This window comes from Oncorhynchus kisutch, linkage group LG11 (assembly GCF_002021735.2).
Source record: "Oncorhynchus kisutch isolate 150728-3 linkage group LG11, Okis_V2, whole genome shotgun sequence".
Taxonomy (NCBI): Eukaryota; Metazoa; Chordata; class Actinopteri; order Salmoniformes; family Salmonidae; genus Oncorhynchus; species Oncorhynchus kisutch.
In genome coordinates, this window is record NC_034184.2 from 85,942,284 (window position 1) to 86,086,462 (window position 144,179).

The 144,179-nt window shown below is 42.5% G+C and overlaps 4 protein-coding genes and 5 non-coding genes across 11 annotated transcripts in view; 1 reads left to right on the plus strand and 8 right to left on the minus strand.

Moving 5' to 3' along the window:
- Window positions 1-14,645: 14,645 nt before the first annotated feature.
- sbspon (somatomedin B and thrombospondin type 1 domain containing) lies at window positions 14,646-30,533 on the minus strand. The gene is made up of 6 exons (XM_031835035.1): window positions 30,311-30,533; window positions 26,127-26,202; window positions 25,752-25,870; window positions 22,887-22,965; window positions 16,890-17,066; window positions 14,646-14,870 (listed from the first exon to the last, which is right to left on the minus strand). The coding sequence occupies exons 1-6, from the start codon at window positions 30,531-30,533 to the stop codon at window positions 14,753-14,755; spliced, it is 792 nt and encodes a 263-aa protein (XP_031690895.1). The 3' UTR covers window positions 14,646-14,752.
- An 11,675-nt stretch (window positions 30,534-42,208) lies between these two features.
- lg11h8orf89 (linkage group 11 C8orf89 homolog) lies at window positions 42,209-76,712 on the minus strand. Of its 2 annotated transcripts, XM_020475912.2 has the most exons (8): window positions 76,110-76,712; window positions 70,899-70,938; window positions 68,873-69,030; window positions 67,871-68,006; window positions 66,303-66,407; window positions 52,670-52,725; window positions 50,347-50,406; window positions 42,209-42,638 (listed from the first exon to the last, which is right to left on the minus strand). In XM_020475912.2, exons 1-8 carry the CDS (start codon window positions 76,306-76,308, stop codon window positions 42,496-42,498), a joined length of 897 nt encoding a protein of 298 aa, XP_020331501.1. In that variant the 5' UTR covers window positions 76,309-76,712; the 3' UTR covers window positions 42,209-42,495. The 2 variants fall into 2 exon arrangements, with proteins under 2 accessions (XP_020331501.1, XP_020331502.1); XM_020475913.2 differs by lacking the exon at window positions 50,347-50,406.
- A 112-nt stretch (window positions 76,713-76,824) lies between these two features.
- On the minus strand, window positions 76,825-83,455 carry LOC109883896 (60S ribosomal protein L7). 2 transcript variants are annotated; one of them, XM_020475911.2, is made up of 7 exons: window positions 83,327-83,455; window positions 82,747-82,846; window positions 82,086-82,252; window positions 81,540-81,677; window positions 80,937-81,046; window positions 78,141-78,351; window positions 76,825-77,184 (listed from the first exon to the last, which is right to left on the minus strand). In XM_020475911.2, the coding sequence occupies exons 1-6, from the start codon at window positions 83,338-83,340 to the stop codon at window positions 78,143-78,145; spliced, it is 738 nt and encodes a 245-aa protein (XP_020331500.1). In that variant the 5' UTR covers window positions 83,341-83,455; the 3' UTR covers window positions 76,825-77,184; window positions 78,141-78,142. The 2 variants fall into 2 exon arrangements, with proteins under 2 accessions (XP_020331500.1, XP_031692295.1); XM_031836435.1 differs by having other exon boundaries at window positions 82,938-83,361.
- LOC116376370 (small nucleolar SNORD12/SNORD106) lies at window positions 77,355-77,448 on the minus strand. The gene has a single exon (XR_004211783.1). It is a non-coding gene; the product is annotated as a small nucleolar SNORD12/SNORD106 (small nucleolar RNA).
- Window positions 80,695-80,788, minus strand: LOC116376371 (small nucleolar SNORD12/SNORD106). The gene has a single exon (XR_004211784.1). It is a non-coding gene; the product is annotated as a small nucleolar SNORD12/SNORD106 (small nucleolar RNA).
- On the minus strand, window positions 81,195-81,287 carry LOC116376368 (small nucleolar SNORD12/SNORD106). Its single transcript, XR_004211781.1, has one exon. It is a non-coding gene; the product is annotated as a small nucleolar SNORD12/SNORD106 (small nucleolar RNA).
- On the minus strand, window positions 81,784-81,876 carry LOC116376369 (small nucleolar SNORD12/SNORD106). The gene has a single exon (XR_004211782.1). It is a non-coding gene; the product is annotated as a small nucleolar SNORD12/SNORD106 (small nucleolar RNA).
- Window positions 82,490-82,581, minus strand: LOC116376372 (small nucleolar SNORD12/SNORD106). The gene has a single exon (XR_004211785.1). It is a non-coding gene; the product is annotated as a small nucleolar SNORD12/SNORD106 (small nucleolar RNA).
- Window positions 83,456-131,381: 47,926 nt separating the features above from the next.
- The window catches only part of LOC109885478 (retinol dehydrogenase 10-A), a 25,832-nt gene continuing 13,034 nt past the window's right edge, over window positions 131,382-144,179 (plus strand). Inside the window, exons 1-2 of the mRNA XM_031836436.1 lie at window positions 131,382-132,154; window positions 132,828-133,063. Coding sequence (XP_031692296.1) covers window positions 131,854-132,154; window positions 132,828-133,063 — 537 coding nt within the window. The 5' untranslated portion in view covers window positions 131,382-131,853. The remainder of the gene's footprint in view (window positions 132,155-132,827; window positions 133,064-144,179) is intronic.

The window sequence follows — 144,179 nt, forward strand, 5'->3', positions numbered from 1 at the left end:
TCCAGAGCCCTATAGATTACCAGTCACCCTATCCAGAGCCCTATAGAGTACCAGTCACCCTATCCAGAGCCCTATGGAGTACCAGTCACCCTATTCCCTACTGTTGACCAGAGCCCCATAGATTACCAGTCACACTATTCCCTACTGTTGACCAGAGCCCTATAGAGTACCAGTCACCCTATTCCCTACTGTTGACCAGAGCCCTATGGATTACCAGTCACACTATTCCCTACTGTTGGCCAGAGCCCTATAGATTACCAGTCACGCTATTCCCTACTGTTGGCCAGAGCCCTATAGATTACCAGTCACTCTATTCCCTACTGTTGACCAGAGCCCTATAGATTACCAGTCACCCTATTCCCTACTGTTGACCAGAGCCCTATAGAGTACCAGTCACCCTATTCCCTACTGTTGACCAGAGCCCTATAGATTACCAGTCACCCTATCCAGAGCCCTATAAATGACCAGTCACCCTATTCCCTACTGTTGACCAGAGCCCAATAGATTACCAGTCACCCTATCCAGAGCCCTATAGAGTACCAGTCAGCCTATCCAGAGCCCTATAGATTACCAGTCACCCTATTCCCTACTGTTGACCAGAGCCCTATAGAGTACCAGTCACCCTATCCAGAGCCCTATATATTACCAGTCACCCTATCCAGAGCCCTATATATTACCAGTCACCCTATCCAGAGCCCTATAGATTACCAGTCACTCTATTCCCTACTGTTGACCAGAGCCCTATAGATTACCAGTCACTCTATTCCCTACTGTTGACCAGAGCCCTATAGATTACCAGTCACCCTATTCCCTACTGTAGACCAGAGACCTATAGATTACCAGTCACCCTATTCCCTAATGTTGACCAGAGCCCTATAGATTACCAATCACCCTATCCAGAGCCCTATATATTACCAGTCACCCTATCCAGAGCCCTATAGATTACCAGTTACCCTATTCCCTACTGTTGACCAGAGCCCTACAGAGTACCAGACACCCTATTCCCTACTGTTGACCAGAGCCCTATAGATTACCAGTCACCCTATTCCCTACTGTTGACCAGAGACCTATAGATTACCAGTCACCCTATCCAGAGCCCTATGGAGTACCAGTCACCCTATTCCCTACTGTTGACCAGAGCCCTATAGATTACCAGTCACCCTATCCAGAGCCCTATAGATTACCAGTCACCCTATCCAGAGACCTATAGAGTACCAGTCACCCTATCCAGAGCCCTATGGAGTACCAGTCACCCTATTCCCTACTGTTGACCAGAGCCCCATAGATTACCAGTCACCCTATTCCCTACTGTTGACCAGAGCCCTATAGATTACCAGTCACCCTATCCAGAGCCCTATAGATTACCAGTCACCCTATTCCCTACTGTTGATAGGAGCCCTATAGAGTACCAGTCACTCTATTCCCTACTGTTGACCAGAGCCCTATAGATTACCAGTCACCCTATCCAGAGCCCTATAGATTACCAGTCACCCTATTCCCTACTGTTGACCAGAGCCCTATATATTACCAGTCACCCTATCCAGAGCCCTATAGATTACCAGTCACCCTATCCAGAACCCTATAGATTACCAGTCACCATATTCCCTACTGTTGACCAGAGCCCCATAGATTACCAGTCACCCTATTCCCTACTGTTGACCAGAGCCCTATAGATTACCAGTCACCCTATCCAGAGCCCTATAGATTACCAGTCACCCTATCCAGAGCCCTATAGATTACCAGTCACCCTTTTCCCTACTGTTGACCCGAGCCCTATAGATTACCAGTCACCCTATCTAGAGCCCTATAGATTACCAGTCACCCTATTCCCTACTGTTGACCAGAGCCCTATAGAGTACCAGTCACCCTATCCAGAGCCCTATATATTACCAGTCACCCTATCCAGAGCCCTATAGATTACCAGTCACTCTATTCCCTACTGTTGACCAGAGCCCTATAGATTACCAGTCACTCTATTCCCTACTGTTGACCAGAGCCCTATAGATTACCAGTCACCCTATTCCCTACTGTTGACCAGAGCCCTATAGATTACCAGTCACCCTATCCAGAGCCCTATAGATTACCAGTCACCCTATCCAGAGCCCTATAGATTACCAGTTACCCTATTCCCTACTGTTGACCAGAGCCCTACAGAGTACCAGTCACCCTATTCCCTACTGTTGACCAGAGCCCTATAGATTACCAGTCACCCTATTCCCTACTGTTGACCAGAGACCTATAGATTACCAGTCACCCTATCCAGAGCCCTATGGAGTACCAGTCACCCTATTCCCTACTGTTGACCAGAGCCCTATAGATTACCAGTCACCCTATCCAGAGCCCTATAGATTACCAGTCACCCTATCCAGAGCCCTATAGAGTACCAGTCACCCTATCCAGAGCCCTATGGAGTACCAGTCACCCTATTCCCTACTGTTGACCAGAGCCCCATAGATTACCAGTCACCCTATTCCCTACTGTTGACCAGAGCCCTATAGAGTACCAGTCACCCTATTCCCTACTGTTGACCAGAGCCCTATGGATTACCAGTCACACTATTCCCTACTGTTGGCCAGAGCCCTATAGATTACCAGTCACGCTATTCCCTACTGTTGGCCAGAGCCCTATAGATTACCAGTCACTCTATTCCCTACTGTTGACCAGAGCCCTATAGATTACCAGTCACCCTATTCCCTACTGTTGACCAGAGCCCTATAGAGTACCAGTCACCCTATTCCCTACTGTTGACCAGAGCCCTATAGATTACCAGTCACCCTATCCAGAGCCCTATAAATGACCAGTCACCCTATTCCCTACTGTTGACCAGAGCCCAATAGATTACCAGTCACCCTATCCAGAGCCCTATAGAGTACCAGTCAGCCTATCCAGAGCCCTATAGATTACCAGTCACCCTATTCCCTACTGTTGACCAGAGCCCTATAGAGTACCAGTCACCCTATCCAGAGCCCTATATATTACCAGTCACCCTATCCAGAGCCCTATATATTACCAGTCACCCTATCCAGAGCCCTATAGATTACCAGTCACTCTATTCCCTACTGTTGACCAGAGCCCTATAGATTACCAGTCACTCTATTCCCTACTGTTGACCAGAGCCCTATAGATTACCAGTCACCCTATTCCCTACTGTAGACCAGAGACCTATAGATTACCAGTCACCCTATTCCCTAATGTTGACCAGAGCCCTATAGATTACCAATCACCCTATCCAGAGCCCTATATATTACCAGTCACCCTATCCAGAGCCCTATAGATTACCAGTTACCCTATTCCCTACTGTTGACCAGAGCCCTACAGAGTACCAGACACCCTATTCCCTACTGTTGACCAGAGCCCTATAGATTACCAGTCACCCTATTCCCTACTGTTGACCAGAGACCTATAGATTACCAGTCACCCTATCCAGAGCCCTATGGAGTACCAGTCACCCTATTCCCTACTGTTGACCAGAGCCCTATAGATTACCAGTCACCCTATCCAGAGCCCTATAGATTACCAGTCACCCTATCCAGAGACCTATAGAGTACCAGTCACCCTATCCAGAGCCCTATGGAGTACCAGTCACCCTATTCCCTACTGTTGACCAGAGCCCCATAGATTACCAGTCACCCTATTCCCTACTGTTGACCAGAGCCCTATAGATTACCAGTCACCCTATCCAGAGCCCTATAGATTACCAGTCACCCTATTCCCTACTGTTGATAGGAGCCCTATAGAGTACCAGTCACTCTATTCCCTACTGTTGACCAGAGCCCTATAGATTACCAGTCACCCTATCCAGAGCCCTATAGATTACCAGTCACCCTATTCCCTACTGTTGACCAGAGCCCTATATATTACCAGTCACCCTATCCAGAGCCCTATAGATTACCAGTCACCCTATCCAGAACCCTATAGATTACCAGTCACCATATTCCCTACTGTTGACCAGAGCCCCATAGATTACCAGTCACCCTATTCCCTACTGTTGACCAGAGCCCTATAGATTACCAGTCACCCTATCCAGAGCACTATAGATTACCAGTCACCCTATCCAGAGCCCTATAGATTACCAGTCACCCTTTTCCCTACTGTTGACCAGAGCCCTATAGATTACCAGTCACCCTATCTAGAGCCCTATAGATTACCAGTCACCCTATTCCCTACTGTTGACCAGAGCCCTATAGAGTACCAGTCACCCTATCCAGAGCCCTATATATTACCAGTCACCCTATCCAGAGCCCTATAGATTACCAGTCACTCTATTCCCTACTGTTGACCAGAGCCCTATAGATTACCAGTCACTCTATTCCCTACTGTTGACCAGAGCCCTATAGATTACCAGTCACCCTATTCCCTACTGTTGACCAGAGCCCTATAGATTACCAGTCACCCTATCCAGAGCCCTATAGATTACCAGTCACCCTATCCAGAGCCCTATAGAGTACCAGTCACCCTATCCAGAGCCCTATGGAGTACCAGTCACCCTATTCCCTACTGTTGACCAGAGCCCCATAGATTACCAGTCACCCTATTCCCTACTGTTGACCAGAGCCCTATAGATTACCAGTCACCCTATCCAGAGCCCTATAGATTACCAGTCACCCTATTCCCTACTGTTGATAGGAGCCCTATAGAGTACCAGTCACTCTATTCCCTACTGTTGACCAGAGCCCTATAGATTACCAGTCACCCTATCCAGAGCCCTATAGATTACCAGTCACCCTATTCCCTACTGTTGACCAGAGCCCTATATATTACCAGTCACCCTATCCAGAGCCCTATAGATTACCAGTCACCCTATCCAGAACCCTATAGATTACCAGTCACCATATTCCCTACTGTTGACCAGAGCCCCATAGATTACCAGTCACCCTATTCCCTACTGTTGACCAGAGCCCTATAGATTACCAGTCACCCTATCCAGAGCCCTATAGATTACCAGTCACCCTATCCAGAGCCCTATAGATTACCAGTCACCCTTTTCCCTACTGTTGACCAGAGCCCTATAGATTACCAGTCACCCTATCTAGAGCCCTATAGATTACCAGTCACCCTATTCCCTACTGTTGACCAGAGCCCTATAGAGTACCAGTCACCCTATCCAGAGCCCTATATATTACCAGTCACCCTATCCAGAGCCCTATAGATTACCAGTCACTCTATTCCCTACTGTTGACCAGAGCCCTATAGATTACCAGTCACTCTATTCCCTACTGTTGACCAGAGCCCTATAGATTACCAGTCACACTATTCCCTACTGTTGGCCAGAGCCCTATAGATTACCAGTCACGCTATTCCCTACTGTTGGCCAGAGCCCTATAGATTACCAGTCACTCTATTCCCTACTGTTGACCAGAGCCCTATAGATTACCAGTCACCCTATTCCCTACTGTTGACCAGAGCCCTACAGAGTACCAGTCACCCTATTCCCTACTGTTGACCAGAGCCCTATAGATTACCAGTCACCCTATCCAGAGCCCTATAGATTACCAGTCACCCTATCCAGAGCCCTATAGATTACCAGTCACCCGATTCCCTACTGTTGACCAGAGCCCTATAGATTACCAGTCACCCTATTCCCTACTGTTGACCAGAGCCCTACAGAGTACCAGTCACCCTATTCCCTACTGTTGACCAGAGCCCTATAGATTACCAGTCACCCTATTCCCTACTGTTGACCAGAGCCCTACAGAGTACCAGTCACCCTATTCCCTACTGTTGACCAGAGACCTATAGATTACCAGTCACCCTATCCAGAGCCCTATGGAGTACCAGTCACCCTATTCCCTACTGTTGACCAGAGCACCATAGATTACAAGTCACCCTATCCAGAGCCCTATAGATTACCAGTCACCCTATCCAGAGCCCTATAGAAAACCAGTCACCCTATCCAGAGCCCTATGGAGTACCAGTCACCCTATTCCCTACTGTTGACCAGAGCCCTACAGAGTACCAGTCACCCTATTCCCTACTGTTGACCAGAGCCCTATAGATTACCAGTCACCCTATCCAGAGCCCTATAGATTACCAGTCACCCTATCCAGAGCCCTATAGATTACCAGTCACCCGATTCCCTACTGTTGACCAGAGCCCTATAGATTACCAGTCACCCTATTCCCTACTGTTGACCAGAGCCCTACAGAGTACCAGTCACCCTATTCCCTACTGTTGACCAGAGCCCTATAGATTACCAGTCACCCTATTCCCTACTGTTGACCAGAGCCCTACAGAGTACCAGTCACCCTATTCCCTACTGTTGACCAGAGACCTATAGATTACCAGTCACCCTATCCAGAGCCCTATGGAGTACCAGTCACCCTATTCCCTACTGTTGACCAGAGCACCATAGATTACAAGTCACCCTATCCAGAGCCCTATAGATTACCAGTCACCCTATCCAGAGCCCTATAGAAAACCAGTCACCCTATCCAGAGCCCTATGGAGTACCAGTCACCCTATTCCCTACTGTTGACCAGAGCCCTATGGAGTACCAGTCACCCTATTCCCTACTGTTGACCAGAGCCCTATAGATTACCAGTCACACTATTCCCTACTGTTGGCCAGAGCCCTATAGATTACCAGTCACGCTATTCCCTACTGTTGGCCAGAGCCCTATAGATTACCAGTCACTCTATTCCCTACTGTTGACCAGAGCCCTATAGATTACCAGTCACCCTATTCCCTACTGTTGACCAGAGCCCTACAGAGTACCAGTCACCCTATTCCCTACTGTTGACCAGAGCCCTATAGATTACCAGTCACCCTATCCAGAGCCCTATAAATGACCAGTCACCCTATTCCCTACTGTTGACCAGAGCCCAATAGATTACCAGTCACCCTATCCAGAGCCCTATAGAAAACCAGTCACCCTATCCAGAGCCCTATGGAGTACCAGTCACCCTATTCCCTACTGTTGACCAGAGCCCTATGGAGTACCAGTCATCCTATTCCCTACTGTTGACCAGAGCCCTATAGATTACCAGTCACACTATTCACAACTGTTGGCCAGAGCCCTATAGATTACCAGTCACGCTATTCCCTACTGTTGGCCAGAGCCCTATAGATTACCAGTCACTCTATTCCCTACTGTTGACCAGAGCCCTATAGATTACCAGTCACCCTATTCCCTACTGTTGACCAGAGCCCTACAGAGTACCAGTCACCCTATTCCCTACTGTTGACCAGAGCCCTATAGATTACCAGTCACCCTATCCAGAGCCCTATAAATGACCAGTCACCCTATTCCCTACTGTTGACCAGAGCCCAATAGATTACCAGTCACCCTATCCAGAGCCCTATAGAGTACCAGTCAGCCTATGCAGAGCCCTATAGATTACCAGTCACCCTATTCCCTACTGTTGACCAGAGCCCTATAGAGTACCAGTCACCCTATCCAGAGCCCTATATATTACCAGTCACCCTATCCAGAGCCCTATAGATTACCAGTTACCCTATTCCCTACTGTTGACCAGAGCCCTACAGAGTACCAGTCACCCTATTCCCTACTGTTGACCAGAGCCCTATAGATTACCAGTCACCCTATTCCCTACTGTTGACCAGAGACCTATAGATTACCAGTCACCCTATCCAGAGCCCTATGGAGTACCAGTCACCCTATTCCCTACTGTTGACCAGAGCCCTATAGATTACCAGTCACCCTATCCAGAGCCCTATAGATTACCAGTCACCCTATCCAGAGCCCTATAGAGTACCAGTCACCCTATCCAGAGCCCTATGGAGTACCAGTCACCCTATTCCCTACTGTTGACCAGAGCCCCATAGATTACCAGTCACCCTATTCCCTACTGTTGACCAGAGCCCTATAGATTACCAGTCACCCTATCCAGAGCCCTATAGATTACCAGTCACTCTATTCCCTACTGTTGATAGGAGCCCTATAGATTACCAGTCACCCTATCCAGAGCCCTATAGATTACCAGTCACTCTATTCCCTACTGTTGACCAGAGCCCTATAGATTACCAGTCACCCTATCCAGAGCCCTATAGATTACCAGTCACCCTATTCCCTACTGTTGACCAGAGCCCTATATATTACCAGTCACCCTATCCAGAGCCCTATAGATTACCAGTCACCCTATCCAGAACCCTATAGATTACCAGTCACCATATTCCCTACTGTTGACCAGAGCCCCATAGATTACCAGTCACCCTATTCCCTACTGTTGACCAGAGCCCTATAGATTACCAGTCACCCTATCCAGAGCCCTATAGATTACCAGTCACCCTATTCCCTACTGTTGACCAGAGCCCTATAGATTACCAGTCACCCTATCTAGAGCCCTATAGATTACCAGTCACCCTATTCCCTACTGTTGACCAGAGCCCTATAGAGTACCAGTCACCCTATCCAGAGCCCTATATATTACCAGTCGCCCTATCCAGAGCCCTATAGATTACCAGTCACTCTATTCCCTACTGTTGACCAGAGCCCTATAGATTACCAGTCACCATATTCCCTACTGTTGACCAGAGCCCCATAGATTACCAGTCACCCTATTCCCTACTGTTGACCAGAGCCCTATAGATTACCAGTCACCCTATCCAGAGCCCTATAGATTACCAGTCACCCTATTCCCTACTGTTGACCAGAGCCCTATAGATTACCAGTCACCCTATCTAGAGCCCTATAGATTACCAGTCACCCTATTCCCTACTGTTGACCAGAGCCCTATAGAGTACCAGTCACCCTATCCAGAGCCCTATATATTACCAGTCGCCCTATCCAGAGCCCTATAGATTACCAGTCACTCTATTCCCTACTGTTGACCAGAGCCCTATAGATTACCAGTCACTCTATTCCCTACTGTTGACCAGAGCCCTATAGATTACCAGTCACCCTATTCCCTACTGTAGACCAGAGACCTATAGATTACCAGTCACCCTATTCCCTACTGTTGACCAGAGCCCTATAGATTACCAGTCACCCTATCCAGAGCCCTATAGATTACCAGTCACCCTATCCAGAGCCCTATAGATTACCAGTCACCCTATTCCCTACTGTTGACCAGAGCCCTATAGATTACCAGTCACCCTATTCCCTACTGTTGACCAGAGCCCTACAGAGTACCAGTCACCCTATTCCCTACTGTTGACCAGAGCCCTATAGATTACCAGTCACCCTATTCCCTACTGTTGACCAGAGCCCTACAGAGTACCAGTCACCCTATTCCCTACTGTTGACCAGAGACCTATAGATTACCAGTCACCCTATCCAGAGCCCTATGGAGTACCAGTCACCCTATTCCCTACTGTTGACCAGAGCCCTACAGAGTACCAGTCACCCTATTCCCTACTGTTGACCAGAGCCCTATAGATTACCAGTCACCCTATCCAGAGCCCTATAAATGACCAGTCACCCTATTCCCTACTGTTGACCAGAGCCCAATAGATTACCAGTCACCCTATCCAGAGCCCTATAGAAAACCAGTCACCCTATCCAGAGCCCTATGGAGTACCAGTCACCCTATTCCCTACTGTTGACCAGAGCCCTATGGAGTACCAGTCATCCTATTCCCTACTGTTGACCAGAGCCCTATAGATTACCAGTCACACTATTCCCTACTGTTGGCCAGAGCCCTATAGATTACAAGTCACGCTATTCCCTACTGTTGGCCAGAGCCCTATAGATTACCAGTCACTCTATTCCCTACTGTTGACCAGAGCCCTATAGATTACCAGTCACCCTATTCCCTACTGTTGACCAGAGCCCTACAGAGTACCAGTCACCCTATTCCCTACTGTTGACCAGAGCCCTATAGATTACCAGTCACCCTATCCAGAGCCCTATAAATGACCAGTCACCCTATTCCCTACTGTTGACCAGAGCCCAATAGATTACCAGTCACCCTATCCAGAGCCCTATAGAGTACCAGTCAGCCTATCCAGAGCACTATAGATTACCAGTCACCCTATTCCCTACTGTTGACCAGAGCCCTATAGAGTACCAGTCACCCTATCCAGAGCCCTATATATTACCAGTCACCCTATCCAGAGCCCTATAGATTACCAGTTACCCTATTCCCTACTGTTGACCAGAGCCCTACAGAGTACCAGTCACCCTATTCCCTACTGTTGACCAGAGCCCTATAGATTACCAGTCACCCTATTCCCTACTGTTGACCAGAGACCTATAGATTACCAGTCACCCTATCCAGAGCCCTATGGAGTACCAGTCACCATATTCCCTACTGTTGACCAGAGCCCTATAGATTACCAGTCACCCTATCCAGAGCCCTATAGATTACCAGTCACCCTATCCAGAGCCCTATAGAGTACCAGTCACCCTATCCAGAGCCCTATGGAGTACCAGTCACCCTATTCCCTACTGTTGACCAGAGCCCCATAGATTACCAGTCACCCTATTCCCTACTGTTGACCAGAGCCCTATAGATTACCAGTCACCCTATCCAGAGCCCTATAGATTACCAGTCACCCTATTCCCTACTGTTGATAGGAGCCCTATAGATTACCAGTCACCCTATCCAGAGCCCTATAGATTACCAGTCACTCTATTCCCTACTGTTGACCAGAGCCCTATAGATTACCAGTCACCCTATCCAGAGCCCTATAGATTACCAGTCACCCTATTCCCTACTGTTGACCAGAGCCCTATATATTACCAGTCACCCTATCCAGAGCCCTATAGATTACCAGTCACCCTATCCAGAACCCTATAGATTACCAGTCACCATATTCCCTACTGTTGACCAGAGCCCCATAGATTACCAGTCACCCTATTCCCTACTGTTGACCAGAGCCCTATAGATTACCAGTCACCCTATCCAGAGCCCTATAGATTACCAGTCACCCTATTCCCTACTGTTGACCAGAGCCCTATAGATTACCAGTCACCCTATCTAGAGCCCTATAGATTACCAGTCACCCTATTCCCTACTGTTGACCAGAGCCCTATAGAGTACCAGTCACCCTATCCAGAGCCCTATATATTACCAGTCACCCTATCCAGAGCCCTATAGATTACCAGTCACTCTATTCCCTACTGTTGACCAGAGCCCTATAGATTACCAGTCACTCTATTCCCTACTGTTGACCAGAGCCCTATAGATTACCAGTCACCCTATTCCCTACTGTAGACCAGAGACCTATAGATTACCAGTCACCCTATTCCCTACTGTTGACCAGAGCCCTATAGATTACCAGTCACCCTATCCAGAGCCCTATAGATTACCAGTCACCCTATCCAGAGCCCTATAGATTACCAGTCACCCTATTCCCTACTGTTGACCAGAGCCCTATAGATTACCAGTCACCCTATTCCCTACTGTTGACCAGAGCCCTACAGAGTACCAGTCACCCTATTCCCTACTGTTGACCAGAGCCCTATAGATTACCAGTCACCCTATTCCCTACTGTTGACCAGAGCCCTACAGAGTACCAGTCACCCTATTCCCTACTGTTGACCAGAGACCTATAGATTACCAGTCACCCTATCCAGAGCCCTATGGAGTACCAGTCACCCTATTCCCTACTGTTGACCAGAGCACCATAGATTACCAGTCACCCTATCCAGAGCCCTATAGATTACCAGTCACCCTATCCAGAGCCCTATAGAAAACCAGTCACCCTATCCAGAGCCCTATGGAGTACCAGTCACCCTATTCCCTACTGTTGACCAGAGCCCTATGGAGTACCAGTCACCCTATTCCCTACTGTTGACCAGAGCCCTATAGATTACCAGTCACCCTATCCAGAGCCCTATAAATGACCAGTCACCCTATTCCCTACTGTTGACCAGAGCCCAATAGATTACCAGTCACCCTATCCAGAGCCCTATAGAGTACCAGTCAGCCTATCCAGAGCACTATAGATTACCAGTCACCCTATTCCCTACTGTTGACCAGAGCCCTATAGAGTACCAGTCACCCTATCCAGAGCCCTATATATTACCAGTCACCCTATCCAGAGCCCTATAGATTACCAGTCACTCTATTCCCTACTCTTGACCAGAGCCCTATAGATTACCAGTCACTCTATTCCCTACTGTTGACCAGAGCCCTATAGATTACCAGTCACCCTATTCCCTACTGTAGACCAGAGACCTATAGATTACCAGTCACCCTATTCCCTACTGTTGACCAGAGCCCTATAGATTACCAGTCACCCTATTCCCTACTGTTGACCAGAGCCCTATAGATTACCAGTCACCCTATCTAGAGCCCTATAGATTACCAGTCACCCTATTCCCTACTGTTGGCCAGAGCCCTATAGATTACCAGTCACCCTATTCCCTACTGTTGACCAGAGCCCTATAGATTACCAGTCACCCTATTCCCTACTGTTGACCAGAGCCCTACAGAGTACCAGTCACCCTATTCCCTACTGTTGACCAGAGCCCTACAGAGTACCAGTCACCCTATTCCCTACTGTTGACCAGAGACCTATAGATTACCAGTCACCCTATCCAGAGCCCTATGGAGTACCAGTCACCCTATTCCCTACTGTTGACCAGAGCCCTATAGATTACCAGTCACCCTATCCAGAGCCCTATAGATTACCAGTCACCCTATCCAGAGCCCTATAGAAAACCAGTCACCCTATCCAGAGCCCTATGGAGTACCAGTCACCCTATTCCCTACTGTTGACCAGAGCCCTATGGAGTACCAGTCACCCTATTCCCTACTGTTGACCAGAGCCCTATAGATTACCAGTCACCCTATCCAGAGCCCTATAGATTACCAGTCACACTATTCCCTACTGTTGGCCAGAGCCCTATAGATTACCAGTCACTCTATTCCCTACTGTTGACCAGAGCCCTATAGATTACCAGTCACCCTATTCCCTACTGTTGACCAGAGCCCTACAGAGTACCAGTCACCCTATCCAGAGCCCTATGGAGTACCAGTCACCCTATTCCCTACTGTTGATCAGAGCCCTATAGATTACCAGTCACCCTATCCAGAGCCCTATAGATTACCAGTCACAATATCCAGAGCCCTATAGAAAACCAGTCACCCTCTCCAGAGCCCTATGGAGTACCAGTCACCCTATTCCCTACTGTTGACCAGAGCCCTATAGATTACCAGTCACCCTATCCAGAGCCCTATAGATTACCAGTCACCCTATCCAGAGCCCTATAGATTACCAGTCACCCTATTCCCTACTGTTGACCAGAGCCCTACAGAGTACCAGTCACCCTATTCCCTACTGTTGACCAGAGCCCTACAGAGTACCAGTCACCCTATTCCCTACTGTTGACCAGAGACCTATAGATTACCAGTCACCCTATCCAGAGCCCTATGGAGTACCAGTCACCCTATTCCCTACTGTTGACCAGAGCCCTATAGATTACCAGTCACCCTATCCAGAGCCCTATAGATTACCAGTCACCCTATCCAGAGCCCTATAGATTACCAGTCACCCTATCCAGAGCCCTATGGAGTACCAGTCACCCTATTCCCTACTGTTGACCAGAGCCCTATGGAGTACCAGTCACCCTATTCCCTACTGTTGACCAGAGCCCTATAGATTACCAGTCACCCTATCCAGAGCCCTATAGATTACCAGTCACACTATTCCCTACTGTTGGCCAGAGCCCTATAGATTACCAGTCACCCTATTCCCTACTGTTGGCCAGAGCCCTATAGATTACCAGTCACTCTATTCCCTACTGTTGACCAGAGCCCTATAGATTACCAGTCACCCTATTCCCTACTGTTGACCAGAGCCCTACAGAGTACCAGTCACCCTATCCAGAGCCCTATGGAGTACCAGTCACCCTATTCCCTACTGTTGATCAGAGCCCTATAGATTACCAGTCACCCTATCCAGAGCCCTATAGATTACCAGTCACCCTATCCAGAGCCCTATAGAAAACCAGTCACCCTATCCAGAGCCCTATGGAGTACCAGTCACCCTATTCCCTACTGTTGACCAGAGCCCTATGGAGTACCAGTCACCCTATTCCCTACTGTTGACCAGAGCCCTATAGATTACCAGTCACCCTATCCAGAGCCCTATAGATTACCAGTCACACTATTCCCTACTGTTGGCCAGTGCCCTATAGATTACCAGTCACCCTATTCCCTACTGTTGGCCAGAGCCCTATAGATTACCAGTCACTCTATTCCCTACTGTTGACCAGAGCCCTATAGATTACCAGTCACCCTATTCCCTACTGTTGACCAGAGCCCTACAGAGTACCAGTCACCCTATCCAGAGCCCTATGGAGTACCAGTCACCCTATTCCCTACTGTTGATCAGAGCCCTATAGATTACCTGTCACCCTATTCCATACTGTTGACCAGAGCCCTATAGATTACCAGTCACCCTATCCAGAGCCCTATAGATTACCAGTCACCCTATCCAGAGCCCTATAGATTACCAGTCACCCTATTCCCTACTGTTGACCAGAGCCCTATAGATTACCAGTCACCCTATTCCCTACTGTTGACCAGAGCCCTATAGATTACCAGTCACCCTATCTAGAGCCCTATAGATTACCAGTCACCCTATTCCCTACTGTTCACCAGAGCCCTATAGATTACCAGTCACCCTATTCCCTACTGTTGACCAGAGCCCTATAGATTACCAGTCACCCTATTCCCTACTGTTGACCAGAGCCCTATATAGGGAATAGGGAGCCATAGGGCTCTGGTCTAAAGTAGTGCACTATATAGGGAATAGGGTGCCATAGGGTTATGGTCTAAAGTAGTGCACCATATAGGGAATAAGGGTGCAAGTAGGACCGCAAGTAAGACTTCCTGTGTGTTTATATGAAAAGGAAGCTGTGGACGTGAGGACAGTAGCAGTATGCTGTTCTCTGGACCTTCTTCCACGTTCCACGACAGCCAGAGTTCCCCACAGCCTGCCAATGGAGCAGCTCCTCACTGTAAAACACACAGGACGCAGGTTAGTATGGCCCACAGCCTGCCTATGGAGCAGCTCCTCACAGGACATAGGTTAGTATGGCTGACAGCCAGCCAATGGAGCAGCTCCAAATTTTCACTTTTCCACTAAGAACACCTGTTTTTATTTTCTCAGGAATATTGTTCTCTAAAGTCGTTCAATACTTCTGACAAAACCAATAATACTGGACTGGTGGAGGCAGTCCATGATACACAGGGTTAAAGGAGAAGACCTGGAGGCAGTCCATGATACACAGGGTTAAAGGAGAAGACCTGGAGGCAGTCCATGATACACAGGGTTAAAGGAGAAGACCTGGAGGCAGTCGATGATACACAGGTTTGAAGGAGAAGACCTGGAGGCAGTCCATGATACACAGGGTTAAAGGAGAAGACCTGGAGGCAGTCCATGATACACAGGGTTAAAGGAGAAGACCTGGAGGCAGTCCATGATACACAGGGTTAAAGGAGAAGACCTGGAGGCAGTCCATGATACACAGGGTTAAAGGAGAAGACCTGGAGGCAGTCCATGATACACAGGGTTAAAGGAGAAGACCTGGAGGCAGTCCATGATACACAGGGTTAAAGGAGAAGACCTAGAGGCAGTCCATGATACACAGGGTTAAAGGAGAAGACCTGGAGGCAGTCCATGATACACAGGGTTAAAGGAGAAGACCTTGGAGGCAGTCCATGATACACAGGGTTAAAGGAGAAGACCTGGAGGCAGTCCATGATACACAGGGTTAAAGGAGAAGACCTGGAGGCAGTCCATGATACACAGGGTTAAAGGAGAAGACCTGGAGGCAGTCCATGATACACAGGGTTAAAGGAGAAGACCTGGAGGCAGTCCATTATACACAGGGTTAAAGGAGAAGACCTGGAGGCAGTCCATGATACACAGGGTTAAAGGAGAAGACCTGGAGGCAGTCCATGATACACAGGGTTAAAGGAGAAGACCTGGAGGCAGTCCATGATACACAGGGTTAAAGGAGAAGACCTGGAGGCAGTCCATGATACACAGGGTTAAAGGAGAAGACCTGGAGGCAGTCCATGATACACAGGGTTAAAGGAGAAGACCTGGAGGCAGTCCATGATACACAGGGTTAAAGGAGAAGACCTGGAGGCAGTCCATGATACACAGGGTTAAAGGAGAAGACCTGGAGGCAGTCCATGATACACAGGGTTAAAGGAGAAGACCTAGAGGCAGTCCATGATACACAGGGTTAAAGGAGAAGACCTTGGAGGCAGTCCATGATACACAGGGTTAAAGGAGAAGACCTGGAGGCAGTCCATGATACACAGGGTTAAAGGAGAAAACCTGGAGGCAGTCCATGATACACAGGGTTAAAGGAGAAGACCTTGGAGGCAGTCCATGATACACAGGGTTAAAGGAGAAGACCTGGAGGCAGTCCATGATACACAGGGTTAAAGGAGAAAACCTGGAGGCAGTCCATGATACACAGGGTTAAAGGAGAAGACCTGGAGGCAGTCCATGATACACAGGGTTAAAGGAGAAGACCTGGAGATACCAGGGGAAATACATACATATATACACATATATATTTACATATATACATATATATTTACATATACATGTTCGGAAAGGTCATTCTAATAGGAGTGGTGAGGGGTCAAATCTACAGCAGCACAAAGATCACACTGACGACAACACAACTACTGTGTATGAAAACAATTTTCACCTTTCAGTTAAAAAAATATATAATAATAATAAATGTATCCTATCCTTGACTAGACTAGTCTTCATCTATGCAACTGTTTGGATAAACTCGTACACCAGTCAAATGTTACCACAAACTAAGAATACAGTACGATCTCATATAGTCTACACATTGACTTATGTAATAACGTATGATCAATCAACTAGTGCCTCCAGGGGATTGGACATCAAAGCCTAACTACATAGCTGCACTGACTCTAACAAGGCTTACATAACTTTCTGTATAATACCAAACTTAAAAAAATGATCCGTCCGTGACTCCGTACCTGTTGGATTCTTGTCCGTCTCCCTGGCAGCTGCCGCTATGGTTACGCATGGCGGGGGGTTGGCACTCCACACACACCGTGTAGCCCTCACGTAGGTACTGCATCCAGAGGGTGTGTGGTCTGTTCTCCACCGTACAGTGGGTAGTCAGAGACTCCATCTTATACTCCATACAGAACCTGACGGAGGAGGGGTTTGAAATATCATACCTACCATTCCACACAGTGTACATCCTAAATGGCACCCTATTCCCTATATAGTGCACTACTTTAGACCAGGACCTATAGGGAGTATAGTGCACTACTTTAGACCAGGACCTATAGGGAGTATAGTGCACTACTTTAGACCAGGACCTATAGGGAGTATAGTGCACTACTTTAGACCAGGACCTATAGGGAGTATAGTGCACTACTTTAGACCCGGGCCTATAGGGAGTATAGTGCACTACTTTAGACCAGGACCTATAGGGAGTATAGTGCACTCCTTTAGACCAGGACCTATAGGGAGTATAGTGCACTACTTTAGACCAGGACCTATAGGGAGTATAGTGCACTACTTTAGACCAGAACCTATAGGGAGTATAGTGCACTACTTTAGACCCGGGCCTATAGGGAGTATAGTGCACTACTTTAGACCAGGACCTATAGGGAGTATAGTGCACTCCTTTAGACCAGGACCTATAGGGAGTATAGTGCACTACTTTAGACCAGGGCCTATAGGGAGTATAGTGCACTACTTTAGACCAGGGCCTATAGGGAGTATAGTGCACTACTTTAGACCAGGGCCTATAGGGAGTATAGTGCACTACTTTAGACCCGGGCCTATAGGGAGTATAGTGCACTACTTTAGACCCGGGCCTATAGGGAGTATAGTGCACTACTTTAGACCAGGGCCTATAGGGAGTATAGTGCACTACTTTAGACCAGGGCCTATAGGGAGTATAGTGCACTACTTTAGACCAAGACCTATAGGGAGTATAGTGCACTACTTTAGACCAGGGCCTATAGGGAGTATAGTGCACTCCTTTAGACCCGGGCCTATAGGGAGTATAGTGCACTACTTTAGACCAGGACCTATAGGGAGTATAGTGCACTACTTTAGACCAGGGCCTATAGGGAGTATAGTGCACTCCTTTAGACCCGGGCCTATAGGGAGTATAGTGCACTACTTTAGACCAGGACCTATAGGGAGTATAGTGCACTCCTTTAGACCAGGACCTATAGGGAGTATAGTGCACTACTTTAGACCAGGACCTATAGGGAGTATAGTGCACTACTTTAGACCAGGACCTATAGGGTGCCATGCCAACAAAAGTAATTGGTTCGAATAATGACAGTTTGAATTACAGGGTTGCAGGAGGGAGCTGGGACTTCACATTTCAGATGGTGTGTGTGTGTGTGTGTGTGTGTGTGTGTGTGTGTGTGTGTGTGTGTGTGTGTGTGTGTGTGTGTGTGTGTGTGTGTGTGTGTGTGTGTGTGTGTGTGTGTGTGTGTGTGTGTGTGTGTGTGCTTGCGTGCGTTTCCCTGCGTTCAGAGAAACTTTGCCAATTGTTAGTCCAGATTCTTTGTACATGTGATGTTAATCATGTTTCATACCTGATGGGAACCAGTGTGTGTGTGTGTGTGTGTGTGTGTGTGTGTGTGTGTGTGTGTGTGTGTGTGTGTGTGTGTGTGTGTGTGTGTGTGTGTGTGTGTGTGTGTGTACGCGATCTAGATATCCTGGTGAGAAAACACATCATTTGGTAGAAAATCCCTAGTTGCTTTTTGCTGCGATGATGGCGTGCCTCACATTTCAAACCAGAATGATTGTTGAAATCGTATGAACTAAGGAAGTACGTACCACAGGCCCCCTTGAACTAAAGAGGTACAGAAAGAATTCAGACCCCTTCACTTGTTCTACATTTTGTTACGATACAGCCTTATTCTAAAATGGATTAAATCGTGTTTTTCCTCATTAATCTACACCATTATGACAAAGTGAATACAAACTGACAGAGCTTGAGAGGATCTGCAGAGAAGAATGGGAGACACTCCCCAAAAAGAGGTGTGCCAAGATTGTAGCATCCTACCCGAGAAGACTTGATGCTGTAATCTAGGCCAAAGGTGCTTCAACAAAGTACTGAGTAAAGGGTCTGAATACTTACGTAAATATGATATTTCCTTTTTTTAAATTTTAATACGTTTGCAAAAATTTCTAAGAACCTCTTTTTGCTTGGTCATTATGGGGTATTGTGATGTCATTACGGGGTATTGTGATGTCATTATGGGGTATTGTGATGTCATTATGGGGTATTGTGTGTAGATTGATGAGGATTTTTTATTTGGATTTTAGAATAGGGCTCTAATTTAACAAAATGTGGAAAAACTCAAGGGGTCTGAATACACTGAATTTGACTTAATTCCACATTTTGTTGTGTTACAGCTCGAATTCAAAATGGGCAAAAAATATATAAAATTCTAAACTAATCTACACACGATGAACCATAATGACAAGGTGTAACATGTTTTTAGAAATGTTTGCACCTTTATTAAAAATTAAAAAAATAAAATACAGAAATATCTAATTTACATAAGTATTCACACCCCTGTGTCAATACTTTGTAGGAGCACCTTTCGCAGCGATTACAGCTGTGTGTCACTTCTGGGTAAGTCTCTAATATCTGTGAGTCTTTCTGGGTTAGTCTCTAGGAGATGTGAGTCTCTCTGGATAAGTCTCTAATATCTGTGAGTATTTCTGGGTAAGTTGCTAAGAGCTGTGAGTCTTTCTGGGTTAGTCCCTAAGAGCTGTGAGTCTTTCTGGGTTAGTCCCTAAGAGCTGTGAGTCTTTCTGGGTAAGTCTCTAATATCTGTGGGTCTTTCGGGGTGACTCTCTAAGAGCTGTGAGTCTTTCTGGGTAAGTCTCTTAGAGCTGTGAGTCTTTCAGGTTAAGTCTCTAATATCTGTGGGTCTTTCGGGGTGACTCTCTTAGAGCTGTGAGTCTTTCAGGTTAAGTCTCTAATATCTGTGAGTCTTTATGGGTAAGTCTCTTAGAGCTGTGAGTCTTTCAGGTTAAGTCTCTAATATCTGTGAGTCTTTCTGGGTAAGTCTCTAAAAGCTGTGGGTCTTTCTGGGTAAGTCCTTAAGAGCTGTGAGTCTTTCTGGGTAAGTCCCTAAGACTGTGAGTTTTTCTGGGTAAGTCTCTAAGAGCTGTGAATGTTTCTGGGTAAGTTGCTAAGAGCTGTGAGTCTTTCTGGGTTAGTCCCTAAGAGCTGTGAGTCTTTCTGGGTTAGTCCCTAAGAGCTGTGAGTCTTTCTGGGTAAGTCTCTAATATCTGTGGGTCTTTCGGGGTGACTCTCTAAGAGCTGTGAGTCTTTCTGGGTAAGTCTCTTAGAGCTGTGAGTCTTTCAGGTTAAGTCTCTAATATCTGTGGGTCTTTCGGGGTGACTCTCTTAGAGCTGTGAGTCTTTCAGGTTAAGTCTCTAATATCTGTGAGTCTTTATGGGTAAGTCTCTTAGAGCTGTGAGTCTTTCAGGTTAAGTCTCTAATATCTGTGAGTCTTTCTGGGTAAGTCTCTAAAAGCTGTGGGTCTTTCTGGGTAAGTCCTTAAGAGCTGTGAGTCTTTCTGGGTAAGTCCCTAAGACTGTGAGTTTTTCTGGGTAAGTCTCTAAGAGCTGTGAATGTTTCTGGGTAAGTTGCTAAGAGCTGTGAGTCTTTCTGGGTTAGTCTCTAAGAGCTGTGAGTCTTTCTGGGTTAGTCTCTAAGAGCTGTGAGTCTTTCTGGGTTAGTCTCTAAGAGCTGTAAGTCTTTCTGGGTAAGTCTCTAAGAGCTGTGAATGTTTCTGGGTAAGTTGCTAAGAGCTGTGAGTCTTTCTGGGTAGGTCCCTAAGAGCTGTGAGTCTTTCTGGGTAAGTCCCTAAGAGCTGTGAGTCTTTCTGGGTTAGTCTCTAAGAGCTGTGAGTCTTTCTGGGTTAGTCTCTAAGAGCTGTGAGTCTTTCTGGGTTAGTCTCTAAGATATGCGAGTCTTTCTGGGTAAGTCCCTAAGAGCTGTGAGTCTTTCTGGGTTAGTCTCTAAGAGCTGTGAGTCTTTCTGGGTAAGTCCCTAAGAGCTGTGAGTCTTTCTGGGTTAGTCTCTAAGAGCTGTGAGTCTTTCTGGGTAAGTCTCTAAGAGCTGTGAATGTTTCTGGGTAAGTTGCTAAGAGCTGTGAGTCTTTCTGGGTAAGTCCCTAAGAGCTGTGAGTCTTTCTGGGTAAGTCCCTGAGAGCTGTGAGTCTTTCTGGGTAAGTCTCTAAGAGCTGTGAATGTTTCTGGGTAAGTTGCTAAGAGCTGTGAGTCTTTCTGGGTAAGTCCCTAAGAGCTGTGAGTCTTTCTGGGTTAGTCTCTAAGAGCTGTGAGTCTTTCTGGGTAAGTCTCTAAGAGCTGTGAATGTTTCTGGGTAAGTTGCTAAGAGCTGTGAGTCTTTCTGGGTAAGTCCCTAAGAGCTGTGAGTCTTTCTGGGTTAGTCTCTAAGAGCTGTGAGTCTTTCTGGGTTAGTCTCTAAGATATGAAAGTCTTTCTGCGTAAGTCCCTAAGAGCTGTGAGTCTTCCTGGGTAGGTCTCTAATAGCGTTCCACACCTGGTTTCTACAATATTTGCCCATTTATTGTTTTATAAATTCTTCAAACTCTGTCATATTGGTTGTTGATCATTGCTTGATAACCATTTTCAGGTCTTGTCGTAGATTTAAGTTAAAACTGTAACTCAGCCAGTCAGGAACATTCACTGCCTTCTTGGTAAGCAACCCCAGAGTATATTTGGCCTCGTCTTTTAGGTTATTATCCTGCTGAAAGGTGAAATCATCTCCCAGTGTCTGGTGGAAAGCAGACTGAACCATGTTTTCCTCTAGGATTTTGTCTGTGCTTGTCCATTTATTTGTTATCCTTTTTTTTTATCCTTGTAAGCATACCCATAACATGATGCAGCCACCACTATGTTTGAAAATATGGAGAGTGGTACTCAGTGATGTGATGTATTGGATTGTCCCAAAAAGAACACTTCGTATTAAGGACAAAAAAATGTATTGCTTTGTCACTTTTTCTTGCAGTATTACTTTGGTTTCTTGTTGCAAACAGGATGAATGTTTTGGAATATTATTATTCTGTACAGGCTTCCTTCTTTTCACTCTGTCAATTAGGTTAGTATTGTGGAGTAACTACAATGTTGTTGATCCATCCTCAGTGTTCTCCTATCACAGCCGATAAACTCCAACCTGTTTTACAGTCACCAGTGGTTTCTGGTGAAATCCCTGAGCGGTTTCCTTCCTTTCCCGGCAACTGAGTTAGGAAGGACGCCTGTATCTTTGTAGTGACTGGGTGTCACCATCCAAAGTGTAATTATTAACTTCACCAGGCTCAAAGGGATATTTAATGTCTGTTTTTTAGTTTGTACCCATCTACCAATAGGTGCCCTTCTTTGCGAGGCATTGGGAAAACCTCCCTGGTCTTTGTGGTTGAATCTGTGTTTGTAATTCACTGATCGACTGAGGGACCTCACAGATAATTATATGTGTGGAGTACAGATATGAGGGAGTCATTCAAAACTCATGTTAAACAATATTATTGCACACAGAGTGAGTCGTATCTTTATATGTAACTTGTTAGAGCACGTTGTTACTCCTGAACTTATTCAACTTAGAGTTGAATACTTATCGACTCTAAACATTTTAAGCTTTTCATTTTTAATTCATTTGTAAAAAATGTCAAACGTTATAGAGTATTGTGTGTAGGCCAGTGGACCCCCCCCCAAAAAATCTAGAATTTTATCCATTTTAAATTCAGGCTGTAACAACAAAATGTGGGGAAAGGTCAAGGGGGGGGGTGAAACACTTCTGATGTGTGTACCACAGGATCCTTGAATCGAATTCGTCCCCTTCCCTATGTGAGTAGACAGACGGGTGTAAAAGAGCATTGTACAACTCGCTATAAGCCTTCATAACTGTTCATTTCTCCTTAAGAACAGTCATAAAACATGCATCAATGTAGCATACCCAGGGTACAGAGGTGCTCCGTAGATGTTAGGCTTTGTTCTTCCTTTACCAAACTCCCTGGTGGTGATGAAAGCTGGACCTGGAGACAGACAAACACAGTCCCCTGGTTATAACCAGGACCTGGAGACAGACAAACCACAGTCCCCAGGTTATAACCAGGACCTGGAGAGAGACAAACACAGTCCCCTGGTTATAACCAGGACCTGGAGAGGTACAAACACAGTCCCCGGGTTATAACCAGGACCTGGAGAGAGACAAACACAGTCCCCTGGTTATAACCAGGACCTGGAGAGAGACCAACACAGTCCCCTGGTTATAACCAGGACCTGGAGAGAGACCAACACAGTCCCCTGGTTATAACCAGGACCTGGAGACAGACCAACACAGTCCCCTGGTTATAACCAGGACCTGGAGAGAGACCAACACAGTCCCCTGGTTATAACCAGGACCTGGAGAGAGACCAACACAGTCCCCTGGTTATAACCAGGACCTGGAGAGAGACAAACACAGTCCCCTGGTTATAACCAGGACCTGGAGAGAGACCAACACAGTCCCCTGGTTATAACCAGGACCTGGAGAGAGACAAACACAGTCCCCTGGTTATAACCAGGACCTGGAGACAGACCAACACAGTCCCCAGGTTATAACCAGGACCTGGAGAGAGACCAACACAGTCCCCTGGTTATAACCAGGACCTGGAGAGAGACAAACACAGTCCCCTGGTTATAACCAGGACCTGGAGAGAGACCAACACAGTCCCCTGGTTATAACCAGGACCTGGAGAGAGACAAACACAGTCCCCTGGTTATAACCAGGACCTGGAGACAGACCAACACAGTCCCCTGGTTATAACCAGGACCTGGAGAGAGACAAACACAGTCCCTGGTTATAACCAGGACCTGGAGAGAGACAAACACAGTCCCCTGGTTATAACCAGGACCTGGAGAGAGACAAACACAGTCCCCTGGTTATAACCAGGACCTGGAGACAGACCAACACAGTCCCCTGGTTATAACCAGGACCTGGAGAGGTACAAACACAGTCCCCGGGTTATAACCAGGACCTGGAGACAGACCAACACAGTCCCCTGGTTATAACCAGGACCTGGAGAGGTACAAACACAGTCCCCTGGTTATAACCAGGACCTGGAGACAGACAAACACAGTCCCCAGGTTATAACCAGGACCTGGAGAGGGACAAACACAGTCCCCTGGTTATAACCAGGACCTGGAGAGAGACAAACACAGTCCCCTGGTTATAACCAGGACCTGGAGAGAGACCAACACAGTCCCCTGGTTATAACCAGGACCTGGAGAGAGACCAACACAGTCCCCTGGTTATAACCAGGACCTGGAGAGGGACAAACACAGTCCCCTGGTTATAACCAGGACCTGGAGAGAGACCAACACAGTCCCCTGGTTATAACCAGGACTTGGAGACAGACCAACACAGTCCCCTGGTTATAACCAGGTCTTGGAGAGAGACCAACACAGTCCCCTGGTTATAACCAGGACCTGGAGAGGTACAAACACAGTCCCCTGGTTATAACCAGGACCCGGAGACAGACCAACACAGTCCCCTGGTTATAACCAGGACCTGGAGAGGTACAAACACAGTCCCCGGGTTATAACCAGGACCTGGAGACAGACCAACACAGTCCCCTGGTTATAACCAGGACCTGGAGACAGACCAACACAGTCCCCTGGTTATAACCAGGACCTGGAGAGGGACAAACACAGTCCCCTGGTTATAACCAGGACCTGGAGACAGACCAACACAGTCCCCTGGTTAAAACCAGGACCTGGAGAGGGACAAACACAGTCCCCTGGTTATAACCAGGACCTGGAGACAGACCAACACAGTCCCCAGGTTATAACCAGGACCTGGAGAGGTACAAACACAGTCCCCTGGTTATAACCAGGACCTGGAGACAGACCAACACAGTCCCCTGGTTATAACCAGGACCTGGAGAGGTACAAACACAGTCCCCTGGTTATAACCAGGACCTGGAGACAGACCAACACAGTCCCCTGGTTATAACCAGGACCTGGAGACAGACCAACACAGTCCCCTGGTTATAACCAGGACCTGGAGAGAGACCAACACAGTCCCCTGGTTATAACCAGGACCTGGAGAGAGACCAACACAGTCCCCAGGTTATAACCAGGACCTGGAGAGAGACCAACACAGTCCCCTGGTTATAACCAGGACTTGGAGACAGACCAACACAGTCCCCGGGTTATAACCAGGACCTGGAGAGAGACCAACACAGTCCCCTGGTTATAACCAGGACCTGGAGAGAGACCAACACAGTCCCCTGGTTATAACCAGGACCTGGAGAGGTACAAACACAGTCCCCAGGTTATAACCAGGACCTGGAGAGGTACAAACACAGTCCCCTGGTTATAACCAGGACCTGGAGACAGACCAACACAGTCCCCTGGTTATAACCAGGACCTGGAGAGAGACCAACACAGTCCCCTGGTTATAACCAGGACCTGGAGAGAGACCAACACAGTCCCCTGGTTATAACCAGGACGTGGAGAGAGACCAACACAGTCCCCAGGTTATAACCAGGACCTGGAGAGAGACCAACACAGTCCCCTGGTTATAACCAGGATTTGGAGACAGACCAACACAGTCCCCTGGTTATAACCAGGACTTGGAGAGAGACCAACACAGTCCCCAGGTTATAACCAGGACCTGGAGAGAGACCAACACAGTCCCCTGGTTATAACCAGGACTTGGAGAGAGACCAACACAGTCCCCAGGTTATAACCACGACCTGGAGACAGACCAACACAGTCCCCAGGTTAAAACCATGCAACAGTGTGACTCAGTTGGTTTAGTTTAATGTGTGTGTACCTGTGTTCTGAGTGCAGATCTCTCCATGGTTCGACTGGTAGTCCATGCAGCCAGCCTGCTCCTCCAGACTGGGACATGGATCTGCACTGTTCCTGGGCTCCTGCTCAATGTGGCGCTGCCTACAATCCATTGATGATTCATAGATTATTGGGTTTTAAAGCATTTTAAAAGTCCAAATAAATCAATCCCAGAAGATAAGACGAGTGTTAAGTCCACTTATTATATCTCATGTGGTTCTTCAGTGTTGGACAAAAGACTGGTTTACTCAAGAAGCCCAATTCTGATCTTTTGCCACTAATTGGTCTTTTGACAAATCAGATATATTCCCACTAATTGGGCTGTCAACAGGACTAATAAATAACACACAGGTCTCACCGGACCCTCCTGGACCGCTGGCAGGGCTGGGCACAACCACTCCAGTGACTCCAGTCAGTCACCACACACGACTGGGCTGGACGAGAGACAACAGTGTAATTATTTGCATTGAGTATCTTCATAAACACCTATAAACACACACACACACACACACACACACACACACACACACACACACACACACACACACACACACACACACACACACACACACACACACACACACACACACACACACACGTGTGTGAGATCTAAGCTATATAGAGTATCATTACCGCTTCATTGATGGTGCATTCGTAGCATTGCTACATAACACTGTCTTTGACACACATGCATCTTTAATGGAACATTCAGGGAATCGTTACCTAATATTCATACACTTGCCATGTCCTTCACTCCTGATTGGTGGATGTACTTTTGTTCCAGCCTAGGATAAACGCACCTACCAAATCATCAAGGCTTTGATTAGCTGAATCAAATTAGTTAGCGCTGGGTTGGAACTAAAGCCTGCACGCCCTGTGAATCCTCCGTGCCAGGAGTGAAAACCCCTGAGGTGATGTTAGTTTGACGACTGAAGTTCTGTGACATTTTAAGCCCTGTAACACTGAAGACGGAACAAGTCAAGGGTGTGTACAGTTCGCTCAGCTGACTGCTCAATATTCACCCATTCCCTATATAGTGCCCTACTTTAGACTAGAGCCCTATGGCACCCTATTCCCTATAAAGTGCACAACTTTAGACTAGAGCCCTATGGCACCCTATTCCCTATATAGTGCACTACTTTAGATCAGAGCCCTATGGTACCCTATTCCCTATATAGTGCACTACTTTTGACCAGAGCCCTAAAAGAATAGGGTGCCATTTGGGACACACCCTTGGATTTGAAGGATTCGTGTTTCTGTACAGCGTTGAGTGATCTGAATGAAACTGTAAAGCTGAATGAATTGGATCCAGTCACTGACCCATTTAATCCTGTTGTTCTCTTTTCAATGCTCTCCACACGCTCTCTGAGTACCTGGTCTTTGATGTGTCAGGTATTAGGTACACTCTGCTTGGCTAACTCCTACAGTAATTACCACAGAGATCCTATTCAATTCCGGATGTAGTACACTACATTGTATATAAGGTGCTATCCGTGACACAGATAATGATTAATAGAAGTGCATTCCTGACATATTTGTCCATAATTCCATCCTGTCCGCACATTCATACAAAGTAAATGAGTTACGATTGAAACTAGACAGCATAGTTTTATATCAGATCAGTCAGAGTCCCTAACCATAGAGATCAGATTCAATTACTAGAGGGGCTATGATGTCATAAACCCTTAAAGCTCCAGAGAGGTTTGAAAACAGCAGCCATCTTGGTCAGGGAGAAGTCCAAACCAGTCTAAATGGAATGAATGGCAGAAGAGGCTCAATTCTGATTTTAATTATGCAGGAAATTCAAAATAAGAAATGTGATGTCAGAAATTGATGAATAGAAGTTTTGTCAACTTAAAATTATGTCATATAATATACATTTTCTGTATATATATATATATATATACTTTAAAATATACATCTGAATACGGAAGCTTACATACACTTACGACGGTGTCATTAAAACCTGTTTTTCAACCACTCCACAAATGTCTTGTTTACAAGCTATAGTTTTGGCAAGTTGGTTAGGACATTAACTTTGTGCATGACACAAGTCATTTTTTCAACAATTGTTTACAGACAGATTATTTCACTTATAATTCACTGTATCACAATTCCAGTGGGTCAGAAGTTTACATACACAAAGTTGACTGTGCCTTTAAACAGCTTGGAAAATTCCAGAAATGATGTCATGGCTTTAGGAGCTTCTGATAGGCTAATTGACAACATTTGAGTCAATTGGAGGTGTACCTGTGGATGTATTTCAAGGCCAACCTTCAAACTCAGTGCCTCTTTGCTTGACATCATGGGAAAATCAAAAGAAATCAGCCAAAACCTCAGAAAAAAATTGTAGAACTCCACAAGTCTGGTTCATCCTTGGGAGCAATTACCAAACGCCTGAAGGTACCACGTTCATCTGTACAAACAATAGTACGCAGGTATAAACACCACGGGACCACGCAGCTGTCATACCGCTCAGGAAGGAGACACATTCTGTCTCCGAGAGATGAACATACTTTGGTGCGAAAAGTGCAAATAAATCCCAGAACAACAGCAAAACGACCTTGTGAAGATGCTGGAGGAAACAGGTACAAAAGTATCTATATCCACAGTAAAACGAGTCCTCTATCGACGTAACCTGAAAGGCCGCTCAGCAAGGAAGAAGCCACTGTTCCAGCATATGTAGATTTGCTGGAAATTTGCTTCAAAACTGCCACAATTTTCTCTCATCTCAATGAAGAAATGTGTAGAAATGTGAAGAATTGCAGAAAATCAGCTTTTTCCACTACGCCACAAAGATACCGTTCTAGCTAATAGACTATGTTAGAGTTCACACTTCCTCTTCCAACGACCTGTGGGGACTGAAAGGTCAACATAATAGAACTGTCGACCAAATCTATTCATGTTAAAAAGGTTTATTACTTCAGCTTGCCATTGCCGGTTTGCGGTTTGGTCCCTGGGCAAGAAAAGTTTGAAAATCCCTGGGTTAGAGGACAGAGGTAAAGCGTGAAACAGTCGAGTGGTAAAATTAGATAAGGGTTTAAATCCCACTGTTAAGAAAACACTATGCACCCATTGTTTCTCTGGCCAGAGACTGTAGAATGCACCCATTGTTTCTCTGGCCAGATACTGTAGAATGCACCCATTGTTTCTCTGGCCAGAGACTGTAGAATGCATACATTGTTTCTCTGGCCAGAGACTGTAGAATGCATACATTGTTTCTCTGGCCAGATACTGTAGAATGCACCCATTGTTTCTCTGGCCAGAGACTGTAGAATGCACCCATTGTTTCTCTGGCCAGATACTGTAGAATGCACCCATTGTTTCTCTGGCCAGAGACTGTAGAATGCATACATTGTTTCTCTGGCCAGATACTGTAGAATGCACCCATTGTTTCTCTGGCCAGAGACTGTAGAATGCACCCATTGTTTCTCTGGCCAGATACTGTAGAATGCACCCATTGTTTCTCTGGCCAGATACTGTAGAATGCATACATTGTTTCTCTGGCCAGATACTGTAGAATGCATCCATTGTTTCTCTGGCCAGATACTGTAGAATGCACCCATTGTTTCTCTGGCCAGATACTGTAGAATGCATCCATTGTTTCTCTGGCCAGATACTGTAGAATGCATCCATTGTTTTTCTGGCCAGATACTGTAGAATGCACCCATTGTTTCTCTGGCCAGATACTGTAGAATGCATCCATTGTTTCTCTGGCCAGATACTGTAGAATGCATCCATTGTTTCTCTGGCCAGATACTGTAGAATGCACCCATTGTTTCTCTGGCCAGAGACTGTAGAATGCACCCATTGTTTCTCTGGCCAGATACTGTAGAATGCACCCATTATTTCTCTGGCCAGATACTGTAGAATGCACCCATTGTTTCTCTGGCCAGATACTGTAGAATGCATCCATTGTTTCTCTGGCCAGATACTGTAGAATGCATCCATTGTTTCTCTGGACAGATACTGTAGAATGCATCCATTGTTTCTCTGGTCAGATACTGTAGAATGCACCAATTGTTTCTCTGGCCAGATACTGTAGAATGCATCCATTGTTTCTCTGGCCAGATACTGTAGAATGCATCCAAAATGGCAATATTTTCCATATACTATATGGTTCACTACTTCAAATGGAATCCAAGGGGTATGAATACTTCACTGTATATACCATTTCCAGTCTTTCATAATAACATAGACTGCCCACGATTCTCCATCATCATTACACCATTGTGGCTCCAGGTAGCCTAGTGGTTGGAGCGTTGGGCCAGTAACCGAAAGGTTTGCGAGTTCGAATCTCCGAGCACGACGAGGTAAAAGTCTGTCATTCTGCCCCCTGAACAAGGTAGTTAAACCCACTGTTCTTCGGTAGGCCTTCATTGTAAATAAATATTTGTTCTTAACTGACTTGCCTAGTTAAACAAACGTCACATATAGTGATATAGACCCTGGTCAAAAGTAGTGCACTACATAGGGAATAGGGCAACATTTGGGGCAATTCATGACAGCCGTGACTGTAGAGACTCCACCCATCTTCCTTACCTGGGCACTCGTTGGGGTAGTCATAGCAACAGTCTTTGGTCCTGAGGCAGCCCTCGTCGCAGTAGCAGGTGCCGAACACACGGTCCATCCGCCAGTCTGCCGTTGCACAGGTGATGTCTGAACCCCGGCAGCACTTCCCAGCACACCCTCCTTCCACCCCAACGTGGTACGGTCCCAGCACGGCAGCTACCAGCACCAACACATAATCCACGGCTGACGCCATCGTCAGGGACAAAAATACAAGGGAGGGGGGGCCAAGTTGGGACCACCAAGGATTCCACAAGAGGCTGAAATAGTCTCTCCAAAATTACAATGTGTGTGTGTCGTCTCCGCGTCTAGAGTCTCTCTGTGTGAGTGTGTGTGTGTCTTCTAATCAGTTTGTTTTCAGATCTCCCATACTGTCAGAGTAAGAAGGACAGGGACAATCTTCAATCAAGCAGGACACAGTAGACATACTCCCTACCCCAGCTCAGATTAACTACAACACTTCTCCGACCACTGCTCTGCTGCTGGAGCCCTCGTGACCTGAAATTCCTGCGTCCACACAGCCCTTCTGTTTACCAGCAGGTTGAGCTGAAGAAAAGCGTCATTCCACAAACACAGCTCAGCTCCACTGTTCACACACAGATCAGTCACTCAGTCAGTCTAGTGTTTCCACCCCGACTGCTTGTAGACTAACCACACGCCAAACCTGAGATTCTCTCTCTCTGTCTCTCTCTCTCTCCTACTGAGTTCCTCCCTCTCTCTCTCTCTCTCTCTCTCTCTCTCTTACTGAGTTCCTCCCTTTCTCACCCACTGAGTTTCTCTCTCTCTCTCTCCCTCTCGCTCTCTCTCTCCTACTGAGTTCCTCCATTTCTCACCCACTGAGTTTCTCTCTCTCTCTCCCTCTCTCTCCTACTGAGTTCCTCCCTCTCTCCCTCTCTCTCTCTCTCTCCTACTGAGTTCCTCCGCTCTCTCTCTCTCTCTCCTACTGAGTTCCTCCCTCTCTCTCTCTCTCTCTCTCTCCTACTGAGTTCCTCCCTCTCTCCCGCTCTCTCTCTCTCCCTCTCTCTCTCTCTCTCCTACTGAGTTCCTCCCTCCCTCTCTCTCTCTCTCTCCCACTGGGTTCCTCCCTCTCTCCCTCTCTCTCTCCCACTGAGTTCCTCCCTCTCTCCCTCTCTCTCTCTCTCTCTCACCTACTGAGTTCCTCCCTTTCTCACCCACTGAGTTTCTCTCTCTCTCTCTCTCTCTCTATTCAATGGGCTTTATTGGCATGAGAAACATATGTTAACATTGCCAAAGCAAGTGAAATAGAAAATAAAAAAATGAACAGTAAACATTACACTCACAGAAGTTCCAAAAGAATAAAATGTTACATTATATCTATATACAGTGTTGTAATGATGTGCACATAGTTAAAGTACAAAAGGGAAAATAAGTAAGTTTGTTCTTCACTGGTTGCCCTTTTCTTATGGCAACAGGTCACAAATATTGCTGCTGTGATGTCACAATGTGGTATTTCACCCAGTAGATATGAGAGTTAATCAAAATGTAATTCGTTTTCAAATTCTTTGTGTAATCTGAGGGAAATATGTCTCTCTAATATGGTAACACATTTGGCAGGAGGTTAGGAAGTGCAGCTCAGTTTCCACCTCATTTTGTGGGCAGTGAGCACACAGCCTCTCTTCTCTTGAGAGCCATGTCTGCCTTCAGCGGTTTTTCTCAATAGCAAGGCTATGCTCACTGAGTCCGTACATAGTCAAAGAGTTCCTTAATTTTGGGCCAGTCACAATGGTCAGGTATTCTGCCACTGTGTACTCTCTGTTTAGGGCCAAATAGCATTCTAGTTTGCTCTGTTTTTTGTTTTTCCTTGTGCTGCTGTCTTGGGGCTCTGTGGGGTGTGTTTGTGTTTGTGAACAAAGCCCCAGGACCAGCTTGCTTAGGAGACTCTTCTCCAGGTTCATCTCTCTGTAGGTGATGGCTTTGTTATGGAAGGTTTGGGAATCGCTTCCTTTTAGGTGGTTTTATAATTTAACGGCTCTTTTCTGGATTTTGATCATTATCGGGTATCGGCCTAATTCTGCTCTGCATGCATTATTTGGTGTTTTACGATGCGCACGGGGGATATTTTGGTGTTTTTTGAATTCTTGGTTGGTGAGCGGACCCCAGACCTCTCAACCATTAAGGGCAATGGGTTCTATAACTGATTCAAGTATTTTTAGCCAAATCCTAATTGTCGAATTGAAGGCACCAGATCATCAGCAAACAGTAGAAATTTGACTTCAGATTCTGGTGAGGACGGGTGCTGCAGACTGTTCTAGTTGATATATATGTTGAAGAGGGTGGGGCTTAAGCTGCATCCCTGTCTCACCCCACGGCCCTGTGGGAAGAAATGTGTGTGTTTTTGCCAATTTTAACCACACACTTGTTTGTGTACATGGATTTTGTGATGTCTTATGTTTTTCACCCAATACCACTTTCCATCAATGTGTATAGCAGACCCTCATGCCAAATCGAGTTAAGAGCTTTTTTTTAAAATCCATGAGAAAAAATGAGCATGAGAAGACTTTGCCTTTGCTTTGGTTTGTTCGTTTGTCAATTAGGGTGTGCAGGGTGAATACATGATCTGTCGTACGGTCATTTGGTAAAAAGCCAAATTGACATTTGCTCAGTACCTTGTTTTCGCCGAGAAAATGTACGAGTCTGCTGTTAGAATGGCGGCGGAGGATCTGTCATTTTACAGGCTCTTAACCAGTTTTTTTTGTTGTGTGTTTTGTGTTATTTGTAAACTATATTGTACATAACGTTCCTGCCACCGTCTCTTATGACTGAAAATAGCTTCTGGATATCAGGACAGCGATTACTAACCTCGTACTGGACGAACATTTTTTTTCTTTAACGAGTAGGACACAAAGGATTTACTTCAGAAACCGAAAAGGCCCAAAATCCCTTAATTCGCAGGAGAAATTAGACAGAGATATCGGGGACATACACTACCATTCAAGAGTTTGTCCATTAAAATAACATCAAATTGATTAAAAAATACAGTGTGGACATTGTTAATGTTGTAAATTACTATTGTAGCTGGAAATTACAGATTTTTTATGGAATATCTACATAGGCGTACAGAGGCCCATTATCAGCAACCATCACTCCTGTGTTCCAATGGCACGCTATGTTAGCTAATCTGTCACGGCTGTTGAAAGGACAGGACCAAGGCGCAGCGTGGTGAGCGTACATTTTCTTTTATTAATCAAAATGACGTTGAACAAAACAAATGACACTACAAAAACAAACTGTGAAGCTTTATGTGCCCTAAACAAAGTCAACTTCCCACAAAGACAGGTGGAAAAAGGGCTACCTATTGCGGGCCCCGGACTGGGCACCCTCGTTGCAGGCCCCGGACTGGGCACCCTCGTTGCAGGCCCCGGACTGGGCACCCTCGTTGCAGGCCCCGGACTGGGCACCCTCGTTGCAGGCCCCGGACTGGGCACCCTCGTTGCAGGCCCCGGACTGGGCACCCTCGTTGCAGGCCCGGACTGGGCACCCTCGTTGCAGGCCCGGACTGGGCACCCTCGTTGCAGGCCCCGGACTGGGCACCCTCGTTGCAGGCCCCGGACTGGGCACCCTCGTTGCAGGCCCCGGACTGGAGGCCGTCTCTGGAAGCTCCGGACTGGAGACTGTCGCTGGAGGGCAAACAGTGGGTCCGTCTCCTCTATACCACCCACCTGGTAGTGTGGTGGATGGGACTAGCAGCTCTCTGTAACCTAGAGGGCAACCAGTGGGTCTGTCTCCTCTATACCACCCACCTGCTAGTGTGGTGGATGGGACTACCAGCTCTCTGTAACCTAGAGGGCAACCAGTGGGTCCGTCTCCTCTATACCATGTTTCTTGTAGGATGACAATGTCTGTATTTCTGATTTCTTTGATGAAGTCTGGGTTCCTGCACTTTAGGCCAAAGGCAGATGGCCTCAGACCCTGTATATTCCAGGATGAGATAGTAAAAGCTTTGTGTTCCATGGTGTCTAGTGTTGCTTTTGTGTGGTTTACGCCCGGACCCCTCTCTCCCTCTTTTGTCTTACTTTCCCTGTCTTTGTTTCTCTCAAAGAGAGCTCAAGGTAGAGAGCTGCTCTCTCTCTCTCTCTGTCTGTCTCTTTTTCTACCCTGTGACATCCCAGTGTCTCAGCCAGTGTAATACCAGTCATGCCCAGCCGGTCTCAGCTCCGTATCCAGGAGCCTCAGGGGCAGAAGCAGGAATGTGAATGATTGGCTGGAGTCCAGGCCTAAATGCCTAGGGGGCTAGAGTACAGGGTCTGCGTCTGAAATGGCACCCTGTGTGGTTTACCTGTTAACGTTAAGTTATCTATACAATCACAGTTTGACATCCACATATCCACAGTTGACATGTAGTCTTGACATGTCAAATCAAATTGTATTTGTCACATGCGCCGAATACAAATAGGTGTAAACTTTACAGGGAAATGCTTAATTTACAAGCCCTTAACCAACAATGACGTTTTAAGAAAAAAATAAGTGTCAAAGTATTTACTAAAATCAACTTAAGTAACAAAAAATGCAAATAGCCACTTGATTAGCTGTTCAGGAGTCTTATGGGTGTAGAAACTGTTAAGAAGTCTTTGACCTCTTGCCGTGCGGTAGTAGAGAGAACAGTCTATGACTCGGGGTGGCTGGAGTCTTGGGCAATTTTTAGGGCCTTCCTCTGACACCGCCTGGTATAGAAGTCCTGGATGGCAGGAAGTTTGGCCCTAGTGAAGTACTGGGCCAAGACAGTCGTGCCCTCTTCACGACTGTCATGATAGTTTGTTGGTGATGTGGACACCAAGGAACTTGAAGCTCCCAACCTGCTCCACTACAGCCCTGTCGATGAGAATGGGGGTGTGCTCCGTCCTCCATTTCCTGTAGTCCACAATCATCTCCTTTGTCTTGACGTGTAGTCTTGGTGAAAAAGAACAGGTTCTATGCTGTTGTCATAGAGAGGCACATCGGATCAGGGATAACGATTTTATCTAACTTGGTTTGACTTGAGGATAATTGATTTGCTTGCCTGCATCCCAAATGGGACACTATTCCCTTACATGTGCAATTTTCGACTCTTCCACCCTTATGTTATACTAGAGAAATTGTGTTTCCATATCTAGGTCTGACGGTGAAGACTTGTGAAGAGCAGAAACAACAACCTCTGCATAATCAAGACAGTTGCTGTGTGAGAAGGTGTTAAAGTTCACAGGTAGCCATTGTTATTGAAATGCCAGCTGAGAAGTGCCAGTGGCTTCGGCCCCAAGTGAGAGGCAGGGCAAACAGGGGCCATGGCCCAGTGAGACACGAGTGGCGGCCCTGCCTAGACGGTAGGAGCCTTTTGAGTAAAACACCTTTGGAACACAGGGCTTTGAGACTCCATTAGATTAGTCATTTCAGGAAAAGAGAGCACAGACATGCTCCCTTTATGCCAGACACACAGACAGGGTTGGGGAATAAATAATAAAATAAAACTGTAATAATATTGAAATCAGATTAGATACTCTTTGAAACGCTAGATGATTACTTCTTAGATTACTTTACATTTCATAAATTACATTTCCTTTTTGTCGACTTTTAACAATTTTTAAAGGGAAAGTATTCCAAAAGTAACGGGAAGTAATCAGATACCATTGCTGAGTTTAGGTCATCCAAAAATTACATTATTGAATACAATTTTAGACAGGCAACAGATAACCGTAACGGATTACATGCTTATACACCTGAGTTGCTTGCTGTTTGGGGTTTCCTAGAAGAGGACTGGCCCACCCCTCAAAGCCTGGTTCCTCTCCACCCGGCACAGCCAGAAGAGGACTGGTCCACCCCTCGGAGCCTGGTTCCTCTCCACCCGGCACAGCCAGAAGAGGACTGGTCCACCCCTCATAGTCTGGTTCCTCTCCACCCGGCACAGTCAGAAGAGGACTGGCCCACCCCTCAGAGCCTGGTTCCTCTCCACCCGGCACAGTCAGAAGAGGACTGGCCCACCCCTCAGAGCCTGGTTCCTCTCCACCCGGCACAGCCAGAAGAGGACTGGCCCACCCCTCAGAGCCTGGTTCCTCTCCACCCGGCACAGCCAGAAGAGGACTGGCCCACCCCTCAGAGCCTGGTTCCTCTCTAGGTTTCTTCCTAGGTTTTGGCCTTTCTAGGGAGTTCTTCCTAGCCACCGTGCTTCTACACCTGCATTGCTTGCTGTTTGGGGTTTTAGGCTGGGTTTCTGTACAGCACTTTCAGATATCAGCTGATGTACGAAGGGGCTATATAAATACATTTGATTTGATTACATTTAGAAAGACAGGTAACTAGTAACTGTAAAAGATTACATTTAGAAAGTAACCTACTCAACTCTGTACAGATACATGCATCCATACTCTTGGCTTTCATCGGCCATGCTCTTGGCATTCATCAGCCATGCTCTTGGCATTCATCAGCCATACTCTTGGCATTCATCAGCCATACTCTTGGCTTTCATCGGCCATGCTCTTGGCTTTCATCGGCCATGCTCTTGGCATTCATCAGCCATACTCTTGGCATTCATCAGCCATGGTCTTGGCTTTCATCGGCCATGCTCTTGGCATTCATCAGCCATACTCTTGGCTTTCATCGGCCATGCTCTTGGCTTTCATCGGCCATGCTCTTGGCATTCATCAGCCATACTCTTGGCATTCATCAGCTATTCTCTTGGCATTCATCAGCTATGCTCTTGGCATTCATCCGCCATGCTCTTGGCATTCATCAGCCATACTCTTGGCATTCATCAGCTATTCTCTTGGCATTCATCAGCCATGCTCTTGGCATTCATCAGCCATACTCTTGGCATTCATCAGCTATACTCCTGATTAGTGGCCATTTTAGCATGTAAATCTTGGATGGGGCAAACTCCCCCCAAAATATTTTGATTGTTGGTTGACTCCATTTTGGCTCGGTTTCCCCATGCCTAAGCAGTGATGACAGGCAGTGAGTAAAACAGAGTGGCTGACTCCATTTTGGCTCGGTTTCGCAAATGCCTAAGCAGTAATAACAGGCTATTGAGTGAAACTAAGTGACTTTTTTTGAAGACTTGATGCCCATGAGAGGTCAGTGGGGCAAAACAGTTGGCATCACCCTGAACATCGAACAGTAATCCTTTGTTGGGTCTACCTTCTCTTTCTGGAGACTCACTGATCTCAATCCAAGGACGACGTGAAGGACTTGGAAGTTTTGAAACCATTAGAAAGATGATAAAGATGGAGATATGACTGTATTTTTTGGGGCTGTAACTATGGACTCTCTCCGGCCCTGGTATTGTGGTGTCAGTAAGTTGTCTCTGTGGTGTCAGTAAGTTGTCTCTGTGGTGTCAGTAAGTTGTCTCTGTTGGCAGTAAGTTGTCTCTGTGGTGGCAGTAAGTTGTCTCTGTGGTGTCAGTAAGTTGCCTCTGTGGTGTCAGTAAGTTGCCTCTGTGGTGTCAGTAAGTTGCCTCTGTGGTGTCAGTAAGTTGCCTCTGTGGTGTCAGTAAGTTGCCTCTGTGGTGTCAGTAAGTTGTCTCTGTGGTGTCAGTAAGTTGCCTCTGTTGGCAGTAAGTTGTCTCTGTGGTGTCAGTAAGTTGTCTCTGTGGTGTCAGTAAGTTGCCTCTGTGGTGTCAGTAAGTTGTCTCTGTGGTGTCAGTAAGTTGCCTCTGTGGTGTCAGTAAGTTGTCTCTGTGGTGTCAGTAAGTTGTCTCTGTGGTGTCAGTAAGTTGTCTCTGTTGGCAGTAAGTTGTCTCTGTGGTGTCAGTAAGTTGTCTCTGTGGTGTCAGTAAGTTGTCTCTGTGGTGTCAGTAAGTTGTCTCTGTTGGCAGTAAGTTGTCTCTGTGGTGTCAGTAAGTTGTATCTGTGGTGTCAGTAAGTTGCCTCTGTGGTGTCAGTAAGTTGCCTCTGTGGTGTCAGTAAGTTGCCTCTGTGGTGTCAGTAAGTTGCCTCTGTGGTGTCAGTAAGTTGCCTCTGTGGTGTCAGTAAGTTGCCTCTGTGGTGTCAGTAAGTTGCCTCTGTGGTGTCAGTAAGTTGCCTCTGTGGTGTCAGTAAGTTGTCTCTGTGGTGTCAGTAAGTTGCCTCTGTTGGCAGTAAGTTGTCTCTGTGGTGTCAGTAAGTTGTCTCTGTGGTGTCAGTAAGTTGTCTCTGTGGTGTCAGTAAGTTGCCTCTGTGGTGTCAGTAAGTTGCCTCTGTGGTGTCAGTAAGTTGCCTCTGTGGTGTCAGTAAGTTGTCTCTGTGGTGTCAGTAAGTTGTCTCTGTGGTGTCAGTAAGTTGTCTCTGTGGTGTCAGTAAGTTGCCTCTGTGGTGTCAGTAAGTTGTCTCTGTGGTGTCAGTAAGTTGTCTCTGTGGTGTCAGTAAGTGGTCTCTGTGGTTTCAGTAGGTTGTCTCTGTGTTGTCAGTAGGTTGTCTCTGTGTTGTCAGTAAGTTGTCTCTGTGGTGTCAGTAAGTTGTCTCTGTGGTGTCAGTAAGTTGTCTCTGTGGTGTCAGTAAGTTGTCTCTGTGGTGTCAGTAAGTTGCCTCTGTGGTGTCAGTAAGTTGTCTCTGTGGTGTCAGTAAGTTGTCTCTGTGGTGTCAGTAAGTGGTCTCTGTGGTTTCAGTAGGTTGTCTCTGTGTTGTCAGTAGGTTGTCTCTGTGTTGTCAGTATGTTGTCAGTGTGTTGTCAGTGTGTTGTCAGTAGGTTGTCTCTGTGTTGTCAGCGTGTTGTCTCTGTGTTGTTAGCGTGTTGTCTCTGTGTTGTCAGCGTGGTGTCAGTAAGTTGTCTCTGTGTTGTCAGTGTGTTGTCTCTGTGTTGTCAGTGTGTTGTCTCTGTGTTGTCAGTGTGTTGTCTCTGTGTTGTCAGCATGTTGTCAATGTGTTGTCAGTAAGTTGTCAGTGTGTTGTCAGCGTGGTGTCAGTGTGTTGGCAGTAAGTTGTCTCTGTGGTGTCAGTGTGTTGTCTCTGTGGTGTCAGCATTGTTGTCAGTGTGTTGTCAGTAAGTTGTCTCTGTGGTTTCTGTGTTGTCAGCATGTTGTCAGTGTATTGGCAGTAAGTTGTCTCTGTGTTGGCAGTAAGTTGTCTCTGTGTTGTCAGTAAGTTGTCAGCGTGTTGTCAGTGTGTTGTCAGTAAGTTGTCTCTGTGTTGTCAGTAAGTTGTCTCTGTGTTGTCAGCGTGTTGTCAGTGTGTTGTCAGTGTGTTGTCAGCGTGTTGTCAGTAAGTTGTCTCTGTGTTGTCAGTGTGTTGTCTCTGTGTTGTCAGACATTAGCTTCTCTCCTCCAGGCTCTGTGTCGTCAGTCGTTAGCACAATGTTTGTGATCAAATGGAGTTTTACTGCGCAGCGAGTCAATTCACTGGGGTAATGGAGGGGTAGCGGTTCCTGCTATCCGTTTCGTACATGTGCGCATTTACTAATTAACGCCTTCTTGAGGCTGTTTCAGGCCTGTCGTGTCCCTCCCTGGTCAACGCAACTGCTCATCGAATCTCCCTCCACGCAACCGATTCTCTCCTCATCTCACCCTGACACAAAACAAGACACAATAGGACGTGTGTGTGTGTGTGTGTGTGAGGGGCCTCGTTATTAAACACAATGAAGTCTATTCACCGGTATAGTTGTCTGTACAGTACTGCAGCGCCACAATGTAGCCTACTTTAGTGAGGAAAGGCCACATTCCCAGTCCTGTGGGAAAGACTTGGTCTCTATATTGGTGATATGGAATGCACTCTGTCTATGTCCCAATTTGCACACTTTTCACGATATAGTGTCCCTATGGGCCTTGGTCAACAGTAGTGCACTATATATGGAATAGGGCCTTGGTCAAAAAGTAGTGCACTATATAAGGAATAGGGCCCTGGTCAAAAAGTAGCACATTATATAGGGAATAGGGCCCTGGTCTATAGTAGCACATTATATAGGGAATAGGGCCCTGGTCTAAAGTAGTGCTCTATATAGGGAATAGGGCCCTGGTCTAAAGTAGTGCACTATATAGGGAATAGGGCCCTGTGCTCTATATAGGGAATAGGGCCCTGGTCTAAAGTAGTGCACTATATAGGGAATAGGGCCCTGGTCTAAAGTAGTGCTCTATATAGGGAATAGGGCCCTGGTCTAAAGTAGTGCTCTATATAGGGAATAGGGCCCTGGTCTAAAGTAGTGCACTATATATGGAATAGGGCCTTGGTCAAAAAGTAGTGCTCTATATATGGAATAGGGCCCTGGTCTAAAGTAGTGCACTATATAGGGAATAGGGCCCTGTGCTCTATATAGGGAATAGGGCCCTGGTCTAAAGTAGTGCACTATATAGGGAATAGGGCCCTGGTCTAAAGTAGTGCTCTATATAGGGAATAGGGCCCTGGTCTAAAGTAGTGCTCTATATAGGGAATAGGGCCCTGGTCTAAAGTAGTGCTCTATATAGGGAATAGGGCCCTGGTCTATAGTAGCACATTATATAAGGAATAGGGCCCTGGTCTAAAGTAGCACATTATATAGGGAATAGGGCCCTGGTCTATAGTAGCACATTATATAAGGAATAGGGCCCTGGTCTAAAGTAGTGCTCTATATAGGGAATAGGGCCCTGGTCTAAAGTAGTGCTCTATGTAGGGAATAGGGCCCTGGTCTATAGTAGCACATTATATAAGGAATAGGGCCCTGGTCTAAAGTAGCACATTATATAAGGAATAGGGCCCTGGTCTAAAGTAGTGCTCTATATAGGGAATAGGGCCCTGGTCTAAAGTAGTGCTCTATGTAGGGAATAGGGCCCTGTGCTCTATATAGGGAATAGGGCCCTGGTCTAAAGTAGTGCACTATATAGGGAATAGGGCCCTGGTCTAAAGTAGTGCTCTATATAGGGAATAGGGCCCTGGTCTAAAGTAGTGCTCTATATAGGGAATAGGGCCCTGGTCTAAAGTAGTGCTCTATATAGGGAATAGGGCCCTGGTCTATAGTAGCACATTATATAAGGAATAGGGCCCTGGTCTAAAGTAGCACATTATATAGGGAATAGGGCCCTGGTCTATAGTAGCACATTATATAAGGAATAGGGCCCTGGTCTAAAGTAGTGCTCTATATAGGGAATAGGGCCCTGGTCTAAAGTAGTGCTCTATGTAGGGAATAGGGCCCTGGTCTATAGTAGCACATTATATAAGGAATAGGGCCCTGGTCTAAAGTAGCACATTATATAAGGAATAGGGCCCTGGTCTATAGTAGCACATTATATAAGGAATAGGGCCCTGGTCTATAGTAGCACATTATATAAGGAATAGGGCCCTGGTCTATAGTAGCACATTATATAAGGAATAGGGCCCTGGTCTATAGTAGCACATTATATAAGGAATAGGGCCCTGGTCTAAAGTAGTGCTCTATATAGGGAATAGGGCCCTGGTCTATAGTAGCACATTATATAAGGAATAGGGCCCTGGTCTAAAGTAGTGCTCTATATAGGGAATAGGGCCCTGGTCTATAGTAGCACATTATATAAGGAATAGGGCCCTGGTCTAAAGTAGTGCACTATATAAGGAATAGGGCCCTGGTCTAAAGTAGTGCACTATATAAGGAATAGGGCCCTGGTCTAAAGTAGTGCTCTATATAGATAATAGAGCCCTGGTCTATAGTAGCACATTATATAAGGAATAGGGCCCTGGTCTAAAGTAGTGCTCTATATAGGGAATAGGGCCCTGGTCTATAGTAGTGCTCTATATAAGGAATAGGGCCCTGGTCTAAAGTAGTGCACTATATATATGTAATGATCAATTAGCTAATCCAAGTTTATCATTTTAAAGGCTAACACAACGTGCCATTGGAACACAGGAGTGATGGTTGCTGATAATGTGGTTCTGTAGATATTCCATTTTTTTTTTTAAATCAGCTGTTTCCAGCTACAATAGTCATTGACAACATTAACAATGTCTACACCGTATTTCTGATCAATACGATGTTATTTTAATGGACAAAAAAAAATTCAAAAATATTTTCAAAAACAAGGACAAGTCTTAAGTGACCCCAAATTTTGAACAGTAGTATAAGTCACAGTATTGAATTACACTTTGCTATTACATAGCACCAACAAGCTTTTACACAGTTAGATTATATTTAAAACAACAAAAAGGTTTATATTTCCCTAAAATGTTTTATTTGTTCGGGCGGCATTGGCACTGCGTATGGGGTCACAGCCTTTAACTGTGACCTCTGCTCTCTGATTGGCTGATAGACAGGTTTTGTCAGGAGTCCAGTCTCCTGTTCTTCTTAATCTTCTTGATCTTCTCCTGCCTGACCGTCTCTCCCTCCAGAGAAGCGATCTCAGACAGCCTCTGGATGATTGAGGCTGACGGGGCTCCGCTTACCGGGTCTGGGTACGACTGGGCTGGAGGAGGAGCAGAGAGGAGAGTGGTATGTACACTCCAAAGACTCCTTCGTGGATTAGAGGGCTAAAATATTGAGCAGGTCATGTGTGATATGGGGAACACTGGACTAGAAACAAAACAGTGTCTGATCAAGCATCAGGATCTGACTGTCCTGGAGGGGGAACAGAGAGGACAGTCTAAAGAGGGAGGAACAGAGAGGACAGCCTATGAAGGAGGAGGAACAGAGAGGACAGCCTATGAAGGAGGAGGAACAGAGAGGACAGCCTATGAAGGAGGAGGAACAGAGAGGACAGCCTATGAAGGAGGAGGAACAGAGAGGACAGTCGAAAGGAGGAGGAACAGAGAGGACAGCCTATGAAGGAGGAGGAACAGAGAGGACAGCCTATGAAGGAGGAGGAACAGAGAGGACAGTCTAAAGGAGGAGGAACAGAGAGGACAGTCGAAAGGACAGGAGGACGAACAGAGAGGACAGTCGAAAGGACAGGAGGACGAACAGAGAGGACAGTCGAAAGGACAGGAGGACGAACAGAGAGGACAGTCGAAAGGGGGAGGAACAGAGAGGACAGTCTAAAGGACTGTAGGAGGAACAGAGAGGACAGTCTAAAGGACAGGAGGAGGAACAGAGAGGACAGTCGAAAGGAGGAGGAACAGAGAGGACAGCCTATGAAGGAGGAGGAACAGAGAGGACAGTCGAAAGGACTGTAGGAGGAACAGAGAGGACAGTCGAAAGGACAGGAGGAGGAACAGAGGACAGTCGAAAGGACAGGAGGAGGAACAGAGAGGACAGTCGAAAGGACTGTAGGAGGAACAGAGAGGACAGTCGAAAGGACTGTAGGAGGAACAGAGAGGACAGTCGAAAGGAGTGGGTTGGTATGAGGGACAGTAAGGATACCAAACTAAATAAAAACTAGAGTGAGAAAGTGTTAGGAAGCCACACACACTGACAGCTTCAGGGAAGCTAGAAAACAAATCACAAGTAAGAGCGCAAAACTCCAAAAGCATGCACAATAAAACAGATGGGGAATAACTGCCTGCTCCAGACAAACATGACTGATATGACCGATTGATAGGAAGGGCACTTGACCCCCCCCCACCTACACACACTCCACAAGGCCCCCCGCTTTTCTCAGTGGGAGAGCTAATCCAGAGGGGTGGACTGAGCCGAGCCCTGACAACAAAGACAACGAGCCAGACCTCCGGTGCGTTGTGTTTTGACGAGGGGTTCCGTCTGAGGAATAAAGCCGTGTTTGTTAGGTAGCTTTACGTCACTGTCATCATAAAGCACCTGAGGCCAGGTTGAACTGTGACGGACGAAACAGCCGTCTCCTGTGCAGCAGCCGGGGGAATGACAGGCTCTCATAAAATACACATAGGAGGAAGTACCGTAAACTTCATCTAGGAAAGGCCACATTAGTCCCAAATGGCACCCTGTTACCTATTTAGGGTACTACTTTTGGTCAAAAGTAGTGCCTTATATAGGAAATAGGGTTCAGTTTGGGACGGATTATGGAGGGCGCTGGGTTCATGAAAGGATACAGGTCTACAGTGTTTTCATAGAGGCCTCTTACTAAAAACGTTTCAGTATTTTAATAAGAGAGAGCGGTGTGTGGGAACAATGGCCACTGGTTACACAAGGTTTACATCTAGACTTGGTTTAACGGTAGACGAACCTGTATCGTTTTCCACGCAGGCATTTAAAAAGGCTGATAAAACCCTGAGGTAGTCATTATTGTGGGGACGATAGCCACTGGTTACACAAGGTTTACATCTAAACTTGGTTTTAATGGTTTAAACGGTAGACGAACCTGTATCGTTTTTCATCGCAGGAAATTAAAAAGGCTGATAAAAGATATCATAAATGAACCAAACCCTGAGGTAGTCATTATTGTGGGGACGATAGCCCTCACAATAGTATAGGCATTTATTGAAACGCAATGTTAAATTCAAATCGCCCTACAATACTGTGTAACTATGTACAGTAGAAGTCGGAAGTTTACATACACCTTAGCCAAATACATTTAAACTCAGTTTTTCACAATTCCTGACATTTAATCCTAGTAAAAAGTCCCTGTCTTAGGTCAGTATGGATCACCACTTTATTTTAAGAACGTGAAATGTCAGAATAATAGTACAGAGAGTTATTTCAGCTTTTATTTATTTCATCTTATTCCCAGTGGGTCAGAAGTTTACATGCACTCAAATAGCGTTTGGTAGCATTGCCTTTAAATTGTTCAACTTGGGTCTAACGTTTCGGGTAGCCTTCCACAAGCTTCCCACAATAATGTTGGGTGAATTTTGGTCCATTCCTCCTGACAGAGCTGGTGTGACTGAGTCAGGTTTGTAGGCCTCCTTGCTCGCACAAGCATTTTTAGTTCTGCCCAAAACTTTTCTATAGGATTGAGGTCGGGGCTTTGTGATGGCCACTCCAATACCTCGACTTTGCTGTCCTTAACCTCTCTAGGGTACGTGGGACGCAAACGCCCCACCTAACCAACATCCAGTGAAAGAGCAAGGTGCCAAATTCCAACAGAAATCTCATAATTAAAATTCCTCAAACATACAAGTATTATACACCATTTTAAAGATAAACTTGTTGTTAATCCCACCACAGTGTCCCATTTCAAAAAGGCTTTACGACAAAAGCGTACCATGCGATTATGTTAGGTCAGCGCCAAGTCACAGAAAAACACAGCCATTTTTCCAGCCAAAGAGAGGAGTCACAAAAAGCAGAAATAGAGATCAAATGAATCACTAACCTTTGATGATCTTCATCAGATGGCACTCATAGGACATAAAGTTCATAAAGTTCATATTTATATATAAAAAAAAATCTCAGTATACATTGCCGCGTTATGTTTTGCCTCCAAAACATCCGGTGAAAGTGCAGAGAGCCACGTCAATTTACAGAAATACTCATCATAAATGTTGATGAAAATACAACTGTTATGCATGGAATTAAAGATATACTTGTCCTTAATGCAACCGCTGTGTTCTGCAACCTCAGATTTAAAAAAAGCACACCATGGAATAATCTGAGTACAGCGCTCAGAGACCAAAACAAGCAATACAGATACCCGCCATGTTATGGAGTCAACAGAAGTCAGAAATAACATTATAAATATTCACTTACCTTTGATGATCTTCATCGGAATGCACTCCCAGGAATCCCAGTTCCACAATAACTGTTAGTTTTGTTCGATAAAGTCCATAATTTATGTCCAAATACCTCCTTTTTGTTCACTAATTTAGTACAGTAATCCAAATGCGCAGGCACTAGGTCCAGACAAAGTCAAAAGTTATATTACAGTTCATAGAAACATGTCAAACGATCTTTACGATGTTTTTATCATAAATCTTCAATAATGTTTCAACAGGAGAATTCCTTTGTCTTTAGAAATGAACGGAGCTAACTCTCACTGCCGCACGCGTGACTGAGCTCATGGCATTCTGGCAGACCCATGACTCAATCAGCTCTCATTCTCTCCCATTTCACAGTAGAAGCCTGAAACAAGGTTCTAAAGACTGTTGACATCTAGTGGAAGCCTTAGGAAGTATAATATGACCCCACAGACACTGTATATTGGATAGGCGAAGACTTGAAAACCTACAAAACTCAGATTTCCCACTTCCATGTTTTTGCCTGCCATATGAGTTCTGTTATACTCACAAACATCATTCAAACAGTTTTAGAAACTGCAGAGTGTTTTCTATACACATCTACTAATAATATGCATATCCTAGCATCTGGGCCTGAGTAGCAGGCAGTTTACTCTGGGAATGCTTTTCATTCGGAAGTGAAAATACTGCCCCCTACCCCAAAGAAGTTAAGCCACTTTGTCACAACTTTGGAAGTTTTCTTGGGGTCATTATCCATTTGGAAGACCCATTTGCGACCAAGCATTAACTTCCTGACTGATGTCTTGAGATTTTGCTTCAATATATACATATCATTTTCCTCTCTCTTGATTCCATCCATTTTGTGAAGTGCACCAATCCCTCCTGCAGCAAAGCACCCCAACAACATGATGCTGCCACCCCCGTGCTTCATGGTTGGGATGGTGTTCCTTAGCTTGCAAGCCTCTCCTTTTTTCCTCCAAACATAACAATGGTCATTATGGCCAAACAGTTCTATTTTTGTTTCCTCAGACCAGAGGACATTTCTCCAAAAAGTACAATCTTCATCCTTATGTGCAGTTGCAAACCGTAATCTGGCTTTTTTATGGTGGTTTTGGAGCAGTGGCTTCTTCCTTGCTGAGCAGCCTTTCAGGTTATGTCGATATAGGACTCGTTTTACTGTGGATATAGACATTTGTGTACCTGTTTCCTCCAGCATCTTCACAAGGTCCTTTGCTGTTGTTCTGGAATTGATTTGCACTTTTTGCACCAAAGTACGTTCATCTCTAGGAGACAGAACGCGTCTCCTTCCTGAGCGGTATGTCGGCTGAGTGGTCCCATGGTGTTTATACTTGCATACTATTGTTTGTTTGTACAGATGAATGTGGTATCTTCAGGCGTTTGGAAAATGCTCCCAAGGATGAACCAGACTTGTGAAGGTCTACAATTTTTTTCTGAGGTTTGGCTGATTTCTTTTGATTTTCCCATGATGTCAAGCAAAGAGGCACTGAGTTTGAAGGTTGGCCTTGACATACATCCACAGGTACACCTCCAATTGACTCAAATGATGTCAATTAGCCTATCAGAAGCTTCTAAAGCCATGACAACATTTTCTGGCATTTTCCAAGCTGTTTAAAACGACATCACGCCACACGTACCTCTAGGGGTACCATCCCCCCCTGCTCACCTGACACAGTGGCGCACAGAACGCAAAAATATTCTTATAAATATTTAACCTCCACACATTAACAAGTCCAATAGCTCAAATGAAAGATAAACACCTTGTTCATCTAGCCAGCGAGTCAGATTTCTAAAATGTTTTACGGCGAAAACATAGCACATATTTATGTCAAACCACCACCAAAAGATAGGCTAATTTACATTGCATCTATTGTTCCACAAATATGGCTATCACAAAAGCAGGATTAAAAGAAAAATAATTCACTAACCTTTTGAAAATCTTCATCAGATGACAGGAATAGGACATGTTATACAGTACATTTATGTTTTTTTCAATAATATGCTATTTCTATCCATAAATCACTGTTTACATTGAACGTCATGTTAAAAAAATGCTACTACAATGTCCGGAGAAATTATTTTAACTCTGCCAGATAACAGAAATACACATCATAAACGTTGACTAAATATACATGTTCTACATATAGTTAGAAAGATACACTTCTTCTTAATGCAACCGCTGTGTTACATTTATTTTTAACGTTACAGAATTCGTTCACTTGTCAATAATATGAGACGGCGCTCATAGATTAGCAATATGGCTCCGCTATTTCGGAGTCCACAGAAACACATAATAACCACATAAATATTCCCTTACCTTTGCCGTTGTTCGATCAGAAGTCGTGGAAGAAGTCATACTTACCAAAACCAGCGTTTGCCTTTCAAATGTGTGTCTTTGGGTTATCAAACGCGACTAATTTCGGTTGAAATGCACCCAAAATTCTATGGGTTGCGCATCAAAACTTCAAAATTACATATTATATGTCGACTAAACTGGTCAAACTAAGTTCAGAATCGAGCTAAAACATGTTATAAACATACATAAAAATCCTTAGCCCGAAAGGACAAGCCTATATCGTTTGGTGGATCTTGGAACGGAGAGAGAAAAATACCGAGGCGCGCACATATTGCGTGACCCGAGGGTTTCTTCCCGCCAAAGGGTGAGGGAGCGCGCGATCTTCACAATGAAGCGCCCCATTGAAAGAGGACATCGCGCTGAAGAGATAGGAACTGTTCCCAGATCTGTAGCTGGTTGGGAAGGGTGGGGGCGATGACGTCAAAGTTGGGCCAACTTTTCTGCTGACAGAAAGAGTTTGGAAGAATGGCTGCCCTGTGAGTTCTACTTTACATAGAGACATAATTTGAACGGTTTTAGAAGCTTTAGAGTGTTTTCTATTCAATAATATTTATTATATGCATATATTAGCAATTTGACAGATTTTTTGTCAGTTTACTATGGGCACGCATTCCTCCAAAGGTGGCAGTATTCTGCCATAGCCTTAACAGGTTTTAAAGGCACAGTCAACTTAGTGTATGTAAACTTCTGACCAACTGGAAGTGCAATACAGTGAATTATAAGTGAAATAATCTGTCTGTAAACAATTGTTGGAAAAATTACTTGTGTCATGCACAAAGTAGATGTCCTAACTGACTTGCCAAAACTATAGTTAGTTGTCAATAAATTGTAAATTTATTAAATAAATAATAAATAATCAAAAAATGAGTTTTAAATTACTCCAACGTAAATGTAACTACGTTAAATTCAAATCGCCCAACATATCATAACATCATAACATACTATCATATCATATCATAACATCATAACATACTATCATAACATCATAACATCATAACATACTATCATATCATATCATAACATACTATCATATCATATCATAACATACTATCATATCATAACATACTATCATATCATAACATACTATCATATCATAACATACTATCATATGATAACATACTATCATATCATAACATCATAACATACTATCATATCATCATAACATACCATCATATCATAACATACCATCATATCATATCATCATAACATACTATCATATCATACTATCATATCATAACATCATAACATACTATCACATCATCATAAGATACCATCATATCATAACATACCATCATATCATATCATCATAACATACTATCATATCATATCATAACATACTATCATATCATATCATCATAACATACTATCATATCATATCATCATAACATACTATCATATCATAACATCATAACATACTACCATATCATATCATCATAACATACTATCATATCATCATAACATACTATCATATCATAACATCATAACATACTATCATATAACATACTATCATATCATAACATCATAACATACTATCATATCATCATAACATACCATCATATCATAACATCATAACATACCATCATAACATACTATCATATCATAACATCATAACATACTATCATATCATCATAACATACCATCATATCATAACATCATAACATACCATCATAACATACTATCATATCATCATAACATACTATCATATCATCATAACATACTATCATATCATAACATACTATCATATCATATCATACTATCATATCATATCATATCATAACATACTATCATATTGAATATGACACCAATGTTGAGGAAAATTCTCAAATGAAGGTACTGCTAAAGTGGATTTTATCATCAGACAATTGTTTTGCCCAAACCTAGCTCAAATTCTAGACGTCGAATGAAAACAAGGCTACAGCATCCGTAAGATATGACAATTATACTTTGGATCAATTTGGACTGAATAGGCTTGTAGGTGCAACAGCTTTTATTAGTATAATTGAATCGCTCTCGTTCAGTTCCGTCCGTTAAGAACTAACGATGTGCTACCTTTTGGTAGCATCAATGACCAATGCTAACTGACAATGGAGATAGAAATTCATTTCATAATTTCTGTTGACGTTATTTATTTGAGGCACAGTTTAAAAAAATATATTTGATCAAATAAAAGTCAACATATCAGTCAGGATGAGAATGACACTTTGAACGAGCATCACCTGCGTGTGTTTGAGATGAGTGGGCTATCGACAGTCGGACATTGCAGGTAGCAGGTAGGCCTATAAAACATGATAGAGAACAGAATAATAACTAGCCAATTCAAAAAAAATATTGTCCCCTCTGGTTAACGGTTTAGCTTTTACTAGGTCTATTGTACGTTTTTTACTATTGTAGAGTTACCATCTTTATTGCAAAAAATAAATACAAATACACACAACTATAAGCTACATATTCATTTGACAAAAGATAATAAACTGGAATACAGTAAATGATAAAACAGGATCATGCAAAACAAGTGTTTCTGAGCGTGACACAGGTCATCAGGATGCAGACAGGCTCTTTAGACCTTCAGAAAATATTCCTACACATTTTGCTGTGTTACAGCCTGAATTCCAATTCAATAGATGTTTTCCCCTCCCCCACCCCCCCACCTACACACAATACCACATAATAACAAAGTGAAAAACATTATTTTTAAATATTTTTTTTTGCAAATGTAATATAGAAATCTCATTTACATACAGTAAGTATTCACACCACTTTGCTATGACAGTCCAAATTACCCTTTGATCATCCTTGAGATGACTTGATTGGAGTTCACCTGTGGCCAATTCAGTTGATTGGACATGATTTGGAAAGAAACACCTGTCTATATAAAGGTGCCACAGTCGACATGTCAGAGCAGGAACTAAACCATAGATAGAATTGTGATGAGGTGAATAAAACTATTTCTAGAGTGTTGAATGTTTCCAAGAGCACAGCCATAATTAGGGGAAATGGAGAAAAAAAACATTAAACTACACAGACTACTTAGAGCTTGATGTCCGACCGAACTGAGCAACCGGGCCAGAAGGATCTATCCATGATGACTCAAAGCTGATACAGACATATCCAAGACGACTCAAAGCTGATACAGACATATCCATGATGACTCAAAGCTGATACAGACATATCCATGATGACTCAAAGCTGATACAGACATATCCAAGAGGACTCAAAGCTGATACAGACATATCCAAGAGGACTCAAAGCTGATACAGACATATCCAAGAGGACTCAAAGCTGATACAGACATATCCAAGAGGACTCAAAGCTGATACAGACATATCCAAGAGGACTCAAAGATGATACAGACATATCCAAGAGGACTCAAAGCTGATACAGACATATCCAAGAGGACTCAAAGCTGATACAGACATATCCAAGAGGACTCAAAGCTGATACAGACATATCCAAGAGGACTCAAAGCTGATACAGACATATCCAAAACGACTCAAAGCTGATACAGACATATCCAAGAGGACTCAAAGCTGATACAGACATATCCAAGAGGACTCAAAGTTGATACAGACATATCCAAGACGACTCAAAGCTGATAGACATATCCAAGAAGACTCAAAGCTGATACAGACATATCCAAGAGGACTCAAAGCTGATACAGACATATCCAAGAAGACTCAAAGCTGATACAGACATATCCAAGAGGACTCAAAGCTGATACAGACGTCATCCATGATGACTCAAAGTTGTAATCATCACCAAAAGGTGCTTCTAACTAAGTATTGACTCCGGGGAGTGAAACCTTATTTAAAATGAGGTCTTGCTGTATTTAATACATTTGATGAAAATATAAAACAAACATGTTTTCAATGTGTCCTTATGGAGTACATGGGTGAGAAATGGTTGATTTTATTTCATCCATTTTTTTTGTTTAATAACAAAATGATCTAACAACAAAATGTGTAAAGGTCAAGAGGTATGAATACTTCCTGTATACTTCCTGTATACTACACACAATCAGGTTTTATGTTGGGCACCGACTGACCCCAAAAATATTTTATGATATATACTGATTTAAAACCTTTATATTTAGCAGTACAAGGAAATACACCACATAACGACAAGACAAAACAGTTCGCTCAATCAAGCATGGTGATCTTGTAGGTTTAAAAGCAAAAGCTTGTTTTCATATAATACAAAAACGCTTGAAAACAGTGGAATGGGATTAGTGTGGTGAGTGAAGAATCCAATACTTTAACTTTTATGCAGTACTAATAACATTATTGTGGAAGAACCTCTTAGCGAGTATGAAATAGGATTACAACCTTCTCAAACAGCCTAAGAAACCTGCATACACATTGAAGTACAATAGACAAACATAGCTACTGTAGTAGGACAAAGACATGTGCTGGAAAACCTTGGTATATAGCATGGGTGAAATAAGCATTGTGGTGCTCATGCGAATTCACTTTCTTTGTCCGCTTCAGACCAATACCGACTTCTCACTTAATACTTCGTTTTTAAGATTTGAATTATACTTACATTTCTGATTAGCTCCTATTGTGAAAAGACTGCAGGTTCTGTTATTTACTCTTGGTCTGAGAACAGAATGAGCAAGAAGACAAGTTACCACCAAAACTTGTGATGTCATGCTACATATGGTACTAGCATACTCTATATAGTGTAGATATGCATCCCAAATGGCAACCTATTCAACTCTTACCCTACGAAGACCAGAAGGTTTTCTGTTCTAACTGATAATTACACCCACCTGATGTCCCAGGTTTAAATCAGTCCCTGATTAGAGGGGAATCACCCACCTGGTGTCCCAGGTCTAAATCAGTCCCTGATTAGAGGGGAATCACCCACCTGGTGTCCCAGGTCTAAATCAGTCCCTGATTAGAGGGGGAACAGTGGAACTGGCTTCGAGGTCCTGATTTGAGTAGGAGGGCCCTATATCGTGCAGCACATTTCACCAATACCCTATGGAGTGCCGTTTGACCCCATGGGCCTTTAAGTGTTCATACCCTTTGACTCATTCCACGTCTTGTTGTATTACAGCCTGAATTCAAAATGGATTAAAAAAACATTAATTTTTTTTAAATGTCATCCATCTACACACAATACCACATAATGACAGTGAAAAATGTTTAGAAATGTTTGCAAATGTATTGACTTTTTAAAGGGGACTTTTAAACATTGGCCTCAGAGACTGAAAAACAGCTTCTATCTCAAGGCCATCAGACTGTTTAACAGTCTGATGGAGATAGAAGCTGTTTAACAGTCTGATGGCCTTGAGATAGAAGCTGTTTAACAGTCTGAGGGCCTTGAGATAGAAGCTGTTTAACAGTCTGATGGCCTTGAGATAGAAGCTGTTTAACAGTCTGAGGGCCTTGAGATAGAAGCTGTTTAACAGTCTGATGGCCTTGAGATAGAAGCTGTTTAACAGTCTGATGGAGATAGAAGCTGTTTAACAGCTTCTATCTCAAGGCCCTCAGACTGTTAAACAGCTTCTATCTCAAGGCCCTCAGACTGTTAAACAGCTTCTATCTCAAGGCCATCAGACTGTTAAACAGCTTCTATCTCAAGGCCATCAGACTGTTAAACAGCTTCTATCTCAAGGCCATCAGACTGTTAAACAGCTTCTATCTCAAGGCCATCAGACTGTTAAACAGCTTCTATCTCAAGGCCATCAGACTGTTAAACAGCTTCTATCTCAAGGCCATCAGACTGTTAAACAGCTTCTATCTCAAGGCCATCAGACTGTTAAACAGCTTCTATCTCAAGGCCATCAGACTGTTAAACAGCTTCTATCTCAAGGCCATCAGACTGTTAAACAGCTTCTATCTCAAGGCCATCAGACTGTTAAACAGCTTCTATCTCAAGGCCATCAGACTGTTAAACAGCTTCTATCTCAAGGCCATCAGACTGTTAAACAGCTTCTATCTCAAGGCCATCAGACTGTTAAACAGCTTCTATCTCAAGGCCATCAGACTGTTAAACAGCTTCTATCTCAAGGCCATCAGACTGTTAAACAGCTTCTATCTCAAGGCCATCAGACTGTTAAACAGCTTCTATCTCAAGGCCATCAGACTGTTAAACAGCTTCTATCTCAAGGCCATCAGACTGTTAAACAGCTTCTATCTCAAGGCCATCAGACTGTTAAACAGCTTCTATCTCAAGGCCATCAGACTGTTAAACAGCTTCTATCTCAAGGCCATCAGACTGTTAAACAGCTTCTATCTCAAGGCCATCAGACTGTTAAACAGCTTCTATCTCAAGGCCATCAGACTGTTAAACAGCTTCTATCTCAAGGCCCTCAGACTGTTAAACAGCTTCTATCTCAAGGCCATCAGACTGTTAAACAGCTTCTATCTCAAGGCCATCAGACTGTTAAACAGCTTCTATCTCAAGGCCCTCAGACTGTTAAATAGCTTCTATCTAGAGGCCATCAGACTGTTAAATAGCTTCTATCTCCATCAGACTGTTAAATAGCTTCTATCTCCATCAGACTGTTAAACAGCTTCTATCTCAAGGCCATCAGACTGTTAAACAGCTTCTATCTCAAGGCCCTCAGACTGTTAAATAGCTTCTATCTAGAGGCCATCAGACTGTTAAATAGCTTCTATCTCCATCAGACTGTTAAATAGCTTCTATCTCCATCAGACTGTTAAACAGCTTCTATCTCAAGGCCATCAGACTGTTAAACAGCTTCTATCTAGAGGCCATCAGACTGTTAAATAGCCATCACTAACACATTAGATGCTGCTACCCTATATACATAGACTTGAAATGACTGGACACATTAATAATGTCACTTTAATAATGTTTACATATATTTTGCATTACTCATCTCATATGTATATACTGTATTCTATGTCTATGCTACTGTATCTTAGTCTATACATTACTCATCTCATATGTATATACTGTATTCTATATCTATGCTACTGTATCTTAGTCTATACATTACTCATCTCATATGTATATACTGTATTCTATATCTATGCTACTGTATCTTAGTCTATGCATTACTCATCTCATATGTATATACTGTATTCTATATCTATGCTACTGTATCTTAGTCTATACATTACTCATCTCATATGTAAATACTGTATTCTATATCTATGCTACTGTATCTTAGTCTATACATTACTCATCTCATATGTATATACTGTATTCTATATCTATGCTACTGTATCTTAGTCTATACATTACTCATCTCATATGTATATACTGTATTCTATATCGATGCTACTGTATCTTAGTCTATACATTACTCATCTCATATGTATATACTGTATTCTATATCTATGCTACTGTATCTTAGTCTATACATTACTCATCTCATATGTATATACTGTATTCTATATCTATGCTACTGTATCTTAGTCTATACATTACTCATCTCATATGTATATACTGTATTCTATATCTATGCTACTGTATCTTAGTCTATACATTACTCGTCTCATATGTATATACTGTATTCTATATCTATGCTACTGTATCTTAGTCTATACATTACTCGTCTCATATGTATATACTGTATTCTATATCTATGCTACTGTATCTTAGTCTATACATTACTCATCTCATATGTATATACTGTATTCTATATCTATGCTACTGTATCTTAGTCTATACATTACTCATCTCATATGTATATACTGTATTCTATATCGATGCTACTGTATCTTAGTCTATACATTACTCATCTCATATGTATATACTGTATTCTATATCTATGCTACTGTATCTTAGTCTATACATTACTCATCTCATATGTATATACTGTATTCTATATCTATGCTACTGTATCTTAGTCTATACATTACTCATCTCATATGTATATACTGTATTCTATATCTATGCTACTGTATCTTAGTCTATACATTACTCATCTCATATGTATATACTGTATTCTATATCTATGCTACTGTATCTTAGTCTATACATTACTCATCTCATATGTATATACTGTATTCTATATCTATGCTACTGTATCTTAGTCTATACATTACTCATCTCATATGTATATACTGTATTCTATATCTATGCTACTGTATCTTAGTCTATACATTACTCATCTCATATGTATATACTGTATTCTATATCTATGCTACTGTATCTTAGTCTATACATTACTCATCTCATATGTATATACTGTATTCTATATCGATGCTACTGTATCTTAGTCTATACATTACTCATCTCATATGTATATACTGTATTCTATATCTATGCTACTGTATCTTAGTCTATACATTACTCATCTCATATACTGTATTCTATATCTATGCTACTGTATCTTAGTCTATACATTACTCATCTCATATACTGTATTCTATATCTATGCTACTGTATCTTAGTCTATACATTACTCATCTCATATGTATATACTGTATTCTATATCTATGCTACTGTATCTTAGTCTATACATTACTCATCTCATATGTATATACTGTATTCTATCCTATTCTACTGTATCTTAGTCTATACATTACTCATCTCATATGTATATACTGTATTCTATATCTATGCTACTGTATCTTAGTCTATACATTACTCATCTCATATGTATATACTGTATTCTATATCTATGCTACTGTATCTTAGTCTATACATTACTCATCTCATATACTGTATTCTATATCTATGCTACTGTATCTTAGTCTATACATTACTCATCTCATATGTATATACTGTATTCTATATCTATGCTACTGTATCTTAGTCTATACATTACTCATCTCATATGTATATACTGTATTCTATCCTATTCTACTGTATCTTAGTCTATACATTACTCATCTCATATGTATATACTGTATTCTATATCTATGCTACTGTATCTTAGTCTATACATTACTCATCTCATATGTATATACTGTATTCTATATCTATGCTACTGTATCTTAGTCTATACATTACTCGTCTCATATGTATATACTGTATTCTATATCTATGCTACTGTATCTTAGTCTATACATTACTCGTCTCATATGTATATACTGTATTCTATATCTATGCTACTGTATCTTAGTCTATACATTACTCATCTCATATGTATATACTGTATTCTATGTCTATGCTACTGTATCTTAGTCTATACATTACTCGTCTCATATGTAAATACTGTATTCTATATCTATGCTACTGTATCTTAGTCTATACATTACTCGTCTCATATGTATATACTGTATTCTATATCTATGCTACTGTATCTTAGTCTATACATTACTCGTCTCATATGTATATACTGTATTCTATATCGATGCTACTGTATCTTAGTCTATACATTACTCGTCTCATATGTAAATACTGTATTCTATATCTATGCTACTGTATCTTAGTCTATACATTACTCGTCTCATATGTATATACTGTATTCTATATCGATGCTACTGTATCTTAGTCTATACATTACTCATCTCATATGTATATACTGTATTCTATATCGATGCTACTGTATCTTAGTCTATACATTACTCGTCTCATATGTAAATACTGTATTCTATATCTATGCTACTGTATCTTAGTCTATACATTACTCGTCTCATATGTATATACTGTATTCTATATCGATGCTACTGTATCTTAGTCTATACATTACTCGTCTCATATGTAAATACTGTATTCTATATCTATGCTACTGTATCTTAGTCTATACATTACTCGTCTCATATGTATATACTGTATTCTATATCGATGCTACTGTATCTTAGTCTATACATTACTCGTCTCATATGTAAATACTGTATTCTATATCTATGCTACTGTATCTTAGTCTATACATTACTCATCTCATATGTAGATACTGTATTCTATATCTATGCTACTGTATCTTAGTCTATACATTACTCATCTCATATGTATATACTGTATTCTATATCTATGCTACTGTATCTTAGTCTATACATTACTCATCTCATATGTATATACTGTATTCTATATCGATGCTACTGTATCTTAGTCTATACATTACTCATCTCATATGTATATACTGTATTCTATATCTATGCTACTGTATCTTAGTCTATACATTACTCATCTCATATGTATATACTGTATTCTATATCTATGCTACTGTATCTTAGTCTATACATTACTCATCTCATATGTATATACTGTATTCTATATCTATGCTACTGTATCTTAGTCTATACATTACTCATCTCATATGTATATACTGTATTCTATATCGATGCTACTGTATCTTAGTCTATACATTACTCATCTCATATGTATATACTGTATTCTATATCTATGCTACTGTATCTTAGTCTATACATTACTCATCTCATATGTATATACTGTATTCTATATCGATGCTACTGTATCTTAGTCTATACATTACTCATCTCATATGTATATACTGTATTCTATATCTATGCTACTGTATCTTAGTCTATACATTACTCATCTCATATACTGTATTCTATATCTATGCTACTGTATCTTAGTCTATACATTACTCATCTCATATACTGTATTCTATATCTATGCTACTGTATCTTAGTCTATACATTACTCATCTCATATGTATATACTGTATTCTATATCTATGCTACTGTATCTTAGTCTATACATTACTCATCTCATATGTATATACTGTATTCTATCCTATTCTACTGTATCTTAGTCTATACATTACTCATCTCATATGTATATACTGTATTCTATATCTATGCTACTGTATCTTAGTCTATACATTACTCATCTCATATGTATATACTGTATTCTATATCTATGCTACTGTATCTTAGTCTATACATTACTCATCTCATATACTGTATTCTATATCTATGCTACTGTATCTTAGTCTATACATTACTCATCTCATATGTATATACTGTATTCTATATCTATGCTACTGTATCTTAGTCTATACATTACTCATCTCATATGTATATACTGTATTCTATCCTATTCTACTGTATCTTAGTCTATACATTACTCATCTCATATGTATATACTGTATTCTATATCTATGCTACTGTATCTTAGTCTATACATTACTCATCTCATATGTATATACTGTATTCTATATCTATGCTACTGTATCTTAGTCTATACATTACTCGTCTCATATGTATATACTGTATTCTATATCTATGCTACTGTATCTTAGTCTATACATTACTCGTCTCATATGTATATACTGTATTCTATATCTATGCTACTGTATCTTAGTCTATACATTACTCATCTCATATGTATATACTGTATTCTATGTCTATGCTACTGTATCTTAGTCTATACATTACTCGTCTCATATGTAAATACTGTATTCTATATCTATGCTACTGTATCTTAGTCTATACATTACTCGTCTCATATGTATATACTGTATTCTATATCTATGCTACTGTATCTTAGTCTATACATTACTCGTCTCATATGTATATACTGTATTCTATATCGATGCTACTGTATCTTAGTCTATACATTACTCGTCTCATATGTAAATACTGTATTCTATATCTATGCTACTGTATCTTAGTCTATACATTACTCGTCTCATATGTATATACTGTATTCTATATCGATGCTACTGTATCTTAGTCTATACATTACTCATCTCATATGTATATACTGTATTCTATATCGATGCTACTGTATCTTAGTCTATACATTACTCGTCTCATATGTAAATACTGTATTCTATATCTATGCTACTGTATCTTAGTCTATACATTACTCGTCTCATATGTATATACTGTATTCTATATCGATGCTACTGTATCTTAGTCTATACATTACTCGTCTCATATGTAAATACTGTATTCTATATCTATGCTACTGTATCTTAGTCTATACATTACTCGTCTCATATGTATATACTGTATTCTATATCGATGCTACTGTATCTTAGTCTATACATTACTCGTCTCATATGTAAATACTGTATTCTATATCTATGCTACTGTATCTTAGTCTATACATTACTCATCTCATATGTAGATACTGTATTCTATATCTATGCTACTGTATCTTAGTCTATACATTACTCATCTCATATGTATATACTGTATTCTATATCTATGCTACTGTATCTTAGTCTATACATTACTCATCTCATATGTATATACTGTATTCTATATCGATGCTACTGTATCTTAGTCTATACATTACTCATCTCATATGTATATACTGTATTCTATATCTATGCTACTGTATCTTAGTCTATACATTACTCATCTCATATGTATATACTGTATTCTATATCTATGCTACTGTATCTTAGTCTATACATTACTCATCTCATATGTATATACTGTATTCTATATCTATGCTACTGTATCTTAGTCTATACATTACTCATCTCATATGTATATACTGTATTCTATATCGATGCTACTGTATCTTAGTCTATACATTACTCATCTCATATGTATATACTGTATTCTATATCTATGCTACTGTATCTTAGTCTATACATTACTCATCTCATATGTATATACTGTATTCCATAATCTATGCTACTGTATCTTAGTCTATACATTACTCATCTCATATGTATATACTGTATTCTATATCTATGCTACTGTATCTTAGTCTATACATTACTCGTCTCATATGTATATACTGTATTCTATATCTATGCTACTGTATCTTAGTCTATACATTACTCGTCTCATATGTATATACTGTATTCTATATCTATGCTACTGTATCTTAGTCTATACATTACTCATCTCATATGTATATACTGTATTCTATATCTATGCTACTGTATCTTAGTCTATACATTACTCATCTCATATGTATATACTGTATTCTATATCGATGCTACTGTATCTTAGTCTATACATTACTCATCTCATATGTATATACTGTATTCTATATCTATGCTACTGTATCTTAGTCTATACATTACTCATCTCATATGTATATACTGTATTCTATATCTATGCTACTGTATCTTAGTCTATACATTACTCATCTCATATGTATATACTGTATTCTATATCTATGCTACTGTATCTTAGTCTATACATTACTCATCTCATATGTATATACTGTATTCTATATCTATGCTACTGTATCTTAGTCTATACATTACTCATCTCATATGTATATACTGTATTCTATATCTATGCTACTGTATCTTAGTCTATACATTACTCATCTCATATGTATATACTGTATTCTATATCTATGCTACTGTATCTTAGTCTATACATTACTCATCTCATATGTATATACTGTATTCTATATCTATGCTACTGTATCTTAGTCTATACATTACTCATCTCATATGTATATACTGTATTCTATATCGATGCTACTGTATCTTAGTCTATACATTACTCATCTCATATGTATATACTGTATTCTATATCTATGCTACTGTATCTTAGTCTATACATTACTCATCTCATATACTGTATTCTATATCTATGCTACTGTATCTTAGTCTATACATTACTCATCTCATATACTGTATTCTATATCTATGCTACTGTATCTTAGTCTATACATTACTCATCTCATATGTATATACTGTATTCTATATCTATGCTACTGTATCTTAGTCTATACATTACTCATCTCATATGTATATACTGTATTCTATCCTATTCTACTGTATCTTAGTCTATACATTACTCATCTCATATGTATATACTGTATTCTATATCTATGCTACTGTATCTTAGTCTATACATTACTCATCTCATATGTATATACTGTATTCTATATCTATGCTACTGTATCTTAGTCTATACATTACTCATCTCATATACTGTATTCTATATCTATGCTACTGTATCTTAGTCTATACATTACTCATCTCATATGTATATACTGTATTCTATATCTATGCTACTGTATCTTAGTCTATACATTACTCATCTCATATGTATATACTGTATTCTATCCTATTCTACTGTATCTTAGTCTATACATTACTCATCTCATATGTATATACTGTATTCTATATCTATGCTACTGTATCTTAGTCTATACATTACTCATCTCATATGTATATACTGTATTCTATATCTATGCTACTGTATCTTAGTCTATACATTACTCGTCTCATATGTATATACTGTATTCTATATCTATGCTACTGTATCTTAGTCTATACATTACTCGTCTCATATGTATATACTGTATTCTATATCTATGCTACTGTATCTTAGTCTATACATTACTCATCTCATATGTATATACTGTATTCTATGTCTATGCTACTGTATCTTAGTCTATACATTACTCGTCTCATATGTAAATACTGTATTCTATATCTATGCTACTGTATCTTAGTCTATACATTACTCGTCTCATATGTATATACTGTATTCTATATCTATGCTACTGTATCTTAGTCTATACATTACTCGTCTCATATGTATATACTGTATTCTATATCGATGCTACTGTATCTTAGTCTATACATTACTCGTCTCATATGTAAATACTGTATTCTATATCTATGCTACTGTATCTTAGTCTATACATTACTCGTCTCATATGTATATACTGTATTCTATATCGATGCTACTGTATCTTAGTCTATACATTACTCATCTCATATGTATATACTGTATTCTATATCGATGCTACTGTATCTTAGTCTATACATTACTCGTCTCATATGTAAATACTGTATTCTATATCTATGCTACTGTATCTTAGTCTATACATTACTCGTCTCATATGTATATACTGTATTCTATATCGATGCTACTGTATCTTAGTCTATACATTACTCGTCTCATATGTAAATACTGTATTCTATATCTATGCTACTGTATCTTAGTCTATACATTACTCGTCTCATATGTATATACTGTATTCTATATCGATGCTACTGTATCTTAGTCTATACATTACTCGTCTCATATGTAAATACTGTATTCTATATCTATGCTACTGTATCTTAGTCTATACATTACTCGTCTCATATGTATATACTGTATTCTATATCTATGCTACTGTATCTTAGTCTATACATTACTCATCTCATATGTATATACTGTATTCTATATCTATGCTACTGTATCTTAGTCTATACATTACTCATCTCATATGTATATACTGTATTCTATATCTATGCTACTGTATCTTAGTCTATACATTACTCATCTCATATGTATATACTGTATTCTATATCTATGCTACTGTATCTTAGTCTATACATTACTCGTCTCATATGTATATACTGTATTCTATATCTATGCTACTGTATCTTAGTCTATACATTACTCATCTCATATGTATATACTGTATTCTATATCTATGCTACTGTATCTTAGTCTATACATTACTCATCTCATATGTATATACTGTATTCTATATCTATGCTACTGTATCTTAGTCTATACATTACTCATCTCATATGTATATACTGTATTCTATATCTATATATAGATTTATTATTTATTCATATATTTATTGATATTTATATGTTCTTAATCCCATTCCTTTACTTTAGATGGGGAGTGTTAGATATTACTGCACTGTCGGAGCTAAAAACACAAGCATTTCGCTACTCCTGCAATAACATCTGCTAAACACATACAGTGGGGAGAACAAGTATTTGATAACCTGCCGATTTTGCAGGTTTTCCTACTTACAAAGCATGTAGAGGTCTGTAATGTTTTATCATAGGTACACTTCAACTGTAAGAGACGGAATCTAAAACAAAAATTTAGATAATCACATTTTATGATTTTTAAGTAATTAATTTGCATTTTATTGCTTGACATATATATATATGTATATATATATGTATTTGAGACATCAGAAAAGCAGAACTTAATATTTGGTACAGAAACCTGTGTTTAAAATTACAGAGATCATACGTTTCCTGTAGTTCTTGACCAGGTTTGCACACACTGCAGCAGGGATTTTGGCCCACTCCTCCATACAGACCTTCTCCAGATCCTTCAGGTTTTGGAGGCTGTCACTGGGCAATACGGACGTTCAGCTCCCTCCAAAGATTTTCTATTGGGTTCAGGTCTGGAGACTGGCTTGTCCACTCCAGGACCTTGAGATGCTTCTTACGGAGCCACTCCTTAGTTGCCCTGGCTGTGTGTTTCGGGTCGTTGTCATGCTGGAAGACCCAGCCACGACCCATCTTCAATGCTCTTACTGAGGGAAGGAGGTTGTTGGCCAAGATCTCGCGATACATGGCCCCATCCATCCTCCCCTCAATACGGTGCAGTCATCCTGTCCCCTTTGCAGAAAAGCATCCCCAAAGAATGATGTTCCCACCTCCATGCTTCACGGTTGGGATGATGTTCTTGTGGTTGTACTCATCCTTCTTCCTCCAAACATGGCGAGTGGAGTTTAGACCAAAAGCTCTATTTTTGTCTCATCAGACCACATGACCTTCTCCCATTCCTCCTCTGGATCATCCAGATGGTCATTGGCAAACTTCAGGCGGGCCTGGACATGTGCTGGCTTGAGCAGGGGGACCTTGCGTGCGTGCGCTGCAGGATTTTAATCCATGACGGCGTAGTGTGTTACTAATGGTTTTCTTTGAGACTGTGGTCCCAGCTCTCTTCAGGTCATTGACCAGGTCCTGCCGTGTAGTTCTGGGCTGATCCCTCACCTTCCTCATGATCATTGATGCCCCACGAGGTGAGATCTTGCAAAGATACCCAGACTGAGGGTGATTGACTGTCATCTTGAACTTCTTCCATTTTCGAATAATTGCGCCAACAGTTGTTGCCTTCTCACCAAGCTGCTTGCCTATTGTCCATCCCAGCCTTGTGCAGGTCTACGGAATCTCTGGAGTCCGTTTGATTGAGTGTGTGGACAGGTGTCCTTTATACAGGTAACGAGTTCAAACAGGTGCAGTTAATACAGGTAATGAGTGGAGAACAGGAGGGCTTCTTAAAGAAAAACTAACAGGTCTGTGAGAGCCGGAATTCTTACTGGTTGGTAGGTGATCAAATACTTATGTCATGCAATAAAATGCTAATTAATTACTTAAAAATCATAATGTGATTTTCGTTTTAGATTCCGTCTCAGGCAGTTGAAGTGTACCTATGATAAAAATTACAGACCTCTACATGCTTTGTAAGTAGGAAAACCTGCAAAATTGGCAGTCTATCAAATACTTGTTCTCCCCGCTGTATGTGACAAATACATTTGATTTGATAAGGAAATCAGACAATTGAGATAAATAAACTAGGCCCTAATGGATTTTACATGACTGGGCAGAGGCACAGCCATGTGTGGACCTGGGAGGGAATAAGAGCCAGGCCCAGCCAATCAGAATTAGTTTTTCCCCACAAAAGGGCTTTATTAGACAGAAAATTATCCTCAGATTCATCAGTTGTTCGGGTGGCTGGTCTCAGACGATCCCGCAGGTGAGGTCGGATGTGAAGGTTCTGGTCTGCGGTTGTGAGGCCGGCTGGATATACTGCCAAATTCTCTAAAATTACATTGGAGGCGGCTTATACTTTAAATTCTCAGTTCTGCGGTCAGCATTCCAAATCCAAGCTCCCTCAAAACTTGAGACATGTGTGGCATTGTGTAGTGTGACAAAACTGCACATTTTAGAATGGTCTTATATTGCCCCCCAGCACAAGGTGCACCTGTGTAATGAACATGCTGTTGAATCAGATTGTTGATATGCCACACCTGTCAGGTGGATGGATTATCTTGGCAAAGGAGAAATGCTCACTAACAGGGATGTAAACAAATTTGTGCACAACTTTAGATAGAAATCAGCTTTTTGTGCGTATGGAACATTTCTGGGATCTTTAATTTCAGCTCATGAAACATGGGACCAACACTTGACATGTTGTGTTTATATTTTTGTTAAGTAATTCCATTGTCATTTTTATTTATTAAAAAATATATTTTATTATTTAACTAAGTCCGTTAAGAACAAATTCTTATTTTCAATGACAGCCTACCAGGGAACAGTGGGTTAACTGCCTGTTCAGGGGCAGAACGACCTTGTCAGCTCGGGGGATTCGATCTTGCAACCTTTCGGTTACAAGTCCAACGCTCTAACCACTAGGCTACCTGCCGCCCCCACATTATCGGCTATTGTGTGTAGTAACACAACATCTCAATTGAATCCATTTTGAGTTCAGGCTGTATAAATCTACGGGGTGAATACTTGCTGTAGGTCATAGGTCATAGGGATGGGATGTAGACATACTGTATATTTAATACTGTAATGTTACTACTCTGGTACCTGTTCTTGTAGCCTTCTGTAGAGAAGGGGTTTCTTCCATTGAGCGAGGCTGCAGCAGGCAGCAGGATGGCAGGAACTGACGTCAGGTCATACGCTTCATAAGAGCTGGAGGGCGGAGGTGCACAGCATCAACACCCTAACACACCGTCAACCCCAACACACACTAATAAAGTTGTTTTTTTAAATGTTTAAACTCCAATGACTGTCAGATTAGAGTCAACAGACTATGACTTTGAATCAGAAGGGGTTTGGCTGGCTCCTCTCTACTGTCTGACACATTGTAACCTACCAGCTAATCTCCCTCAGTGTAACAGGGGTGGAAAAAGCACCCAATTGTCATACTTGAGTAAAAGTACAGATACCTTAAGAGGAAGTGACCTCAAGTCAGCCAATAAAATACTACTTGAGTAAAAGTATTTGGTTTTTAAATATACTTAAGTATTAAAAGCACATGTAATTGCTCAAATATACTTAAGTATCAAAAGTAAAATTAAAAATAAATAAAATCACTTAAAATTCTTTATATTATGCAAAGCAGATGGCACCATTTTTTTGTTGTTAACATTTACAGATAGCCAGGGGAACACTCCAACACTCAGAGATGATTTACAGATAGCCAGGGGAACACTCCAACACTCAGAGATGATTTACAGATAGCCAGGGGAACACTCCAACACTCAGAGATGATTTACAGATAGCCAGGGGAACACTCCAACACTCAGAGATGATTTACAGATAGCCAGGGGAACACTCCAACACTCAGAGATTATTTACAGATAGCCAGGGGAACACTCCAACACTCAGAGATGATTTACAGATAGCCAGGGGAACACTCCAACACTCAGAGATGATTTACAGATAGCCAGGGGAACACTCCAACACTCAGAGATGATTTACAGATAGCCAGGGGAACACTCAGAGATGATTTACAGATAGCCAGGGGAACACTCAGAGATGATTTACAGATAGCCAGGGGAACACTCAGAGATGATTTACAGATAGCCAGGGGAACACTCAGAGATGATTTACAGATAGCCAGGGGAACACTCAGAGATGATTTACAGATAGCCAGGGGAACACTCAGAGATGATTTACAGATAGCCAGGGGAACACTCCAACACTCAGAGATTATTTACAAAAGATGCATTTGTGCTTAGTGAGTCTGCCAAGCCAGAGGCAGTAGGGATGAGCACGCGTTCTCTTGATAAGTGGTCAAATTAGACTATTATCCTGACCTGTTAAGCGTTCAAAATATAACGATATATTTTTACTTAAGTACTTTACACAACTGGTGTAATAGCAGGGGCAGATTTTGGGGCGCCGTTTCAAAATGCAATTGAGGGGCCCCTTACACACAAAAGGGATATTTTCCTCCATACATTAAGTATTGTAATAATGAATAACCTGATGTTAAAAAGACCTTCAATTCTAGGGTTTAATTTCAACTCAATTCATGTTCGTTTTTCCATTTGTGTCGAGACACAGTAGAGACACAGAGCACAGTGATGAATTAATGTGTTCCGGATGGGCTGCTTAGTTACCCCGAAGGCCAAGCGGGGTCTGCTTACCCAAAGGCGCAGGGGCGAGCAGGGGCCTGGGAAAGCTCCTTGTGGAGGGTATAGTGGTGGAGGTGGCCCGACCGGTGGATCTGGTAGTCTCTGGGCAGGGGAGGGATGGAGCCGCTAGGCTTCATGGGACGCTCATCTGAGTGGGGAAAATTCATTCTAAAATAAGCTTGACTAAGAGAATGTCAACAAGATAGAGTGGAAATGGGGAAAAACAACATTGGTTCAAATAGAAGGTGAATCCACAGTTTGACGTGGATGTCGCTGGTCCAAAACAAGTGCCTAGAAGGGTTCACACACACACACAAAGGACTGCTGCAACCAAGCCTGACAATGTCAATAGCTTGGACCATTGGAAAATACAAAATGCTGAGGTCGCCATCTACTGGTGAGTCTGGAGTCACACGTGTCCAACGTCAATCAAACTGAGCCTTTTTTTTATCTGTTATTTAACCAGATTAGTTGACTGAGAACAGATTCTCATTTGCAGCAACGACCTGGGGAATAGTTACAGGGGAGAGGAGGGGGATGAATGAGACAATTGTAAACTGGGGATTATTAGGTGACCGTGATGGTTTGAGGGTCAGATTGGGACTTCAACCAGGACACCGGGGTTAAACACCCCTACTCTCACGATAAGGACAAAGGGGGGGGGGGGGGGGGGGGTCAAAATCAAAAGTAACAGTCAGTATCTGGTGTGGCCACCAGCTGCATTAAGTACTGCCTTCACTCCTGCATACCACATCTTGTTATTTTACCTTTATTTAACTAGGCAAGTCAGTTAAGAACACATTCGTATTTACAATGACAGCCTAGGAACATTAAGTTAACAGCCTTGTTCAGGGGGCAGAACAGATTTTTACCTCGTCAGCTCTGGGATTCGATCTAGCAAACCTTCTGGTTACTGGCCCAACACTAACCTACCTGACGCTACCTGTGCTGTGGGAGAAAAGGCTGTGGATCGTACAGTAATAATCACCTGGGGGGAAAAAATTAAACGAATACCTCGGAAATCACACTTGGGATACATCCTGCTGTCATTCTTCCATGTCTTATCAAACCGAAAGGGTCTCTCAGAGATGTCTTTCTCTGGGTAGTTATTATCCGAGGTGCCCAGCCGGGACAACGGAGACGCCTCTCTGCCCAGGAAGGAGGAAGTAGACCTGAACACGAAAATAACATTTCAATAGTAGGCCACAAATTTAAAATCCATTCAACTGAATGGAGTAGTGTCTAATAATAACCTGACTCTGCATCTCATATCTACCTCCATCACTCCAGTATCCCTGTCTCCTTAGCCCCCTATACATATCTACCTCCATCACATGTAAATATGGTATTGGAACTGACTTTAAATATTTCCTGTATATAGTATGCTTACTGAAATGTGAATTTAAATATCCCCCCCACCCATCATCTTCTAGTAATAAACTCAGCAAAAAAATGACATCCTCTCACTGTCAACTTTAACAAACTTAACATGTGTAAATATTTGAATGAACATAACAAGATTCAACAACAGACATAAACTGAACAAGTTCCACAGACATGTGACTAACAGAAATTGAAAAATGTGTCCCTGAAGAAAGGGAGGGTCAAAATCAAAAGTAACAGCCAGTATCTGGTGTGGCCACCAGCTGCATTAAGTACTGCAGTGCATCTCCTCCTCATGGACTGCACCAGATTTGCCAGTTCTTGCTGTGAGAGGTTATCCCACAGTTCCCAGACACTCCGATCCAACAGGTCCCAGACGTGCTCAATGGGAGCAAGTTGAGATCCGGGCTCTTCGCTGGCCATGGCAGAACACTTGACATTCCTGTCTTGCAGGAAATCACACACAGAATGACCAGTATGGCATGGTCATGCTGGAGGGTGATGTCAGGATGAGCCTGCAGGAAGGGTACCACGAGGGAGGATATCTTCCCTGTAACGCACAGCGTTGAGATTGCCTGCAATGACAAGCTCAGTCCGATGATGCTGTGACACACCACGATAAACACGACTTCGACGATAAACGCGAATCCGACCATCACCTCTGGTGAGAAAAAAACCTCGACTCGTCAGTGAAAAGCATTTTTTGCCAGTCCTGTCTGGTCCAGCGACGGTGGGTTTGTGCCCCTAGGCGACGTTATTTCCGGTGATGACTGGATGAGGACATGCCTTACAACAGGCCTACAAGCCCTCAGTCCAGCCTCTCTCAGCCTATTGCGGACAGTCTGAACACTGATGGAGGGATTGTGCGTTCCTGGTGTAACTCGGGCAGTTGTTGTTGCCATCCTGTACCTGTCCCGCAGATGTGATGTTGGGATGTACCGATCCTGTGCAGGTGTTGTTACACATGATTGTTACACATGGTCTGCCACTGCGAGGACGATCAGCTGTCCATCCTGTCTCCATGTAGCACTGTCTTAGGCATCTCACAGTACGGACATTGCAATTTATTGCCCTGACCACATCTGCAGTCCTCAAGCCTCCTTGCAGCATGCCTAAGGCATGTTCACGCAGATGAGAAGGAGACCCTGGGCATCTTTCTTTTGGTGTTTTTCCAGAGTCAGTAGAAAGGCCTTTTTAGTGTGCTAAGTTTTCATAACTGTGACCTTAATTGCCTACCGTCTGTAAGCTGTTAGTGTCTTAACGACCGTTCCACAGGTGCATGTTCATTAATTGTTTATGGTTCATTGAACAAGAATGGGAAACAGTGTTTAAACCCTTCACAATGAAGATCTGTGAAGTTTAGATTTTTACTAATTATCTTTGAAAGACAGGGTCCTGAAAAAGGGCTGTTTCTATTATTTACTGAGTTTACATTGCATTGATTATTGCATTGTTGGTCGAGTTTGCAAGAAAGGCATTTCACTGTAGTTGTGCATGTGAAATTAACACCTTAAACTTTCGACCAAGGCCCATCAAAAGTACTGCACTATATAGGGAATAGGGTGCCATGGGGCTCTGGTCTAAAGTAATGCACTATATAGGGAATAGGGTGCCATTTGGGACGTAGACATTCTCTTGTACACTTAACATTACTTACCCCTCTACATTCCAGGTGGAATCCTTTCGGTCCCTGGAGTCTAGAATTTCAAAAGAAAATAAAAAGCATGTTGTGGTATTCAGCTATAAGATGTGAAGGAAGTGGAACCAGCATAGTAGAATCAGTCACACTAGAATCTAATATATTAGGATTAGATACTGCACATGCAGCAGCTACTCTTCCTGGTGTAACCATCATATCAAACATCCCAAATCAAATCTAGAATCAGCTTTCTATTGCCCAACAAAGCATCCTTCACTCACGCCACCAAACTTACTCTAGTAAAACTGACTATCCTACCAATCCTCGAATTCGGCGATATAATTTACAAAATAGCCCCCAACACTCTACTCAGCAAACTGAATGCAGTCTATCACAGTGCCATCCGTTTTGTCACCAAAGCCCCATATACCACCCACCACTGCGACCTGTATGCTCTCGTCAGCTGGCCCTTGCTACATATTCGTCATCAGATCCAATGGTTCCAGGTCATCTATAAGTCTTTGCTAGGTAAAGCTCCGCCTTATCTCAGCTCACTGGTCACCATAACAACACCCACCCGTAGCACACACTCCAACAGGTTTATCTCACTGGTCATCCCCAAAGCCAACACCTCCTTTGGCCGCCTTTCCATCCAGTTCTCTGCTGCCAGTGACTGGAACGAATTACAAAAAAAAAAAAAAATTGCTGAAGTTGGAGAGTTACATTTCCCTCACTAAATTTAAACATCAGCTATCTGAGCAGCTAACCGATCGCTGCAGCTGTACATAGTCCATCTGTAAATAGCCCACCCAATCTACCTACCTCATCCTGTTTTTATTTATTTACTTTGCTGCTATTTTGCACAACAGTATCTCTACTTGCACATCATCATCATCTATCACTCCAGTGTTAATCAGGTCGCAGTTATAAATGAGAACTTGTTCTCAACTGGCCTACCTGGTTAAATAAAGGTGTTCTCAACTGGCCTACCTGGTTAAATAAAGGTGTTCTCATCTAGCCTACCTGGTTAAATAAAGGTGTTCTCATCTAGCCTACCTGGTTAAATAAAGGTGTTCTCATCTAGCCTACCTGGTTAAATAAAGGTGTTCTCAACTAGCCTACCTGGTTAAATAAAGGTGTTCTCAACTAGCCTACCTGGTTAAATAAAGGTGTTCTCAACTAGCCTACCTGGTTAAATAAAGGTGTTCTCAACTAGCCTACCTGGTTAAATAAAGGTGTTCTCAACTAGCCTACCTGGTTAAATAAAGGTGTTCTCAACTAGCCTACCTGGTTAAATAAAGGTGTTCTCAACTAGCCTACCTGGTTAAATAAAGGTGTTCTCAACTAGCCTACCTGGTTAAATAAAGGTGTTCTCAACTAGCCTACCTGGTTAAATAAAGGTGTTCTCAACTAGCCTACCTGGTTAAATAAAGGTGTTCTCAACTAGCCTACCTGGTTAAATAAAGGTGTTCTCATCTAGCCTACCTGGTTAAATAAAGGTGTTCTCAACTAGCCTACCTGGTTAAATAAAGGTGTTCTCAACTAGCCTACCTGGTTAAATAAAAGGTGTTCTCAACTAGCCTACCTGGTTAAATAAAGGTGTTCTCAACTGGCCTACCTGGTTAAATAAAGGTGTTCTCATCTAGCCTACCTGGTTAAATAAAGGTGTTCTCAACTGGCCTACCTGGTTAAATAAAGGTGTTCTCAACTAGCCTACCTGGTTAAATAAAGGTGTTCTCAACTGGCCTACCTGGTTAAATAAAGGTGTTCTCAACTGGCCTACCTGGTTAAATAAAGGTGTTCTCAACTAGCCTACCTGGTTAAATAAAGGTGTTCTCAACTAGCCTACCTGGTTAAATAAAGGTGTTCTCAACTAGCCTACCTGGTTAAATAAAGGTGTTCTCATCTAGCCTACCTGGTTAAATAAAGGTGTTCTCATCTAGCCTACCTGGTTAAATAAAGGTGTTCTCATCTAGCCTACCTGGTTAAATAAAGGTGTTCTCAACTAGCCTACCTGGTTAAATAAAGGTGTTCTCAACTAGCCTACCTGGTTAAATAAAGGTGTTCTCAACTTGCCTACCTGGTTAAATAAAGGTGTTCTCATCTAGCCTACCTGGTTAAATAAAGGTGTTCTCAACTAGCCTACCTGGTTAAATAAAGGTGTTCTCAACTAGCCTACCTGGTTAAATAAAGGTGTTCTCAACTAGCCTACCTGGTTAAATAAAGGTGTTCTCAACTAGCCTACCTGGTTAAATAAAGGTGTTCTCAACTAGCCTACCTGGTTAAATAAAGGTGTTCTCAACTAGCCTACCTGGTTAAATAAAGGTGTTCTCAACTAGCCTACCTGGTTAAATAAAGGTGTTCTCAACTAGCCTACCTGGTTAAATAAAGGTGTTCTCATCTAGCCTACCTGGTTAAATAAAGGTGTTCTCAACTAGCCTACCTGGTTAAATAAAGGTGTTCTCAACTAGCCTACCTGGTTAAATAAAGGTGTTCTCAACTGGCCTACCTGGTTAAATAAAGGTGTTCTCATCTAGCCTACCTGGTTAAATAAAGGTGTTCTCAACTGGCCTACCTGGTTAAATAAAGGTGTTCTCAACTAGCCTACCTGGTTAAATAAAGGTGTTCTCAACTAGCCTACCTGGTTAAATAAATGTGTTCTCAACTGGCCTACCTGGTTAAATAAAGGTGTTCTCAACTGGCCTACCTGGTTAAATAAAGGTGTTCTCAACTAGCCTACCTGGTTAAATAAAGGTGTTCTCAACTAGCCTACCTGGTTAAATAAAGGTGTTCTCAACTAGCCTACCTGGTTAAATAAAGGTGTTCTCAACTAGCCTACCTGGTTAAATAAAGGTGTTCTCAACTAGCCTACCTGGTTAAATAAAGGTGTTCTCAACTAGCCTACCTGGTTAAATAAAGGTGTTCTCAACTAGCCTACCTGGTTAAATAAAGGTGTTCTCAACTGGCCTACCTGGTTAAATAAAGGTGTTCTCAACTGGCCTACCTGGTTAAATAAAGGTGTTCTCAACTGGTCTACCTGGTTAAATAAAGGTGTTCTCAACTGGTCTACCTGGTTAAATAAAGGTGTTCTCAACTGGCCTACCTGGTTAAATAAAGGTGTTCTCAACTAGCCTACCTGGTTAAATAAAAATAAAAAATCAATTAAAACAGTTTACCTTCCGTCCCTCTCCTCGCCCCTACCTGGGCTTGAACCAGGGACCCTCTGCGCACACAGACAACAGCCACCCTCGAAGCATCGGGGGAACAACTACCTCAAGCACGAGTGACATCACCGATTGGAACGCTATTAGCGCGCACCCCGCAAATTAGCCAACCATTTCAAAATCGGTTACACTGGGGTCCACATTAAAACGTACAAATACATGAAAGTACAGAACAGTTAAAGGCAAGAACATTAGATTACATTAATAAAATACAACATAATAAGCGTTACTGGAAAGACGACAAAAATACTATTCATATATACACAATCATATTCTTATATATAGAGTAGTTTGATTTTAAGAGGAGGCGCTGTGATATGTCTTTCTATTCGATTTTTAAGACTAAACTTGCTTTTTGTCAGGTGGCTGAACATTCCACGATGCACGGCTCAGTCAGCTGAGGCCAAGCATTAAAGTGACGTGTACCCCGTCTCATCGTGAAACATTACCGGTGTATCTAGCTGCTGGCTAATGAAATGAGGTCAGCGCTCTTACAGGAGACTCCAAGGGGCAACAAGATCCTGTTCATGAGTGATTAGTGCACTATACAGGGAAACCTATCATCAGAAGCATATAGATTTTATTTATCCGTTATTTTACCAGGTAAATTGACTGAGAACACATTCTCATTTACAGCAACAACCTGGGGAATAGTTACAGGGGAGAGGAGACGAATGAGACAATAGTAAACTGGGGATTATTAGGTGACTGATGGTTTGAGGGCCAGACTGGGAATTTAGCCAGGACACCGGGGTTATCACACCTACTCTTACAATAAGTGCCATGGGATCTTGAATGACCTCAGAGAGTCAGGACACCCGTTTAACATCCCATCCGAAAGACAGCACCCTACACAGGGCACTACCCTGGGGCATTGGGATATTTTTTTTTAGACCACAGGAAAGAGTGCCTCCGACTGGCCCTCCAACACCACTTCCAACAGCATCTGGTCTTCCATCCAGGGACTGATCAGGACCAACCCTGCTTAGCTTCAGAAGCAAGCCAGCAGTGGTATGCAGGGTGGTATGCTCTCTATTGGTACCACACTGGGAAAGGGGGGACATTTGGGACGAAGTGATATAACCTGGCTCTGGACATATGTATAAAGGACAGTCAGAAAGTACACCGGTTAGAGGCCTCAAAACAAAATCAGCATGCCTTGCCCTTAAAGGGATGTGCCACCCTATAGTTTAAATGTGACCCGAAACTTGATCATGATAAGGTTCTCCTCGTTGGACAATACGGATAACAAACTAACACATGCCATAAATGCTTTTAAAACAATTACCTGTACTCCAGATTGCTAAATGAGCCAATAAACGGTATAGGCATAGTTGTCTAGAACATACACATCTGTTTATATCCTCACGACAAAGTATTATTCATTCAAATAAAATAAAATCCTCAAAGTGCACCGTCAGATTAATATCCTTATTTTGACTACAACTCCCATCGCGCAAAGCGGTCTTCCTAGTCTCCCTGCCGGCAGGCCAACCAGGCCACTGCGCGTTGCCATAGCAACCCGACTCCTGTAGTTTTGCGCTAGAAACACGATTTCTACCAGGTTCAATATGTTGAGAAAGCAACGTTTACATCGATAGCTAGTTGTAAAATAATCCCCGAAACAAACTGCATTAAAACTACCTCATTCGGATATCGACCATTGTAACTTTTTCTAGCGATCGCATTGCATTGTGGGTTTTGTAGTCGATTTGAACTCGGCAGATCATAAATTGCTTCCTGACACATGCGTTACAAAAAGGAATTTGGATGATTAATTTAAACTGCACACGGATCATGAACAGCAATGACAATGTCAGGATTGAGAAGAAATGGACTACTTGTAGTCTTTATGAAATATTTGCTGTAAACGCCTAACCACTTGTATACTCTACTTGCATCCACTCTAAAGCCTAAACATATACAAATCAGACGCGTTTCTTCACGGTACCCAAACCAGAAACAGATTTAACGCGTTCTGTAAAAAACAAGTATTGCTACTTACCGCCCAGAGGGCATTTTCTCCTTAATGTATGGACATGAATCGGCTTGACTCCGGCCAGCCTTCCTCCTGGTATTTGTAACCCCGGACAATGACGAACGGAGAGCGGTCCATAGCGGCCTTGGCCCAACTGCGTCAAGTCCCCGGCGGTGCTGAGAGAAGCCGCTAGTGTGATCACCTTCGGGCTGGCTGTGGGGTGCATCACGCTAATACGACGCACCGATATTCCAAACTCATAAACTAACTAAATAATTAGCCATGTTAACAAAAAAGACGAATTAAAAACTTAAGCAGCGGAGAGCTTGAGAAAGCCCACTAGAGGCTACGTGGCGTATTGAATCATGTGGTTTCCATGGCTACGGGCTGTGGATGGCCAAGCAGCAGGCCTGACATTTAATTTGACCTTTATTTAACTCGGCAAGTCAGTTAAGAACAAATCCTTATTTTCAATGACGGCCTAGGAACAGTGAGTTAAATGCCTTGTTCAGGGGGCAGCTTTGTCAGCTTACCTTGTCAGCTCAAGGATTTGAACTTGCAACCTTTTGGTTGCTGGCACAATGCTGTCGCCTCAATCACCATGCCCCAGTCCAAACGATTTACATAGTAACATGCACCTCATATACTACAACTCGCCTAACCAAACAAGTTCATGTAATATAAAGTGATATGTGACCAAGTTTGTGACAGCATTGCTTTAGTTAATGAAGTGCTTGTATAGAAGTTACAACATTTCTTTATTGTTAAAAAATGCCTCAAAGATGTGACTCAAGTCATTACTGATGTGACAAAATAGTGTGGACCAGAAGCAAAGCTCTCCAAAGCTTGTTCCTAGCGCCCTACAGGTTCAGGTTAGGTACAAATGGGGATGGAGTAAAAACCACACAGGACCGTAGCTCTCCAGCAACAAGCTTGGAGAGCACTGCTGTAGAGTCCAGCGTTTTTTTTTATGTAGGAAAACACCTGGGGAGGTTAAACATACGACACAAAACAGATTATAGACACCAGAGTTATGAGACAACACCAATAAGTTCCTTTTGATGTTTATTGTACAGACAACAGCATCCTTTGGGAAAAAAACCTGGAAGACAAGAAATTTGAATATCAGAAAACAAGTTTCTTACTTACAGCGAACACATTTCCAATGTTTAGTCTGAGCAAAACTTGAACTGAGCATCTAAAAAAAAATATATATATATATTTTAATTTCAGTAACTGGATGGGAGAACATCCTCGAAGTGCCAGTAGTTTAATGTGGTTTCAGACAAATTGGCTTACATTTTTCAGACTGGTTTCACCAGAGTCGATAAGACGGGGAAAAAAGTTGAGCATCATTAACCACATTGTGTAAAAACAGAAACTGGACACTTAGGGACTTGAAAAAGATAACCATCTGAACATTGTTTATGGGTTTGTTCTCGATCACAACACCGGCATAAACCCGAGAAGGCAGTGACAGCACAAGAACCGATTCATCTAGTCAAGATCTGGGACTGAAAAGTGAATAAAGGCAAAAACTAAATCTTCGTCCTAATGTGTGCCCATGTTCACTCCCCCTCCTCACTCGAAAGGAAAAATGGCCGTCAAAAGAAATGGAAACTCCATCAAATCCATAGCCTCCAATCCAATGCTTATATATTTGTGGAAAGAATTGATTGAATACCAGGTCATCATGTAAAAGTGACAACTGATCCTAGATCAGCACACCTACTCTGACACACATACCCCCAGAAGTTTCAAATGGCACTCCAATTCCCTACATAGTGAACTATTTATGGGTTGAACCAGTACACTACATAAGGAATAGGGTATAACTTGGGATACAAAACTACAGGTTTCCCATCTCACCTTAACTCTACCCCTGTCCCCGGCGTTTCCCCCAAACTCAGCCCTTGGGACTCCCAACGTGTGAACATTGAACAGCCCCGACAATACAAAGCTTATTGATTATTTGAATCAGCTGTGTAGCGCTATGGGGCTGGGTTCCCCAAGGACCAAGTGTTGGAAACACTGCCCAAAAAATAAATCTTGAGTCACCTCTAGTTCATCCTCCTGACGAGTCTGTTGATCTGGTCTTCCCTGTTTCCAGCATCTCCTCCCTCCACAAAGTGAGTCGTCTTCTTGTTCATGCCGCCGCGGGGTGTGGACAATTTGAAGGGCCACAGGAAGTTGTTGGCAGGCTTGAAGTTCTTCCCGACTGTGTAGATCTCATGGATCAGGTCCTCCACGCAGATGATGCTGTATTTACCTGAGGGACGAGGACAGAGCGAGAGCAAGGACAGAGCGTGTTTAAAAGGGCAATCTGCAATTCAAAGAGCTGAGGGATGACAACAAAAACACAAAACTCTAATTGATAAAGACATATGGAAGGACGACCTTTCCCTTTAGAGTGAGGAGGAGATTATCCATTAATCACATTCAGTGCCCCCAGAAAGTATTCAGACCCCGTCGACTTAGTCCACATTTTGTTACATTACAGCCTTATTATAAAATGGATAAAAACATTTTTTTTAAAGCCTCAGCAATCTACACACACACACAATGCCCCATAATGACAAAGCGAAAACAGGTTAAGCTAATTTGCAATTTTAATATGAAAATAAGCTATTCGTTTTATTTTGTAAGTATTCAGAACCTTTGCTATGAGCTCAAGTGCATCCTGTTTCCATTGATCATGGGGGTTATATCCTTCCTGTTTGGCCCTGTCCGGGGGTGTCCTCGGATGGGGCCACAGTGTCTCCTGACCCCTCCGGTCTCAGCCTCCAGTATTTATGCTGCAGTAGTTTATGTGTCGGGGGGCTGGGGTCAGTTTGTTATATCTGGAGTACTTCTCCTGTCCTATTCGGTGTCCTGTGTGAATCTAAGTGTGCGTTCTCTAATTCTCTCCTTCTCTCTCTCGGAGGACCTGAGCCCCAGGACCATGCCCCAGGACTACCTGACATGATGACTCCTTGCTGTCCCCAGTCCACCTGGCCATGCTGCTGCTCCAGTTTCAACTTCCACCTGACTGTGCTGCTGCTCTAGTTTCAACTGTTCTGCCTTATTATTCAACCATGCTGGTCATTTATGAACATTTGAACATCTTGGCCATGTTCTGTTATAATCTCCACCCGGCACAGCCAGAAGAGGACTGGCCACCCCACATAGCCTGGTTCCTCTCTAGGTTTCTTCCTAGGTATTGGCCTTTCTAGGGAGTTTTTCCTAGCCACCGTGCTTCTACACCTGCATTGCTTGCTGTTTGGGGTTTTAGGCTGGGTTTCTGTACAGCACTTTGGGATATCAGCTGATGTACGAAGGGCTATATAAATACATTTGATTTGATCATCCTGAAGACATTTTCTATAACTTCATCCCAGTCCAAGTTATTTATTGGTCATGATTTGGAAGGGCACACCCATCTATAAAAAGGTCCCACAGTTGACAGTGCTCAGATCTGTCTGCAGGTCTCTGAGAAGTAGTTTTGTTCATCGCAACTCTTTCTAGAGTGTTGAATGTTAAGAGTACAGGCATAACTGGGAAATAAAAGCAAAAAAAAATATTGAACCAGACTAACTAGGGCTGGCCGTCCGACCAAACGGAGCAATCGGGGGAGAAGGGCCTTCGTCAAAGACGAGAGCTAGAACCTGACATAGCTTCTCTGTAGGGATAGGAGAACATTCCAGAAGGACAACCATCTCTGAAGTACTCCAGGAATCAGGCCTTTATGGTAGAGTGGCCAGACGGAAGGCACTCCTCTGTAAAAAAGGCATGACAGTCTACTTTCCCAAAAGTCATCTGAAGGACTCAGACCATGAGAAACAAGATTCTCTGGTCTGATGAAACCAAGATTGAATGGCCTGAATGCCAAGCATCGCATCTGGAGGAAACCTGGCACCATCCCTGGTAAATCTACCACCAATAGTGGAGGTACAATTATGATGTGGGGATGTTTTTCAGCGATGGGGACTGGGGAGACTAGTCAGGATGGAGAGTAAGATGAACGGAGCAAAGTACAGAGAGATCCTTGATGGAAAAGCTGCTCTAGAGCGCTCAGGACCTCAGACTGTCTCTGAATGTCTTTAAGAGCCCCATCCAAAACCCAGATTTGAACAGTTTAACATCTCTGGAGAGACCTGAAAATAGCTGTGCAGCGACGCTCCCCATCCAACCTGACAGAGTCTGAGAGGATCCGCTGAGGAGAATGAGAGAAACTCCCCAAATACAGGTGTGCCAAGATTGTAGCGTCATACCCAGGAAGACTCCAGGCTGTAATCACTGCCAAAGGTGCTTCAACAAAGTACTGAGTAAATGGTCTGAATACTTACATAAAAATTTCAATTTCAATTATAAATCTTTTTTACTTTGTCATTGTGGTGTGTGTAGATTGCTGAGGGAAAAAAATAGTCAATAAATTTTAGAATAAGGCTGTAAAGTAACAAAATAAGGAAATGTCAAGAGGTCTGAATACTTTCCAAATGCACTGTATTTAGCAGATGGTATTGTAGAGAAAAGCGTACGGCTAACAGGTTTGTGTACAGTAATGGGAACTTCATGTCCCAAATCACGAAATGGGGTCGCCTATTCTGCCATTTCAGACCGCAGTCGTTTTCTCAATGTGGTTTCAGACAAATTGGCTTATTTTTTTCAGACTCGATTCACCAGAGTCGATAAGATGGGGAAAAAAGTTGAGCATCATTAACCACATTGTGACGTTTGAAACGACAGGACAATCATTACAGTGCAGATAAGTCCCATCAAAAAAGGGATCGTCTTTAACTATCTAGTCTATGTGGGAAAAGGCTTTTGACCTCCAACGTTATGAAGGGATTCAGTCCCACATAAGTAAATGCGTACCCAGGGCCTTCTCGACCAGGGCGTTGTCCGTGAGGGCGATGCGCTGCTTGGTCATCCTGCCATGGCCACGCTTGTAGATCAGCTCGCGAACAGACTTCAGGTTGGGGTACCTACGAAACAAGAGCAGGAAAATACTGTCTGTGGAACCGCATTGCAGGTAGCGTAGTCGCAACGGAAAACAGTGAGAACTACTGCACCCAACCCAACCAAAACAATGCATTTGGTTCATTTCATACCGGGCATGTCTTTAGTAATATCAATGTGGTTTCAGACAAATTGGCTTAATTTTTCAGACTGGATTCACCAGAGTCGATAAGATGGGGAAAAAAGTTGAACATCATTAACCACATTGTGTAAAAATACCAGACAATCACTGCAGCAGAATTCAGGTTGTACCACTACCTTAAATCAAATAAAGCAACATAAAACCACAACTGTCCAAATCAAAGCAGGGGTGTATTCATTAGTGCAAACCTGTTTGCAACATGAAAAGTTCTACTATGAAAACGAGCAGTTCTTGTTGGCCAATTCAGGTTAGTCTCTTCCCTACATCGGATCGTTGGCTTCCTAGTGAATACACCGTGGTAGTGATGTCAGTCTTACCCCCAAGCGATGTAGGGCTCGGCGATCCTCAACATGTTGATGGAAGCCTTGTTCAGTTTGACGAAGACTCCGTTGAAGATCTGACGCAGACGCATGAGTTGGAGGACCTTGCGCACCTTGGGGCTGACACCGTTGATACTGGGGGGGGGGGGGCAGAAAGAGGAGAGTCGAGGGGTACGGTGTTAGTTATGTTCAGCACAACATCACTTGTCTTAATTTTCCAGTTGGCTTTTAGTTTACATTCAATGTGGTTTCAGACAAATTGGCTTATTTTTTCAGACTGGTTTCACCAGAGTCGATAAGATGGGGAAAAAAGTTCAGCATCATTAACCACATTGTGTAGAAGTTCGAATGACAGGAAGACGACATTGTCACCAGCTACACCATGTAACAAATAAAATCAATGTAACGACTTAAATACATCCATGTTTTACCCAGCACCTGGGTAGACATGTAACGTGACAAGTAACGGTGTACGAGACAATGGAAATCTGACAAAAACAGGGACAAAATACACATTTAGCAGCCTAATCCACGGAAACATACCCCCTGATCCTGATGACGAAGGCCAACTTGGGCTCAGCTGGGACGTAGAAGTTCCCGACCTTGCGGGCTGTCCGCCCCATGCGGATCTCACGACGGTACATCTCCCTGTACTCCTTGTGGTACTTCTCAGCCCTCTTGTAGATCAGTTTCCTGGTCACCTTACGAGTCTGGGGATACAAAGCATCAACTATGATTCAGAGCAGAACATCACAGCTGGGTAACACCTCTAGTTAATTAACTTCACAGTAGGAACAAAAATTATTTTTTTTGGGTGGGTTGTAGGGCATTCACCCACCACTGTACATACGGATACAGATCAAATAGAACAGGAGACCTTACAGTGGAATGTTTATTTACAATCCAACAATGCAGTTATAGCCGGCAATGATTATTTAGGACATTTCTATGTGGTTTCAGACAAATTGGCTTATTTTTCAGACTGGTTTCACCAGAGTCGATAAGATGGGGAAAAAAGTTGAGCATCATTAACCACGTTGTAGTTATACGGTTTGAATGACAGTGGGTGGATATTACACCCCCACCCACAACCAGACAGTTCTAAGCAGTACATCAACCGCACTTAAGGGGAGATTATATGCATTGTCAAATTAAATATGGAAGTCTGCTAGTTAGGTTAGTACTTTGGTTAGTTCAAACTTACTTTTTTTTCGGCAAGCATCTTCTTGATGCGCATGGTCTTCATGGTGGCGAAGGCCTTCCGCCTTTTCAAAAGGCTCTCAGGGACCGCCGGAACCTTCTTTCTGCAACAGATGCGACACTTTGTTTAGAGTAAGGAAGAAATAGTTTACGATGGATGGAAGTGACTGACTGAGGAATAGTAATTTAACGGACCAAACATTGTTGCGAAACTGGCCTTTGTCTTCGCCGGGCGAAACTGACGCAAAGTCTACTTTGTGATATTGTGGAGCTCAAACAGCGAAATACTCAGAAAATATACTATGTACCTCATTGGCAATATGCAAGTAATACTACGAGCCACACATCGCATAGAAGTAAAAACATGTGCAGATCGATTCGCAAGACGGGCATGTTTCTGACCGCATCCAGTCCCGAGTCAACAAAATCAACAAAAATATCGTAAAGTAAAAAACGCCACTCCACACTACCGACACGACAAATATGTTCTATAGTTGACGATAACGAACTAAATGTCAAATAACGTTGGATATATGTGAAATTAGTAGATGGACATAGATTCTTGCAGAGCAGAAATCACTTACTCTGCGTCCGCCATTGTGTCCACCGAGAAAGAGACTTTCTTTCATGCGCATGCGTGAGTTAAAAGCTTGTAGGACCCCAGTCGCTGTCTATTAAACTGCCTGAGAAGAATTTGCTCTTGCAGCTCATCTCGCAGTGTCTACCTTCCAGTGGCGATTTTAGCACGTAAATCTTGGTGGGGCAAACTCAACATGAGAAACGGTGCACACGAACTGTTAGGGCCTTCATTTATTTATTTTTAAATTTAACCTTTATTTAACTAGGCAAGTTAGTTAAGAACAAATTCTTATTTACAATGACGGTCTACCGAAATGCAAAAGGCCTCCTGTGGGGGCTAGGATTAAAAATACAAATCAATAAAATAAAAATATAGGACAAAACACACATCATGACAAGAGAGACACCACAACACTACATAAAGAGAGACCTAAAGACGACAAAATAGCATGGCAGCAACACATGACAACACAGCATGGTAGCAACACAACATGACAACAACATGGTAGCAACACAACATGGCAGAAGCACAAATCAGGGTACAAACATTAATGGGCACAGACAACAGCACAAAGGTCAAGAAGGTAGAGACAACAATACATCACGCAAAGCAGCCAAAACTGTCAGCAAGAGTGATCGAGTCTTTGAAGGAAGAGATTGAGATAAAAACTGTCCAGTTTGAGTGATTGTTGCAGCTTGTTCCAGTCGCTAGCTGCAGCGAACTGAAAAGAGGAGCGACCCAGGGATGTTTGTGCTTTGGGGACCTTTAACAGAATGTGACTGGCAGAAGGGGTGTTGTATGTGGAGGATCAGGGCTGCAGTAGGTATCTCAGATAGGGGGGAGTGAACAGGTGTTGTATGTAGAGGATGAGGGCTGCAGTAGGTATCTCAGATAGGGGGGAGTGAACAGGTGTTGTATGTGGAGGATGAGGGCTGCAGTAGGTATCTCAGATAGGGGGGAGTGAACAGGTGTTGTATGTGGAGGATGAAGGCTGCAGTAGGTATCTCAGATAGGGGGGAGTGAACAGGTGTTGTATGTGGAGGATGAGGGCTGCAGTAGGTATCTCAGATAGGGGGGAGTGAACAGGTGTTGTATGTGGAGGATGAGGGCTGCAGTAGGTATCTCAGATAGGGGGGAGTGAACAGGTGTTGTATGTGGAGGATGAGGGCTGCAGTAGGTATCTCAGATAGGGGGGAGTGAACAGGTGTTATATGTGGAGGATGAGGGCTGCAGTAGGTATCTCAGATAGGGAGGAGTAAGGCCTATGAGGGTTTCATAAATAAGCATCAACCAGTGGGTCTTGTGACGGGTATACAGAGGTGATCAGTTTATAGAAGAGTACAGAGTGCAGTGATTTGTCCTATAAGGAGCATTGGTGGCAAATCTGATGGCCGAATGGTAAAGAACATCTAGCCACTCGAGAGCACCCTTACCTGTCGATCTATAACTTACATCTCTGTAATCTAGCATGGGTAGGATGGTCATCTGAATCAGGGTCCGTTTGGCAGCTGGGGGTGAAAGAAGAGCGATTACGATACAGGAAACCAAGTCTAGATTTAACTTTAACCTGCAGCTTTGATATGTACTGAGAGAAAGACAGTCTACTGTCTAGCCATACCCCCAAGTACTTGTATGAAAGCTCTAAACCCTCAGAGGTAGTAATCACACCTGTAAGGAGAGGGGTATTCTTCTTACAAAACCACATGACCTTTGTTTTGGAGGTGTTCAGAACAAGGTTAAGGGCAGAGAAAGCTTGTCTGTAAATTAGATCATTCCAGTGCTATTACATATTTGTAAACCCTAAATGCTATTTGTTCAGTGTAAAAACACAATTTCAACCATATCAACCTCATTCAAACATAGTGGTGGTGTTATGGGGAATCCAGGGTACATTCAAGTGTCCTTTCAGCCTCTCCAAAGTGTCTGAATGTGCTAATTGCACTGTTTTTGCACACTGTGGCTAAAAGTTATTGTTTATTATAAAAACTACATTTCTACAACACCAATCTCTCTCGAACATTGTGGTGGTGTTGGGAGACATACAGGGGATATCCAAGTGTTTTTTCAACCTCTCTAAAGTGCCTGAACGTTTAGCCTAGACATATCTAATGTATCTAATCAAAAACTAAACTGTTTACAAAAAAACAACATAAAAGCTACAGATACACAGTACCAGTCAAACGTTTGGACACACCAACTCATTCAAGGGTTTTTCTTTATTTTTTTAACTAGTTTCTACATTGTAGAATAATATTTAATTAAAACATCAAAACTATGAAATAACACATATGGATTCCTGTCGTAAGCATAAAAGTGTTAAACAAATCCAAAAATATTTTATATTTGAGATTCTTCGAAGTAGCCACCCTTTGCCTCGATGACATCTTTGCACACACTTTGCATTCTCTCAACCAGCTTCATGAGGTAATCACCTGGAATGCTTTTCCAATGATGGCAATGGTGGCAAAGTAAATACAATATAGCAAGTAAAACACTGGAATAGTAGATTTGCAATGGAAGAATGTGCAAAGTAGAAATACAAATAATGGGGTGCAAAGGAGCTAAATAAATAAAATAAATACAGTAGGGAAAGAGGTAGTTGTTTGGGCTAAATTATAGGTGGGCTATGTACAGGTGCAGTCATCTGTGAGCTGCTCTGACAGTTGGTGCTTAAAGCTAGTGAGGGAGATAAGTGTTTCCAGTTTCAGAGATTTTTGGAGTTCGTTCCAGTCATTGGCAGCAGAGAACTGGAAGGAGAGGCAGCCAAAGAAAGAATTGGTTTTGGGGGTGACTAGAGAGATATACCTTCTGGAGCGCGTGCTACAGGTGGGTGATGCTATGGTGACCAGCGAGCTGAGATAAGGGGGGACTTGTCTGGTAAACTTTGTTTGAGATGTATGTAACTAGTACATCACTAATTGTGTGTCATTAACCTTGTAAAGCATAACATGCTCATATTATCACATTATCCAAATATACAACCATGGGGAAAAAACGGTTTACATTTATCCTTTATTTAACTAGGCAAGACGGTTAAGAACAAATGCTTATTTACAATGACGGCCTAACCCGGCCAAACCGTATCCCGGATGGCGCTGGGCCAATTGTGTGCCACCCTATGGGACTCCCAATCACGGCCGGATGTGATACAGCCTGGAATCAAACCAGGGTCTGTAGTGACGCCTCTAGCACTGAGATGCAGTGCCCTTAGACCGCTGTGATACAGCCTGGAATCTAACCATGGTCTGTAGTGACGCCTCTAGCACTGAGATGCAGTGCCCTTAGACCGCTGTGATACAGCCTGGAATCAAACCAGGGTCTGTAGTGACACCTCTAGCACTGAGATGCAGTGCCTTAGACCGCTGTGATACAGTCTGGAATCAAACCAGGGTCTGTAGTGACGCCTCTAGCACTGAGATGCAGAGCCTTAGACGGCTGCGCCACTCAGGAGCCCATTTATATTACAGTGAACTTGGAGGGATTTTAATGAATGCATTCATTCATGCAGACATGTGGCTAAATGTTCAACATCCATTTTACTGTGTTAATATTGAATTAGAATCGCTCAAAGTTGACTGTAATAGAACAGAATAATCATCTTCCCCCATTATGGAGCTGGCATAATATGGACATCGCATGGTAAACAATGACCATCACACTGGATTCATGATCCACTAGCTGCACATACATATATATATATATACATATAATACTTACACATTTGTCTAGTTCTTTTTTTCTTCTTTTCTTTTTTTTTTACATAGTGGTCCTAAAAGTTCACTGTTATATAACATCTTTAAAAAATAATAATTAAAGATAAAGAATGTGTGGAAAGATCGCCCCCCCCCCCCCCCCCCCAAATGTAGTTATTTAATTATTTTTTTGTACTGCAGTAATCAATATCAATGTAGTACTAACAATCCATCACATAAACAATCCATCACTGTACCCCACACATAAAATACAAATGAACGATTTGGTATAATTTTGATTACGGAATATTATGAGTGTGCTTCAAACTGTTTCGAATGATTTCTCTGTCAGTGCGTTTGAGTCCATTTTCCGATCAGAAAACAATCAATACCGTAAAGTGTATTCGCGCAGAAAAAAATCAGGAGGACCCTGAAGAGCGGATGGCTTGACCGCATTTTGCGAGTGTTTGGCTCACTTGACCGCAGTCAATTTGTGATGGGTGTTCTTTGTTCTCACCCTCAATCATAGAACAAAAATGAACGGAGTGGCAATATTTTGGCACCATCAACTTGTAGAAGGTTAGTGAGAAAGTTTAAACCACCTACATATACGCACATGCACTAAACATTTAGTATTCGAAACTCAAACAATTTCCCAACACATTTTTCTATAATCCTACGGGATATTTATCATTCTCCATATCTCATATCCCAATGCATCCACATTACGCATTTCCACCATGGCATTGGGCAGCTGCTATTTTGCTGCGTATTTCAAGTGCACTCGAAAACAGATATTTATCTTATTTCAGTCTGGGAGCTAGCGAGCTACAGTGCCTTCAGAAAGTATTCAAAACCCTTTACTTTTTCCACATTTTCTTGTGTTACGGCTTAAATTGATTTAAATGTAGATTGTGTGTCACTGATCTACGCACAATAGTCCATAATGTCAAAGTGGAATTTTGTTTGTAGAAATGTAAAAAAATATATATATATATAAAAAAATGAAAAGCTCAAATGTCTTGAGTCAATAAGTAATGCGCCCACTTTGTTTTGGCCTAAATGAGTACGAGTGTTGAAGTGGCCCCTGGCGACCTGTAAGGAATTTAATTTTTTTTTTACTTTTACTACTGATACTTACGTGTATTTCAAACCAAATACATTCAGACTTTTACTCAAGTAATATTTTACTGGGTGACTTTCACTTAAGTCATTCTATTTCTTAAATTTTACTCAAATAATGACAATTGGGTAGTTTTTCCACCACTATATATACAGTGGGGAGAACAAGTATTTGATACACTGCCGATTTTGCAGGTTTTCCTACTTACAAAGCATGTAGAGGTCTGTAATTTTTTATCATAGGTACACTTCAACTGTGAGAGACGGAATCTAAAACAAAAATCAAGAAAATTATATTGTATGATTTTTAAGTAATTCATTTGCATTTTATTGCATGACATAAGTATTTGATCACCTACCAACCAGTAAGAATTCCGGCTCTCACAGACCTGTTAGTTTTTCTTTAAGAAGCCCTCCTGTTCTCCACTCATTACCTGTATTAACTGTACCTGTTTGAACTCGTTACCTGTATAAAAGACACCTGTCCACACACTCAATCAAACAGACTCCAGAGATTCCGTCTCTCACAGTTGAAGTGTACCTATGATAAAAAATTACAGACCTCTACATGCTTTGTAAGTAGGAAAACCTGCAAAATCGGCAGTGTATCAAATACTTGTTCTCCCCCACTGTATATTTGGGCTTTGTCCCCGTCGTTGTTATGACATACTTTATTTTGGGTGGAAAAATAAAACCCAAGATAATTTTTCTTCAAGTAGCCAAACAACAAAACTAGGCTACTTAATTGGGAAAATGGCCCGAAGTCTGTGCAGTGGTGTTCAAATGTAGTCCGATGTCAGAATGTGAGTGTAGCTGGTGCATGAAGTCAGGAGCAGGAGAGCAAAATGAGTGAGCAACGTACTTTACTCAAAAAAATAAAGGCAAAAAAGTAAACAAATACTTTACGGTATTGATAACCAATAACCAACGATAAATATTACTCACGGGTGAACACAGCACCCGTCGGAAAACCAGCCGTCAGGAACCGAACTGAACATAGAAATAAACACGCACAACAAACACGGGGGAAACAGAGGGGTAAATACATGACCATGTAATTGGATAATGAAAACCAGGTGTGTAGAAAACAAAGACAAAACAAATGGAAAATGAAAGATGGATCAGCGATGGCTAGAAGACCGGTGACGTCGACCGCCGAACGTCGCCCCGAACAAGGAGAGGGACCGACCTCGGTCGGAAGTCATGACAACCAAGTTGTTTTTGTTCTCCGTAAAAATTATCACAAATAATTGCATCACAGGCTACATCTTTGAAAAACAGAAGTCTTTTATATTATTATTATTTTTTTTTTTTACCCGAAGTGGAATTCTGTTTTCTCACTGTGTTTCTTGTTCTTTTGGCCTTCGTCAGAGTTTGTAAACTAAAGACTAAACCATCTTTTGATTTCTGAATGTGTCGGCTCCGGGGACTCGGGAAGAAATCGGGTTTTTTATTTTTCCACCCAAAATAAAGTTTGTCATGACAACAACGGGGACAAAGCCCAAATATACAGTGGGGAGAACAAGCATTTGATACAGTATATATATATATGTGTATATATATATATATATATAGGTGTAAATCTCTAAATAGTCCACAATAACATGAAAGCCGATACAACAGAACACAGGGATTCACAAGACCAACTGACATGGAGCAATAATCAACCAGGACAATGGGGAACAGAGGGCACATATATAACATACTACTCAGGGGGAACCAGGTGTCCGTAATGAGACAAGACAGTCCGGGTTGGGTGATAATGAATCCAGTTCAGTGACGCCTAGAAGGCCCCCATACCTACTCAGCCAATCAGGAGCCTCTACCACGATGTAGACCTCCAGAGCTGGTGAACCGAATGAGCAGCAGGACCTGGGGGATCCGTGACATTAATACAATTGGAAATTAGCAGGTAGGTTGAAAAGAATATAATAATAATAAAATTATAATAATAAAATTATATCTATATATCTATATATATATATATATATATGTGTATATATATATATATAAAAAGAAAATTGACCAATCGAAGTACTGTATATAGAGGTGGTTTGGAATGTCCACATGAACCCCCCCGCCCCCCCGCCTACCCGCCCCCCCGCCCCTCCGAATTGCCCGACGCAATTGTACCCTTTTAAACGTATCTTTGATGTTTCGCTGTGTTTCTGAGATTGGACAGTACAACAAAAAGGTTACATTACCGAAACATTCATTATTTTTCCCCCATACAAAAAAAACAATTGAGGGTTAACCAATCGCATGGCGCTACAGACGGTGGTGCGAACAGCCCAGCACACCGCTGGGGAACGAGCTCCCGGCCATCCAGGACCTCTATACCAGGCGGCGTGAAAGGAAAGGCCCGGAAGATCATTAAAGACTCCAGCCTTCCATGCCACATACTGTTCTCTCTGCTTTTTGCACGGAAAGTGGTACCGGAGCAACAAGACTGACACCAACAGTCTCCTGAACAGCTTCTACCCGCAAGTCATACGACTGATAAATATATGACAAAATGGCTACACAGACTATCTGTATTGACATTTCTATACATTTACACTTACATACAATCAGTGTATAAACTGCTGCTACTCCGGTGATTATATATCCTGATGCATAGTCACGTTTTGCCTTTACCCCTACCACTCCAGTATCCCTGCTCATTGTAAATATAGTGTTGACACTGACCCTGGTACTGTCCCTGTATATAACTACTGACCCTGTATATAGCTACTGACCCTGGAACTGTCCCTGTATATAACTACTGACCCTGGAACTGTCCCTGTATATAACTACTGACCCTGGAACTGTCCCTGTATATAACTACTGACCCTGTATATAGCTACTGACCCTGGAACTGTCCCTGTATATAACTACTGTCCCTGTATATAACTACTGTCCCTGTATATAGCTACTGACCCTGTATATAGCTACTGACCCTGTATATAGCTACTGACCCTGTATATAGCTACTGTCCGTGTATATAACTACTGACCCTGTATATAGCTACTGACCCTGTATATAACTACTGACCCTGTATATAGCTACTGACCCTGTATATAGCTACTGACCCTGTATATAGCTACTGACCCTGTATATAACTACTGACCCTGTATATAGCTACCGACCCTGGAACTGTCCCTGTATATAACTACTGACCCTGTATATAACTACTGACCCTGTATATAGCTACTGACCCTGTATATAACTACTGACCCTGGTACTGTCCCTGTATATAACTACTGACCCTGTATATAGCTACTGACCCTGGAACTGTCCCTGTATATAACTACTGACCCTGTATATAACTACTGACCCTGTATATAACTACTGACCCTGGTACTGTCCCTGTATATAACTACTGACCCTGTATATAGCTACTGACCCTGGCTATAGCTATTGACCCTGTATATAGCTACTGACCCTGTATATAACTACTGACCCTGTATATAACTACTGACCCTGGTACTGTCCCTGTATATAGCTACTGACCCTGGAACTGTCCCTGTATATAACTACTGACCCTGTATATAGCTACTGACCCTGTATATAGCTATTGACCCTGTATATAGCTACTGACCTTGTATATAGCTACTGACCCTGTATATAGCTACTGACCCTGTATATAGCTACTGACCCTGTATATAACTACTGACCCTGTATATAGCTACTGACCCTGGAACTGTCCCTGAATATAAGTACCGACACTGTATATAACTACTGACCCTGTATATAACTACTGACCCTGGTACTGTCCCTGTATATAACTACTGACCGTGTATATAACTACTGACCCTGTATATAACTACTGACCCTGGTACTGTCCCTGTATATAGCTACTGACCCTGGAACTGTCCCTGTATATAACTACTGACCCTGTATATAGCTACTGATCCTGGAACTGTCCCTGTATATAACTACTGACCCTGTATATAGCTACTGACCCTGTATATAGCTACTGTCTCTGTATATAACTACTGACCCTGTATATAGCTACTGACCCTGTATATAGCTATTGACCCTGTATATAGCTACTGACCCTGTGTATAACTACTGACCCTGTATATAGCTACTGACCCTGTATATAGCTACTGACCCTGTATATAACTACTGACCCTGTATATAGCTACTGACCCTGGCTATAGCTACTGTCTCTGTATATAACTACTGACCCTCTATATAGCTACTGACCCTGTATATAGCTTTTGACCCTGTATATAGCTACTGACCCTGTATATAGCTACTGACCCTGTATATAGCTACTGACCCTGTATATAGCTACTGTCCCTGTATATAACTACTGACCCTGTATATAACTACTGACCCTGTATATAGCTACTGACCCTGTATATAACTACTGACCCTGTCTATAGCTACTGACCCTGTATATAACTACTGACCCTGTATATAACTAAAGACCCTGTATATAGCTACTGACCCTGTATATAACTACTGACCCTGTATATAACTACTGACCCTGTATATAGCTACAGACCCTGTATATAACTACTGACCCTGTATATAACTACTGACCCTGGAAATGTCCCTGTATATAGCTACTGACCATGTATATAGCTACTGACCCTGTATATAACTACTGACCCTGGTACTGTCCCTGTATATAGCTACTGACCCTGGAACTGTCCCTGTATATAACTACTGACCCTGTATATAGCTACTGACCCTGGAACTGTCCCTGTATATAACTACTGACCCTGTATATAGCTACTGACCCAGTATATAGCTACTGTCTCTGTATATAACTACTGACCCTGTATATAGCTACTGACCCTGTATATAGCTATTGACCCTGTATATAGCTATTGACCCTGTATATAGCTACTGACCCTGTGTATAACTACTGACCCTGTATATAGCTACTGACCCTGTATATAGCTACTGACCCTGTATATAACTACTGACCCTGTATATAGCTACTGACCCTGGCTATAGCTACTGTCTCTGTATATAACTACTGACCCTCTATATAGCTACTGACCCTGTATATAGCTTTTGACCCTGTATATAGCTACTGACCCTGTATATAGCTACTGACCCTGTATATAGCTACTGACCCTGTATATAGCTACTGTCCCTGTATATAACTACTGACCCTGTATATAACTACTGACCCTGTATATAGCTACTGACCCTGTATATAACTACTGACCCTGTCTATAGCTACTGACCCTGTATATAACTACTGACCCTGTATATAACTAAAGACCCTGTATATAGCTACTGACCCTGTATATAACTACTGACCCTGTATATAACTACTGACCCTGTATATAGCTACAGACCCTGTATATAACTACTGACCCTGTATATAACTACTGACCCTGTATATAGCTACAGACCCTGTATATAACTACTGACCCTGTATATAACTACTGACCCTGGAAATGTCCCTGTATATAGCTACTGACCATGTATATAGCTACTGACCCTGTATATAACTACTGACCCTGGTACTGTCCCTGTATATAGCTACTGACCCTGGAACTGTCCCTGTATATAACTACTGACCCTGTATATAGCTACTGACCCTGGAACTGTCCCTGTATATAACTACTGACCCTGTATATAGCTACTGACCCAGTATATAGCTACTGTCTCTGTGTATAACTACTGACCCTGTATATAGCTACTGACCCTGTATATAGCTATTGACCCTGTATATAGCTACTGACCCTGTATATAGCTACTGACCCTGTATATAGCTACTGACCCTGTATATAGCTACTGACCCTGGAACTGACCCTGTATATAACTATTGACCCTGTATATAACTACTGACCCTGGAACTGACCCTGTATATAACTACTGACCCTGTATATAGCTACTGAACCTGTATATAACTACTGTCCCTTTATATAACTACTGACCCTGTATATAGCTACTGACCCTGTATATAGCTACCGACCCTGTATATAGCTACTGTCCCTGTATATAACTACTGACCCTGTATATAACTACTGACCCTGTATATAGCTACTGACCCTTTATATAACTACTGACCCTGTCTATAGCTACTGACCCTGTATATAACTACTGACCCTGTATATAACTACTGACCCTGTATATAGCTACTGACCCTGTATATAGCTACTGACCTTGTATATAACTACTGACCCTGGAACTGTCCCTGTATATAACTACTGACCCTGTATATAACTACTGACCCTGTATATAACTACTGACCCTGTATATAGCTACTGACCCTGTATATAGCTACTGACCCTGTATATAACTACTGACCCTGTATATAACTACTGACCCTGAAACTGTCCCTGTACATAACTACTGACCCTGTATATAACTTCTGACCCTGTATATAACTACTGACCCTGTATATAACTACTGACCCTGTATATAGCTACTGACCCTGGAACTGACCCTGTATATAACTACTGACCCGGGAACTGACCCTGTATAAAACTACTGACCCTGTATATAGCTACTGACACGGTATATAACTACTGACCCTGTATATAACTACCGACCCTGTATATTAATACTGACCCTGAATATAGCTACTGACCCTGTATATAGCTACTGACCCTGTATATAGCTACTGACCCGGTAAATAACTACTGACCCTGTATATAGCTACTGACCCTGTATATAACTACTGACCCTGTATATAGCTACTGACCCTGTATATAGCTACTGACACTGTATATAACTACTGACCCTGTATATAACTACCGACCCTGTATATAGCTATTGACCCTGTATATAGCTACTGACCCTGTATATAGCTACTGACCCTGTATATAGCTACTGACCCTGTATATAGCTACTGACCCTGTATATAACTACTGACCCTGTATATAGCTACTGACCCTGGCTATAGCTACTGTCTCTGTATATAACTACTGACCCTCTATATAGCTACTGACCCTGTATATAGCTTTTGACCCTGTATATAGCTACTGACCCTGTATATAGCTACTGACCCTGTATATAGCTACTGGCCCTGTATATAGCTACTGACCCTGTATATAGCTATTGACCCTGTATATAGCTACTGACCCTGTGTATAACTACTGACCCTGGTACTGTCCCTGTATATAACTACTGACCGTGTATATAACTACTGACCCTGTATATAACTACTGACCCTGGTACTGTCCCTGTATATAGCTACTGACCCTGGAACTGTCCCTGTATATAACTACTGACCCTGTATATAGCTACTGATCCTGGAACTGTCCCTGTATATAACTACTGACCCTGTATATAGCTACTGACCCTGTATATAGCTACTGTCTCTGTATATAACTACTGACCCTGTATATAGCTACTGACCCTGTATATAGCTATTGACCCTGTATATAGCTACTGACCCTGTGTATAACTACTGACCCTGTATATAGCTACTGACCCTGTATATAGCTACTGACCCTGTATATAACTACTGACCCTGTATATAGCTACTGACCCTGGCTATAGCTACTGTCTCTGTATATAACTACTGACCCTCTATATAGCTACTGACCCTGTATATAGCTTTTGACCCTGTATATAGCTACTGACCCTGTATATAGCTACTGACCCTGTATATAGCTACTGACCCTGTATATAGCTACTGTCCCTGTATATAACTACTGACCCTGTATATAACTACTGACCCTGTATATAGCTACTGACCCTGTATATAACTACTGACCCTGTCTATAGCTACTGACCCTGTATATAACTACTGACCCTGTATATAACTAAAGACCCTGTATATAGCTACTGACCCTGTATATAACTACTGACCCTGTATATAACTACTGACCCTGTATATAGCTACAGACCCTGTATATAACTACTGACCCTGTATATAACTACTGACCCTGGAAATGTCCCTGTATATAGCTACTGACCATGTATATAGCTACTGACCCTGTATATAACTACTGACCCTGGTACTGTCCCTGTATATAGCTACTGACCCTGGAACTGTCCCTGTATATAACTACTGACCCTGTATATAGCTACTGACCCTGGAACTGTCCCTGTATATAACTACTGACCCTGTATATAGCTACTGACCCAGTATATAGCTACTGTCTCTGTATATAACTACTGACCCTGTATATAGCTACTGACCCTGTATATAGCTATTGACCCTGTATATAGCTATTGACCCTGTATATAGCTACTGACCCTGTGTATAACTACTGACCCTGTATATAGCTACTGACCCTGTATATAGCTACTGACCCTGTATATAACTACTGACCCTGTATATAGCTACTGACCCTGGCTATAGCTACTGTCTCTGTATATAACTACTGACCCTCTATATAGCTACTGACCCTGTATATAGCTTTTGACCCTGTATATAGCTACTGACCCTGTATATAGCTACTGACCCTGTATATAGCTACTGACCCTGTATATAGCTACTGTCCCTGTATATAACTACTGACCCTGTATATAACTACTGACCCTGTATATAGCTACTGACCCTGTATATAACTACTGACCCTGTCTATAGCTACTGACCCTGTATATAACTACTGACCCTGTATATAACTAAAGACCCTGTATATAGCTACTGACCCTGTATATAACTACTGACCCTGTATATAACTACTGACCCTGTATATAGCTACAGACCCTGTATATAACTACTGACCCTGTATATAACTACTGACCCTGTATATAGCTACAGACCCTGTATATAACTACTGACCCTGTATATAACTACTGACCCTGGAAATGTCCCTGTATATAGCTACTGACCATGTATATAGCTACTGACCCTGTATATAACTACTGACCCTGGTACTGTCCCTGTATATAGCTACTGACCCTGGAACTGTCCCTGTATATAACTACTGACCCTGTATATAGCTACTGACCCTGGAACTGTCCCTGTATATAACTACTGACCCTGTATATAGCTACTGACCCAGTATATAGCTACTGTCTCTGTGTATAACTACTGACCCTGTATATAGCTACTGACCCTGTATATAGCTATTGACCCTGTATATAGCTACTGACCCTGTATATAGCTACTGACCCTGTATATAGCTACTGACCCGGGAACTGACCCTGTATATAACTATTGACCCTGTATATAACTACTGACCCTGGAACTGACCCTGTATATAACTACTGACCCTGTATATAGCTACTGAACCTGTATATAACTACTGTCCCTTTATATAACTACTGACCCTGTATATAGCTACTGACCCTGTATATAGCTACCGACCCTGTATATAGCTACTGTCCCTGTATATAACTACTGACCCTGTATATAACTACTGACCCTGTATATAGCTACTGACCCTTTATATAACTACTGACCCTGTCTATAGCTACTGACCCTGTATATAACTACTGACCCTGTATATATTGGGTGGAAAAATAAAACCCAAGAAAATTATATAGCTACTGACCCTGTATATAGCTACTGTCCCTGTATATAACTACTGACCCTGTATATAACTACTGACCCTGTATATAGCTACTGACCCTGTATATAACTACTGACCCTGTCTATAGCTACTGACCCTGTATATAACTACTGACCCTGTATATAACTAAAGACCCTGTATATAGCTACTGACCCTGTATATAACTACTGACCCTGTATATAACTACTGACCCTGTATATAGCTACAGACCCTGTATATAACTACTGACCCTGTATATAACTACTGACCCTGGAAATGTCCCTGTATATAGCTACTGACCATGTATATAGCTACTGACCCTGTATATAACTACTGACCCTGGTACTGTCCCTGTATATAGCTACTGACCCTGGAACTGTCCCTGTATATAACTACTGACCCTGTATATAGCTACTGACCCTGGAACTGTCCCTGTATATAACTACTGACCCTGTATATAGCTACTGACCCAGTATATAGCTACTGTCTCTGTATATAACTACTGACCCTGTATATAGCTACTGACCCTGTATATAGCTATTGACCCTGTATATAGCTATTGACCCTGTATATAGCTACTGACCCTGTGTATAACTACTGACCCTGTATATAGCTACTGACCCTGTATATAGCTACTGACCCTGTATATAACTACTGACCCTGTATATAGCTACTGACCCTGGCTATAGCTACTGTCTCTGTATATAACTACTGGCCCTCTATATAGCTACTGACCCTGTATATAGCTTTTGACCCTGTATATAGCTACTGACCCTGTATATAGCTACTGACCCTGTATATAGCTACTGACCCTGTATATAGCTACTGTCCCTGTATATAACTACTGACCCTGTATATAACTACTGACCCTGTATATAGCTACTGACCCTGTATATAACTACTGACCCTGTCTATAGCTACTGACCCTGTATATAACTACTGACCCTGTATATAACTAAAGACCCTGTATATAGCTACTGACCCTGTATATAACTACTGACCCTGTATATAACTACTGACCCTGTATATAGCTACAGACCCTGTATATAACTACTGACCCTGTATATAACTACTGACCCTGTATATAGCTACAGACCCTGTATATAACTACTGACCCTGTATATAACTACTGACCCTGGAAATGTCCCTGTATATAGCTACTGACCATGTATATAGCTACTGACCCTGTATATAACTACTGACCCTGGTACTGTCCCTGTATATAGCTACTGACCCTGGAACTGTCCCTGTATATAACTACTGACCCTGTATATAGCTACTGACCCTGGAAACTGTCCCTGTATATAACTACTGACCCTGTATATAGCTACTGACCCAGTATATAGCTACTGTCTCTGTGTATAACTACTGACCCTGTATATAGCTACTGACCCTGTATATAGCTATTGACCCTGTATATAGCTACTGACCCTGTATATAGCTACTGACCCTGTATATAGCTACTGACCCTGTATATAGCTACTGACCCTGGAACTGACCCTGTATATAACTATTGACCCTGTATATAACTACTGACCCTGGAACTGACCCTGTATATAACTACTGACCCTGTATATAGCTACTGAACCTGTATATAACTACTGTCCCTTTATATAACTACTGACCCTGTATATAGCTACTGACCCTGTATATAGCTACCGACCCTGTATATAGCTACTGTCCCTGTATATAACTACTGACCCTGTATATAACTACTGACCCTGTATATAGCTACTGACCCTTTATATAACTACTGACCCTGTCTATAGCTACTGACCCTGTATATAACTACTGACCCTGTATATAACTACTGACCCTGTATATAGCTACTGACCCTGTATATAGCTACTGACCTTGTATATAACTACTGACCCTGGAACTGTCCCTGTATATAACTACTGACCCTGTATATAACTACTGACCCTGTATATACTACTGACCCTGTATATAGCTACTGACCCTGTATATAGCTACTGACCCTGTATATAACTACTGACCCTGTATATAACTACTGACCCTGAAACTGTCCCTGTACATAACTACTGACCCTGTATATAACTTCTGACCCTGTATATAACTACTGACCCTGTATATAACTACTGACCCTGTATATAGCTACTGACCCTGGAACTGACCCTGTATATAACTACTGACCCGGGAACTGACCCTGTATAAAACTACTGACCCTGTATATAGCTACTGACACGGTATATAACTACTGACCCTGTATATAACTACCGACCCTGTATATTAATACTGACCCTGAATATAGCTACTGACCCTGTATATAGCTACTGACCCTGTATATAGCTACTGACCCGGTAAATAACTACTGACCCTGTATATAGCTACTGACCCTGTATATAACTACTGACCCTGTATATAGCTACTGACCCTGTATATAGCTACTGACACTGTATATAACTACTGACCCTGTATATAACTACCGACCCTGTATATTACTACTGACCCTGTATATAGCTACTGACCCTGTATATAGCTACTGACCCTGTATATAGCTACTGACCCGGTAAATAACTACTGACCCTGTATATAGCTACTGACCCTGTATATAACTACTGACCCTGTATATAGCTACTGACCCTGTATATAGCTACTGACCCTGTATATAACTACTGACCTTGTATATAGCTACTGACCCTGTATATAACTACTGACCCTGTATATAGCTACTGACCCTGTATATAGCTACTGGCCCTGTATATAGCTACTGACCCTGTATATAGCTATTGACCCTGTATATAGCTACTGACCCTGTGTATAACTACTGACCCTGGTACTGTCCCTGTATATAACTACTGACCGTGTATATAACTACTGACCCTGTATATAACTACTGACCCTGGTACTGTCCCTGTATATAGCTACTGACCCTGGAACTGTCCCTGTATATAACTACTGACCCTGTATATAGCTACTGATCCTGGAACTGTCCCTGTATATAACTACTGACCCTGTATATAGCTACTGACCCTGTATATAGCTACTGTCTCTGTATATAACTACTGACCCTGTATATAGCTACTGACCCTGTATATAGCTATTGACCCTGTATATAGCTACTGACCCTGTGTATAACTACTGACCCTGTATATAGCTACTGACCCTGTATATAGCTACTGACCCTGTATATAACTACTGACCCTGTATATAGCTACTGACCCTGGCTATAGCTACTGTCTCTGTATATAACTACTGACCCTCTATATAGCTACTGACCCTGTATATAGCTTTTGACCCTGTATATAGCTACTGACCCTGTATATAGCTACTGACCCTGTATATAGCTACTGACCCTGTATATAGCTACTGTCCCTGTATATAACTACTGACCCTGTATATAACTACTGACCCTGTATATAGCTACTGACCCTGTATATAACTACTGACCCTGTCTATAGCTACTGACCCTGTATATAACTACTGACCCTGTATATAACTAAAGACCCTGTATATAGCTACTGACCCTGTATATAACTACTGACCCTGTATATAACTACTGACCCTGTATATAGCTACAGACCCTGTATATAACTACTGACCCTGTATATAACTACTGACCCTGGAAATGTCCCTGTATATAGCTACTGACCATGTATATAGCTACTGACCCTGTATATAACTACTGACCCTGGTACTGTCCCTGTATATAGCTACTGACCCTGGAACTGTCCCTGTATATAACTACTGACCCTGTATATAGCTACTGACCCTGGAACTGTCCCTGTATATAACTACTGACCCTGTATATAGCTACTGACCCAGTATATAGCTACTGTCTCTGTATATAACTACTGACCCTGTATATAGCTACTGACCCTGTATAGCTATTGACCCTGTATATAGCTATTGACCCTGTATATAGCTACTGACCCTGTGTATAACTACTGACCCTGTATATAGCTACTGACCCTGGCTATAGCTACTGTCTCTGTATATAACTACTGACCCTCTATATAGCTACTGACCCTGTATATAGCTTTTGACCCTGTATATAGCTACTGACCCTGTATATAGCTACTGACCCTGTATATAGCTACTGACCCTGTATATAGCTACTGTCCCTGTATATAACTACTGACCCTGTATATAACTACTGACCCTGTATATAGCTACTGACCCTGTATATAACTACTGACCCTGTCTATAGCTACTGACCCTGTATATAACTACTGACCCTGTATATAACTAAAGACCCTGTATATAGCTACTGACCCTGTATATAACTACTGACCCTGTATATAACTACTGACCCTGTATATAGCTACAGACCCTGTATATAACTACTGACCCTGTATATAACTACTGACCCTGTATATAGCTACAGACCCTGTATATAACTACTGACCCTGTATATAACTACTGACCCTGGAAATGTCCCTGTATATAGCTACTGACCATGTATATAGCTACTGACCCTGTATATAACTACTGACCCTGGTACTGTCCCTGTATATAGCTACTGACCCTGGAACTGTCCCTGTATATAACTACTGACCCTGTATATAGCTACTGACCCTGGAACTGTCCCTGTATATAACTACTGACCCTGTATATAGCTACTGACCCAGTATATAGCTACTGTCTCTGTGTATAACTACTGACCCTGTATATAGCTACTGACCCTGTATATAGCTATTGACCCTGTATATAGCTACTGACCCTGTATATAGCTACTGACCCTGTATATAGCTACTGACCCTGTATATAGCTACTGACCCTGGAACTGACCCTGTATATAACTATTGACCCTGTATATAACTACTGACCCTGGAACTGACCCTGTATATAACTACTGACCCTGTATATAGCTACTGAACCTGTATATAACTACTGTCCCTTTATATAACTACTGACCCTGTATATAACTACTGACCCTGTATATAACTACTGACCCTGTATATAGCTACTGACCCTTTATATAACTACTGACCCTGTCTATAGCTACTGACCCTGTATATAACTACTGACCCTGTATATAACTACTGACCCTGTATATAGCTACTGACCCTGTATATAGCTACTTACCTTGTATATAACTACTGACCCTGGAACTGTCCCTGTATATAACTACTGACCCTGTATATAACTACTGACCCTGTATATAACTACTGACCCTGTATATAGCTACTGACCCTGTATATAGCTACTGACCCTGTATATAACTACTGACCCTGTATATAACTACTGACCCTGAAACTGTCCCTGTACATAACTACTGACCCTGTATATAACTTCTGACCCTGTATATAACTACTGACCCTGTATATAACTACTGACCCTGTATATAGCTACTGACCCTGGAACTGACCCTGTATATACTACTGACCCGGGAACTGACCCTGTATAAAACTACTGACCCTGTATATAGCTACTGACACGGTATATAACTACTGACCCTGTATATAACTACCGACCCTGTATATTAATACTGACCCTGAATATAGCTACTGACCCTGTATATAGCTACTGACCCTGTATATAGCTACTGACCCGGTAAATAACTACTGACCCTGTATATAGCTACTGACCCTGTATATAACTACTGACCCTGTATATAGCTACTGACCTGTATATAGCTACTGACACTGTATATACTACTGACCCTGTATATAACTACCGACCCTGTATAATTACTACTGACCCTGTATATAGCTACTGACCCTGTATATAGCTACTGACCCTGTATATAGCTACTGACCCCGGTAAATAACTACTGACCCTGTATATAACTACTGACCTGTATATAGCTACTGACCCTGTATATAGCTATTGACCCTGTATATAGCTACTGACCCTTGTATATAGCTACTGACCCCTGTATATAGCTACTGACCCTGTATATAGCTACTGACCCTGGAACTGACCCTGTATATAACTATTGACCCTGTATATAACTACTGACCCTGGAACTGACCCTGTATATAACTACTGACCCTGTATATAGCTACTGAACCTGTATATAACTACTGTCCCTTTATATAACTACTGACCCTGTATATAGCTACTGACCCTGTATATAGCTACCGACCCTGTATATAGCTACTGTCCCTGTATATAACTACTGACCCTGTATATAACTACTGACCCTGTATATAGCTACTGACCCTTTATATAACTACTGACCCTGTCTATAGCTACTGACCCCTGTATATAACTACTGACCCTGTATATAACTACTGACCCTGTATATAGCTACTGACCCTGTATATAGCTACTGACCTTGTATATACTACTGACCCTGGAACTGTCCCTGTATATAACTACTGACCCTGTATATAACTACTGACCCTGTATATAACTACTGACCCTGTATATAGCTACTGACCCTGTATATAGCTACTGACCCTGTATATAACTACTGACCCTGTATATAACTACTGACCCTGAAACTGTCCCTGTACATAACTACTGACCCTGTATATAACTTCTGACCCTGTATATAACTACTGACCCTGTATATAACTACTGACCCTGTATATAGCTACTGACCCTGGAACTGACCCTGTATATAACTACTGACCCGGGAACTGACCCTGTATAAAACTACTGACCCCTGTATATAGCTACTGACACGGTATATACTACTGACCCTGTATATAACTACCGACCCTGTATATTAATACTGACCCTGAATATAGCTACTGACCCTGTATATAGCTACTGACCCTGTATATAGCTACTGACCCGGTAAATAACTACTGACCCTGTATATAGCTACTGACCCTGTATATAACTACTGACCCTGTATATAGCTACTGACCCTGTATATAGCTACTGACACTGTATATAACTACTGACCCTGTATATAACTACCCGACCCTGTATATTACTACTGACCCTGTATATAGCTACTGACCCTGTATATAGCTACTGACCCTGTATATAGCTACTGACCCGGTAAATAACTACTGACCCTGTATATAGCTACTGACCCTGTATATAACTACTGACCCTGTATATAGCTACTGACCCTGTATATAGCTACTGACCCTGTATATAACTACTGACCTTGTATATAGCTACTGACCCTGTATATAACTACTGACCCTGTATATAGCTACTGACCCTGTATATAGCTACTTGGCCCTGTATATAGCTACTGACCATGTATATAACTACTGACCCTGTATAATAACTACTGACCCTGTATATTGCTACTGACCCTGTATATAACTACTGACCCTGTATATAGCTACTGTCCCTGTATATAGCTACTGACCCTGTATATAGCTACTGACCCTGTATATAACTACTGACCTTGTATATAGCTACTGACCCTGTATATAACTACTGACCCTGTATATAGCTACTGACCCTGTATATAGCTACTGGCCCTTTATATAGCTACTGACCATGTATATAACTACTGACCCTGTATATAGTCACTGACCCTGGAACTGTCCCTGTATATAACTACTGACCCTGTATATAGCTGCTGACCCTGAATATAACTACTGACCCTGTATATGACTACTGACCCTGTATATAGCTACGGAACCTGTATATAGCTACTGACCCTGTATATAACTACTGGTCCTGTATATAACTACTGATCCTGTATATAACTACTGACCCTGTATATAGCTATTGACCCTGTATATAGCTACTGACCCTGTATATAGCTACTGACCCTGTATATAACTACTGACCCTGTATATAGCTACTGACCCTGTATATAACTACTGACCCGGTATATAGTTACTGACCCTTATATAGCTACTGACCCTGTATATAACTACTGACCCTGGAACTGTCCCTGTATATTAACTACTGACCCTGTATATAACTACTGACCCTGTATATAGCTACTGACCCTGTATATTAGCTACTGACCCTGTATATAACTACTGACCCTGTATATAACTACTGGACCCTGGAATGTCCCTGTATATAGCTACTGACCATGTATATAGCTACTGACCCTGTATATAACTACTGACCCTGGTACTGTCCCTGTATATAGCTACTGACCCTGGAACTGTCCCTGTATATAACTACTGACCCTGTATATAGCTACTGACCCTGGAACTGTCCCTGTATATAACTACTGACCCTGTATATAGCTACTGACCCAGTATATAGCTACTGTCTCTGTATATAACTACTGACCCTGTATATAGCTACTGACCCTGTATATAGCTATTGACCCTGTATATAGCTACTGACCCTGTATATAGCTACTGACCCTGTATATAGCTACTGACCCTGTATATAGCTACTGACCCTGGAACTGACCCTGTATATAACTACTGACCCTGTATATAACTACTGACCCTGGAACTGACCCTGTATATAACTACTGACCCTGTATATAGCTACTGAAACCTGTATATAACTACTGTCCCTTTATATAACTACTGACCCTGTATATAGCTACTGACCCTGTATATAGCTACCCGACCCTGTATATAGCTACTGTCCCTGTATATAACTACTGACCCTGTATATAACTACTGACCCTGTATATAGCTACTGACCCTTTATATAACTACTGACCCTGTCTATAGCTACTGACCCTGTATATAACTACTGACCCTGTATATAACTACTGACCCTGTATATAGCTACTGACCGTGTATATAGCTACTGACCTTGTATATAACTACTGACCCTGGAACTGTCCCTGTATATAACTACTGACCCTGTATATAACTACTGACCCTGTATATAACTACTGACCCTGTATATAGCTACTGACCCTGTATATAACTACTGACCCTGTATATAACTACTGACCCTGAAACTGTCCCTGTACATAACTACTGACCCTGTATATAACTTCTGACCCTGTATATAACTACTGACCCTGTATATAACTACTGACCCTGTATATAGCTACTGACCCTGGAACTGACCCTGTATATAACTACTGACCCGGGAAACTGACCCTGTATATAACTACTGACCCTGTATATAGCTACTGACACGGTATATAACTACTGACCCTGTATATAACTACCGACCCTGTATATTAATACTGACCCTGAATATAGCTACTGACCCTGTATATAGCTACTGACCCTGTATATAGCTACTGACCCGGTAAATAACTACTGACCCTGTATATAGCTACTGACCCTGTATATAACTACTGACCCTGTATATAGCTACTGACCCTGTATATAGCTACTGACACTGTATATAACTACTGACCCTGTATATAACTACCGACCCTGTATATTACTACTGACCCTGTATATAGCTACTGACCCTGTATATAGCTACTGACCCTGTATATAGCTACTGACCCGGTAAATAACTACTGACCCTGTATATAGCTACTGACCCTGTATATAACTACTGACCCTGTATATAGCTACTGACCCTGTATATAGCTACTGACCCTGTATATAACTACTGACCTTGTATATAGCTACTGACCCTGTATATAACTACTGACCCTGTATATAGCTACTGACCCTGTATATAGCTACTGGCCCTGTATATAGCTACTGACCATGTATATAACTACTGACCCTGTATATAACTACTGACCCTGTATATTGCTACTGACCCTGTATATAACTACTGACCCTGTATATAGCTACTGTCCCTGTATATAGCTACTGACCCTGTATATAGCTACTGACCCTGTATATAACTACTGACCTTGTATATAGCTACTGACCCTGTATATAACTACTGACCCTGTATATAGCTACTGACCCTGTATATAGCTACTGGCCCTTTATATAGCTACTGACCATGTATATAACTACTGACCCTGTATATAGTCACTGACCCTGGAACTGTCCCTGTATATAACTACAGACCCTGTATATAGCTGCTGACCCTGAATATAACTACTGACCCTGTATATGACTACTGACCCTGTATATAGCTACGGAACCTGTATATAGCTACTGACCCTGTATATAACTACTGATCCTGTATATAACTACTGATCCTGTATATAACTACTGACCCTGTATATAGCTATTGACCCTGTATATAGCTACTGACCCTGTATATAGCTACTGACCCTGTATATAACTACTGACCCTGTATATAGCTACTGACCCTGTATATAACTACTGACCCGGTATATAGTTACTGACCCTGTATATAGCTACTGACCCTGTATATAACTACTGACCCTGGAACTGTCCCTGTATATAACTACTGACCCTGTATATAACTACTGACCCTGTATATAGCTACTGACCCTGTATATAGCTACTGACCCTGTATATAACTACTGACCCGTATATAACTACTGACCCTGGAACTGTCCCTGTATATAACTACTGACCCTGTATATAACTACTGACCCTGTATATAACTACTGACCCTGTATATAGCTACTGACCCTGGGAACTGACCCTGTATATAACTACTGACCCTGGAACTGACCCTGTATATAACTACTGACCCTGTATATATCTACTGACCCTGTATATAGATACTGACACTGTATATAACTACTGACCTTGTATATAGCTATTGACCCTGTATATAGCTACTGACCATGTATATAGCTACTGACCCTGTATATAACTACTGACCCTGGTACTGTCCCTGTATATAGCCTACTGACCCTGGAACTGTCCCTGTATATAACTACTGACCCTGTATATAGCTACTGACACAGTATATAGCTACTGTCTCTGTATATAACTACTGACCCTGTATATAGCTACTGACCCTGTATATAGCTATTGACCCTGTATATAGCTACTGACCCTGTATATAGCTACTGACCCTGTATATAGCTACTGACCCTGTAGTATAGCTACTGACCCTGGAACTGACCCTGTATATAACTACTGACCCTGTATATAACTACTGACCCTGGAAACTGACCCTGTATATAACTACTGACCCTGTATATAGCTAATGAACCTGTATATAACTACTGTCCCTGTATATAACTACTGACCCTGTATATAGCTACTGACCCTGTATATAGCTACCGACCCTGTATATAGCTACTGTCCCTGTATATAACTACTGACCCTGTATATAACTACTGACCCTGTATATAGCTACTGACCCTTTATATAACTACTGACCCTGTCTATAGCTACTGACCCTGTATATAACTACTGACCCTGTATATAGCTACTGACCCTGTATATAGCTACTGACCTTGTATATAACTACTGACCCTGGAACTGTCCCTGTATATAACTACTGACCCTGTATATAACTACTGACCCTGTATATAACTACTGACCCTGTATATAGCTACTGACCCTGTATATAGCTACTGACCCTGTATATAACTACTGACCCTGTATATAACTACTGACCCTGAAAACTGTCCCTGTACATAACTACTGACCCTGTATATAACTTCTGACCCTGTATATAACTACTGACCCTGTATATAACTACTGACCCTGTATATAGCTACTGACCCTGGAACTGACCCTGTATATAACTACTGACCCGGGAACTGACCCTGTATATAACTACTGACCCTGTATATAGCTACTGACACGGTATATAACTACTGACCCTGTATATAACTACCGACCCTGTATATAGCTACTGACCCTGTATATAGCTACTGACCCGGTAAATAACTACTGACCCTGTATATAGCTACTGACCCTGTATATAACTACTGACCCTGTATATAGCTACTGACCCTGTATATAGCTACTGACCCTGTATATAGCTACTGACCCGGTAAATAACTACTGACCCTGTATATAGCTACTGACCCTGTATATAACTACTGACCCTGTATATAGCTACTGACCCTGTATATAGCTACTGACCCTGTATATAACTACTGACCTTGTATATAGCTACTGACCCTGTATATAACTACTGACCCTGTATATAGCTACTTACCCTGTATATAGCTACTGGCCCTGTATATAGCTACTGACCATGTATATAACTACTGACCCTGTATATAACTACTGACCCTGTATATTGCTACTGACCCTGTATATAACTACTGACCCTGTATATAGCTACTGTCCCTGTATATAGCTACTGACCCTGTATATAGCTACTGACCCTGTATATAACTACTGACCTTGTATATAGCTACTGACCCTGTATATAACTACTGACCCTGTATATAGCTACTGACCCTGTATATAGCTACTGGCCCTTTATATAGCTACTGACCATGTATATAACTACTGACCCTGTATATAGTCACTGACCCTGGAACTGTCCCTGTATATAACTACTGACCCTGTATATAGCTGCTGACCCTGAATATAACTACTGACCCTGTATATGACTACTGACCCTGTATATAGCTACGGAACCTGTATATAGCTACTGACCCTGTATATAACTACTGACCCTGTATATAGCTACTGACCCCGTATATAGCTATTGACACCTGTATATAGCTACTGACCCTGTATATAGCTACTGACACTGTATATAGCTACTGAACCCTGTACATAGCTACTGACCCAGTATATAACTACTGATCCTGTATATAACTACTGATCCTGTATATAACTATTGACCCAGTATATAGCTACTGACCCTGTATATAGCTATTGACCCTGTATATAGCTACTGACCCTGTATATAGCTACTGACCCTGTATATAACTACTGACCCTGTATATAGCTACTGACCCTGTATATAACTACTGACCCTGTATATAGTTACTGACCCTGTATATAGCTACTGACCCTGTATATAACTACTGACCCTGGAACTGTCCCTGTATATAACTACTGACCCTGTATATAACTACTGACCCTGTATATAGCTACTGACCCTGTATATAGCTACTGACCCTGTATATAACTACTGACCCTGTATATAACTACTGACCCTGGAACTGTCCCTGTATATAACTACTGACCCTGTATATAACTACTGACCCTGTATATAACTACTGACCCTGTATATAGCTACTGACCCTGGAACTGACCCTGTATATAACTACTGACCCTGGAACTGACCCTGTATATAACTACTGACCCTGTATATATCTACTGACCCTGTATATAGATACTGACACTGTATATAACTACTGACCTTGTATATAGCTATTGACCCTGTATATAGCTACTGACCATGTATATAGCTACTGACCCTGTATATAACTACTGACCCTGGTACTGTCCCTGTATATAGCTACTGACCCTGGAACTGTCCCTGTATATAACTACTGACCCTGTATATAGCTACTGACCCTGGAACTGTCCCTGTATATAACTACTGACCCTGTATATAGCTACTGACACAGTTTATAGCTACTGTCTCTGTATATAACTACTGACCCTGTATATAGCTACTGACCCTGTATATAGCTATTGACCCTGTATATAGCTACTGACCCTGTATATAGCTACTGACCCTGTATATAGCTACTGACCCTGGAACTGACCCTGTATATAACTACTGACCCTGTATATAACTACTGACCCTGGAACTGACCCTGTATATAACTACTGACCCTGTATATAGCTACTGAACCTGTATATAACTACTGTCCCTGTATATAACTACTGACCCTGTATATAGCTACTGACCCTGTATATAGCTACCGACCCTGTATATAGCTACTGTCCCTGTATATAACTACTGACCCTGTATATAACTACTGACCCTGTATATAGCTACTGACCCTTTATATAACTACTGACCCTGTCTATAGCTACTGACCCTGTATATAACTACTGACCCTGTATATAACTACTGACCCTGTATATAGCTACTGACCCTGTATATAGCTACTGACCTTGTATATAACTACTGACCCTGGAACTGTCCCTGTATATAACTACTGACCCTGTATATAACTACTGACCCTGTATATAGCTACTGACCCTGTATATAGCTACTGACCCTGTATATAACTACTGACCCTGTATATAACTACTGACCCTGAAACTGTCCCTGTACATAACTACTGACCCTGTATATAACTTCTGACCCTGTATATAACTACTGACCCTGTATATAACTACTGACCCTGTATATAGCTACTGACCCTGGAACTGACCCTGTATATAACTACTGACCCGGGAACTGACCCTGTATATAACTACTGACCCTGTATATAGCTACTGACACGGTATATAACTACTGACCCTGTATATAACTACCGACCCTGTATATTAATACTGACCCTGAATATAGCTACTGACCCTGTATATAGCTATTGACCCTGTATATAGCTACTGACCCGGTAAATAACTACTGACCCTGTATATAGCTACTGACCCTGTATATAACTACTGACCCTGTATATAGCTACTGACCCTGTATATAGCTACTGACCCTGTATATAACTACTGACCCTGTATATAACTACCGACCCTGTATATTACTACTGACCCTGTATATAGCTACTGACCCTGTATATAGCTACTGACCCTGTATATAGCTACTGACCCGGTAAATAACTACTGACCCTGTATATAGCTACTGACCCTGTATATAACTACTGACCCTGTATATAACTACTGACCCTGTATATAGCTACTGACCCTGTATATAGCTACTGACCCTGTATATAACTACTGACCCTGGACTGTCCCTGTATATAACTACTGACCCTGTATATAACTACTGACCCTGTATATAACTACTGACTACTGACCCTGTATATAGCTACTGACCCTGTATATACTACTGACCCTGTATATAACTACTGACCCTGAATACTGTCCCTGTATATAACTACTAACTACTGACCCTGTATATACTACTGACCCTGTATATAACTACTGACCCTGTATATAACTACTGACCCTGTATATAGCTACTGACCCTGAACTGACCCTGTATATAACTACTGACCCGGGAATGACCCTGTATATAACTACTGACCCTGTATATAGCTACTGACCCTGTATATAACTACTGACCCTGTATATAACTACTGACCCTGTATATAGCTACTGACCCTGTATATAGCTACTGACCCTGTATATAGCTACTGACCCTGTATATAGCTACTGACCCTGTATAACTACTGACCCTGTATATAGCTACTGACCCTGTATATAACTACTGACCCTGTATATAGCTACTGACCTGTATATAGCTACTACTGACCCTGTATATAACTACTGACCCTGTATATAACTACTGACCCTGTATATAACTACTGACCCTGTATATAGCTACTGACCCTGTATATAGCTACTGACCCTGTATATAGCTACTGACCCTGTATAATAACTACTGACCCTGTATATAGCTACTGACCCTGTATATAACTACTGACCCTGTATATAGCTACTGACCCTGTATATAGCTACTGACCCTGTATATAACTACTGACCCTGTATATAGCTACTGACCCTGTATATAACTACTGACCCTGTATATAGCTACTGACCCTGTATATAGCTACTGACCCTGTATATAGCTACTGACCTGTATATAACTACTGACCCTGTATATAACTACTGACCCTGTATATGCTACTGACCCTGTATATAACTACTGACCCTGTATATAACTACTGTCCCTGTATATAGCTACTGACCCTGTATATAACTACTGACCCTGTATATAACTACTGACCTGTATATAGCTACTGACCCTGTATATAACTACTACTGACCCTGTATATAGCTACTGACCCTGTATATAGCTACTGACCCTGTATATAGCTACTGACCCTGTATATAACTACTGACCCTGTATATAGTCACTGACCCTGGAACTGTCCCTGTATATAACTACTGACCCTGTATATAGCTACTGACCCTGAATATAACTACTGACCCTGTATATGACTACTGACCCTGTATATAGCTACTGACCCTGTATATAGCTACTGACCCGTATATAACTACTGACCCTGTATATAACTACTGATCCTGTATATAACTACTGACCCTGTATATAGCTACTGACCCTGTATATAGCTACTGACCCTGTATATAGCTACTGACCCTGTATATATAACTACTGACCCTGTATATAGCTACTGACCCTGTATATAACTACTGACCCGGTATATAGTTACTGACCCTGTATATAGCTACTGACCCTGTATATAACTACTGACCCTGGAACTGTCCCTGTATATAACTACTGACCCTGTATATAACTACTGACCCTGTATATAGCTACTGACCCTGTATATAACTACTGACCCTGTATATAGCTACTGACCCTGTATATAGCTATTGACCCTGTATATAGCTACTGACCCTGTATATAGCTACTGACCCTGTATATAGCTACTGACCCTGTATATAACTACTGACCCTGTAATAGCCCTGTATGTAACTACTGACCCTGTATATAACTACTGACCCTGGAACTGACCCTGTATATAACTACTGACCCTGTATATAGCTACTGACCCTGTATATAGACTACTGTCCCTGTATATAACTACTGACCCTGTATATAGCTACTGACCCTGTATATAGCTACTGACCCTGTATATAGCTACTGACCCTGTATATAACTACTGACCCTGTATATACTACTGACCCTGTATATAGCTACTGACCCTTATATACTACTGACCCTGTATATAGCTACTGACCCTGTATATAACTACTGACCCTGTATATAGCTACTGACCCTGTATATAACTACTGACCCTGTATATAACTACTGACCCTGTATATAGCTACTGACCCTGTATATAACTACTGACCCTGTATATAACTACTGACCCTGTATATAACTACTGACCCTGTATATAGCTACTGACCCTGTATATAGCTACTGACCCTGTATATAACTACTGACCCTGTATATAACTACTGACCCTGAACCTGTCCCCTGTATATAACTACTGACCCTGTATATAACTACTGACCCTGTATATAACTACTGACCCTGTATATAACTACTGACCCTGTATATAGCTACTGACCCTGACCCCCTGGAACTGACCCTGTATATAACTACTGACCCTGGAACTACCCTGTATATAACTACTGACCCTGTATATAGCTACTGACACGGTATATAACTACTGACCCTGTATATAACTACCGACCCTGTATATAACTACTGACCCTGTATATAGCTACTGACCCTGTATATAACTACTGACCCTGTATATAGCTACTGACTGCTACCCCTGTATATAACTACTGACCCTGTATATAGCTACTGACCCTGTATATAGCTACTGACCCTGTATATAACTACTGACCCTGTATATAGCTACTGACCCTGTATATAACTACTGACCCTGTAAATAGCTACTGACCCTGTATATAGCTACTGACCCTGTATATAACTACTGACCCCTGTATATAGCTACTGACCCTGTATATAGCTACTGACCCTGTATATAGCTACTGACCTTGTATATAGCTACTGACCCTGTATATAACTACTGACCCTGTATATAGCTACTGACCCTGTATATAGCTACTGACCCTGTATATAGCTACTGACCCTGTATATAGCTACTGACCCTGTATATACTACTGACCCTGTATATTGCTACTGACCCTGTATATAACTACTGACCCTGTATATAGCTACTGACCCTGTATATAGCTACTGACCCTGTATATAGCTACTGACTTGTATATAACTATATATAACTACTGACCTTGTATATAGCTACTGACCCTGTATATAACTACTGACCCTGTATATAGCTACTGACCCTGTATATACTACTGACCCTGTATATAGCTACTGACCATGTATATAACTACTGACCCTGTATATAGTCACTGACCCTGGAACTGTCCCTGTATATAACTACTGACCCTGTATATAGCTACTGACCCTGAATATAACTACTGACCCTGTATATGACTACTGACCCTGTATATAGCTACTGACCTGTATATAGCTACTGACCCTGTATATAACTACTGACCCTGTATATAGCTACTGACCCTGTATATAGCTATTGACCCTGTATATAGCTACTGACCCTGTATATAGCTACTGACACTGTATATAGCTACTGACCCTGTATATAGCTACTGACCCTGTATATAACTACTGATCCTGTATATAACTACTGATCCTGTATATAACTACTGACCCTGTATATAGCTACTGACCCTGTATATAGCTATTGACCCTGTATATAGCTACTGACCCTGTATATAGCTACTGACCCTGTATATAACTACTGACCCTGTATATAGCTACTGACCCTGTATATAACTACTGACCCGGTATATAGTTACTGACCCTGTATATAGCTACTGACCCTGTATATAACTACTGACCCTGGAACTGTCCCTGTATATAACTACTGACCCTGTATATAACTACTGACCCTGTATATAGCTACTGACCCTGTATATAGCTACTGACCCTGTATATAACTACTGACCCTGTATATAACTACTGACCCTGGAACTGTCCCTGTATATACCTACTGACCCTGTATATAACTACTGACCCTGTATATAACTACTGACCCTGTATATAGCTACTGACCCTGGAACTGACCCTGTATATAACTACTGACCCTGGAACTGACCCTGTATATAACTACTGACCCTGTATATAGCTACTGACCCTGTATATAGATACTGACACTGTATATAACTACTGACCTTGTATATAGCTATTGACCCTGTATATAGCTACTGACCATGTATATAGCTACTGACCCTGTATATAACTACTGACCCTGGTACTGTCCCTGTATATAGCTACTGACCCTGGAACTGTCCCTGTATATAACTACTGACCCTGTATATAGCTACTGACCCTGGAACTGTCCCTGTATATAACTACTGACCCTGTATATAGCTACTGACCCAGTTTATAGCTACTGTCTCTGTATATAACTACTGACCCTGTATATAGCTACTGACCCTGTATATAGCTATTGACCCTGTATATAGCTACTGACCCTGTATATAGCTACTGACCCTGTATATAGCTACTGACCCTGTATATAGCTACTGACCCTGGAACTGACCCTGTATATAACTACTGACCCTGTATATAACTACTGACCCTGGAACTGACCCTGTATATAACTACTGACCCTGTATATAGCTACTGAACCTGTATATAACTACTGTCCCTGTATATAACTACTGACCCTGTATATAGCTACTGACCCTGTATATAGCTACCGACCCTGTATATAGCTACTGTCCCTGTATATAACTACTGACCCTGTATATAACTACTGACCCTGTATATAGCTACTGACCCTTTATATAACTACTGACCCTGTCTATAGCTACTGACCCTGTATATAACTACTGACCCTGTATATAACTACTGACCCTGTATATAGCTACTGACCCTGTATATAGCTACTGACCTTGTATATAACTACTGACCCTGGAACTGTCCCTGTATATAACTACTGACCCTGTATATAACTACTGACCCTGTATATAGCTACTGACCCTGTATATAGCTACTGACCCTGTATATAACTACTGACCCTGTATATAAACTACTGACCCTGGAAACCTGTCCCTGTAACATACTACTGACCCTGTATATAAACTTCTGACCCTGTATATAACTACTGACCCTGTATATAACTACTGACCCTGTATATAGCTACTGACCCTGGAACTGACCCTGTATATAACTACTGACCCGGGAACTGACCCTGTATATATAACTACTGACCCTGTATATAGGCTACTGACACGGTATATAACTACTGACCTGTATATAACTACCGACCCTGTATATTAATACTGACCCTGAATATAGCTACTGACCTGTATATAGCTATTGACCTGTATATAGCTACTGACCCGGTAAATAACTACTGACCCTGTATATAGCTACTGACCCTGTATATAACTACTGACCCTGTATATAGCTACTGACCCTGTATATAGCTACTGACACTGTATATAACTACTGACCCTGTATATAACTACCGACCCTGTATATTACTACTGACCCGTATATAGCTACTGACCCTGTATATAGCTACTGACCCTGTATATAGCTACCTGACCCGGTAAATAACTACTGACCCTGTATATAGCTACTGACCCTGTATATAACTACTTGACCCTGTATATAACTACTGACCCTGTATATAGCTACTGACCCTGTATATAGCTACTGACCCTGTATATAACTACTGACCTTGTATATAGCTACTGACCCTGTATATAACTACTGACCCTGTATATAGCTACTGACCCTGTAATAGCTACTGGCCCTGTATATAGCTACTGACCATGTATATAACTACTGACCCTGTATATAACTACTGACCCTGTATATTGCTACTGACCCTGTATATAACTACTGACCCTGTATATAGCTACTGTCCCTGTATATAGCTACTGACCCTGTATATAGCTACTGACCCTGTATATAACTACTGACCTTGTATATAGCTACTGACCCTGTATATAACTACTGACCCTGTATATAGCTACTGACCCTGTATATAGCTACTGGCCCTTTATATAGCTACTGACCATGTATATAACTACTGACCCTGTATATAGTCACTGACCCTGGAACTGTCCCTGTATATAACTACTGACCCTGTATATAGCTGCTGACCCTGAATATAACTACGACCCTGTATATGACTACTGACCCTGTATATAGCTACGGAACCTGTATATAGCTACTGACCCTGTATATAACTACTGACCCTGTATATAGCTACTGACCCCGTATATAGCTATTGACCCTGTATATAGCTACTGACCCTGTATATAGCTACTGACACTGTATATAGCTACTGACCCTGTACATAGCTACTGACCCAGTATATAACTACTGATCCTGTATATAACTACTGATCCTGTATATAACTACTGACCCCAGTATATAGCTACTGACCCTGTATATAGCTATTGACCCTGTATAGCTACTGACCGCACCCTGTATATAGCTACTGACCCTGTATATACTACTGACCCTGTATATAGCTACTGACCCTTGTAATATAACTACTGACCCGGTATATAGTTACTGACCCTGTATATAGCTACTGACCCTGTATATAACTACTGACCCTGGAACTGTCCCTGTATATAACTACTGACCCTGTATATAACTACTGACCCTGTATATAGCTACTGACCCTGTATATAGCTACTGACCCTGTATATAACTACTGACCCTGTATATAACTACTGACCCTGGAACTGTCCCTGTATATAACTACTGACCCTGTATATAACTACTGACCCTGTATATAACTACTGACCCTGGAACTGACCCTGTATATAACTACTGACCCTGTATATATCTACTGACCCTGTATATAGATACTGACACTGTATATAAACTACTGACCTTGTATATAGCTATTGACCCTGTATATAGCTACTGACCATGTATATAGCTACTGACCCTGTATATAACTACTGACCATGTATATAACTACTGACCCTGTATATAACTACTGACCCTGTATATTGCTACTGACCCTGTATATAACTACTGACCCTGTATATAGCTACTGACCCTGTATATAACTACTGACACTGTATATAGCTACTGACCCTGTACATAGCTACTGACCCAGTATATAACTACTGATCCTGTATATAACTACTGATCCTGTATATAAACTACTGACCCAGTATATAGCTACTGACCCTGTATATAGCTATTGACCCTGTATATAGCTACTGACCCTGTATATAGCTACTGACCCTGTATATAACTACTGACCCTGTATATAGCTACTGACCCTGTATATAACTACTGACCCGGTATATAGTTACTGACCCTGTATATAGCTACTGACCCTGTATATAACTACTGACCCTGGAACTGTCCCTGTATATAACTACTGACCCTGTATATAACTACTGACCCTGTATATAACTACTGACCCTGGAAATGTCCCTGTATATAGCTTACTGACCATGTATATAACTACTGACCCTGGAACTGTCCTTGTATATAGCTACTGACCATGTATATAGCTACAGACCCTGTATATAACTACTTACCCTGTATATAGCTACAGACCTTGTATAGAACTACTGACCCTGTATATAGCTACAGACCCTGTATTAACTACTGACCCTGGAACTGACCCTGTATATAACTACTGACCCTGTATATAGCTACTGACCCTGTATATAGCTACTGACCCTGTATATAACTACTGACCCTGGAACTGACCCTGTATATAACTACTGACCCGGTATATAACTACTGACCCTGTATATAGCTACAGACCCTGTATATAACTACTGACCCTGGAACTGACCCTGTATATAACTACTGACCCTGTGTATAACTACTGACCCTGTATATAGCTACTGACCCTGTATATAACTACTGACCCTGTATATAGCTACTGACCCTGTTTATAACGACTGACCCTGTATATAGCTACTGACCTGTATATAACTACTGACCCTGTATATAACTACTGACCCTGGTACTGTCCCTGTATATAACTACTGACCCGGTATATAGCTACTGACCCTGGAACTGTCCCTGTATATAACTACTGACCCTGTATATAGCTGCAGACCCTGTATATAACTACTGACCCTGGAACTGACCCTGTATATAACTACTGACCCTGTGTATAACTACTGACCCTGTATATAGCTACTGACCCTGTATATAACTACTGACCCTGTATATAGCTACTGACCCTGTTTATAACTACTGACCCCTGGAACTGTCCCTGTATATAACTACTGACCCTGTATATAACTACTGACACTGTATATAGCTACTGACCCTGTATATAACTACTGACCCTGTGTATAACTACTGACCCTGGTACTGTCCCTGTATATAACTACTGACCCTGTATATAGCTACTGACCCTGGAACTGTCCCTGTATATAACTACTGACCCTGTATATAGCTACTGACCCTGGAAACTGTCCCTGTATATAACTACCGACACTGTATATAACTACTGACCCTGTATATAACTACCTGACCCTGGTACTGTCCCTGTATATAACTACTGACCCTGTATATAACTACTGACCCTGTATATAACTACTGACCCTGGAACTGTCCCTGTATATAACTACTGACCCTGTATATAGCTACCTGACCCTGGAACTGTCCCCTGTATATAACTACTGACCCTGTATATAGCTACCGACCCTGTATATAGCTACTGTCTCTGTATATAAACTACTGACCCTGTATATTAGCTACTGACCCTGTATATAGCTATTGACCCTGTATATAGCGTACTGACCCTGTATATAACTACTGACCCTGTATATAGCTATTGACCCTGTATACAGCTACTGACCCTGTATATAGCTACTGACCCTGTATATAGCTACTGACCCTTGTATAGCTACTGAACCTGTATATAGCTACTGACCCTGTATATAGCTACTGACCCTGTATATAACTACTGCCTGTATATACTACTGACCCTGTATACAACTACTGACCCTGTATAACTACTGACCCTGTATAGCTACTGACTGTTCAACACTGCCCTGTATATAACTACTGACCCTGTATACAACTACTGACCCTGTATATAACTACTGACCCTGTATATAGCTACTGACCCTGTATACAACTACTGACCCTGTTATAACTACTGACCTGTATATAGCTACTGTCCCTGTATATAACTACTGACCCTGTTATATAACTACTGACCCTGTATATAGCTACTGACCTGTATATAACTACTGACCCTGATATTAGCTACTGTCCCTGTATATACTACTGACCCTGTATATAACTACTGACCCTGTATATAGCTACTGACCCTGGTACTGTCCCTGTATATAACTACTGACCCTGTATATAACTACTGACCCTGTATATAACTACTGACCCTGTATATAACTACTGGCCCTGTATATAACTATGACCCTGGTACTTTCCCTGTATATACACTACTGACCCTGTATATAACTACTGAGCCCTGTATATAACTACTGACCCTGGAACTGTCCCTTTATATAACTACTGACCCTGTATATAGCTACTGACCCTGGAACTGTCCCTGTATATAACTACGTGACCCTGTATATAGCTACCGACCCTGTATATAGCTATGTCCCGCTGTATATAACTACTGACCCTGTATATAGCTACTGACCCTGTATATAGCTATTGACCCTGTATATAGCTACTTGACCCTGTATTAACTACTGGACCCTGTATATAGCTATTGACCCTGTATACAGCTACTGACCCTGTATATAGCTACTGACCCTGTATATAGCTACTGACCCTGTGTATAGCTACTGAACCTGTATATAGCTACTGACCCTGTATATAGCTACTGACCCTGTATATAACTACTGACCTGTATATAGCTACTGACCCTGTATACAACTACTGACCCTGTATATACTACTGACCTGTGATATAGCTACTGACCCTGTATACAACTACGGACCCTGTATATAACTACTGACCCTGTATATAGCTACTTGAACTCTGACCCTGTATACAACTACTGACCCTGTATATAGCTACTGACCCTGTATATAGCTACTGACCCTGTATATAGCTACTGACGCCTGTATATAACTACTGACCCTGTATATAGCTACTGACCCTGTGTATAGCTACTGAACCTGTATATAGCTACTGACCCTGTAATAGCTACTGACCCTGTATATAACTACTGACCCTGTATATAACTACTGACCCTGTATATAGCTAACTGTCCCTAGTATATAACTACTGACCCTGTATATAACTACTGACCCTGTATATAACTACTGACCCTGTATATAGCTACTGTCCCTGTATATAACTTACTGACCCTGTATATAACTACTGACCCTGTATATAGCTACTGACCCTGTATATAAGCTACTGACCCCTGAAACTGTCCCTGTACATCACTACTGACCCTGTATATAACTTCTGACCCTGTATATAACTACTGACCCTGTATATAACTACTGACCCTGTATATAGCTACTGACCCTGGAACTGACCCTGTATATAACTACTGACCCGGGAACTGACCCTGTATATAACTACTGACCCTGTATATAGCTACTGACACGGTATATAACTACTGACCCTGTATATAAACTACCGACCCTGTATATTAATACTGACCCTGAATATAGCTACTGACCCTGTATATAGCTACTGACCCTGTATATAGCTACTGACCCGGTAAATAACTGCTGACCCGTATATAGCTACTGACCCTGTATATAACTACTGACCCTGTATATAGCTACTGACCCTGTATATAGCTACTGACACTGTATATAACTACTGACCCTGTATATAACTACCGACCCTGTATATTACTACTGACCCTGTATATAGCTACTGACCCTGTATATAGCTACTGACCCTGTATATAGCTACTGACCCGGTAAATAACTACTGACCCTGTATATAGCTACTGACCCTGTATATAACTACTGACCCTGTATATAGCTACTGACCCTGTATATAGCTACTGACCCTGTATATAACTACTGACCTTGTATATAGCTACTGACCCTGTATATAACTACTGACCCTGTATATAGCTACTGACCCTGTATATAGCTACTGGCCCTGTATATAGCTACTGACCATGTATATAACTACTGACCCTGTATATAACTACTGACCCTGTATATTGCTACTGACCCTGTATATAACTACTGACCCTGTATATAGCTACTGTCCCTGTATATAGCTACTGACCCTGTATATAGCTACTGACCCCTGTATATAACTACTGACCTTGTATATAGCTACTGACCCTGTATATAACTACTGACCCTGTATATAGCTACTGACCCTGTATATAGCTACTGGCCCTTTATATAGCTACTGACCATGTATATAACTACTGACCCTGTATATAGTCACTGACCCTGGAACTGTCCCTGTATATAACTACAGACCCTGTATATAGCTGCTGACCCTGAATATAACTACTGACCCTGTATATGACTACTGACCCTGTATATAGCTACGGAACCTGTATATAGCTACTGACCCTGTATATAACTACTGATCCTGTATATAACTACTGATCCTGTATATAACTACTGACCCTGTATATAGCTATTGACCCTGTATATAGCTACTGACCCTGTATATAGCTACTGACCCTGTATATAACTACTGACCCTGTATATAGCTACTGACCCTGTATATAACTACTGACCCGGTATATAGTTACTGACCCTGTATATAGCTACTGACCCTGTATATAACTACTGACCCTGGAACTGTCCCTGTATATAACTACTGACCCTGTATATAACTACTGACCCTGTATATAGCTACTGACCCTGTATATAGCTACTGACCCTGTATATAACTACTGACCCTGTATATAACTACTGACCCTGGAACTGTCCCTGTATATAACTACTGACCCTGTATATAACTACTGACCCTGTATATAACTACTGACCCTGTATATAGCTACTGACCCTGGAACTGACCCTGTATATAACTACTGACCCTGGAACTGACCCTGTATATAACTACTGACCCTGTATATATCTACTGACCCTGTATATAGATACTGACACTGTATATAACTACTGACCTTGTATATAGCTATTGACCCTGTATATAGCTACTGACCATGTATATAGCTACTGACCCTGTATATAACTACTGACCCTGGTACTGTCCCTGTATATAGCTACTGACCCTGGAACTGTCCCTGTATATAACTACTGACCCTGTATATAGCTACTGACCCTGGAACTGTCCCTGTATATAACTACTGACCCTGTATATAGCTACTGACACAGTTTATAGCTACTGTCTCTGTATATAACTACTGACCCTGTATATAGCTACTGACCCTGTATATAGCTATTGACCCTGTATATAGCTACTGACCCTGTATATAGCTACTGACCCTGTATATAGCTACTGACCCTGTATATAGCTACTGACCCTGGAACTGACCCTGTATATAACTACTGACCCTGTATATAACTACTGACCCTGGAACTGACCCTGTATATAACTACTGACCCTGTATATAGCTACTGAACCTGTATATAACTACTGTCCCTGTATATAACTACTGACCCCTGTATATAGCTACTGACCCTGTATATAGCTACCGACCCTGTATATAGCTACTGTCCCTGTATATAACTACTGACCCTGTATATAACTACTGACCCTGTATATAGCTACTGACCCTTTATATAACTACTGACCCTGTCTATAGCTACTGACCCTGTATATAACTACTGACCCTGTATATAACTACTGACCCTGTATATAGCTACTGACCCTGTATATAGCTACTGACCTTGTATATAACTACTGACCCTGGAACTGTCCCTGTATATAACTACTGACCCTGTATATAACTACTGACCCTGTATATAGCTACTGACCCTGTATATAGCTACTGACCCTGTATATAACTACTGACCCTGTATATAACTACTGACCCTGAAACTGTCCCTGTACATAACTACTGACCCTGTATATAACTTCTGACCCTGTATATAACTACTGACCCTGTATATAACTACTGACCCTGTATATAGCTACTGACCCTGGAACTGACCCTGTATATAACTACTGACCCGGGAACTGACCTGTATATAACTACTGACCCCTGTATATAGCTACTGACACGGTATATAACTACTGACCCTGTATATAACTACCGACCCTGTATATTAATACTGACCCTGAATATAGCTACTGACCCTGTATATAGCTATTGACCCTGTATATAGCTACTGACCCGGTAAATAACTACTGACCCTGTATATAGCTACTGACCCTGTATATAACTACTGACCCTGTATATAGCTACTGACCCTGTATATAGCTACTGACACTGTATATAACTACTGACCCTGTATATAACTACCGACCCTGTATATTACTACTGACCCTGTATATAGCTACTGACCCTGTATATAGCTACTGACCCTGTATATAGCTACTGACCCGGTAAATAACTACTGACCCTGTATATAGCTACTGACCCTGTATATAACTACTGACCCTGTATATAACTACTGACCCTGTATATAGCTACTGACCCTGTATATAGCTACTGACCCTGTATATAACTACTGACCTTGTATATAGCTACTGACCCTGTATATAACTACTGACCCTGTATATAGCTACTGACCCTGTATATAGCTACTGGCCCTGTATATAGCTACTGACCATGTATATAACTACTGACCCTGTATATAACTACTGACCCTGTATATTGCTACTGACCCTGTATATAACTACTGACCCTGTATATAGCTACTGTCCCTGTATATAGCTACTGACCCTGTATATAGCTACTGACCCTGTATATAACTACTGACCTTGTATATAGCTACTGACCCTGTATATAACTACTGACCCTGTATATAGCTACTGACCCTGTATATAGCTACTGGCCCTTTATATAGCTACTGACCATGTATATAACTACTGACCCTGTATATAGTCACTGACCCTGGAACTGTCCCTGTATATAACTACTGACCCTGTATATAGCTGCTGACCCTGAATATAACTACTGACCCTGTATATGACTACTGACCCTGTATATAGCTACGGAACCTGTATATAGCTACTGACCCTGTATATAACTACTGACCCTGTATATAGCTACTGACCCCGTATATAGCTATTGACCCTGTATATAGCTACTGACCCTGTATATAGCTACTGACACTGTATATAGCTACTGACCCTGTACATAGCTACTGACCCAGTATATAACTACTGATCCTGTATATAACTACTGATCCTGTATATAACTACTGACCCAGTATATAGCTACTGACCCTGTATATAGCTATTGACCCTGTATATAGCTACTGACCCTGTATATAGCTACTGACCCTGTATATAACTACTGACCCTGTATATAGCTACTGACCCTGTATATAACTACTGACCCGGTATATAGTTACTGACCCTGTATATAGCTACTGACCCTGTATATAACTACTGACCCTGGAACTGTCCCTGTATATAACTACTGACCCTGTATATAACTACTGACCCTGTATATAGCTACTGACCCTGTATATAGCTACTGACCCTGTATATAACTACTGACCCTGTATATAACTACTGACCCTGGAACTGTCCCTGTATATAACTACTGACCCTGTATATAACTACTGACCCTGTATATAACTACTGACCCTGGAACTGACCCTGTATATAACTACTGACCCTGTATATATCTACTGACCCTGTATATAGATACTGACACTGTATATAACTACTGACCTTGTATATAGCTATTGACCCTGTATATAGCCTACTGACCATGTATATAGCTACTGACCCTGTATATAACTACTGACCATGTATATAACTACTGACCCTGTATATAACTACTGACCCTGTATATTGCTACTGACCCTGTATATAACTACTGACCCTGTATATAGCTACTGACCCTGTATATAACTACTGACAACTGTATAGCTACTGACCCTGTAAATAGCTACTGACCCAGTATATAACTACTGATCCTGTATATAACTACTGATCCTGTATATAACTACTGACCCAGTATAGTAGCTACTGACCCTGTATATAGCTATTGACCCTGTATATAGCTACTGACCTGTATATAGCTACTGACCCTGTATATAAACTACTGACCCTGTATATAGCTACTGACCCTGTATATAACTACTGACCCGGTATATAGTTACTGACCCTGTATATAGCTACTGACCCTGTATATAACTACTGACCCTGGAACTGTCCCTGTATATAATACTGACCCTGTATATAACTACTGACCCTGTATATAACTACTGACCCTGGAAATGTCCCTGTATATAGCTACTGACCATGTATATAACTACTGACCCTGGAACTGTCCTTGTATATAGCTACTGACCATGTATATAGCTACAGACCCTGTATATAACTACTTACCCTGTATATAGCTACAGACCTTGTATAGAACTACTGACCCTGTATATAGCTACAGACCCTGTATATAACTACTGACCCTGGAACTGACCCTGTATATAACTACTGACCCTGTATATAGCTACTGACCCTGTATATAGCTACTGACCCTGTATATAACTACTGACCCTGGAACTGACCCTGTATATAACTACTGACCCTGTATATAACTACTGACCCTGTATATAGCTACAGACCCTGTATATAACTACTGACCCTGGAACTGACCCTGTATATAACTACTGACCCTGTGTATAACTACTGACCCTGTATATAGCTACTGACCCTGTATATAACTACTGACCCTGTATATAGCTACTGACCCTGTTTATAACTACTGACCCTGTATATAGCTACTGACCCTGTATATAACTACTGACCCTGTATATAACTACTGACCCTGGTACTGTCCCTGTATATAACTACTGACCCGGTATATAGCTACTGACCCTGGAACTGTCCCTGTATATAACTACTGACCCTGTATATAGCTGCAGACCCTGTATATAACTACTGACCCTGGAACTGACCCTGTATATAACTACTGACCCTGTGTATAACTACTGACCCTGTATATAGCTACTGACCCTGTATATAACTACTGACCCTGTATATAGCTACTGACCCTGTTTATAACTACTGACCCTGGAACTGTCCCTGTATATAACTACTGACCCTGTATATAACTACTGACACTGTATATAGCTACTGACCCTGTATATAACTACTGACCCTGTGTATAACTACTGACCCTGGTACTGTCCCTGTATATAACTACTGACCCTGTATATAGCTACTGACCCTGGAACTGTCCCTGTATATAACTACTGACCCTGTATATAGCTACTGACCCTGGAACTGTCCCTGTATATAACTACCGACACTGTATATAACTACTGACCCTGTATATAACTACTGACCCTGGTACTGTCCCTGTATATAACTACTGACCCTGTATATAACTACTGACCCTGTATATAACTACTGACCCTGGAACTGTCCCTGTATATAACTACTGACCCTGTATATAGCTACTGACCCTGGAACTGTCCCTGTATATAACTACTGACCCTGTATATAGCTACCGACCCTGTATATAGCTACTGTCTCTGTATATAACTACTGACCCTGTATATAGCTACTGACCCTGTATATAGCTATTGACCCTGTATATAGCTACTGACCCTGTATATAACTACTGACCCTGTATATAGCTATTGACCCTGTATACAGCTACTGACCCTGTATATAGCTACTGACCCTGTATATAGCTACTGACCCTGTGTATAGCTACTGAACCTGTATATAGCTACTGACCCTGTATATAGCTACTGACCCTGTATATAACTACTGACCCTGTATATAGCTACTGACCCTGTATACAACTACTGACCCTGTATATAACTACTGACCCTGTATATAGCTACTGACCCTGTATACAACTACTGACCCTGTATATAACTACTGACCCTGTATACAACTACTGACCCTGTATATAACTACTGACCCTGTATATAGCTACTGACCCTGTATACAACTACTGACCCTGTATATAACTACTGACCCTGTATATAGCTACTGTCCCTGTATATAACTACTGACCCTGTATATAACTACTGACCCTGTATATAGCTACTGACCCTGTATATAACTACTGACCCTGTATATAGCTACTGTCCCTGTATATAACTACTGACCCTGTATATAACTACTGACCCTGTATATAGCTACTGACCCTGGTACTGTCCCTGTATATAACTACTGACCCTGTATATAACTACTGACCCTGTATATAACTACTGACCCTGTATATAACTACTGGCCCTGTATATAACTACTGACCCTGGTACTGTCCCTGTATATAACTACTGACCCTGTATATAACTACTGACCCTGTATATAACTACTGACCCTGGAACTGTCCCTGTATATAACTACTGACCCTGTATATAGCTACTGACCCTGGAACTGTCCCTGTATATAACTACTGACCCTGTATATAGCTACCGACCCTGTATATAGCTACTGTCTCTGTATATAACTACTGACCCTGTATATAGCTACTGACCCTGTATATAGCTATTGACCCTGTATATAGCTACTGACCCTGTATATAACTACTGACCCTGTATATAGCTATTGACCCTGTATACAGCTACTGACCCTGTATATAGCTACTGACCCTGTATATAGCTACTGACCCTGTGTATAGCTACTGAACCTGTATATAGCTACTGACCCTGTATATAGCTACTGACCCTGTATATAACTACTGACCCTGTATATAGCTACTGACCCTGTATACAACTACTGACCCTGTATATAACTACTGACCCTGTATATAGCTACTGACCCTGTATACAACTACTGACCCTGTATATAACTACTGACCCTGTATATAGCTACTGACCCTGTATACAACTACTGACCCTGTATATAGCTACTGACCCTGTATATAGCTACTGACCCTGTATATAGCTACTGACCCTGTATATAACTACTGACCCTGTATATAGCTACTGACCCTGTGTATAGCTACTGAACCTGTATATAGCTACTGACCCTGTATATAGCTACTGACCCTGTATATAACTACTGACCCTGTATATAACTACTGACCCTGTATATAGCTACTGTCCCTGTATATAACTACTGACCCTGTATATAACTACTGACCCTGTATATAACTACTGACCCTGTATATAGCTACTGTCCCTGTATATAACTACTGACCCTGTATATAACTACTGACCCTGTATATAGCTACTGACCCTGTATATAACTACTGACCCTGTATATAGCTACTGTCCCTGTATATAACTACTGACCCTGTATATAACTACTGACCCTGTATATAGCTACTGTCCCTGTGTATAGCTACTGAACCTGTATATAGCTACTGACCCTGTATATAGCTACTGACCCTGTATATAACTACTGACCCTGTATATAACTACTGACCCTGTATATAGCTACTGTCCCTGTATATAACTACTGACCCTGTATATAACTACTGACCCTGTATATAACTACTGACCCTGTATATAGCTACTGACCCTGTATATAACTACTGACCCTGTATATAACTACTGACCCTGTATATAGCTACTGACCCTGTATATAGCTACTGACCCTGTATATAACTACTGACCCTGTATATAACTACTGACCCTGTATATAACTACTGACCCTGTATATAACTACTGACCCTGTATATAACTACTGACCCTGTGTATAACTACTGACCCTGTATATAACTACTGACCCTGTATATAACTACTGACCCTGTATATAACTACTGACCCTGTATATAACTACTGACCCTGTATATAACTACTGACCCTGTATATAACTACTGACCCTGTATATAGCTACTGACCCTGTATATAACTACTGACCCTGTATATAGCTACTGACCCTGTATATAGCTACTGACCCTGTATATAACTACTGACCCTGTATATAGCTACTGACCCTGTATATAACTACTGACCCTGTATATAACTACTGACCCTGTATATAACTACTGACCCTGTATATAACTACTGACCCTGTATATAACTTCTGACCCTGTATATAACTACTGACCCCGTGTATACTGTAGCTTACTTACTTTCTCATTATCAATACAAATAATATTTTTTTAATATATAGGTTATGGTTTTTGAATATAATTACAATTGATATGTACATGTTGACTGGTTTTACAAGACATTGCATGACATTTTAATTGAATTGATAAAGTTTCATAACTTTAAATCTACTCATGTAAATAAACAAAAAACCGGTACATCGTCATCAGTGATAACCTCTTTTGTAAAGGTGTGACGTTTACAGTTCAGTTATCTTTCCGAATTCGGAGTGTTATTTTATGTAACTACCAAAGATAAAGGAAGACAATTTCGTAATACATTTCCCCTCGGTTTTCATTCATCTGACAACACTTCTTAAAGTCCTACAGGTGGCACAAGGGAGCTCATCCATTCGGTCTCCGGTTTCCACTACGCGCCTTTCATTTTACTAAAGATAAGCCACTCTTCTATTTCTGTCAGGCGCAGCCGCCCTCGTCCTATTGGGGTCCATTGATAGGCAGTGGTTAAAAAGCGCACGAGCCGCTGTTCTGTTATGAGAGCACTGCAGGACTGTCACTGCAACGGACGGAAGGGCGCAACACAGCGGCAGTGTCTACACGCAACTCCGTACTTACTTATTTCTATGCGCACTTGCGACAACTGGGACTGTTTGCGAGAATCGGGAAGCAACTTGACAAAATCAGCAACAAGTTTTAAAAAACAAACATTTGTTGAGCCTAGCATTCATTGATTCAGTCAATTTCTGTATTCTTTAGCTGTCTTGGAGTAGAGTAAAACAATTTTTTTAAGAAGAAATCAGTCCAGTAGACCTCTATTCTATTCAGACCGTTTGTTTCATAAACAACACGAACAATATTAGTTTACTTATTTATCACAACTTTGGCTGCAATAACTCATTTAAACCACAGTAAAGCAAAACGGTGTGCGCTTTCTATACAATATTATCTCGGTTCTCTCATTATCTTGCTCATTGCCATCGCGTTCAAGATGATGAACACTATGGTCATTTTTGCGGAATTTTTCGTGGTCATCTTGAAAGTGCTCTGGGCTTTTGTTACCGCCGGGGCGAAATGGGTGGTGCGGCCGAAGGAGAAGAGTGTAGCGGGACAGGTGTGTGTGATCACCGGGGCTGGAAGTGGTCTGGGTCGGCTGTTCGCCAAGGAGTTCGCTAGAAGACGGGCTGTACTGGTGCTATGGGACATCAACAGCAAAAGCAACGAGGAGACCGCGGAGTTGGTGAGGGAAATCTACCGGGAGCTGGACAGTGAATCTCCGATGGCCAAAGAAGGTGAGTTGCCTGAAAATATCTATCATCCGATTTTTTTTTGCAACGCGATTATTTTGGCTCATTATACTTGATCAAATATAAGATCAAATACTGTCTGGTCAGGCGGGTCAACCTAGGCGTTATTCTATTGATCGCAAAAATCGTAATAACAAGCTTGTTTAAACATGAGGGTGTTTTCTTTTTAAGCCAACTAGCCTATTTACTGTCGACTCCGTTTATTAGAATATAAGAGCACATTTGCAGCAGCCTCGATGAGCAGCTGGGCTACATCATTCCGAGGAGAGAACTTCAGTCGGTAAACTAGGCGTGGGTACGGTGCGCTCGCCTCGGGGAAGGTCCCTGTTGAAGTCCTCTCTCTCGGTCCCTTCGCGGTTTGTCTGTGCTAGTAGCCTACCCAGTCATTGCCTATAGGGGCGAAAGTGTACAGGCTCATGTTTGACCCGCCACCACCACACACACAAAGTGCTCACGAGCTATAAAATAATGTTTCAGAACTGTTGCATGGCAGTTAAAGGGTCTGACTTGTCCATCAACTTGAAAAGAAAAGTTATTTATTCCGTGGCTTGATTTTTAAATGTGTTATTACCTTATTCTGATTTGGACTGTCTTGGCTTCCAGTGATGTACTGTGGTTTATTCTCACTCCCTGTCTCTTCCTCCCTCCCTCTATCCAGGAGCAATAGGAGGGCTAGAGGAGGTGCTTCCATTCAAGCCTCAGGTGTACACGTACGTGTGTGACGTGGGCAAGCGGGAGAGTGTGTACTCCACGGCGGAGAAGGTGCGTCGGGAGGTGGGCAACGTGGACATGTTGATAAACAACGCTGGCGTGGTCTCTGGTCACCATCTCCTGGAGTGTCCTGACGAGCTGATCGAACGCACCATGGTGGTCAACTGCCACGCACACTTCTGGGTGAGTCCCCAATGCCTACTGTCATCCCTGTCCCCTGTCCCCCACGCCTACTGTCATCCCTGTCCCCTGTCCCCCACGCCTACTGTCATCCCTGTCCCCTGTCCCCCACGCCTACTGTCATCCCTGTCCCCTGTCCCCCATGCCTACTGTCATCCCTGTCCCCTGTCCTCCACGCCTACTGTCATCCCTGTCCCCTGTCCCCCATGCCTACTGTCATCCCTGTCCCCTGACCCCACGTCTACTGTCATCCCTGTCTCCTGTCCCCCATGCCTACTGTCATCCCTGTCCCCTGTCCCCCATGCCTACTGTCATCCCTGTCCCCCATGCCTACTGTCATCCCTGTCCCCATGCCTACTGTCATCCCTGTCCCCTGTCCCCCACGTCTACTGTCATCCCTGTCCCCCATGCCTACTGTCATCCCTGTCCTCTGTCCCCCATGCCTACTGTAGTGTCATCCCTGTCCCCTGTCCCCCATGCCTACTGTCATCCCTGTCCCCATGCCTACTGTCATCCCTGTCCCCCATGCCTACTGTAGTGTCATCCCTGTCCCCTGTCCCCCATGCCTACTGTCATCCCTGTCCCCTGTCCCCCATGCCTACTGTAGTGTCATCCCTGTCCCCTGTCCCCCATGCCTACTGTCATCCCTGTCCCCTGTCCCCCATGCCTACTGTCATCCCTGTCCCCTGTCCTCCACGCCTACTGTACTGTCATCCCTGTCCCCCACGCCTACTGCACTGTCATCCCTGTCCCCTGTCCCCCACACCTACTGTAGTGTCATCCCTGTCCCCTGTCCCCCACACCTACTGTAGTGTCATCCCTGTCCCCTGTCCCCCATGCCTACTGTACTGTCATCCCTGTCCCCCACACCTACTGTACTGTCATCCCTGTCCCCTGTCCCCCACGCCTACTGTAGTGTCATCCCTGTCCCCTGTCCCCTTACACCTACTGTAGTGTCATCCCTGTCCCCCACACCTACTGCACTGTCATCCCTGTCCCCTGTCCCCCATGCCTACTGTAGTGTCATCCCTGTCCCCTGTCCCCCACGCCTACTGTAGTGTCATCCCTGTCCCCTGTCCCCCATGCCTACTGTAGTGTCATCCCTGTCCCCTGTCCCCCACGCCTACTGCACTGTCATCCTTGTCCCCCACGCCTACTGTACTGTCATCCCTGTCACCTGTCCCCCACGCCTACTGCACTGTCATCCCTGTCCCCCACGCCTACTGTACTGTCATCCCTGTCCCCCACACCTACTGCACTGTCATCCCTGTCCCCTGTCCCCCACACCTACTACACTGTCATCCCTGTCCCCTGTCCCCCACACCTACTGTACTGTTATCCCTGTCCCCTGTCCCCCACGCCTACTGTACTGTCATCCCTGTCCCCTGTCCCCCACGCCTACTGTACTGTCGTCCCCTGTCCCCCACCCCTACTGCACTGTCATCCTTGTCCCCCACACCTACTGTAGTGTCATCCCTGTCCCCTGTCCCCCACGCCTACTGTACTGGCATCCCTGTCTCCCATACCTACTATCATCTAAATCACCTTTATTCACCTATCCCTGTCCCCTATCCCTGTCCCATATCCCTGTCCCCTATCCCCTATCCCCGTCCCCTATCCCCTGTCCCCTATCCCCTGTCCCCTATCCTTGTCCCCTATCCCTGTCCCCTATCCCTGTCCCCTATCCCTGTCCCCTGTCCCCTGTCCCCTATTCCCTGTCCCTATCCCTGTCCCCTATCCCTGTCCCCTATCCCTGTCCCCTATCCCTGTCCCCTATCCCTGTCCCCTGTCCCCTGTCCCTGTAAACCTAGCCACATAGTTTCAACATCCCTTAAAAGTATTTACTACTGAATCTAGTCCGAACTGTGTGGATTATATTGTAATAACAAAGTGACAGCATCCATTCTGTCGAACCTCTCACCTAAACTTGTCACCATCTCCGAGCTTCCATGATCAATGATGATCATTTTTATTTTTTATTTAATTTCACCTTTATTTAACCAGGTAGGCTAGTTGAGAACACCTTTATTTAACCAGGTAGGCTAGTTGAGAACACCTTTATTTAACCAGGTAGGCTAGTTGAGAACACCTTTATTTAACCAGGTTAGGCTAGTTGAGAACACCTTTATTTAACCAGGTAGGCTAGTTGAGAACACCTTTATTTAACCAGGTAGGCTAGTTGAGAACACCTTTATTTAACCAGGTAGGCTAGTTGAGAACACCTTTATTTAACCAAGTAGGCCAGTTGAGAACAAGTTCTCATTTACACCTGAGACCTGGCCAAGATAAAGCAAAGCAGTTCGACACAAACAACAACACAGAGTTACACATGGAGTAAACAACAACACAGAGTTACACATGGAGTAAACAACAACACAGAGTTACACATGGAGTAAACAACACCACAGAGTTACACATGGAATAAACAACACCACAGAGTTACACATGGAGTAAACAACAACACAGAGTTACACATGGAGTAAACAACAACACAGAGTTACACATGGAGTAAACAACACCACAGAGTTACACATGGAGTAAGCAACAACACAGAGTTACACATGGAATAAACAACACCACAGAGTTACACATGGAGTAAACAACACCACAGAGTTACACATGGAGTAAACAACAACACAGAGTTACACATGGAGTAAACAACAACACAGAGTTACACATGGAATAAACAACACCACAGAGTTACACATGGAATAAACAACACCACAGAGTTACACATGGAGTAAACAACAACACAGAGTTACACATGGAGTAAACAACACCACAGAGTTACACATGGAGTAAACAACACCACAGAGTTACACATGGAATAAACAACACCACAGAGTTACACATGGAATAAACAACAACACAGAGTTACACATGGAGTAAACAACACCACAGAGTTACACATGGAGTAAACAACACCACAGAGTTACACATGGAATAAACAACACCACAGAGTTACACATGGAGTAAACAACAACACAGAGTTACACATGGAGTAAACAACAACACAGAGTTACACATGGAATAAACAACACCACAGAGTTACACATGGAGTAAACAACAACACAGAGTTACACATGGAGTAAACAACAACACAGAGTTACACATGGAGTAAACAACAACACAGAGTTACACATGGAATAAACAACACCACAGAGTTACACATGGAATAAACAACACCACAGAGTTACACATGGAGTAAACAACACCACAGAGTTACACATGGAGTAAACAACACCACAGAGTTACACATGGAGTAAACAAACATACAGTCAATAATACAGTAGAAGAAAATCTATATACAGTAAATGTGGAAAGATAAGGGAGGTTTGGCAATAAATAGGCCATGGTGGAGAAGTAAATACTATATAGCAATTAGACACTAGAGTGGTTGATGTGCAGAAGATGAATGTGCAAGTAGAGATACTGGGGTGCAAAGGAGCAAGATAAATAAATACAGTATGGGGATGAGGTAGTTGGATGGGCTATTTACAGATGGGCTGTGTACATCACCTCCTGATACTGGTCTGGTGTTTACAGTCCATCCTGATACTGGTCTGGTGTTTACATCACCTCCTCATACTGGTCTGGTGTTTATAGCTCATCCTGATACTGGTCTGGTGTTTACATCACCTCCTGATACTGGTCTGGTGTTTACATCACCTCCTGATACTGGTCTGGTGTTTACTGTCCATCCTGATACTGGTCTGGTGTTTACAGTTCATCCTGATACTGGTCTGGTGTTTACTGTCCATCCTGATACTGGTCTGGTGTTTATAGCTCACCCTGATACTGGTCTGGTGTTTATAGCTCACCCTGATACTGGTCTGGTGTTTATAGCTCATCCTGATACTGGTCTGGTGTTTAATTCACCTCCTGATACTGGTCTGGTGTTTACTGTATCCTACAGTATCTGCTCTCTCAGTAGCACATCTTAACACATCATTGCTGAATGGCCTGGTCTCTTGGTCTCTCTGTCTCTCTCTGTCTCTGTCTCTCTCGCTCTCTCTCTCTCTCTGTCTCTCTCTCATCCTACTCTATATGTGTGCCAAACTATGGTTTATTTTGGTGTGTGTGTGTGCATGTCTGTGTGTGTGTGTGCATGTCTGTATGTGTGTCTTTCTCTGTGTCTGGAAAGTAAATGACCATAAATAGTTTCCCTGGCTGCATCTGCAGTCTGATCCAGTCCTCTCCTCTCCTCTCCTCTCCTCTCCTCTCCTCTCCTCTCCTCTCCTCTCCTCTCCTCTCCTCTCCTCTCCTCTCCTCTCCTCTCCTCTCCTCTCCTCTCCTCTCCTCTCCTCTCCTCTCCTACCAGCCTCAGAAAGAGAGAGGGGTGTGCTGGGTTGAATGTTGTAACAACTGAAGCCAGCTGTTTGGCAGGCAGGCAAAGATAATCTGCCTCCCAAATGGCACCCTATTCCCTGTGGGTATGGGTCAAAAGTAGTGCACTGCATAGGGAATAGAGTGCCATTTGGGAGGCAGACATAGACTGATGATCCCATTGGTATGTCAATCCCCTCTGCACTGAGCCCACTAACATATCCCCCACTTCCGCAATGACACACAGCGAGAGAGAGAGAGAGACACAGAGAGACACAGAGAGACACACAGAGACACACAGCGAGAGAGAGAGACACAGAGAGACACAGAGAGACACAGAGAGACACACAGAGACACACAGAGACACACACAGAGACACACACAGAGAGTCACACAGAGAGACACAGAGAGACACAGAGAGACACACAGAGACACACAGAGACACACAGAGAGAGAGAGAGAGCGAGCCTGACTGGGTTTGCATCCCAAATGGCTCTCTATTCCCTACATTGTGCACTATGGGCTCTGGTCTAAAGTAGTGCACTATATAGGGAATAGGGTGTCATAGGGCCCTGGTCAACAGTGGTGCACTATATAGGGAATAGGGTGCTATAGTGCCCTGGTCAACAGTAGTGTACTATATAGGGAATAGGGTGCCATAGGGCTCTGGTCTAAAGTAGTGCACTATATATAGGGAATAGGGTGCCATAGGGCTCTGGTCTAAAGTAGTGTACTATATAGGGAATAGGGTGCCATAGGGCTCTGGTCTAAAGTAGTGCACTATATAGGGAATAGGGTGCCATAGGGCTCTGGTCTAAAGTAGTGTACTATATAGGGAATAGGGTGCCATAGGGTTCTGGTCTAAAGTAGTGTACTATATAGGGAATAGGGTGCCATAGGGCTCTGGTCTAAAGTAGTGCAATATATAGGGAATAGGGTGCCATAGGGCTCTGGTCTAAAGTAGTGTACTATATAGGGAATAGGGTGCCATAGGGCTCTGGTCTAAAGTAGTGCACTATATATAGGGAATAGGGTGCCATAGGGCTCTGGTCTAAAGTAGTGTACTATATAGGGAATAGGGTGCCATAGGGCTCTGGTCTAAAGTAGTGCACTATATAGGGAATAGGGTGCCATAGGGCTCTGGTCTAAAGTAGTGTACTATATAGGGAATAGGGTGCCATAGGGCTCTGGTCTAAAGTAGTGCACTATATAGGGAATAGGGTGCCATAGGGCTCTGGTCTAAAGTAGTGCACTATATAGGGAATAGGGTGCCATAGGGGCCTGGTCTAAAGTAGTGCACTATATAGGGAATAGGGTGCCATAGGGCTCTGGTCTAAAGTAGTGCACTATATAGGGAATAGGGTGCCATAGGGGCCTGGTCTAAAGTAGTGCACTATATAGGGAATAGGGTGCCATAGGGCTCTGGTCTAAAGTAGTGTACTATATAGGGAATAGGGTGCCATAGGGCTCTGGTCTAAAGTAGTGCACTATATAGGGAATAGGGTGCCATAGGGCTCTGGTCTAAAGTAGTGTACTATATAGGGAATAGGGTGCCATAGGGTTCTGGTCTAAAGTAGTGTACTATATAGGGAATAGGGTGCCATAGGGCTCTGGTCTAAAGTAGTGCAATATATAGGGAATAGGGTGCCATAGGGCTCTGGTCTAAAGTAGTGTACTATATAGGGAATAGGGTGCCATAGGGCTCTGGTCTAAAGTAGTGCACTATATATAGGGAATAGGGTGCCATAGGGCTCTGGTCTAAAGTAGTGTACTATATAGGGAATAGGGTGCCATAGGGCTCTGGTCTAAAGTAGTGCACTATATAGGGAATAGGGTGCCATAGGGCTCTGGTCTAAAGTAGTGTACTATATAGGGAATAGGGTGCCATAGGGCTCTGGTCTAAAGTAGTGCACTATATAGGGAATAGGGTGCCATAGGGCTCTGGTCTAAAGTAGTGCACTATATAGGGAATAGGGTGCCATAGGGGCCTGGTCTAAAGTAGTGCACTATATAGGGAATAGGGTGCCATAGGGCTCTGGTCTAAAGTAGTGCACTATATAGGGAATAGGGTGCCATAGGGGCCTGGTCTAAAGTAGTGCACTATATAGGGAATAGGGTGCCATAGGGGCCTGGTCTAAAGTAGTGCACTATATAGGGAATAGGGTATAATTTGGGACAGGTTGGTGTTCTCTATTTGTTTTACCTTTTTTTTTCTCTTTCTTGCTCGACAGACAGACAGACAGACAGACAGACAGACAGACAGACAGACAGACAGACAGACAGACAGACAGACAGACAGGCAGGCAGGCAGGCAGGCAGGCAGGCAGACAGACAGACAGACAGACAGGCAGACAGGCAGACAGGCAGACAGACAGACAGACAGACAGACAGACAGACAGACAGACAGACAGACAGACAGACAGACAGACAGACAGACAGACAGACAGACAGACAGACAGACAATCTGAATGGCCAGAGTAGTTAATTAAAAGCCCATTGAAAGTGCACATCCTGTCTGGGTGTGTGTGTGTGTGTGTTAGTAAACGAGTCCATTCTGAGGGCTGCTTAGAGCATTGTTCAGGAGATTTACCCCCCCTGTGGTGAGGCAGTTGTGACGGGGTGGGGGGGGGCACTTTGTTTAGAAACCTGTAGTGAGAGCCGACTAGCTCTGAAGAACCAGGGGGATTTTTATAACACAGGTTGCTTGACAATCGGACATATTTCTTAGTGTTTGTTTACATGTGGTGGTGATGAATGATGCGTTCATTGATCAGAGTGTTTGCTGTTCTCTGATGCCGCAGGGATTTGAGTGGAGAGGCTTTCTGTTTCATTCTCAGGGATTTGAGTGGAGAGGCTTTCTGTTTCATACTCAGGGATTTGAGTGGAGAAGCTTTCTGTTTCATTCTCAGGGATTTGAGTGGAGAGGCTTTCTGTTTCATTCTCAGGGATTTGAGTGGAGAAGCTGTCTGTTTCATTCTCAGGGATTTGAGTGGAGAAGCTGTCTGTTTCATTCTCAGGGATTTGAGTGGAGAGGCTTTCTGTTTCATTCTCAGGGATTTGAGTGGAGAGGCTTTCTGTTTCATTCTCAGGGATTTGAGTGGAGAGGCTTTCTGTTTCATTCTCAGGGATTTGAGTGGAGAGGCTGTCTGTTTCATTCTCAGGGATTTGAGTGGAGAAGCTGTCTGTTTCATTCTCAGGGATTTGAGTGGAGAGGCTTTCTGTTTCATTCTCAGGGATTTGAGTGGAGAGGCTGTCTGTTTCATTCTCAGGGATTTGAGTGGAGAAGCTTTCTGTTTCATTCTCAGGGATTTGAGTGGAGAGGCTTTCTGTTTCATTCTCAGGGATTTGAGTGGAGAGGCTTTCTGTTTCATTCTCAGGGATTTGAGTGGAGAGGCTGTGAATTGATTCTTGAAAATGAGCTTGCGCAATCTCTTGTCAGTTCAATGGGCCGTGTAGGAGAGGTTATATATGACTGATTTAAGTTAAGTTAGTGAAGATTCCCTCGACTTAGCGAAGATTCCCTCAACTTAGCGAAGATTCCCTCGACTTAGCGAAGATTCCCTCGACTTAGCGAAGATTCCCTCGACTTAGCGATGATTGCCTCGACTTAGTGAAGAGATTCCCTCGACTTAGTGGAGATTCCCTTGACTTAGCGAAGATTCCCTCGATTTAGCGAAGATTCCCTCGACTTAGCGAAGATTCCCTCAAATTAGCGAAGATTCCCTCGACCGTGTAGGATTTATTAAGTGCACCCTATTTCCTATCTGTAATAGATTTTTAACGGTCCCCAGTTCCCTCAGGATTAGTTTCAAATAGTGCGCTATATTTTGCAATAGGGAGCCATTTGGAACGCCCCCGTAGTCAGTGATACAGCAGTAGTCTGGATTCTCATTAGGGCTGCTCCTGATTTATTTTTCTGTCTTGTTCTTTGCGAAGGGACGGACGGAGAGAGGGAGGCAGGGAGGGGATGGATAGAGGGAGGCGGGGAGGGGACGGAGAGAGGGAGGCGGGGAGGGGATGGATAGAGGGAGGCGGGGAGGGGACGGAGAGAGGGAGGCGGGGAGGGGATGGAGAGAGGGAGGCAGGGAGGGGATGGATAGAGGGAGGCGGGGAGGGGACGGAGAGAGGGAGGCGGGGAGGGGATGGATAGAGGGAGGCGGGGAGGGGACGGAGAGAGGGAGGCGGGGAGGGGATGGATAGAGGGAGGCGGGGAGGGGACGGAGAGAGGGAGGCGGGGAGGGGACGGAGAGAGGGAGGCAGGGAGGGGATGGATAGAGGGAGGCGGGGAGGGGACGGAGAGAGGGAGGCAGGGAGGGGATGGATAGAGGGAGGCAGGGAGGGGACGGAGAGAGGGAGGCGGGGAGGGGATGGATAGAGGGAGGCGGGGAGGGGACGGAGAGAGGGAGGCGGGGAGGGGACGGAGAGAGGGAGGCGGGGAGGGGACGGAGAGAGGGAGGCAGGGAGGGATGGATAGAGGGAGGCGGGGAGGGGACGGAAGAGAGGGAGGCGGGGAGGGGACGGAGAGAGGGAGGCGGGGAGGGGACGGAGAGAGGGAGGCGGGGAGGGGACGGAGAGAGGGAGGCGGGAGGGGACGGAGAGAGGGAGGCAGGGAGGGGACGGAGAGAGGGAGGCAGGGAGGGGACGGAGAGAGGGAGGCAGGGAGGGGATGGATAGAGGGAGGCGGGGAGGGGACGGAGAGAGGGAGGCGGGGAGGGGACGGAGAGAGGGAGGCGGGGAGGGGACGGAGAGAGGGAGGCAGGGAGGGGATGGATAGAGGGAGGCAGGGAGGGACGGAGAGAGGGAGGCAGGGAGGGGATGGATAGAGGGAGGGCGGGGAGGGGACGGAGAGAGGGAGGCGGGGAGGGGACGGAGAGAGGGAGGAGGCGGGGAGGGACGGAGGGGAGGCGGGGAGGACGGAGGGAGGCGGGGAGGGGACGGAGAGAGGGAGGCGGGGGCGGGAGGGGATGGAGAGAGGGAGGCGGGGAGGGGACGGAGAGAGGGAGGCGGGGAGTGGACGGAGAGAGGGAGGCGGGGAGTGGACGGAGAGAGGGAGGCGGGGAGGGGACGGAGAGAGGGAGGCGGGGAGGGGACGGAGAGAGGGAGGCGGGGAGGGGATGGAGAGAGGGAGGGCAGTATGGGTAGATGAAAGCAGGTTCTAATGAATGGGGACAGACCAGCATGTCAGAATGGAGGATTGTGGTCCATTAAAGACACCAGAGTTTGCTGCGGTTTTGGGATTTTCAGGAACCTGATTTTTTGGGGGGGTTTGTTGTTGCCTTAGTTAATAATATGGTAATGTATGCCCACATAGGGCTCTGGCTAAAAGTAGTGCACTATGTAGGGAATAGGGTGCCATAGGGCTCTGGTCTAAAGTAGTGCACTCTATAGGGAATAGGGTGCCATAGGGCTCTGGTCTAAAGTAGTGCACTATATAGGGAATAGGGTACCATAGGGCTCTGGTCTAAAGTAGTGCACTATATAGGGAATAGGGTGCCATAGGGCTCTGGTCTAAAGTAGTGTACCCTGTAGGGAATAGGGTGCCATAGGGCTCTGGTCTAAAGTAGTGCACTATATAGGGAATAGGGTGCCACTTGGGACTTAGTCGTCCTCTTTGCTCTTACACAAACATATGCAAGCCGGTGTCGTAGCTCACTACATGCAGATGGTCCTATCACACAGCTTTGATATGTGTTGTGCCGGTAGGCCATAGCAGGCTGTACACAACTACAGTTCCATATTATGACTCAACAACTAACCACAAATGGGATTAATGCTAGTCTTATATATATATATATATATATATAATTGATTAGGACATTCAAACAAGTTTAGGGGATATGGTGCTTTTTTAAAGCTTTAAACCGCTTTTGTGGGTATTACTAAACAGGACATTTTATTTCCTCCACACAGTGTTTGCCAAAAGAAGGGATTAAAATCAGGGGGAGAGAGTGGTCCTGTTCTTCTGTTTTAGTTTATACAGGAGGGAGGGAGGTGGTTCCCTCCCAGCTCTGCTGCTTTCTCAAGCCTGTCATCTCTCTGTTTGGACATAAACAGCCTAAAGCACATTTCTCCTCCATGTCTGTTCGAGGTTCATTTTTAATGAGGGAAAAGTAAGAATATATATTATTATTTTTTTATTTTTTAAAATCCTCCATAAACCTTATTTCGGTTTTCTTTGTATGTCTAGCGTTTACAGATTATTATTCCAACGACTATCCCGTAACCAACGACTATCCCGTAACCAACGACTATCCCGTAACCAACGACTATCCCGTAACCAACGACTATCCCGTATCCCGTAACCAACGACTATCCCGTAACCAACGACTATCCCGTAACCAACGACTATCCCGTAACCAACGACTATCCCGTATCCCGTAAACCAACGACTATCCCGTAACCAACGACTATCCCGTAACCAACGACTATCCCGTAACCAACGACTATCCCGTAACCAACGACTATCCCGTAACCAATGACTATCCCGTAACCAATGACTATCCTGTAACCAACGACTATCCCGTAACCAACGACTATCCCGTATCCCGTAACCAACGACTATCCCGTATCCAACGACTATCCCGTAACCAACAACTATCCCGTATCCCGTAACCAACGACTATCCCGTATCCAACGACTATCCCGTAACCAATGACTATCCCGTAACCAATGACTATCCCGTAACCAACGACTATCCCGTATCCCATAATCAACGACTATCCCATAATCAATGACTATCCCGTAACCAACGACTATCCCGTATCCCATAATCAACGACTATCCCATAATCAAT

Bases quoted from the DNA above. Each gene is read 5' to 3' on its own strand.
- sbspon (XM_031835035.1), bottom strand. From the start codon at position 30,533: ATGGCGTCAGCCGTGGATTATGTGTTGGTGCTGGTAGCTGCCGTGCTG. The intron at 25,871-26,126 runs GTGAGACCTGTG...AATGGATTGTAG, and splicing joins CAGCGGTCCAGGAGGGTCCG to GCAGCGCCACATTGAGCAGG. The intron at 17,067-22,886 runs GTATGCTACATT...CTCCTCCGTCAG, and splicing joins GGAGCACCTCTGTACCCTGG to GTTCTGTATGGAGTATAAGA.
- lg11h8orf89 (XM_020475912.2), bottom strand. From the start codon at position 76,308: ATGCACCCCACAGCCAGCCCGAAGGTGATCACACTAGCGGCTTCTCTC. The intron at 66,408-67,870 runs GTAAGCAGACCC...TCCGCCCTCCAG, and splicing joins GCTCGCCCCTGCGCCTTTGG to CTCTTATGAAGCGTATGACC. The intron at 52,726-66,302 runs GTACCAGAGTAG...TTCTGTTCTCAG, and splicing joins ACAGAAGGCTACAAGAACAG to ACCAAGAGTAAATAACAGAA.
- LOC109883896 (XM_020475911.2), bottom strand. The intron at 82,253-82,746 runs GTAAGTTTGAAC...TTGTATCCCCAG, and splicing joins AGATGCTTGCCGAAAAAAAA to ACTCGTAAGGTGACCAGGAA. The intron at 78,352-80,936 runs GTACGCATTTAC...CTCGTCCCTCAG, and splicing joins CCTGGTCGAGAAGGCCCTGG to GTAAATACAGCATCATCTGC.